The 144,179-nt window shown below is 37.6% G+C and overlaps 2 protein-coding genes across 11 annotated transcripts in view; both read right to left on the bottom strand.

The window, feature by feature from the left end:
* Window positions 1–29,225: 29,225 nt before the first annotated feature.
* Window positions 29,226–124,909, bottom strand: LOC5574074 (venom dipeptidyl peptidase 4). Of its 9 annotated transcripts, none has more exons than XM_021853326.1 (7): window positions 124,828–124,909; window positions 105,595–105,947; window positions 31,982–32,467; window positions 30,909–31,920; window positions 30,305–30,853; window positions 30,032–30,243; window positions 29,226–29,963 (listed from the first exon to the last, which is right to left on the bottom strand). In XM_021853326.1, the coding sequence occupies exons 2-7, from the start codon at window positions 105,832–105,834 to the stop codon at window positions 29,865–29,867; spliced, it is 2,598 nt and encodes an 865-aa protein (XP_021709018.1). In that variant the 5' UTR covers window positions 105,835–105,947; window positions 124,828–124,909; the 3' UTR covers window positions 29,226–29,864. The 9 variants fall into 9 exon arrangements, with proteins under 9 accessions (XP_021709018.1, XP_021709024.1, XP_021709019.1 ...); XM_021853332.1 differs by lacking the exons at window positions 105,595–105,947; window positions 124,828–124,909 and adding exons at window positions 59,341–59,625; window positions 83,410–83,623; XM_021853327.1 differs by lacking the exons at window positions 105,595–105,947; window positions 124,828–124,909 and adding exons at window positions 59,341–59,699; window positions 83,432–83,623.
* Window positions 124,910–133,515: 8,606 nt separating this feature from the next.
* LOC5574076 (tyrosine-protein phosphatase non-receptor type 23) overlaps window positions 133,516–144,179 on the bottom strand; it is an 18,401-nt gene continuing 7,737 nt past the window's right edge. The window contains exons 4-10 of one of the 2 annotated variants that reach the window (XM_021854303.1): window positions 137,647–138,512; window positions 137,440–137,583; window positions 134,980–135,000; window positions 134,720–134,848; window positions 134,292–134,658; window positions 134,108–134,227; window positions 133,516–134,047 (exon numbers count right to left, since the gene is read on the bottom strand). In XM_021854303.1, coding sequence (XP_021709995.1) covers window positions 133,932–134,047; window positions 134,108–134,227; window positions 134,292–134,658; window positions 134,720–134,848; window positions 134,980–135,000; window positions 137,440–137,583; window positions 137,647–138,512 — 1,763 coding nt within the window. In that variant the 3' untranslated portion in view covers window positions 133,516–133,931. The remainder of the gene's footprint in view (window positions 134,048–134,107; window positions 134,228–134,291; window positions 134,659–134,719; window positions 134,849–134,979; window positions 135,001–137,439; window positions 137,584–137,646; window positions 138,513–144,179) is intronic. The other variant, XM_021854304.1, reaches the window with a different exon arrangement.

Below are 144,179 nucleotides of genomic sequence, written 5' to 3'. Positions count from 1 at the left end.
ACGTCTTCTCGGTGAGAATCGAATTCAAGACTCCAAATTCGCTAGACAATGCGCGCTACTGCTATACGCCACGAGAGGACACATGAACGCAGAAGTTAACCTGAATTCGATTTCGATTTCAACTCAATAACGTGGTCCTCTTCGGAAAGAATTCCGTTTTGAAAACCAAAATGAAAATCGAACCATCACTCCTTTGCGCATTGCACAGAGGAAGGAAGGAAGAAAGTTGCAGAAGGAACAAATTATTTATGAGCAATTTTCGTTTTAGATTTTGGCAGAATTTCCATTTAGAGCTTAATAATAACAAACAAATGTGCATCAATATCTATTCTGCCATTCATTGTTCAATACAAGCTCTCTTCAGAAACCTTCTTATGAATTTGAACACCCATTGCTGCAGGCACATATCAATATTATATTTAAGCTACTTTGCGCCTGAGTTCAATGCAACCACCAAATACATCCACTGCAGCCAGATCAACCACGGATGGGTGCACGAAAGATCACGTTTTCAATCTTCTGCTGCCTCCGAAATGGAAGGCAGCGCACAAAATATTGCCACAACTCTCTAGCAGCAGTCTGCTCGCTCCTGGGACGAACATCATGCGATCAATTCTGTAAGGTATCCTACTCGAACATAGTTTTGAACCGATCGAAGACCCTAGATCCTCCTTCTTCAAAGGCACGTGCTCCTTCTGCTGACTGGTGGCAGCACACAGAGGAGTTACTAGAACAGAATCGTTGTCAAGTGACATAGCTAGTAGTATTTCACAATATGTGACTACAATGAGAAGACGTGTCCTGCAACGCTTCGAAATTCTCGTTTCGGCTATAACCGTTATTTAGTCAATATTAGGGCATATCAAGATAATTGAGGGCAGAAAAAAATGTCAGCCATGATTGACCTAAGTTACTCCTGTGTGCGACGGTACACGGCAGTCAACCAAGTTGCTGTTTAACTTATTTTCGTTTCGCTACTTACAAATGCCAAAGCATCATTTGAGCACGTGGATCACAGTTGGTAGCCGCCATTGGTCTGAACTGCTGCGCTTGATTTGTAGCAGCGGAAAAGTTTGATTTTAAGCCTTATTAATAGAAAAACCATTTTAACCTGGGCGTAGTCAATCAAACGACAAGATCGTAAATTGTTCTGGACATAATTTTATTACCCTTGTCGATTAGTTGAACATTACCCATTGAAGGGTGAGCGTAGGAGCCATAACCCTCAATAGGAAGCCATAAATCTGACCGGGTAATTAAGTTTCAATGATGATATAGTTTAACGGCAATATGCATAATTAATTAATGCGAGCCTTAATTGATGTTTAGGAGGTACAGGTGACAAGGTTTCGCTAGCTAGAGTAAACAACAACGTTCCACTTCTACGGAACAATTTTGTTCAATTTTGCTGTACACAATGTAGAGAGGAAACCCTCTTCGTGTCGATACACAATCAAAATTCGAATTCGTTTATGGCATGGATAGGTGCTATAAGAATTATTCAATTTGATTTTGCTTCTACATCCCAGACAAGCGAACGATATTTGAAGCCACCCACAAGATCTACCACCATCGCCGCCTCGCGATCCGACTATTCAATTACGAAAGCCTAGAAGACGTCCTGCTGTGCTGAATTACATGAGCTAAATCAATTTATCTCGGTTCAATAGAATGTGTTTACAGCCCAAACAAGGAAAACGACGTGCACATACTAAATAGTACAAGACCGTGTACAAGAGCTGGGTGTAAAGTTTGAACAAAAATCGAGCAATCGAGAGTCACTCTAACGGTTCGTGTTGAAGAATGTAAGCTATTCCTTCAGCCGCACCTCTTCCAATAATTAGAGGCATTCTTAGAATCGCTGCAGCGCTTGCTGCACAAAATAATGAAGCTATCGTGCACTGCCACTACAGTAAGTGTTTCTTGAACTCTTGAAATTTTATACATTTAAATCTCTATATACGAGGGTTCTATTTATGAAAATCTCATATGCGTGATTTCCTGAACGTAATACAGTGCCTTCTCGATTTTGTCTACCTTCGATTTTCGAAACATCCATTTTTGCAAACAGTTTCTTCCCGATTTTTGCAACACATTGTTTAACATTTTTAATTTTCTATTTAGTACTTGATCCTAACATTTTGGCATAACATTAAATAAGAAAACCAAAATAAATTTCATGGTGAATGTTGTAAGCAAGCAAGGATGCAAGGAAGGTGAATATTGTAAGCAAACCAGTGCAATTGTTTTTACTGGATAATTATAATAACATGTTACACTGTAACCTTAATTTACGAACTATATCAGTGCGTAAAACGAGGGAGCATGGTTCGTAAAATGAGGTTATTGATATATTTGCTTCTTAATCAGGCTAGAATGTGTGCAAGTTAAGGTCTTCCAAGGTCTCTTTGGAGTTTGGGCATATGGTTCTACATGAGTTATTGGAGATCAGTTTACCATTTCTGTGTAGAAGAATATCTCACAATATTGGACCCTACAAGATTATTATATTTTGAAGAATCTTTTCTGTTGTCAGATCCCCAGTTTTGGTAACTAAGTAAGTACAACAGGTGTTCTATTTCATCCAAAAACGTCATGGAGTATATATCTAGTAGAAGCATTAACCTAAGAATGCTAATGTCGCTGCTGTTCGTGTTACCAACATCTAGTTTGCCACGAACTGACAGCCTGAGTACCGGGCATCAAAGTGTCAAATTAATTATAAAAACATAAACAACAACAAGGCATTGAACAAACAATGAAAACCCATAATTAAAGGTAATAATAATTAAAATCAGTTTTGTGACAACAGCGCTACTAGCGTTCTACTACTAATATTTCTATTATATATCTTCAATGTACTGGCGTATTTAGCGATCATTTGTGTTTTTTTATATGGCCCAGGCCCTTATCTATTCATAGTAGCCTTGAACTTTTGCACGATACACCATACTGAGGGGTGAACCCAAACTTTTGCACGATTTGCATCATACTGAGGGGTGAACCCAAACTTTTGCACGATGACTTGACTGACTGTTTCATTGATTTTGAATACTTTCCAGATTTTTCCGCCAAAATTTCGTGGGGTCAATGCTGAGGAAATTAGATATGTTTTTTCAATGAGTTTTCTGAAAAATGTCACAACTTTAAGTAAAAATTTAGTAAACAAAATTCAAAAAATGTTTTTGGTAAAATACATACGAAGTAAGAATAACTCTTTGCCTTTCGAATGCGGCTTAAATAGTTTCAATTGGACGTGTAATCACAGAGATATGGACAAAACACTTTTGTATGTTTTTTTATGGGGTGAACCCAAACTTATGCACGGGAGTGTATTGTAAATAGAAGTATTAGAAATAGAACGCTAGAGGCGCTGTTTCCTCCATACATTGGCTGTGATATAGATGAATCAACCACAGTAGCCATGAATTTCTACCGACGCGATCAACCGGTACTCAAACTGTCAAATCGTTTGTTTTGATTTTTCTCATATTTGAAAAAGGAAATGAAACGAGTAAAAAGAGCCTAGTATCTGGGACAATTAAGAAAGAAAAACCAACGTAATGAGAATCGCTGTTCGATAAATTCAATTGGTCGGGATCTAACTTATACAGGATTTGTTAAGTAACCCACTAATGCAAGCAATACGTTTTCAACTTACAGGACTCTATGGTGCTTCTGTAAGTAAAGAAGAACGGCAGTTGAATGCATCTTCTTAAAACAACACGATGGTTTCCTTCATTGGAGTGAGAAAACTGCTCTAAATGTGTCGAATAAAATTTGTATCGTAGCTGAATCTTAGACGATTCACAGGTTTCCGCAGTTAGCTACATGGCAACTACAACTTCAACTCAGTGCCGATACTGCACCTTTAATTTTCCTCCCGTCATATATCACTGGATTTTTTGCTCCAATACTCATGATGCTGCAGGTTGATGTGTGCCGGGGGAGCATACCTTTACTTAGTTTAAAAACACAATTTGCATTGGTACTTCAAATCTACCCTTCAGCCTTCACTAAATTTATGATTAACCAAGGATAACTGGCAGCAGCTCAACAACGTATTTTTATAGTCTTCCATTCAAAATTAATCACACGCCAAGACGATAATGTATTAAAAGTCAAAATTCTCTAAGGCACTCAAACCACACGAAAGATCCATTCAACACGCTCAACCGAGGCTAGAAAAAAAATGACAGAATCAATATTTTGATATCGAAAGCAGGTAGCTATGGATAGGATGAGGACGTTTGACACTTTGAGTACCACCTCCAAATTGCGCATACTAGATGTTGGTCACAAGATTAGCAGCGACAATAGCAGTCTGATATTTATATGTCTATTGTATTGTATTAATTTGTGCGGATGTTCTTGGCCCTCCAAAATCTCTATCGAATACAGACCTTAGGAACTACAAGCGTAACCAAATATCAATAGATATTTTTTGATATTTCTAAGGCCTATAACTATTCATATCAGTGAACGAACTATTGTATATAGGCCTTAGGATCAATAATGGGTTTTAAATGACTAACTCCAACCGGAGATTGTCATATTGGAATCCAAAATAGCGTCGGACATCGATTTTCGTCATCTTATCGTCGTGCCAATTCCGGAAATACCCAAGTTGCATTGATTTTCAACGATTTTCCCACACCAGAGGTCGTTGCACTGGATAATTTCCCGCATAATTGTCTAAACTCAATTTACGTTTCGTTAGGAAGTGACATAAATTGAATTTGCGTAAAAAAGACTTCGAAAATTGATGTTTGAGTGTATCTACATTAATGGAATAGGTTTGACAATTAAGGTTGAAGAATGTAAAGGTTATAAATTAAATAACTTTCTGTTGTTGTCGTTCTCTTGGGAATTTCTTAGCAAGTTAATCGAATTGCGATATCAAAGAAGTTTGGCAGATTGAAATTCCAAAAATAAACACTTTCCTGCACGTAGACTCTCATAAACATTGACTTAGCTGAATTTATCAAAAATCCTGTCTGTGGTGAAAATTTTCTAAAGGATATTTTTAAAGGCATCCCAGAAAAATATTAACAAACAACCGAGAGATATTTCTTGCATAACTATAGAATGGAATTGCGGCAAAATTTAGGGAATACTTTTAGAAGTTATCCCAAATTCGATATGGAATAAAATCCTACAGATTTTTTAGACAAATATCTGTGAAAATTTAGATATTTCTTGATTACTGCTAAAATGTTTGACACATTTAATGGAGGCAAGCCTTTGGGACTTATCTTTTGTAATCTCCAACGCATTCGCCATCAGTCAAAAGATGTTCTGCTTACGTCCTTCCAGCAGCTGGAAAGGAATTGCAAAAGAGTAGAATTCCTTCTTAAGACCGCTAAAATTCAGAAATACCAACAGAGTTATTACTACATATGATATGTAATTTAAAATTCGAAAAAAAAGAAGAAAACTATTGCACCATTTTTTTACAAAATATTTATTTATTATTTCTTTTACTTTTAATTAATGAATTCGCTAGAAATTCCTCAAGAAGTTTTTCCTATTTTTTTCTTTCTGTTCGGGATGAACTACTGCGACCAGTTTTCTTTGATCTTTTGTGGTATACCCTCTTCCTTTGTTTAGTGCATGTCGTTCTACTCCATAACTATTGAGAAATAATGAAGTAGTTTTTTATACAATTTTCACTATTTACCATTTTGCCTGTTTAGAAAAAGATACCTCTATTTATGCCTTTTGAAGAAAACAGTTTGTTTAAAACATTAAACTCTCAAAAGCACGCCCCTTATTCAGGTTCGGCCACTAAGCTGGTTTTGGCCATGCATTGGTACTCTAGCGTATCAAATTATTGCTTCTACTTATAAGGTTCAAAGTAGTTTATTATAACTGTGAACAGGCTTCATCGTATTAGACATTTAGATTCCTTAATACAAGAAGCTCATTTTGAACAAATATGTACAAATTTCGCGTCAAATAATTTGTGTGTAATCCAATGGCTTAAAAGAATATCATTAGTTTGAATAAAGGGAAAATTTCCGAAGTTTAAGCCTTTTCGTTGGTTTAATTTGGAAGTTCCAAAAGTTAAAAAGAAGGGGGAATCTTTTTGATAATGGCTCAGCAGCGAGCGCAGTAACTGATCAGCTAACTAATTTTTTGATTTTTATGATGCGACAGGAAGTCAGGTTTGTTGCTAAATAATTGCTCTAAGAGAATGATAAAATCGACCCGTTAATTCAGTACGAAGTTGTGAACTCCACATTGATTCGTCTCTGAATTACCAACTAGTGTTATAATGATTTCATCAGAAATTTTCCCTTCTCTTAAACAAATACTATTCTTTCGAGTTTCATTACTATTGGCAATAATTTAGCCTATATTTTTTTTTGGGAATTTTACCTTCTTTAAATCATTGGCATTGGCAGTTAAACTAACATAACGATAATTTGCATTATTTTTGCTTCAATTTTCCCAAGAGATTTTTCCTTATTTTGATCATAGGCTGTTTTTTTCGTAAAGTTCATAAAGTAATTCTAGTATAATTCTTCTAAACGTATTTTTTTTTTTGCACGAGTATTAACTTAGGTAGTATGGCATTCTCCTCCAAGATGAAGATTGAAACGTGTGAACTGAACACTGCACGGTTGCGGATAACAGTAAACCGAGCGGCTCGGTGAACACTTCCGTTAAAGAAACTCACGTTGTGAATAAAAGAAGCAAGGACTTATGATTGCTAGAACTATGAAATATGTTACTTAGTACCACGGTGTACTATAACAAGAAGGTGATGTATTCCGAAAACTGATACCTGCTTGACTTCGTCATTTTTATCCACCTCGAACAACTTTGCGAAAAAAATGATCTAGTGGTCCGGGTTGTATATGGTACGATAGGACTGACGTCACATGTTTACAATCAAACTTGATGTTTACATCAATAAAAAGCCTGCCTTATTATTTTTTTATACCGCGATCACCCGATCCAGCAGAAAGACGAACATAAGTCGTAAACCGTTTTAGTTACTGTCAAATGTTAGCTACAAATGCGATGCGTAAACCACTGCTGGCAGCTTTTACTCACATTAGGATGTTCTACATCCAGCACTAACAGTTTCTTGAACTAACACTTAAGAGCTAATTATTTGTATACCAATGATGATTTAAGTCTCCCCCAAATCTATGCGACTTTTTACGGTGACAGCGACAAATAATCGTCGCAATTTCGTTGTTGTGTCGCTGCGAGCACTCTTCTATGGAACCAACTTGACCGACACGACGCGAATCGCAGCAAAATGGCGGCTAAGACGCGCTCATCAAACAGTGCATGCAGCGAAACATCAGCGAAATCGCTACGATTGTTCGTCGCTGTCGCCGTAAAAAGTCGCTTAGATCTGTTGGAGTTATTATGAGCGTGCCCAAGCCACGAAGGCGCAATTTCTCTGCGATTTTTGTCACGTTGGTCTAGATAGTATCATATAAGAGTGCTTGCAGCGACACAACAACGGAATCGCGTCAATTTTTCGTCGCTGTTGCTGAAAAAAGTCGCATTGATTTGGGGGAGCCTTTACCCTTCTTTAAGAATACGGCGGGAATTCGTTCCTTGGAACACAACTGCCTACCGCAGCGAATCCGGCCCGTTAGTTGGGACGATTAACGACAGCTGGTGAAAATGTTGGAGAGCAAATCGTCATGAAACGCACATACATATACATGCACATTTTTTTCTATAGGGCAAATGTACCATTAGTGGTGCACCTAAGGGAAAACTGCTAAAACACGGTGATAAAATCATAAAATATATTATTTTAACGTATCATTCGATAGATCTTAAATCCTTCTATCATTCAAATGTATAAAAATTACGATTCATTCGAATTTTCCCTGCAGAAAGTCTTGCACCAATAATAGGGACACTGTTCCTTTAGTGGAGGTATGTTTTAAGAATGGTTCCTTTAGTGGTGCAATCCATTGATTTCTTATGGGACCCTCCACTATGGGTACTGATGCACCACTATAGGTGCAAAGGAGCAAACATTTTAAGCAAAATAATTGTTTTAAATAGTTTTACGGTTGAATTTCATGAATATTATTCGATTACTTATATCATTTTTGCATCTCACATCACAGAAAAATATCATATAATCATTTATTACTGCGTAACATGCCAAAACACACTACCTCCACTATTGGAGCTACCTCCACTAAGGGAGCGTTTGCCCTATATGGAGACTTCAATGCGACGGCGTTGACATTCGAGTGCTTTTTAGTTGGAATTTTCTCCAACCAGCAAACATCCAACCATCGAGCCATCTTCAACGAGCGAATCCACACTCTAAACTGAATAAATTCTTTGAAATTCGTTATACTAATTATAGTTCACTATTGTTTTTAATTCGGCAAAACGGCATTCGGCCAAATGGCATTTGGCCAAAAGACCCTTTCAACCAAATGGCGTTCGGCCAAATGACCCGGAATCACATTGATGGTACAGAGGTATGAAACGGCATGAGATTATTTAGTCATAAAGTAAGTGTATAGTTGAAAACCTTACGATTTACTAAGCTAAGTTGAAAACCTAAAATCTAGAAAATTGGTCAACATTACATATAAATATAGATTTAACTTAATATGCAATCGGATTGTTTGAAAAAAAAACCTATCCGTAAATATTATAAATCTTCGAGCTGTTCAGTGGAATATCTATAAGTAAATGAGAAACCGAATTTAGTATTACACCATTTAATTCTATTAGAGCTTGTATCCCTTGACAGATACGCGTATGTCGACCTCAACTGTGAGGCACTGAAGACCGCCTTACAGCTGAGGTCGAAATACGCGTATCTGTCGAAGGATACGAACTCGAGCGGAATTAAATGATATAGTACTAAATTCGGTTGCTCATTCACCTACTCGTAAAATTTTTCGATCTAATAATATGTCTAGCCGAACCTTTAAGCCTCGCTCACTAACTGAAAGTATAGTGAATAAAATCATTTTAACTGCAAATTTTTTTTTTCAGGGTATTCACTGGTATATGTCTAATTAATATGCTACCAAATTAGCCGGTAAAATTGCATTTCATATCAGATAATCAAATATAAAAACAAAAGTTAGAATCACGTTGCCTGTTTCTTAATTAATTTTTGTTTTTTAAATATCTTATTTCAACATGAAGTATTACCGCCGTGCGGGTTGATATTAGGCCAAGGGGTGGCTTTGACCGTCCTTTTAGATGCATCTCATGGCTAGCATGGACGTCAAAATCATATACAGGTACCGTTTTGATTCATATTACGGACACTTAAGGCCTCAGTGAAGTATAACCCAGCTTGGACCATACAAAATAAATCATTCTGTATGATTTTTTAACGTTATCGAGCGTCGGAAGCCCTTAACTTTCGGATGGTGGGTAAAGAATACGCGTCCGCAACTTGAATAATTTTAAATAAATCAAAACGTGTGGCCTTTTCATGATTCTTATTCCGGACGCTCCCTCACTTTTGCGTCATATTCCGGACGCTTTGATTCGAATTACGGACAGCTCATGATAATAATTAATGGAACAATCAAATTATCAATTGAAATCATTCAACCACTTAAGAGACGTCTAAGGTAGTTGGGCATTATACATTTGCAAAGATATTTATGGAAAAAACCTAATAAAACGAGCCTCGAAAATGAGAACTTTTGGACGGCGAAAATTGAAACATTTCGTGTGAAATGTTTCCCATACAAACGAGAGTGTCCGGAATTTGAAGCTGTCCGTAATATGAATCAAAACGGTATGTTCCGTTTTTATCAACACGATCGGCAATTTTCAGTTGACAAAAACGGAACCGTGACAAAAACGGAATAATTTTCTTAGTCAAAATATTTTACAAATTTGAAAGGAAAATTACAGTTTTGTCAGGAGATTACATATTTTCATAATTTAAATGCGCAGTTTTGATGTTTAGGAGCTGTTAGGAGCATTTGGATTGCTCATTCGTATAGGTTCGTAACGAAAGTTGATTGCAAACTCCTATCAATCAATATGATTTTGTAATGAATCATTGATTATTTTAGTTTTCTTGGTTAAAATATCAATGAATGTAATATAGAATATCAAAACGATGATCACATAAATGTCCTTTGCATCATATTTGTAAAAATAACTACAAGGAAGAGGTTAAAGCTGACCATTGTTTTTTTTTTTCGAGAAAGATTAAACAAGGAACAACTTCTTTTTCTACTGTTAATCCTCATCCTTCTGCTTATTTTTATGGCATTACATCACCACTGAGAAAGAGACTTCTTCTCAGCTCAGTCTTCTTATAAACAATTTCGCAGTTATAATTGAAAGCTTTTTTGCAAAGGTACGTTTTCTGCATTTTTGGCCACACCCGATTGGCGATTAAATAGGGAATTATACAGCGAAAGTTTTACAATCTGAAAAGAATATTTACGATTTCCTGTGCTTTGAATTGCCAATATCTTATCAGTGAAATGATTGTGGTGACATTTCTTCTAAAGTTATCACTACCAATTTAGATAGAGGTGCACTAATGGCCAATCTAGAATAGCACCACCATCGCTTTTTAGCTTTAGATCACGAATAGTCTGTCAATAAACTAATCTGAATTTCTAGTTTTTTGTTAAGTAAAAATAATAATCAATATTTACTAGTAGTCCCGCTAAACTTCGTTTTGTCATCAAGTAGGCTACTGAAAAATGGCATGCAATCCATACAAAACGACAGATTAGTTTTCAGTTGTTTTTCCACTTATTCCAGAGAATTTTCCAAATCGTTTCCTTCACTCAAATACGTCGAAAAATTTGTCCAATGCAACAGTGAAATAATCATGTAAGTCTATTAGCCCGTTCTTTAGCTATTTCGCGATGTATAAACACCGTTACATTTTTATTCATATAGAAGTTCAACAAAAACACAAAAGTGTATAAACTCTAGAATAAACATCACCACATTAGAACATTTTTGTAAAAAACTTTTTTCTTAAGTTTTATGAATAAGCGTATGGCTGTTGATATAATACTCCTAATTACTTTTAGTCTATATGTGAGGAGGGGTTCATGTCTGCTCAAAGATCAATATTCTAGCAAATTTGGGATAGCTACGTGCGTGACATGGAACGTTCAGTATCAACAGTTTCTCAAATTGTCAGTCATTTCAGCCCTTTAGCCTCTTCCTCGATGCAAACGTATTATATGAAGATTCCAAAATTTTCTATAAATTGCTTAGTTTTGCTGGACCTCTTTTCCTACCTCTTAGAACAGGATCTAATCAATGGCTGCTTGCTATAGTTTGTGCAATGCTATCGAGTTTAAGAGATAATGTCCAAAATACGACGGGGTCGACAGTCCAATCAAAAATAAAATAACCCCGATCATGCCTTTTGCCGTTGCCCAAACAGTCTATGAGTCTAGTAGTTACGTAAAGGGTTTGAGATATCTTATGTGCTATGCAAATTATTTTTTATTTTCATACAATAAGTCATACCATCGAAGAAGGGGGGTCGAAAAACCACCAAAATTGTCTTACGTAATTAATGGACAGCCCTTATGCCTATCAAATTTACATAGAAAATTCTTTGATGCTATATTATAGAAGAAAAAGGAGATGCCTCTGCAACTCTCTTAAGTACGTATTACAAATTCTATTTGTTGCTAGGACGTGGCCAGAGCAACTCTCGATTGTTGAAGGATGGGTCAATCTTGTCCAACAGATCATGCTAAGTTTGAAAACTCCAATTGACTAGTGAATAAGAATCTTATTGAATCGTATATGACTTGACACCTACCATGTATCGTAGGTGTTCAACATTAACATAATTTCAAAAATTCAACTCTGAGGCTATTGAAACGCATTTAAATTACTTCAAAATAAGTATTTAGTTCATATTCCAAACATTTTGAAAATTTAAAAAAATCATTTATTTTTTGTGTTGATAAAAACGGAATAGTTTGTTGACGAAATCGGAACGTGACAAAATCGGAGCGTGACAAAATCGGAACGTGATAAAAACGGAACATACCTGTATTAGTTTTTTGACGTCCATGCTAGTCCATGCCAGAAACTAATTACAAAGTATTCTTGAAACCACATTTTTAGCATGATTCAGATAATACTATACAATTAGTGGTCCAAAGTCACCCCGACCAAACGTCATCAACAAACGACGGTACATCCACAGACAAATAGACGTAACACTTAGAACAAATCTCGATCAAAATCATAGTCACGAGGACATGTACGCCCAATGCTAAAATTAGTGTGTTTGGCCGAAGGACCAACAGATGGCGTTAGTGTGTAAACGTCAAACGCGAACAAAAACGATGTGAGCGCTGCGGGTGGTGGATTGGCCACCTTCCATATTTTTGAATCGACCGTTAAAAAGGTGGTCGATGGACAATGATGAGAGTGTGACGTCTGTTTGTCTGTGGTAAATCATTAGTTTAAATTTTTTTTTTTAGATTTATTGTTTAATTATTCTTGAATATCTTTCCGAGAAATGAGACACTAGTAATATATTGAATCTAAATGTATAACGTTTACACACATTAGAGCTCATACAATAGGATCCTAAAATTTTCAATGAAACCTTGTTTTAATTTAATAAGACGAAAGAGCTTTGGCCGTAAACCAACGAAAAGCATTCAAAAATTGTGTAAACATGTGTTTCTGGCCTGAGCTTAACCGTTTGGTACTAAAATCAGGACAGGGCTTTAGAACCCTATTATATCACACCAAATTCTAGGTCCGACTAAACTATCAATTTATCATTGAAATCCTTTGAGTGAAGGTCTTTTGAACAAGCAGAACTAGTGATCTCTTGAAGTAAGGGTTAAACGTATGAAGCGAAACAAAAATGTCCTACTTATATTTGAGTATAGACGAATTACATCCAGAATGAGTCGAAAAAATAAAAATCGTGCTCGATAGTCTTCGATTTGTATTAAATTTTGCACATATTTTTGGTATGGTAGAATAAGTGTTTTCCATAGATAAATTGATCATTTTGACTCAAGTGTAACTTTTGAAAATGACCTATAAATTTTTACATGCATCTTATTTAAAAAATGCTAATTCCGAAACTGTTGATTTTAGAGAAAAATGTTCTACGAAGAAGTTGTAGTGAACCGTTTGGACTATAAGGAAAAAATATACATATATTCATAATGGCTTAAAATCATTTCGAAATGCTTACTCAGAACTTATTTATTTTGACAAAAAATCAAAATTATGAAAATCGATGAAAAGTTGTTCTTAGAAAAACTTTTTTATTAAAAATTTCTCCATCATGAAACTTTGTCCCAAACATCTGTTTACCATCAAGATTCTATGGTGAAATTTTAAAAAACATTAAAAATGGGGTTTTTGTGTAATTTAAAATTCAAGTTTTATTTTTGATTTTTCTATAAAAATAAATGAAATATTTTTTTCAGTATATATTTTTTTCTCATAGTCCAAACGGTTCACTACAACTTCTTCACAGAACATTTTTCTCTAAAATCAACGGTTTCGGAGTTAGAATTTTTCAAATAAGTTGTATACGAAAATTTATAGGCCATTTTCAAAAGTAACACTTGAGTAAAATGATCTTCCTATGGAAAACACTTATTCTACCATACCAAAAAACATGAGCAAAATTTAATCCAAATCGAAGATGGTCAAGTTCTGTGACTGACATGGAATCCGTCATATATCGGTTCAACGCGCGCGGAATGATGTATCGCAATCATGCTCTTTCAAGAACGACGGCCCTCTTAGATTATTCGAATACTGTGTTATTTGTAGCTAGAGACGATTTTCCTACATCCTTGCTAATCCTTCAACCAAATTTTCCAGTTTTTTCTAAAGAGATCTTTAAAAAAATTACAAAAAAATTGTTTCGAGGAAATCCACATAGGTTTATTCCAGAGTGTTTGAAAAATATAGTTTATTTTTTTATTCATGAGTTCCTGCAAGAATTTCTCTTTATGTTCATGTGGATAACTTCAAAAATTTATCCACGTTTCCTTCCAGATACAAAAAAAGAGTTCTTCGAAGAAATCTTTTTTCTTCTAGGATTTTTTGCAGAATATCATTTTCTGCAGTTCTACCAAACATTTCTTAAAAATGTTTCTCAAAAAATACCTTGCAATCTTCGAAAGTTTATTTAAGTTTACACACCAGTTTAAACAACATACTTTTTCCAATAATTCCTCAGATCATTCATACACAAATTTCTGTAGAGATGTCCAATGCTTTTCGATAAATTTATTTAGAAATCCTGCCAAATACTATAAAGAGATTTGATTGATTTTTTTTCGTTTATCTTAGCAAGTTATCTAGGAAATCTTCTAAAACTTCCTCAAGAGTCCAGGAGTTATTTCAGAGATTTTTGTTTATTAAGTGTGACTTCAAAACTTATACAAGCTTTATCAGAGGTTACTTTAGGATTTTCTTTAGAAATATATCACGATTCATATTTCAAAGAAATTTTCTTGGCATTTCCCTGGAGATATTCTTGGATTAATTCATAAACAAAATTAAGGCTTACTTAAGAAAATCTCATAGAATTACTGGAGTAATATCTGTAGAATACAGTTTCTAAGAAGGAATCTCTGGAGTAATTGTTGAAGGAAATCCCTAAGCAAAATCTATATAAATCCTAAAAGATAATATTAATGGAAATCCCTGGAAATTTCTAAAGAAGTTATTGATTGAATTTTAGAAGAAGTTTTGACCGGAAATCTTTGAGGATGTCCCAGGGAAATCTAAGGATTTAGGACTTTCTCAAAAAGAACTCAGAGAACATTTGGAGAAATTTGGATGATTGAATTGAACTCTTCCCTCCTAGTTCTTATTATGTGTCGTTTTGTTTTCTTAGTTCCTGTTTGGTCTCTTTTCCGCTTCTTTTCGGATCGTTTTAAGGTTTTTTTAGGTTTCTTTTTTCTAGCAAGAGGTCTCCAATTTTCTATTTTTAAGGTACTCAATCGCTACCAGCTCTGTAAAGACGAACAGGGTTAGAAGCAACCATAGAGAAATTCACTAATTCACATAAACACTACCGAGTTCAGAACAGTTCAAAGCTTCACAGAATATATTTTCATGAACTTATAAAGGTATGCATGTTGTTTGGAAGTCTTCAAAAGATCCCTGGCTATGCTTGTAGATTTGGATATCTATTTATCATGGAATTCGGTCTTACCTAGAACAACAAAGCAAATAAGCCTATATCTGACATGGGTTTTCACTAGCTTTGACAATCAAGTCTCATTTTTAGTTTATTTGATGTCAATCTACAATATTTCGTACAAACCGAATTTCGAGGGCGAGAATTGCATTTCTATTTTCCAACCCATTATCGAAATAGAGGTTTAAGTATATCAAACTTTCATTAAATTATTCAGATGTTAAGCAAGATTTTCTTACATCTACACAACATTTTAACTATTTATTTCCAATTGTCATTGAAAAACAAACATGGCAAGATGGCACGCGATTATTTCATCCTATTTTTATACTTACATATCCTAATTAAATCTCTGATTCAGATAAAGCGTTGACAATATCCGCTAACATCGGACGCGTGCTCGTGCCGATTCACCATTTGATCGACAATGCTTAACACTGGGAGAAAAGGGAACATCCAATTTAATTGAGAAATAAATCTTCCTAACATCACGCTGGAGGAAACAAACGACCAACGAGGAATGCAGAGCGCAGAGCAATTCCTACATGCACTCCCGTGCAAAAGTTTGGGATCTCCCTCTGAAAAATCATTCAAAACCTGTCTGTTACGGATACAATGATAACAAATTTTGTTGTTATTCGATTATCATTGATAACAGAATATGAAAATGATAACAACGATAATGAAAGCTGTTATCAATATGATATCATTTAGTTATCCGCCTTTGCTCGGTATGCTTTTGTATGTTTTACGAGGTGACCCAAAACTTTTGCACGGGTGTGCAGCCATTGCATCGTTCTGTCCGACACAAAGTGTCCTCGAACTCGAAATAATCGCGTGCCACGTCGCGTGTGTGTCCGCGCGATTGCTCCGAGCTAGCTTTGAGCTGGCATAAGTCAATATGTCAATTTGGCCAATAAGCGTGCGGTTCTTACGGTTCACGAAAGACAACAGCCGCGCAGAAACGGGACAAACGGCTGGGTGGATGCTGGACAGTTGTAGTTGACTGTTGCCGGACAGAATGGACAACTTAATTTGGTTTATTAGCCAATATGGTCGGGATTCACGGCGGGGAGTAGGGTAAAGGGTTGGAATTGTGAAGAGATCAGTGGCAATCGTTGGAATTTTTATTTGATGTTGGTTGTGAGATGGAAGCTGCGGAAAGGATTTTATCTACTATTGTGTGGCTTGTTAGGAATTTTTGCGTAGGAAGCAAACTAAGGGTGCTGTACAATAACTAGATTACAACCTGTTACTGTCATAGAGCTTGTTGGATTTATCTTAAGTATCTGACAAGTAGGATGTTATCGTAAAAAATGACTTTAGATACATGAGAATATGCGGAATGTCCAAAGAATGTGACAGAGCTCTCATCTATTGTATGAACGCTTTAACTGATAATGACTAGACATAGTTTATGACATAACTTTAATACCCTTTCTAGGATTGCATATTAAAGTCATGTGTGATAGTCGTTAGTGACCTAACAATTGTCAAGCAACCCTCACCGGAAGCGAAACGAATTGTCAATAGGAACGGAAAATCAGCTACTTTTCTCGAATTCACATACTCTATATAAAGTTCCAGTACTATAGTCGGTACCGCAACCAATTCGATGAATTCATTCTTCGTTGAAACTAGCAAGACCTACCACCCAAAAGGGCTCTGCGCGCACTTCCCAGTGCTATGGATAATTTTTCACCAAACGATTCAAGGTGGTCCTCCCGCGGGATCGTGGCGCCCCAAGGAATGCGGTCAGTTCATGTTCCGGGTTTTCTTCTCTCCCCGCTGGCCAGTTGTCGGAGAAATCGCAAATTTATGATAGTGCACCCAGTGTGATTCCATTTGCAGCTTCAAGTCTTCTGTAGAGGGATGTATTGTGTAATCAAAGCTATACGGCAACGGGAATTATTTCGTTTGTTGCTGGGGTCCATGGGCTCACTATTGGAATCAAAATACCCGGTGTTAAGTACTTACCATTGTCAAAGAAAGAGTTATTATTCGATTACCTACTGGAAGAGTCGATAAAAGCTACAAATGTATGGTTTGAATTTGGACTGTGTGACTTATTGCATTGACATACAGCTTCTAACGACTCGATCTAATCAGTGCTGAGCTAAGAGCAATTTAATAAATTTATAATTCCGCATGTAACGCAAACGAGTTCAGGGACAAAACTTACATGTTCCATTTTCATGAAAACCTATGATTCGTGTTCACGATCTGGTCGTGCTCATGTGAGGTAGAAGGGGAGAGAGAGAGAGTAGATCAAAGAAGCGAAGACCCTGTAGACAACTATTAGTCATGAAATAAAACTTTATTGTTCGTTAAATAAATCATTGTTAGGCTTACTTACAAATGAGATACCCATAAACCGCCAGCTCTGGAACGGACCACACAAGTTGTTAGTTTTCTTATTCAGGTTGTGGATTTGATTTTGTATCGTTTCATAGAGTGCACCTTACCACCGCTCTAAGAGCGCATCTTTTGATGTTCCGAGGAGGGAAGATGGTTGATACAGAGGTTCTCGACCATAAGAATTCAATTGCCAAGTTGTGCGTAAAAAGTTATTTTAGTAATCACATTTTTTTTTTAAATTGTCAAGGTATTCCGGGGCAAGCGAGAATCTGGGGTAAGTGGGATCATCCATCCTAGCTCATTTAGAAAAAGTTTTTCAAGGAGGTATTTTTTAAGAAAGTTGAAGATACACTGATAAGGAATGTATTAGGTAAAAAAAATATTGTCATTTCCATTACCCTATGTCAGCATAGGTTGGTTACCCAATTTTTCCTATGGTTACTCGAACCCAGGCGGCATTGTGGGGAGGTAGAGATATTAGGTGCTGGACAAATGGCTAAGGACCACAAATGGTGTCTATTTCATACCTACAGGTACGAGAAGTACCAATGGTACGCAATGTCCAGTCATTTACCACTGACAACAAAATAGCATATATGGCAAATAAATAGAAAAAAAAATTCACTCTATGCTATTATTACAATATAATCTATATTTTTTATAATATGTTATATCAGGGATGCCATTCGTTTGTATCCATTTATGATGTACCAGAGTTTGAGAACGTCTCTCAAGTTCCACGCGCACAGAATCGAAATCATTCAACAGAATCGCACATGTTCGGTTTTGCATCGATCGGCGCCGAGGGAGATGCATCTGAAATAGCGATCACCTGCAAACGATCGTTACCCACCGTCTCGCACTGCAATTCCGATTATGAGGGAACGAACTTGCGATTTTCCTCCACAAATCTCCACATCAGATCAAAACATTGAGCATAAATCTCACGCTTAAGTAATCAAATACCAATTTCGCATTCCAGTCCCTTTTCCAACCGTTGACTTAATCCGACAAGATTAATGCCCTTCGGCTAGGCTGTTTTAAATGCATTAATAAATGGAATAGATAAACAGGTCCAACATGACCCCAAAAAAAAGTATCTCCTGTGAACCTGCAGCAATGGCGACGAATTGACGATATGTAGCCGAGTGGTGTGGCGTTTATGGTCAATTGGTGAGCCTGCAGCCAACAGCGCCTGCAACGAAAATTGATTAATGCAATCAAAACTGTCGCACCCAAATCGAACTGCAATTCATGAACATTAGCATGAGCACCAACGCCATCACCTCTGCATTCCGCTCAGGCTCCGTTTCGCTGCGACAGATAGAGTCATGTAACTTGAGATTTAAATTAGCTACCTGCCGTTTCGGCAAATTATCGGATCGATAACTCAATTCCTCACATGTGTGCCTTATAGCCGGTTGTGATACTTTTCCCCGAATGTTGTTTCCCGAACGTCAGTTTCCTAAATGCTTGTACCCGAATAACCCATTTTCCCGAATAGTCCACTTTCCAGAAAAGGCGTTAACATTCATAACAGTCATGACCTTATACATTTCAAAGTGCTGAACGAACTGGTCATCTGATATGCACCTTTCTTTATTTGATTGGCAGTTCTTAAGAGTTCTACCGTCCAAAGTATTTTTGGCTATATGTGTTTAGACGTGAATTACCAAATACGTCCTTCTTTCAAATTCTTATAGTTCTTTCTAGTTCACCACTTTGTTACCGAAGACTATACTTGCACCTTTTTGGAGTAGGGGGAGATCCCCCAGTACCGGACACTTAAGCCACTAAATTCATAATTCGAAAAATATTGGTTTTATGAGCTCGTGTTACCCATTTATGATAAATATTATCATTTTTATAGTGTACAAAAATAAATTTGAAAATATAAATATGAGTTTTGGCATTGCATTTTGATGATGTATTTTAGTACCAAATTGATCGATCTTGAAAGGTGGCACCCAATACCGGACACAATTTGGAAATGCCTCGAATTCTGTAAATTTGAACATCATTGAATGTGTTTACTGTAGGAATAGTATATAATTGCCAATTTAATGCATTTGCAACATTTACAAGAACAATTTGAGTGTATCTTAGTTTACAATATGTCCATCAAAATCCTCTTTCATATATGTTGAAAAATACCACATTTTACGATGTTGTTCTGAATGTTCATTCTTTTTAATTTTATCGCATGTTTGATACCATGATCGACGGAATCCATGAAAAATGAATGTATTTTGAGACACTGGTACAATAATTACAAAGATAACATATAACAAATCAAGCTGTCCGAAACTGGGGGACAGGAGGTGCTTAACCGAAATTGTAATTTGTCCGTATTTTGTCCAATTATGGTACAAAATACATTTAAACTATCAAATAAGGATTATTTTCGAACATGCTTGCGTGATCCAAAGTATTTTTTCATATTCAAAATAATTACTAAATAGGCTCATTATTAAGGCGATACGTCATTTTTTTAAGATTTTCAATTTATTTTACTTTTTTAAAAAAGGCATGAATATTTCAAGGATGTGTTATTCTACGCAAACATTAGTCTCCATTATAGCTTTCTTTTCTACTAATACACCATCTTGATTAGAACATGATTTCTCAATTTTTTTTACTTTGTCCGGTATTGGGTGCTGTCCGGCACTGGGGGATCTCCCCCTACATCACTTTTCAGGGAAGCGAATCTTTCGAGAAAAGGATCATTCGGGGAAACGAAATTCGAGAAAAGAAGCACAATCCTTAAAGCCAGATGCGCGACAACCAGACGCGAAAGACCAAATGGTGGCGGGCACATATTGGAGCTATAGATACACCTGAGTGCCTTGGAATGGACTCAAAACCATTGATCCGATCGATCCGTGGTCGCGACAAGTCGCCTGGAAACTGTGCTTTCTTTTGACATCCAAGCAGAACCTCAGTTGGTCAGCAGAGCAGAGAACGGGGAATCAGTTCACAATTTATCATGGCAGTTCTTGAAATGGGTTTCGATGATGACTGTGATCAAAAGCGGATTAGAACGATTAGGGGAAAAAAATCAAACGCTGCCTTCAGTATGCTGTAATTTAAGTGGGCTTCGTAGCCGTGCGGTTAGTGTCACCTGGCATTTGGCCGCATCGTGCTAAGGTGTGTGGGTTCTATTCCCGTCTCAGACCGGAAAACTTTTCGTCAGGAATGTTTTCCGACTGTGCCACTGGGCGTTGCGTACTAGTCCGTTATCTAGTGTGGTGCTTCCTTCAAAGGGCAAAATGCCCACTGAAAGCATTAAAAAAAGGACATTTGGGATAGAAAACATATCAAGCTCATGTTGATAGGTCAATGCAAATACTGAGCATTCAATTGTGGTATTTAAAAAATACTCTTGGTAAAATTTGCCTAGGGTAAAAAAGTACCAATTATTGCTATAGTACCAATTACGGCAATATAGGGAACTATAAGGGCTTTTTTTGTTTCACAAGAATATAACGACTAATATTTACAGGGATGGTAAAATTATTTGCTATTGATAATAACTAGACCCTTGAGAACGTTCGTGCTATACGCTTTGAAAAATGAATATTTGAAAATCTTGCCTTACACGTATGTATCGTTTCGTAGCAGTTTGTTAAAGGACATTCGGTACAAAATTTAAGTTTCATCTAGTATAGCTACTTCAACCGATACGTGAATGTTAACTAGTGAGAACAAATGAACAAATTTAATTGTTGAGCAACCAAATTTATCGTTTTAAGTTGGAAATCGTGTTATTATATGGCGAAAACTGATACAAAGAGTGTATGAGAATCCAATTATGGCGATACTCTGTAGGTGGTTTGTTTACATGCTTTGTTTACATGTTTTGTTCAGTAGATTAAACGAAGTAAAGCTATTGTACGACTGACTTCCATGACGGGACGGTTCGGTAGAGCATTATCTTCAAACTTTTATGCTCAATTACTAGGATTTTACAAGACGCATACGTTTGCAAGCGGTGGCTACTATTTTTCAGGTAGATAGGGGTTTTCCACCCGAATTTTTAATTATCGCTCTTAAAAAATAATAAAATGCAAAAGCTGTGTATGTATATAAATAAGTGGCGCAACCAAGGGGGGTTTTGGAGGTCAACTCACCCTCAGCGAAGAAAATGTTTATAAGAATTATCGAATATATTTTTGAAATCAACACTAAAATTCACAAACACCGGAGCAGTAGGTAGTATTAACAACTATGTTGTACTAAGTTGTGGCTTTCTAAATTGAAGACCTTCGAAAAGTTAAAAAAACGTAGGTAATTTTCTCGCTTTGTCTAATAAATAAGCAACAGGTTTTCGAAGAAAATTTAGTCAAACAAACTTGCAGATATGTATGCATATTGAGACCGTTTAAAAAGCTGATTTTCGTCTACAATCTGGAAATGCTTCAATGCTGATTGGCCTTTGATAAATTACTAATGATAGTCGCAATGATTCTTACTGCGACTTGCGCTGAAAGATCTTTCTGTCCGTTGAAAAACATGAAAAAGTATGTAAGGAACAGAACAGACGAAGAATGACTGAACGCTATCACACCAATGTATGTGCATTAAAATGTAGCTTGGATGAACTTTCGAACAAACTACGGAAATGTAGATTTAAACGATTTCAGAATATTGTAATACCGTTTAGTTATTCAAATTTTAAAACTAGAATCTAAGGCAAAGTAAGTAAAGAACGAAGTGTTCTTTGGATTGTTATCCAATCCGCATGGTTATTAAATTAATTAACTCATTACGCGTGGTAAAGATGGACAAATTATGGGTGAAATTATGAAAAAAATCCACGTGCTGCTAATAACCATGCGGATTGGATTCCCGAACAGCTCAATATAAGCGTCAATTTAACAAAATCATATTGGATAACATAGAAGAACCGGCAGTTGCAATATTTCGCTGTCATTCTTTAACTATTTCGCATGTGAAATTTTTAAAATGTTATTATTTGTTTTGCGTCACCATCATCATTTACTATTGTTGCGTAGATACAACTTGAAAGAAAATGTAGTTTTTGATTTTTCGACAGCCGAAAACGCAATTGCGTCCACTCGAGGTAAGATCGACACTTTTATTTGGGGTAAACTCGACACCTTTATTTGTTTTATAATCTTTCTTCAGGGAATCTTTTTTGACGGAAGACTTTCGCGATAAGTGTAAGTCTTGTTTTTTTTTTGAATTCCTGTGAAGTTCACGGATGGCGAACTTGTTAACAAGTGAAATATGACACTTTATGGCATGTATTGTATTGTATTTCTATGATACTAAGTTTAAACTTATTCGATCAAGCTTAAATTACTTTTTAATAATAAAGAGCTAATAGTTGATCGATCGTTTTTTAAAGAATGGAGCCTTTAACCTTGAGGTTAGATAGCACAGCGTAACAAAAATTACATTTTTGCGTGTCTCAAGGTTCAAATTATGTGTCTCTAGTAGATTTGGGGTTGCTGAATCTGATGCCGTTCTCAGAAATTTCCCAGCACGTCACAATTTTTAGCTACAGTTCGCCAAAGTTGTATAAAACATTGATTTTATTGATGTTCACCTGAAATATTTTATCAAACTTTTTCGTGATCTTTTCCACCTAGCATGCAAAAGAAAATTGCCTTACAAGCTGGCAAACTTGCATGCAAGTTGGCTGAAATAGTCAATTTTCGCATTTTCAACAATCAATACCTCAAAAACTAGACGTGCTATGATATTTCTGTAAACGGCAATGGATTTAGCAACCCATAGTTAAGTAAAAAGAGGTATTATGATGCTGGAGACAAAAACGTGTTCCGCAGTGTAGTTTTTATTATCTTAAAGTAATTATACTCTTATATTTTGTTAAAAAAAAACTTTCACAACCAATCATTCACTACAACTGTATCTTCGTAAACATAACATAAACACAAATTAATTATATCGATGTCTATTCACCCCAACTTTGCAATTTTAGCATGTAACATATGAAATTTTCACAAACATGCACCAAGTTTGTGCTCTCCTCAATAACACAGCGTAAAAAAAAATGTTATTTTTGCGTGTCTCAAGGATTAAATTATGTGTCCCTAGTAGATTTGGGGTCGCTGAAGCTGAAGCCGTTTTCAGAAATGTCCCTGCACGTCACAATTTTTTGCTACAGGACGCCAAAGTTGAATAAAACACTGGTTTTATTGATGTTTACATGAAATTTTAGGTATGATTTATCAAACTTTTTTGTGATCTAATCCAACAAGCATACAAAATAGGACCTAAACTTTCATTTGAGATAAAATTTTGTTGAAGTTTCACGATAAAATTCAGAATGAATCGATGTTTTCAACAAGCTTGCAGTCCCCATACAAAATTCTTCGCTTCTCTTATATGGCAAAATATAATACTTTCCTAAATCATCTAAAATAACTTTTGAGCATCGAAAGTTTTATGAACTTTGTTGATAAGTATTGTTATACACATAAAGTTTGAATTCTGTGGCAAATTAAGCAAATAAATTGCCATACAAGCTGGGAAACTTGCATATAGTCATATTTTGCATTTTCAACAGCCAATATCTCAAAACCTTGACGTGCTATGATATTTTTGAAACTGGTAATGGATTCAGTAACCTTAAATTAAGTAAATAGCGGTATTTTGTAGATTGAGACAAAAACGACGGAAATGGACTAGTGATTGGAGACTCGGTACGTGGAAATGCAAATCTCTCAACTTCATCGGAAGCACACGCATACCCTCCGATGTACTGAAGATCCGCGGTTTCGACATCGTAGCGCTGCAGGAGGTGTGTTGGACAGGTTCGATGGTGCGAACGTTTAGAGGTAATCATACCATCTAGCAGAGCTGCGGCAACACACGTGAGCTGGGAACAGCTTTTATAGTGATGGGTGATATGCAAAGGCGCGTGATGGGGTGGTGGCCGATCAACGAAAGAATGTGCAAGTTAAGAATCAAAGGCCGATTCTTTGACTTCGGCATAATCAACGTGCATAGCCCACACTCCGGAAGCACTGATAATGACAAGGACGCATTTTACACGCAGCTCGAATCACGATCACGACCGCTGCCCAAGCCACGACGTCAAAATCATCATAGGTGATTTGAACGCTCAGGTTGGCCAGGAGAAGGAGTTCAGACCGACGATTGGAAAGTTCAGCGCTCACCGGCTGACGAACGGCCTACAACTGATAGATTTTGCCGCCTCCAAGAACATTGTCATTCGTAGCACCTATTCCCAGCACAGCCTCCCGTATCGGTACACCTGGAGATTACCTCTACAGACAGAATCGCAAATCGACCACATTTTGATCGGTGGACGGCCCACAGTGCTTCGTCCCTTGGACAAAAGTCAAAAAATCAACTTTCATATTCGACGGAATCAAGTAGGCCATGATGTTAACATATCCCGACCTACCAGTCTTCATAATTCTTTATAGATCTTTGACCAACGATGGCGATCGCTAACGGTTCGAAACGAATCTATATCGATCGCTATCGAAAATCACTGACTGGTTGACCGGGATGTTTTGAGCGTAAATACAGATATTAGAAAGTTCGTGCAGTTTTCAAAACAAACCAAAACACCACGTGTTGACAAGTTGTTTCATCGTTCTATATTATTCATTGTTTTCGGGTCAATCCAGTCCCTCTACAATTCGCTTCATTCCCATCCTTATTATGTTTTCAAAATGAAAATCGTTATGGACCGTATTGAAACAAGTAAGTAGAAGTCATTCCATTCAATTTGCTGTGATATATTTGAACAATTGTTGAAAAAGATGCTTCTGACCTACATGCTTTTTAATACAGAAGAAAATTAAAATATTTTTTTTCTTTTTACCCTTTTTGTATGGGAAATAAGAAGATAATTGTTTTAATTTTAAGTACATCAAAGTACCTTTCTGAAATCCACTTAAAAATAAAATTTGAAGTCTTTTTTAAATTCTGGAAGTGATTCCAGCTGCATATGTTTGCCAATTGTTTGTCATCTTATGATTTTTAGGATAACCACAACCATCAATTAAGATTGTTTCGAGCAGTAGTTTTCTGCCGCTCCACCCAATCGGAAAAATCATGTTCTGAATTTCATGTACAGATGTTATGGCACTGATTCTTTCTCCAACATATTTGAGAACGAGCTAAAGACGTTTTGCAAATGTTATTGTTGAAAAATAAACTAAAAGTGGGCTAAATGTGGAAGATCATACAAAATTTTCGGGAATCAAAACTCCGATTGGTTAGCAAAACCAGTTCAGCTCCCGCGCAATCAGGAAACTGACGGTGCAGATATTTCCAGCTCGGTTGCAAAGGCTGGCATGGGGCCTCACAAACCATTCAATGAATATTCAAAAAAACACTAAAAAAGGGACGTGTTGCAGATCTAATCAACGAAGAGCTCGCATTCGTTGATAATTTATCAAATTCTTCGAGTGGAGATCAAGCAAAGGTCATAACTGTAGCACAGGCATTAGCTTTGAACATTGATTTAGATCTGTCGGAACGAAACTACAATTTGCTTCGAATAACTTTGAACGAATTACATCCGAACTTGCTTCCTAGCTTTTATGCGCTACAGCAAGAGAAACAAAAAATAATTCCGAAACCGATTTCTGCATCAGAAACAGCTGCTACAGTCAATCTACAACAGCTCATGTATTGTGCTGCATCCAGTATCATGAAGGATATCTCGTTGGAAGCTTCTACTGCTGTAAAACTGGTTCGCATGGAAGTTCAGGACACAGCATGTACAAACAAACATTTTTTGAAAGCAGGAAAATCGGATGAAAATTTGCTGACCGGAACCATTGCGACGTTCTGTTGAAAATGATAAAAGAAAATAAAACCCTCTGGTCAAACGACACTTCAATTTTCTTTTGTAGCAATAATTCAGTTCTCGGTTGATTAATAGCTCGTAAATGAATTGTGTTGCTAATAAAAAGAAACTTTATTCAACCTATTTTATTGGATTTCATTTTATTCATTGGAATAATCCGTACTTCAATATTTTTATAAAAAGTTGGTTATTGAGACACTTTTATGGTTACGCATGTCACATACATCGTTCATGCAAACGACTCAAGTACTTTTTCATGCATTTTTATTTTGAACGTTTCTTACAAGCGAGCACTGTTCTACGGTGTCAAATGTAAAAGTTGACGTATAAGCCACTCATGCCATTACTGAAGTAATATGTGTCATTTATGCCAATAATGAGTTTTTTGTGTATAACGAGACCCTCCTCAACATCGTAGGGCAAAACCGCATAAAACATCCCGTTATGACTTTTGTCCCCAAGTGCCATACGTTCGAAGCACTGTGCGGCCCTTCTCCGACATAACCGACGTCAGAACCTATCGTAGCGCTAACATTGACTCCGACCACTACCTGGTGATGGTGAAACTGCGTCCAAAACTATCCGTCATCAATGATGTACGGTACTGACGCCCGCCCCGGTACAGTCTCGAGCGGCTGAAGTTATTATTTTGTATGGGAAAAGGCATCTAACTTCAAATATCTTGTTAATGAAAGATTTAATCATTACACACAACCGGTACCAAATTTTTTTTTTCGAAAATAGTTCGTTAAATGCATTTCGCCATACAAATATTTTTCTCGTTACCTTTTAGCGATTTTCCGTGCATAAACACCAGTGCATGTGCGGTACGGTGTGGTGAGTAGCGAATGAGGACATGCATGTAACCCATTATTTCACCTAAATATGAAGAAATATCAATTTGATGAACTGAACACCCGTTTGAACTGAAAATTTGATCGATTGGTTATTACCAACGATTAACTTTTCAACTTAAACGGATGTTCTCCAGATTTGTGCTCTTGAAAATTTGAGGTATGGCTTAGATTCATTCTTCAAGGATTGATAGGTTTATAACCAATATGTGATTTTTCAACAATTTTTGTTTGCAAAATTTCAAATACTTCTTGAGAAGATATTTTTGGTTAAAAAAAATAGTTACAGAATTTAAGTAGGTTTTATTTGTTGCATAGTAAAATGAAATAAGAAAAATTACAATAAATTAGCGTGATGCCATTCAGCTGCTCTCCTTTTGTGTTGTTGTTGAATATTCTTTCTAGTTTCATATGCTGGTAGAAATGGACCACTTTATTTCATAAGGCCTGAGTTATTCCGGTGTCCTTAGGACGGGTTCAGGACGGGTAAAACCTCAATCAATTTTTTGAATGAACATTATATTTTCATAATTTACTCAAAAAAAATGCTTTTATGATCCCCACCTACAAAATCTCAAAATTATCAAATGTTCCTCCTAATGAGGCCGAAATGTTTCCACCGGCAGCTGATTACTTTAATAGCATTATCGATTTGTCTTCTCTGTAATCTTAAACAATCAAAGATTTTATGTGCTCTAAAAGTTGCCAAGTTTGGGAAAAAGTTCAGGCGGCTTTAAGAATTTTTAAAATTTGGGATGCTGCACCAATGATAAGGTTTCAATATATCTGAATGTTTTACAAATATATTGTAGTAACAATTCGCAGAAAATTTTAAGCTCCCTGAGGAGTTTAGGAATTGAATACCACCATTTAGAAGAATATAAAAATAACGGGCTCTGTGCAACGAAATAAAAAAAAATGGAATTCTCGGTTAAGGTCTTTTAGTGTGTAGTACGTTACGAACATTACGCATATCTAGCTTACGAATGGATTATGTCTCGGCTGTATTTTAGCCAAGACACGTTCAAGTTAGAGCAGGAAGTCTGATTCAGACGTATTGATATTAAAATTGTTCACCACATGCATGGTGAGTTTCAATACAAGTTCAATGCATGTCTACTGAATTATTTGATCATATAGCCGCTACGTATTGAGAATCTAGATTGTTATATTTTCAATAAGATGGGTAATTTACTGCACTTTCCAGGATATATGCTTCATGTTTGTTATTTCAACTTAGAGACAGGCTAATTCTATTGTTCTCAAACTCACCACAACCCTAAAAATGGATTTACTCAGAGCCCGAAATAAATCCACTTTAAAAGTGGTGTTGAGTTAGATTAAGAAACTCGCGGTGTATTTCTATTTAATCGTGTACTGCCGTGTTCAGCATAATTGTCCGATGGTTTCTTATGTTTCTTATGGCACAACTATGCCTTACATGGTAGAGAACTTCATAATGTTCAGCCACATTGTGGTGAAATTTATCCCTTTGAATTTCATTGCGTAATGGATGTATTTCGACTAAAAGCTTTATTTGATTAATTCATCTCATAAATCTGTGACAATACTTGTGAAATGAATCAAGATGATCAAATACTGTTCTGGTATTGGAGATTATACTCTGTCCATGGTGCTCAAAAGTTTGAACCATAGCTCCCGAAACTTGCGAACTTTACTTAAACCATGGTTTTTGGATAAATCAATAACGACGCACCCTACTTTAAACAGTCTTTTTAAAACAATATGAAAACGTCATACAATGGCTTGTATAAAGTATTTTTTTCGTTGATTAAGCCTAAATTCATTTTGGGCAATCAACTTTGAGAATGTTATAATTGAAAATGTATAAATATAAGTTATATAAGTTTGTCTAGCATAACTGTAGTCTATAGATTGAAGGTATACTTTACTTTTTTCAACCGTTAAAGTTTTCCTGATTTTTTCACTAAGGTCGCACTTTTGCCCCACTTTCCTCTAGACGTGTATGTGTGATATTCAACTTATGATCCGCACATCCGTATGAAATTGTTTATTTATTAACATTTAAATAACAAGTTACAATTTGTGACCTACCATTTAACACAGCTCATACTAGTTGTAAAACATTCATTCAGAACACCGCTCCAAAGAACATCAAAATTTGAATTTAAAACGAAATGATTTTTATAAAATATTGGTCGTAACTATCTATGTGTAGCAAACATAACATAAAAGTGAAAAGTTTGTTTACACATTCCTTCTTCTGAATACTGACTAGTATTTTTATAATTTGTAAAACTTGGCATATCATGTGGTTCCTGTTACTTGGCGCTGCAGAAATATGTTTTCTATAATAATGGTTGATGGTCTTGTGGTTTCACAAACCTGTTCTGGATAGCATTAACTGTACACAGTATACATTACAGACACAGGAGCCTAAAGAGAACATTTACATCCCAATCGATTCAAGAGTCGGTCCACTATTTACAGGAGCGCGATGTACGCAAAATGGACAATTGTTTTTAAAAACTATTTACAAGACGGACATGCTGCCATTTGTGACTTTTTGCAGGTGGAACTCCCGCAGAAGGCTGGATAAGTCTTTAGGGACGAAGGAATCATTGTCCGGTATGAAGTACATTTGGTGCTCGCCGTCTTCGGCTAGAAGACCATGTCAGTCCCGAAGGTCGAAACACTCGCTGAAGAACCGGCCCAGAGTGTGGTACAGATGGGGCCGAACTCCGGCGAGGCTGTGGTCTTCGTCCGGGTAGCTCTGTTATAATGAAATAAAGGGGATTAACACTTTGAACGTTAGTCTCCATATGAGCTACTGATACTCACCACTTGTTTGAACATAATGTCATGGGTTTCCAGTGCTCGTGCGAGCTGCATAGCCTGTTGATAGTGAACGTTGTCATCGAAAGTACCATGAACCAACATGTACTTCCGATCTCGGAACTTTTCGTACATTGCTGTCAACCGAGACTGCTCATAACCTTGCTTGTTGTCTGTAGCCGTGGGAAGTCCCATGTAACGCTCGGTATAGATGGAATCTAGAAAGGTGCGAACACATGAAGGTGATAAAACTAAGCTTAAGGTATCACGATAACTCACCATAGAATGTCCAGTCAGTGACTGGTGCCACGGAAACAGCACATTTGAATACGTGTTGGGTATCCTTAGCTAGCGCCATAGCAGATGCGTAGCCGCCGTAACTCCAACCCCAAATAGCGGTGCGGTTTGGATCTACGAAAGGCAGCTTTTCGGCCAGCTTCTTGGCCGTTGTGATCTGATCTTCAATTTCCAATGTTCCCAACTTGCGATAGATTTGGAATAACAGCTTGTCGCCACGCAACCCTGACCCCCGACCATCGATCTTAGCGTAGATCACCGATCGATTCGAGCTCATATGATGACCCCAGCCGATCGACCAAGAGCTGGTTACCGAATACGAGTTTGGACCTCCGTAGACATCAACAAGTAGGGGATATTTCGTCTTGCCATTTAGATCAATACCAGGTGGAACCAGAAGCATAACTTTAGAAGTAAATCCGTTATCCAAGTCGATCTCGTGGTACTGTACAGTCGGCAGAGATTTGCCTTCCAAGCGCTCTCGCAGCTCAGTATTGGTTTCCAGGGTTTTAACAGGCTTGAGGGTAACAGCTGAAAATGCAAATAGGTTCACAATACTTTCTCAAAAATTACGCCAGTATCTTACCGTTATTGACAAAACTCCATTCGAACATCTCTGACCAAGGTACGCCCGGTCCTTTTGCTTCTAGAACAATGTATTTTCCCTTCTTGCTCATCTGAGCATTGAAATAGCTCTGTTTAGGGCTCGATCCTACTGTACACGTCAAACACATTGGTTTAGCGCCAGAATGACCTTGAACCGCGAAGATATGCAGCACGTGTGAATCTTCCTCGGTATTGGCGGCGTAGAATATCATGTTGGTTTCCGGTTCCCACATCAAAATCTCTTGCACCACGTACTTTCCACTTGTAAATGCCATACTACTTGTCGTTTGACTAGACATCACGGTAATGTGATTGAAACCACCTGCGGCGCCCTGATCCTGCGATTTTATAATGACGAACTGTGATCCGTCCTTATTGAACACCGGAGCGCTGAACAATTCCAACCATCCTCCATCGGCTCGGATATCTTGAATTTCACCACAGCTGTTGTTTTGATCACACGTCGTTACGATCGCATGATTCTGTACTCGATTCTTCCAGATTGTAATCAAACGGTTCTCGTTAGCCCAACCAACTGATGTTATGATATGATCGTTTTCTGGAGTTACCAACGCAGATGGTGGCTTGATTTCAATCTTTACCGACGGGTTCATAAGATTCACCTGGTAGAGGTTCACAGAGGGATTAGGAGTTCCAGCCTTCGGATAGTGCAGAGCAAGTTCATGGGGATATTGGAATTCCGGATGACCAGGAGGTCCGTAGATTGGGATTTTCATCAGTCGAGTAGTAGTGTCGTTAAACCTAATAAATGCAAGCTTTTGACCATCCGTAGAGAACCACGTTGCTATGTTGGTCGAGAATACTTCTTCCTCGTAGACCCAATCCGGGATGCCGTTGTAGATGCTAGCCTCTCCATCAGTCGTAATCTGAATCTCCTGAGCATCGGGTGACGGCTTGTAGTACAAATTGTTGAGAAAAACGAATATGAACGCACTTCCCACGGGACCCCATTCTACCACATTGAGCGCTCTCTGAAATAATGAGCTTTTATTACATCGAAATTAATAGGAACATTTAAGCGTGTAATCTCACCCTCTCGCCATTGACGTTGATCGGAATGACGCGGTTGTTCTGCAGATCCACAATGTCGTACACGGCCAGAAAACTGTGACGGAAGATCTTGCTGTACCCTCTAGCTACCAACAGATACCGTTCATCGGCCGAAAGATCGAACTTGAATCCCTGCAGCAGATCTTCATGTTTCTCATCGAGTAGTGTTTTAGTTTCATTCGTGGCCGGATCGTAAGCCAGAACGCGTCCAACATCGTCCCGAGAAATCACTTTACCGCTCGGTGACCATGCACCGTTGAAACCACGTGCCGACAGTTTACCGGTGAGGAAATCCTCCAGTGTGATTGGATCTCCACCGGACACGATTGGGCTCTTATCACCATTGTCGCTTGAATCGTCTCCGGTGAGCACTACGACCAGGGTGATCACAACAGCTAGCACAATCGCTACTGCTCCGCCTATGAGTAGATATTTCTTGGTGTTGCGCTTCTTCGAACCAACCAGTTCCTAAATTAATGTGAGAAAGAAGAAAATAATGGTTGAAATGATTAGTAATGAGATCTATCATCTGCCAAGGCAGTCATATCAAAGCCACAATCCGACTTATTATCTTACAATGCGAGGGCGTTTAATACGAGCCAGTAAGACTGCCATAAAATTTAATCTTTGCAGAGCTTCAATTCAGCTATTACCTGAACTGTTCAAGATAACGTTCGCTAGCATGAGACAGTGCAAAACAATTACTGCACGTCATAATGTGTACCGTTTTGTACAAAAGGTAATTAACTATCAATCATTTTTCGAAAATGATTGGTTTATCAATCTTTCGAGGTGTCGTTGATATTAGCTTGAACAGGTATTTAGAAGTCATAAATAATTGCATCAATACCTTACTACTTTGAATTCCAATATATGAAAAATGTTATTAATCGTTCACTAACTTATCAGCTGGACGTTTTTGAATATGAATTTGCGGTATGTATCCACGTGCTTCGATACAAAAGAAACACGGGAACGTATAAGGGCTCATGCACAAATTATGTCACGCTCCAAGGAGGGGAGGTGATCAATCCAAGCGTGAAAAGTCTTATACAATTTTTGGAGGCCTCATATAAACAATGTGACAAAGGGAGGGGGTAGGGGGTAGAAAAAGTTGAAAGTTAGCGTGACATACACTCCCGTGCATAAGTTTGGGTTCACCCCCTAAAAAACATGCAAAAGTGTTCAGTCCATATCTCTGTGATTACACGTCCAATTGTAACTCTCTAAGGCGCATACGAAAGACAAAGAGTTATTCTGACTTCGTATGTATTTTTCCAAAAACATTCTTTGAACTTTGTATACTAAATTTTTACTTAAAGTTATGACATTTTTCAAAAAACACACTGTAAAAACAAACCTAATTTCCTCAGCATTGGATCGACCAAAATTTTCAAACAAGGTTTCATTAGAATCGTAATCTTATATTCTTTGAGGTAACCTTACGAAATTTTGGCGGAAAAATCTGAAAAGTATTCAAAATCAATGAAACAGTCAGTCAAGTCATCGTGCAAAAGTTTGGGTTCACCCCTCAGTATGGTGTATCGTGCAAAAGTTTGGGTTCACCTGAACTTACTGAAATCTGTGAAATCTCAAACCAATCATGTACGCGCCATTATTTGCGCTCAAAAATGCTTTAAATTATTAAAATCGGTTGAAAAATGGCGGAGATATTGTCAAAATTGTTGTGTGAGCGGCTCAGGTGAACCCAAACTTTTTTTCATTATGAGGGGTGAACCCAAACTTTTGCACGATGACTTGACTGACTGTTTCATTGATTTTGAATACTTTCCAGATTTTTCCGCCAAAATTTCGTGGGGTCTCCTCAAAGAATATAAGATTACGATTCTAATAACACTTTGATTTAAAATTTTGGTCGACCTAATGCTGAGGAAATTAGATATGGTTTTTCAGTGTGTTTTTTGAAAAATGTCAAGTTTAAGTAAAAATTTAGTATACAAAATTCAAAAAATGTTTTCGGAAAAATACATACGAAGTCAGAATAACTCTTTGCCTTTCGAAAGCGGCTTAGAGAGTTTCAATTGGACGTGTAATCACAGAGATATGGACAGATCACTTTTGTATGTTTTTGAGGGGGTGAACCCAAACTTTTGCACGGGAGTGTAATATGTGAACCATCCCTTACACTGCACTATGGTCCAGGAATCAGTTTTACGCGGAAAGATGCATTTTGAGCTTTAGAATGAAACATTAGACAAAAACGATCTTCTACAAAGTTGTTTGTATTAGTTGAGCCCTTTGTTTGGTTTTATTGAAAATGAGGGTGGACCACATTTTCATAGAAATTGTGTAACTAACTTTCTTATTTGTAGAAATTATATTATACATGCTTCAGACCAATGTAGACCATTCAATTTTAAGCAACTTTGCCAAAAAAAGTTTTTTTTTATCTCTTAAATTGACCGATTTTGAGCTTTTTTCCTACGGTGACATAGGGTTGTCCGAACAAAACTGATTTTCTGGCTCTAGAGTTTTCAATTCTAGTTAAAAAAATTTTAGTTCAAAAGTTATTAAAGTTATTCTGCTTAAAATCCTTTGTTTTTCAGGGCATTTTATTAGAGTTACAAAAATAACACATCTGTAATTTTTTGATATAATATACAATTTTATTATGTCTTTTAAATGCCGTCAAAAGATATTTTTTATGTTTGCCCCAATCAGAGATATTCTCAATCAAAGTAGGCATGTTTTTGAGAGTAAAACAACAATAACTGCCAAACGGAAGGAGATAGAGAGTTTCTTCACTCACCAAATTACATATTTTTCAAAGCTTTAAAAGTTTTCCATAGACTACTTTGATGAGAAATTTGAATTGAAAACTCTAAAGCTAGAAAATCAGTTTTGTTCGGACCACCCTATGTCACCGTAGGAAAATAGCTCTAAATCGGTCAATTTAAGAGATACAAAAAAACTTTTTTTGGCGAAGTTGCTTGAAATTGAATGGTCTACAACTTTGCTGAAGCATGTACAGTTAACTCTCCCTTACTCGATATTGAAGGGACCATCGAGTTAGGGAGGTATCGAGATACAGAACACATATTATTCAAATTTTAAACTTTTTATTATTTTGGTAAAATACATTCAGAACAGTTATTTTCACGTGAAAAACAATACAATTTTACCATATTTACCTTTGCTAGACTTGTTTACCGATCAGCAAATATTAAAAATTTTAGCACCCTGAAATTGGCAGTAAACTTCAATTTTACTATCAATTTAATCGTAATAATCAAATTTATGAATTTTATTATCGTTGGAAGGACATTTGGAACTTTTCATATAAATATCGAGTTAGAGGGGTAAACTTACTTGGAAAACTGAAACAGATAGCATCGAGTTAGGGAACATCGAGTTAGAGAGGTATCGACTTACAGAGGTATCAAGGCATGCTAGATTGAAGGGACCGCGCGTTCCATCGAGTTAGGGGAAATATCGAGATACAGAATATCGAGTAAGGGAGAGATGACTGTATAATATAATTTCTACAAATAAGAAACTCAGTTACACAATTTCTATGAAAATGTGGTCCACCCTAATTTTTAATAACACCAAACAAAGGGCCTTACTAATACAAACAACTTTGTAGAAGACCGTTTTTGTCTAATGTTTCATTCTAAAGCTCAAAATGCATCTTTCCGCGTAAAACTGATTCCTGGACCATTGTGCACTGTACGAGTACTAAGACAGTTGACAATCAGACTTCATGGTGCGAGGACGTGTTAATACTCTCTGTGATCGCATTGTCTATAACCTCAATTATCGTTGCCCGATCACGTGGCTGTCGGTTTGTGCTTTCTATTCGTTCTAATCATGGAAGACGGGCTTGTGAAAAACACACTGGCTTTTCGGTTCCCGCCGGATGCGCCGGCGCCGACGCTGGTGGAAGTAGCAAGATTTGTGAAAAATCTTGATGCAGATCTTGATTCAATGGAAACCGGTTACAAGTTGTCGGAAGAAAAATGTGTTTGTGTGAAATTCAAATCGCTCGAAGCGATGAAAGAGGCGCAGGCTCAAATCCCTGAAATCTGTGTTTTCCGTTATTCGAATGGAGAAAAAGTGGAGGTCAAAACGACCATTGCGGGATGCTGTACAAGATATGTGCGAATCTTCGATTTGCCCCCGGAGGTTCCGGATTCCGAAATCGCAGCGGTACTTGGTAGGTACGGAGTTGTAAAACGAATGGTCAGAGAAAAATTCCCATCAGATCTCGGTTTGAATATGTTTACCGGCGTACGAGGAGCGTACGTGGATGTCAAGAAGGTAATTCCAGCGTCCTTGTACTTCCTCAACCGTAAGGGGCGAATCTATTACGAAGGTTTGAAACAGAAGTGTTACTTCTGCAAAGAGGAAGGGCATTTGAAGGCCGATTGCCCTCAGCGAATTGGTATCAAAAAGGCTACGAGCGAGAAAGTGTTCCCGGCGAATGACATGGTGGATGTTGCGAAGAGTTCTGAGGCGGCCACGCTGGCGGAGAAGATTGGCGAAGAGGATATACAACAATCGGGTCAACCCTGTGTTGCAAACCAACCAAGCTATTCGGGAGTGTTGAACGGCAAAAAGCAGAACAAATCGAAAGAAATCATTGTGCCCAAAATGGTGACTCTTGTTTCTGATCGGAACAAAAGCCCATTGTCAAGGTCACCGAAAGAACAAGGCCAGTTGGAGGAAATTATGGAAACGGAGGATGGTGCGGGGAAAGCCGCGGTAAAACGACAACATTCAGCTGGAGGATCATCCGGGGATACTGACGAAGAAGTTCATCCGGGTTTCACAAAGGTAGAGGGGAACCGAAGATCTACTCGTTCGGCGAAAAAAGTGATGACGCCACTTGAAACCATTTCGAATGGGTCGTTGGAAACAGCTAACAAGCGGAGCGCAAGCAAATAGTTGATTTGTTGAAGTGAGGTTAGGTTCGAACCACGTGTTGATCCATTGGCCAACGGTACATTTTCTAGTGTTGGTGCTATCAATAAAGAGAGTGAGTGATGAATTACGTGAGAAAAATTGTGACGATTAATATCAACGCGATTGCGGTTCAAGCGAAAAAAATGCTTCTAAAAGAGTTTTTAGTGAAGAATGACGTGGATATAGCATTTTACAAGAAGTCCAGTTTGAAGACTTTTCGTTTATTCAAAGCCATGTAGCGTTCGTGAATATTGGTGTTACTAATAAAGGAACGGCCATTCTGATCCGCATTGTCTATAACCTCAATTATCGTTGCCCGATCACGTGGCTGTCGGTTTGTGCTTTCTATTCGTTCTAATCATGGAAGACGGGCTTGTGAAAAACACACTGGCTTTTCGGTTCCCGCCGGATGCGTTGGAACGTTGGAACATTCCCACTTACTCATGGATCCGGAAGGAAGAGTTATGTCGATTTCGGTAGACGGTTTAAACCTCGTGAATGTATATGGGCATTCCGGTGCACATTACAAGACTGAAAGAGATGTGTTGTTTTCGGATACGATAGCTGTGCATTTCAATAAGCCGGGAATCAAAGTCAATATCCTGGCGGGGGACTTTAATTGTGTCCTTGATGCTAAGGATTGCAAAGGAAAAATGTACAATTTTTCAAGTGGGTTGAAGTCTGCCGTAGATCTGCTTGAGCTTCAAGATGTTGCGGTTGTGCTTAAAAGTGCAATAAGAGATTTTACGTTCTTCCGCGGAGAATCTGCATCAAGGCTTGATCGTGTTTATGTGTCCAAAAGCTTTATTTCGGAAGTGAGAAGCTGTGTTACAGTGCCAGTCGTGTTCTCAGATCACAATGCGGTTATGGTAGATTACAAAATCTCACCCGATCAGCAATCCGACGTGAACGGTAAAAGTGGTTACTGGAAGATTAATGACTATTTGTTGAGTGATGCTTGTGTTCAAGAAGAGTTTCGAAACGAGTTCAGAGAACTAAAGAAGAGAAGAAAATATTCTGATAGATTTAGTGAGTGGTGGTCCTTTGACGTGAAACGAAAAATTAAACAGTTTTATAACCGAAAATCATTTGAATTGAATGATGCTATCAGACGGAAGAAAGATTGTTGGAGGCAAAAATTAAGTGATTTGTGGCAGAAGCAGAGAAGCGGTGAAAATGTGTCTGATGAAATGAGTATTGTTAAATCGCGAATTTTGGACATCGAAATCAGCAGAATGAAAAGTTATGCTAACAGATTGCATCCTTCGACCCTCCTGGAAAGTGAGAAATTTGGAGTGTATCATGTAGCGAAAATGCTTAAAAGGAAAGTGAATTCTTCAACACTTACGCTTAGAGGAGAAAGTGGGTTGGTAACGAACAGAGATGAAGTTAAAAAGATGGTAAGTGAACATTACAGAACGTTATTCGAAAGAAAGTCGTCAAATCGAACGGAGTGCGCTGCATTGAATTACATAAAAAAGTCATTTAGTGCAAATGCGAGGGACAAACTAAAAAGTCCAATTATGGAAGAAGAGCTATTCAACACGATCAGCAATGCTAAGAAGAAGAAATCCCCAGGACCGGATGGAATCACTTATGAATTTTATTTGGTTCATTTTGATTTGCTGATGGAGGACCTTCTCAAACTGTTTAATGGGTTTCTGGACAATACAATTGTGCCGATGGAAAGTTTTTCAAATGGAATTGTAACGTTAATACCGAAAAAGGGAAAGTCGAAGGATTTGAAAGATTTCAGGCCGATTAGTATGTTAAATACGGATTACAAGCTATTCACGAAATTAATTGCTAATCGCATTTCGGAATGCATCGAAGAAGTAATAGATGAAGGTCAATCAGCGGTAATTCCTGGAAAGTCTTGTGTAGATAATTTAGATGTTGTACGAACACTGATTTTGAAAGCTCAACAATCGAAAACAATGAAATTCGCTTTATTAAGTCTGGATTTGGAAAAGGCATTTGATGTAATCGACCATGATCGTTTGTGGGAAATTTTGGGAAAATTTGGATTACCACAAGAAATAATTAATGCGATACAAAGATTGTACTCTGAGGCAGCCTCCCAGGTGTTGGTTAATGGAAGTCTTACCAGTTTCATCAAAATTGGCAGATCAGTGAGGCAAGGATGTCCGCTCTCGATGGTGCTGTTTGTGATGTACATAGAGGCGTTGATCAGGCAAATTTATGCTGAATTGAAAGGTTTTTTAATTGATAATCACTTCATCAAAATCAAAGCATTTGCTGACGACATCACAATAGTAATCAGAAGTGACTTGGAGTTTGATAACGTTTTAAAGATAGTTGACGATTTTGCATTGAGTGCAGGTATAAAACTGAATTTCAAAAAATCTGGCTTCATAAGGTTTAATAGTTGTAGAATTGGCCCTCAAATGATCTTAGAGAAAAATGAAATGAAAATATTAGGCTTGATGGTTTCAAACGTTTGGAAAAATATGGTGAACGAAAACTTCAAAATGTTAATAGACAGTTTTAAATATACGGCGCAGTTATTTTCATCTAGGCGGATGAATTTGATCGATAAGGTAGCAGTTTTAAACACCTTCATGTTACTTGTTTTTAATTATGAATCGTGGTTTACGGCCAACCAGCCGAGTGGAAGTTTAACAACTACCGAAAAGCTAAACATTACATATAATTTGCAATTGGATTAGATGGACAAATTGATGTGAAGATTTGCGAAAAAGTTACACGTCTTCTCAGTGAGAATCGAACTCACGACTCCCCGATCTCTAGTTGGGGCGCGTTAACCACTACGCCATGAGAGGACTCATGAACGCAGAAGTTAACCTGAATTCGATTTCAGCTCAATAATCACGTGGTCCTCTTTCGCAAAGTGCACCTCTTTCGGAAGAATTAGATGCCCATCCAAACACAACGCTTTTCTATATATATCCAATGCCTAGCCCGAGAGCGCATTGTTTTTTAGGTATAGGAATAGCACACTACACTAGCCAGCAACTGCGCTGGCTGAGGTTTCTATTGTGTGGGCTTCCAATGGGTCGCGACGTTCTCAAACGACCGGTTACGGAACATGAGTCCGTTGCTCGATAAATACTTGTTTTTAATTATGAATCGTGGTTTACGGCCAACCAGCCGAGTGGAAGTTTAACAACTACCGAAAAGCTAAACATTACATATAATTTGCAATTGGATTAGATGGACAAATTGATGTGAAGATTTGCGAAAAAGTTACACGTCTTCTCAGTGAGAATCGAACTCACGACTCCCCGATCTCTAGTTGGGGCGCGTTAACCACTACGCCATGAGAGGACTCATGAACGCAGAAGTTAACCTGAATTCGATTTCAGCTCAATAATCACGTGGTCCTCTTTCGCAAAGTGCACCTCTTTCGGAAGAATTAGATGCCCATCCAAACACAACGCTTTTCTATATATATCCAATGCCTAGCCCGAGAGCGCATTGTTTTTTAGGTATAGGAATAGCACACTACACTAGCCAGCAACTGCGCTGGCTGAGGTTTCTATTGTGTGGGCTTCCAATGGGTCGCGACGTTCTCAAACGACCGGTTACGGAACATGAGTCCGTTGCTCGATAAATACTTGTTTTTAATTATGAATCGTGGTTTACGGCCAACCAGCCGAGTGGAAGTTTAACAACTACCGAAAAGCTAAACATTACATATAATTTGCAATTGGATTAGATGGACAAATTGATGTGAAGATTTGCGAAAAAGTTACACGTCTTCTCAGTGAGAATCGAACTCACGACTCCCCGATCTCTAGTTGGGGCGCGTTAACCACTACGCCATGAGAGGACTCATGAACGCAGAAGTTAACCTGAATTCGATTTCAGCTCAATAATCACGTGGTCCTCTTTCGCAAAGTGCACCTCTTTCGGAAGAATTAGATGCCCATCCAAACACAACGCTTTTCTATATATATCCAATGCAACCTTCATGTTGTCAAAGCTCTGGTATGCAGCACAAATTATACCGCTGAATAATAAACATGTAGCAGAGATAAAAATGATAACCGGTCAGTTTTTGTGGAGTCATCATACAATGGTTAGGGTTAATCGTGATCAGTTGTATTTAGATAGAGCTCAGGGTGGTTTAGGGTTGATTGATCCGGAATTACAATGCCAATCACTGTTTATTAGGAATTTACTGTATAAAAATGAAAAGAAAAGAAATCATCCTCTAGTGAAAAGTAGTTTCAAAAACGTTACGAATAATACAAAAAAAATGTTCAATCTTGCTCAGTCCATACTTCCATTAGACTATTTGATAACGAATAAGCAAATTTACAACTACTTGCTAGCAAAAAAGAAATTTGAAGTTAAGGTTGTGCAGAAACATCCAAGTCTCCCTTGGGAAATAATATGGGATAATATAGCGAAATCGTATGTTTCTAGCTTTGCACAATCAATTTTGTTTGAAGTTTTCAATGATGCGTATCCAAATAAGGTAAAAATGTACAAACACAATTTTTCCCAAGTTGATAATAATCTCTGTGAAATCTGTAAAAAGCCAGATACTAATATACATAGAATAAAACAATGTGAACATTCAAAACCAGTTTGGGACTGGGTTACAACTATATTGAAATCTAAATTGAATCAGAAGATTAAAACACCAGAAGATATATTTTATAAGGCAATCAGTGACAAAAACGTCAAAGCAAAAAGTGCACTTTGGTTAGTATCAGAAGTAATAGCTTACAATATGATTAACTTGAAAACTAGTAATCTGTTCTGTTTCAAAAAGCATATAAGAGAAAGTAGATGGAATAACAGAATATTGTTTAAGAAACATTTTGACGATTGTCTTAACATTTGTTAAAAATGACAAAACAGGGAATAGCAAGTGAGCTTAACAGACATTGTGATTGTATTAAACAATAATACAAAAATGTATGCAACCCTAGGTTAAGTTTGTAAAACAATAGTAAAATAAATGAAAAAAAAAAAAAAAAAAAAAAAAAAAAAAAGATCATCTAAGCCTCTTAACACTTCAATCGTCGCGCTGTTGTATATTGTACAACAATGGTGAAAAAAGCTCGCTGTTCATTCATAACAGCAGCGGAGTGGTTCTGACGGTGGAAAACCGCGCGACGACTGGAAGGTTAAGACGTACTTCAACAGATTTCAATTGCAGAGTCAATGGATCTCCACCGATTTATTGTTAGCGACTAGGAATAGTATTGAATTTAAAACTTTTAAATTATAATAAGACAAAAAATGTCTCAAGGATAATAACACATTGGTATTAGATACGCATTGATATTAGATTACATGTAAAACATAGTATAGCTGAGCCAACAATCGTATTCAAACTGTTTAAGCACGTCAAATGTGTGAAGTATTGTTTGTTAAAAAGGGTTCCATGTAGAGATGGGCAGAAATAATCGAAGCAGTTCAAAAGATCCGGATCTTTCAAAAGAACAAGTCTCGCGAAACAATATTTCTCAGTATTTAAATCAATCAATGTGATTTCTTGCTCGGTTAATGGCGATTTACTATAACTACACGTTGACAATCGATTTTGTTCTGGAAACTGCCGAACATGTGGAATAAATTATGAGTTTAAATGCCTGGCCCATTTTCGATTTTCAACAAGGTATGGGCCTTTTTTATTGACCAAATTGAATTTTATTAGCGTGTTTGGCCCAAGGCTAGGCCCTTTTGGTTTTGAATGAATGAGCAAGAGAGAGTCATTGGCCTCTCACCACAGTAAGGCAAATGACAGCTTGCGAAATTTTCCGATTGTAGGCCCTCTTGATGGAGAGAGAACGCTTTGTTATACAGCGCACATACAGCAACAAGCTATATAATAACAATATATGGCGCACCTACACAGACTGTTGGAAGTTAACATTGCGTTTGACGTTTCACGCACTTTTACAGCCTTTTGAGGTGGTGAAAGTGTGGTTATAAGATCTTTTCGATGGAGAAGAAAACGATGTTTTTTCGATGCTTTCGATATATAATGTGGTGGCAGCGAAGACAGCGTCGAGACTTGTGGATGCAGAGATCGTGATTTCGATCCCAAGCGGTATCGGGTACTCTAATTATGTATCGTTGGGAACATTAAATTCAGATACTTATGATTTGAGTTCCGGAAGCTGTGAAACAGCTTGAAAATAATATCCAATCGATAACACAGTGGAGCCACCGACAAACAGATATAACACTTAGAACAAATTGCGATAAAAATCATAATCGACAGAACATGTACGCCCAATGCTAAATTCGAAGTGTTTGGCCGACGGGCCAGCAGATGGTGGTAGTGTGTAAACGTCAAATGCGGTCAAAGCTGAGGGTGGTGGATTGACCACCTACTACATTTGAATCGGTCGTTAAAAAAAGTGGTCGATGAACAATTATGAGAGTGTGACGTCTGTTTGTCTGTAGATGAGCTGTATAAAAATTATTTAACAGTTGCGAAACGTTTGAAAAAGCGCCTTCCGAATATGATATTCAGCTACTTGTCCTATAACAGTCGAAGCAAAGCAATGATCGGTATGCATAAGAGCTCTGCAACACAGCTTGAAAATAGCTGAGTAGATTCGTCAGATTTGTTGGTGAAAGGATCACATAAAAGCTTTCGTTCATATGTACAGCGCATTTACTCAGCATGAAGTCGTATAAAGAAAGCTTCGAGAATGTTTACACCTGCACTAAATGTTAGTTGGGCGATCATTGGCCGTTTCGAGCAGGGGGCCAATGAATGATTTGGAAAAAGCGGTTATTGGACGTTTTGAAAATCGAGTTTATTATGGTAAGTTTTATAATTATGTTGACAATGTATGCATAGTTTGTGGGTGTTGGAAGATGCTATCGAATTGTATCAAAACCCGATTTGTTTACAATTTGATCATTGGCCCTTTAGAATTGTTACGCGAGAAGTGATCCTTGGCGATTCATTTGATCAGCACGGATCAGACAAAAAATGAACCGAAAAAAGAGACGAACCGATTTTTACCCCTAATCTCTTTCGTTTGTTTCTCTGCTTTATTATAACGCTTGACACGTGCCTTGCTTTGCGCGCCACGTCATACATGCAAGCACAGTTTTCTGCGGCCCCGTACTCTCAGCGCTCTCAGCGTAGACAGACAAATTTGCCCCTCCCACTTGCATACAGGCAGATGTTAGATAGAGTATAGAAAAAACTATAAGGGTACATCCCTATGGGGTTGTACGAACTGGTGACGTAGGACCACGATGGTTAATTTAACTGAATTTGATGTCGTTCTTGTTGCTCGTTTTGACTTCATATTGTTTTCAGTGCTCGAAACTTTCGTGAATATTTATGCATATAACGATTTGCAGCCAAGTGTACGTTTAATCATGTCCCAAATATACATCTTTATCCGATGAATTCGTCATATTTATCTATGAAAATGTGAAATTTCACTTCAGGTTGTATGATCATTTTGAAATTATATTGATAACTTCCTATGAAATATATGATAGCATTGGAAAGAAGTTATTCGAGGATTATAATGAAAGCTTCAGTCATCGCTTTGTTGATCTTATGGTTTGAGAGAAATATTATTCATTGCTTGGCAATGTGATAAATAAAGTCGGAAATATTACTCTGTTAACTCTCTTACACACATTTGGTGGCACTGAAAAGAGCCAAAGGCTTTGTTAGCTCGGATGCTGTCATAGATGAATCGCACTACAGGATGTTATCAGTTGATTGCCATGGTTAAACGAAGAATCCCCAACGCAAGTGTAGAAATTTGTTTAAGTTCTCTGCTTATAAGACGAACCAGTTGAATGTTTCGTGGTGTAGATGGCACACATCAGCAACAGGTATTAGATCACACGGCTGAAGTCGAAATCTGAAAACGTAGCTTAAGTTTGAAATCTTGAGCGACTTGCCTAACGGGCTTGATTCTTGACTGCACCACAGATGAGTTTATCACGAGCCGAAATACCATAAACTAGATGCTGAGGAGCTCTTACCAACTCGAAAGCGAAAATGGAATGAAACCGAATCCGGCGAAGGAAGCATGCTTTAAACGCTTAGATTAGCAAATGATGCTCCTCCCATTCGTGCTCTTCTCTTTCTAGTCGACCAATCTGTAAAATGGGTATGTGCCAATAATGTGTTGGGCTAAGAATTACTTGAAAATTGCGGAAAATGATAATGCGTGAGAAATTGATCGAACATGAATAGTTGGAAGGGTTGACATTTACTAAATATTCTATAGATAGCTATTGATAATCAATAGTTTTCCTTAGTAAGAAGGTGAATTTCTGATTAATGCGTGCCAAAATGATGAAAATTGTTCAATCAGAATTTCTCTTCAAAACCATTCTAAATATGACGCAATTTTGTTACATGTGATAATTTTCATAATCGAAATGCTTCCATAAAATATGGCGAATCAAAGACACTGTTGGAAATGCCACTCTAGTTTACATTCGTTGTGAAATGTTGAGCACTCACCTCGACGGCACAGCAAGGCGTACAAGAATAGTCTCAAATTGTCGTGCCATCAATTATTCATGACAAATTAAATTTTGTACGAAACTGTGAGATTGATTGAGGAATATAAGATGTAATAAGGTCGGGAATATTATTCTTTCAACTCTTTTCCACAAATTTGATGGCCCTGACAAGGGCCGATGGCTTTCTTAGCCTCGATACGGTCACAGATAAATAGCACTCCGGGATTGATCAGTTGATTGCCATGGTCCTTGGATGGCGCACAACAGCAACAGGTAGTGGATTACCGGGCACAAGGCGAAATCTGGAAACGATGCTCATTCTTGAAATCTTGAGCGATTTCATAAGTCCGACGCTTGATTCGCTGCTCTTTCCTCCTCGGATCAGCATCTGGAATTTAACTCCTAACGGGCTTGCTTCTTGACCACCGACCACCAGACGCTGGATCGCTAGCTTGAAGGACGTCGCTGCGCAGGAACGGAGGAGATCTTGTCAGCTCGGAAGTCGAAACGGAATGAAACCGTATCCAACGAAGGAAGCATGCTATATACCCTTAGATTAGCATATTATGCTCCTCCCATTCGTGCTCTTCTCTTTCTAATCGACTAATCTGGGAAGTGCATATGTGCCAATAATGAGTTGGACTTAGAATTACTTGATAATTGCGAAAAATGATAATGCGTGAGAAATTGGTCGAACATGAATGAAAGGGTTGACAATTACTAAATATTCAATAGTTCGCTATTGATAATCAATAGTTTTCTTTAATATGAAGGTAAATTTCTGATCCATGGTGCCAAAATTATGAAAATTGTTCTATCAGAATTTCTTTTCAAAAGCATTCTAAACATGTCGCAATTTTGTTACATGTGATCATTTTCGTTATCGAAGTGTTCTCATAAAATATGGCAGATCAAAGACACTGTCGGAAATTCCACTCTAGTTTACAATCGTTGTGAAATGTTGATCACTCACCCCGACGGCACTGCAGCAGTGTCCACGAATAGTCTCAAATTGACGTGCCATCAATTATTCATAACAAATTAAATTTTGTATGAAGCTGCGAGATTGATTGAGAAATAGAAGATCTAATAAGGTCGGAAATATTATTCCTTCAACTCTTTTCCACAAATTTGATGGTCCTGACAAGGTCCGATGGTAGAAATATAGCACTGCGGGAAGTTATCACTTGCCATGGTCAAACGGGAAATCCTCAACGCAAACAGCAACAGCAACGGGTAGTGGATCCCCGGGCTCAAGTCGAAATCTGGAAACGATGCTCACTCTTGGAATCTCGAGCGATTCCGACGCTCGATTAGCAGCAGCTCCTCGGATCAGCAACTCTGGGGGCTTCTGGTAATCAACTCCTAACGGGCTTGCTTCTTGACCGCCGATGCTGAATTTATCACGGGTCGAAATCTGGGAGCGCGGATAAATTTGCGGCGGCGACGACGATGGCTTGGACGCTTCTCCGAGCAGCAGTAGTTTGCCGCTCGGAGAAGCGCCCAAGCCATCGTCATCGCCGCCGCAAATCAATCTTGCGTCTTCCTCTTCCGACGACACAAATTGGACTGTGACGCGGGTGCAAAAGCAAAGCGAGAATGACTCGCCCGACCGTGTTCACAGTCCGACCGCAAAAAGAAGACTGAGGGAAGAAGCAGGGACCCGTTTGCTTTTATAGTGGGAAGCGACACCGTCGAAAAGTGCTCGAACGTGATTGGTTGGATAAGAAAGGGGTCAACATTTATCAAATTTTCAATAGTTCAACAACAAAATTCACTTATCGGATATATTACTAACGATGCGTAGATACATTTCCGATCGAATGATACTAAAATCGTAATAATTGGTTCATAAACAACTGAGTTATTAACGTTCAAAATCTCCCCTAATTTCGTTACATGTCTCATTTTCCGTACTTTTAAAGTGCACCCCAATATAGAAAACAAAGACGTAGTCCTACGTCAAAAAAGTGTTCACTTGAACGGCAAAGCACATTTTGATTCTACCTTTTGGCTCAGGTAGGGGGAATCGACAGAGTATCGTGGGTTTCTGGGGATGATGAATGAGAAAGAGAGAGATACGAAAGGGACGACGCATGTCGCGCAACAGGGAGTGCTCGCTATGGTCTTATCCACTGGTGAACTAAACTAGCTCGGTCGAGGAATTTTGACACTAGAGCGGGTCCAGATCACATGGGGATCATACGGAAGCGAGCCCCGCTCAAGTGTCACAATTGTCAGACCGAGCAAATTGAGTACACCGTTAGATTAGACCAATGGTCTATGCGAGCCGCTGAGGCACTGAACCATTCAAAAGATCCGGTTCACTAAAATGAGTGATTCGGATCGGATCCGTTCACTAAACTGAGCCGTTTTGCCCATCTCTAGTTCTCATGGAACTCATGGTTCAGTAGAAGTAACCAGAAGTTTTCAAATACACGCTCAAAAAACAGTACTGGAAAACGTGAACTGTCGAAAATACACCGTGAACTACCATCACGTTCACCATGAACGTTCTCGGAACCAGTGATGGAAAGTGGGGAATATTTGTGCTGAACTGGAACAAAAACAGAACCAAATGCTCCCGAGCTTCAGAGCGCTGGTTTACTCGCATCTGTCGTGCTCCCGAGTAACCGAAGCAAAAAGTGATTCTTGAACGTGTTCGTAGCAGTTCAGAGTTAATTGTGCTTTTGCGAAAAAAGCTGCTTCTTATCCGAGATTTATGGTTTCCCAGGGAATTTTGATCATAAACTGGTAGTTTACTTTCGATTCGATGATTATATAATAACTTTGTCTGTCAAAACCGTAATAAATCACACCTTGCTTGGTTACTCGTGATTAAACGTTCTCGAGCTTGTTGCCACTTCTTTTGTTTTATGTGTTCTCCCGAGCAGACGGGTGCGGATTTACTCACGCCTAGCCAGTTTGTGAGTCTGTCATGTTTGTTATGCGTTGGTATACACTCGTGAGCTGATTCGTGATGCGAACTTTTCCGCCACTGCTCGGGACTAGGCAACGCGTTCATATAAACATGTTGACGAGTTCATGACGAGTTGATGACTGTTCACGGAAGAACGGATTTTTGACTATGTAGTTCTCAATGGGTTACCAATGGTTCTCAAATAATTTTCAAGAAAGTCCATGCAGATTCACTAATGTCATAAGACTAATAAGGTTCCTCTATGGTTTCCCAGAACGTTTAAGGTGAAGATAAAATGAAGTAACACAACAATTTTCAATAAGTGAGAGAGAATGATTAAGATCTTAGGGCTGAAAATCTGATCGATTGGTCATCACCAGCGTGTTTCCAGCGAAAAAGTGTATCTGGTTCTTGAGAATTGTGCTTTTTTAATGTTCTAGGTATGGCTTCCATCTGCTTAAATTATCTTAGAGACTGCAAAGAAGGCTCCTTAGTAAGCAAAGCACCTATAAGGCAATCCATGAGACAGCTGCGATCAGCTGGTTTTTTAGTTTACCATGAGCTTTTGACGTTTCGCGATCGGAGTGACCGTTAGATTTCAAAGGAAAATGTGAAGCTCCGATAACACTAGCATGCCTTGTTTACCCTGCTGTTTCAGTTGCATGCACACGTTTAGCTGTCAGTCCTATTACGGAAAGTCCTCATGGATAGCCTTATTGATATTCACTCACTATCGTAAGAGCTGAGCTTTTTGTGAATGAATTTGCGGAATGTATCCACGTGCTTCAACAGAGAAGAAATGCGCAGCCGCTGTACGCTAGTATCAACTGAGCCACTTGAGCTGCACTTCAACAGACCTCAAGCCTCTAATTGCAAAGTCAACTGATTTCCACCGCTGAGCACAAGATTTGGTTGTTTGTTATCGACTAAAGCGAAGTATGCACTTCAACAGAAAAGTAATGCTAAAATGCACAAGAAAAGCATTTTTCTCTGATCGCAGTACGCAGTTGAAAAGAAATGTCAATTCAAATGGAGCTCTCTGTACGAAATTTCTTGACCATTTCTTGGGCAAAAATTTTTACTTTTCTTGAGCGGAACAGCATACTTAGCTTAAGAGTATATTGTATTCAGCTCTGAAATAATTGAATGTAACCAAAAGTGGTATGCTGAAATTTAGAATGTTTTCTCTGTTAAGCACCCAAAAGTTCTCGAAAGATATCATGACATTTTAAAAGGTTTTCAAATTATGAGGAAAGATTTATAGGTAGGTTTTCAGGAAGTTTCCAAAGCTTTCGTTAATAGGGTCATAAAAGTTAACAAAAAGTTACCGTAGACTATCAAACCGTTATCAAATGATTCTCTGGGATCCCCAACAGAACTTCAGCAGTACAAGTTTTTAAGAGATTTTTAAACTATTGCTATTGGTTCTTCAAGGTCCATTTTCAAGGTCCATATAGTTTTACAAAAAGTTTCCCAGACAACCAGAAATCGCATGAAAGTTCACGTTATAACTCGTTTATTCATACTAATTACATCAAACGCGCAAAACACCGTGGATAAACTCGTCAAATTGATGAGTTTCCTCGCATAAAACACTTTTTTCTGAGTTTATTTGTACATTTTGTTTCGTCCCGTACACTCGTACAAAGTAAGTCGAATCAATCCGTAGCAGCTGTCAAATCAATATTTGTTATCATAAGTTAAGTCGCATAAGATAACAGGTTAGTTCGAAAGAATATTTATACACTCGCATTGTATGTTATTAATCATCACATAATATATGTACGCATATCGCCTCCACTTTTGTACGTAGAAGGCCTTTTGCGACATCTTATAAGTGAAACTTTGTATGTACAAAGCCTCCAGGTGATTTCGTTATGCGTACATTTTGGTTGTCTGGGTTCAAAAGGGGCTCATGAAGTTCTAGACAGGTTTTCAAGAAGTTTGTTGATGGTTCCCCAGGAATACCATAATTGTTATTGTTAATAGGCACTCAACTTCATCAGTCCCATCTTATCAAGTTGCCTATTTCTTGGTTTTTAATTAGGAGCTTTTGGTTTATGGTAGATTGCTAAGTGTGAAGTTTTGGTTTATGTGGCAACATTATTAATTGAGTTTTGGAAGCATAAGGAGAAATCTTCTATTTTTGTAAGTATGAAGAGAAAATATCCATTTTTTTTTGCAATCTACTACAGATGACACGCAGGCTTCATCGTTTGGCGGAGAGACCTGTGTCATCCGCAAACAAAGATTTTTGACATCCCTGAAGTAACTGAGGTAAAGTTAGATGAGAAAATATTGTATACTATCGGTCCCAATATGCTGATTTGAGATACATCAGCTCTTACAGGAAATCTTTCAGACTTGCAGTTCTGACAATTAATCTGAAATGTACGATTTGACAGATAATTTTGGATTATTCTAGCAATGTATGTTGGGAAATTAAAGTTTTTCAATTTAACAATCAAGCCATTCATGCCAAATACTGTCAAATGCTTTTTCTATGTCTAGAAGAGCAAGACCAGTTGAATAACCCTCAAATTTGTTGGAACAAATTTGTTGGAACGAATTAAATTTGTTACTCGTAAAAGTTGATGGTTGGTTGAATGTCCATGTCGGAATTCGAACAGTTCATTGGCAAAAATTGAATTTTTGTTGATGTGGACCATCATTCTGCTCAAAACGACTTTTTCAAAAAGTTTACTGATGGAGGAAAGCAAGCTTGACTCAATTGGTCGATAGCTAGAAGCTTCAGCAGGATTAAAAAATTGGAACAACCTTGGCATTTTTCCATTTGTCAAAAAAAATTTGCCAATTGAAAATATTTGTAAAAAATATCTACCAAGAATGCTAATCTACTAGCTGGAAGTTTCTCGATGACTATGTAGAAAATTCCATCATCGCTAGGGGCTCTTATATTTTCGATTTTTTTTTTTATAATAGTTCTCACTTCTTCCAAATCAGTACCTTGGTAGTTTTCGAAATCATTTTCTTCCGAAATTCTGAGTAACTTGATTTTCTTTTGGACTATTGAGTCCTAGTGCGCGCTTCCAAACTGCATAGCAAGTTTTTGAGTTTTTTCGCTATTTTATAGTAATAATTTGTTTTCCTCTTTTAATGTCGAGATTGGCTTCTGAAGTTTTTCAGAATATTAGCTAATTTGAAAGAGGACCTCGAGCCAAGATTGTATTACCATGACCCCACAGTTATGGATCAAATAGTGTGGAGTCCAACCTATAAAATTCAATAAAACAACATGGAAAACGTAAAATGGTAATTTAAAAGCACGAATCGAATCGTTTCAAATTGGAACTTCGGTTAGTAAACTATTTTGAGTATAATATTTACATAGGATTGCATAAAAATTAAAAATTGTTTCGATTTCTGAAAACCATATTATGGATCAACGTTCATATTATGGATCAAATTGTGACATATTACGGATCAGCGCGCAAAATCAAGAGATTTTCAACTCAATGCATATGTATTGCATGTTTTGACGAAAGTTAACTATGCGTCATGTATTACTGCGAAAAATAGCAGTGTTCGTGCTGGAAACCAGGGTAAAATGCCTTTTGTTTGTGATGCTGCATTTTAATAACTGAGACATGAACTGTTTTCGCTCCACACCAAGTTTTTCACCCATTTTTGTCGGCTAAAAAATGAAAATTACAAACCTTGATGTTTTATTAGTTTTATCCTTAGAGCTATTGTCTGAATATGTCGAATCCAATGCTTAAAATGTCAGAAATCTAGATTCTTTCGAAGTGATCCATAACCGTGGTAATCAATCATTTCCTGATCCATATTATGGATCACTAGTTAGAAGTGCTAATATTCGATATTTAGAATCAACAATCGAGAAAAATGTTTTCCAAAGATGAATTCATACTCAATCGAAACGAATGAGTATGTTTTATGCTATAACATTTGAATTTTACCACCTGCGCACAGCTGTGGGAGCTTATGAATACTGACTGCACTTCTTACAGAAAACGAACATATAATGATAACTGTGTGGTACCAACTAAACATTTGTCAAATACACCGCTATTTAGCGGTTGAACGTTGTGCTTCACACTACAAATGGTAGAAGACAAATAGTATAACATGGGAAAAATATGTTTTATGTCAACTTTTATGTTTTGAGCGAGTTTGCCGATATTGAACGCCAAAGTGATCCGTCACTGTGGGTGATCCGTAACTGTGTGGGCATGGTATGAAGTATTATTTTTAAAATGTTTGCTTCTTTATTGAATAAAATGATTTTCAATTCATTTTTGTAGATCCTGCCATACAAGTCTCGTCACGAAATCGAATTATACTTCACATTTTAGGATTGCAATGCCCCTTGCTTCAACAATAGCATTTGTTAAAGTTTCGAGAGCATTGTCAATGTCATGTTTTGTTTGCAAAGAAATGTTAAATCGAGATTACTATTGATATATGTTTCATATGTACGACCCGACTGGAGCTCGTAAATATTGGAAAATGGAGCTGATTGGATTAAGAATCGCATCATTGGATATTTGAAATGTAACAGGGACATGATCAGAATCAACGTGAGTAACCAGTTGGCTACAAAATTGACTGAAGTCGGTTAAGACCAAATCGAATTTGCGAATTATTCCATGAGCGATGATCGACATTAAAGTCATCAATGACAAAAAAAAATTGACTTCTTGCGAGTCATTTTCCGCAAGTCAGTTTGAAGCAAATAAACTTGTTGTCCAGTGATTGAAAATTTAGCAAGCTGTGTTTCAACTGAAACACCCAAAGTTTTAAAAACTTTGGTTTCAAATGACGAAAAAGGTTGGTGTTTTATTGCCACTCCATCACATGCTCCATTCAGTCGATCATAACGACAAACAAAAAAGTTTGGATCACTTTTGATCCAGCTTTCAAATAATTTACAGTAATAACTGCTATATGTATGTTATTAATTGTTAGAAAATTAAACAGCTCGTGTTCTAAACTATTCAAAAAACGAGCGTTTCAATTTAAAATATTTAAAAAAATGTTTGGATGCATTACGCAAACGTAACTCAGTAACAATTTTATAACTAAATTTTACACCAACTTGGACTGCAATTGTACATTTTTATTCGGGTTCCTACATAGGGGCATTACTGTACTGCAGTTCCAGCCCACATTAGTATTTGCATCCAGTACCAACTTTGCATGCTGAAACTCTTCCATTCTGTGACAACCTACGAATACTGATCACATTATACCCCTCATCAAAGGAAAGCAAATTTTGTAATCGAACACGCCAAGCCAGGTTTGGTGGACCTTCCATTAACCGCTCTAGCGAACAAACTCCCACCTATGACGCGGCGATCTGTCCAATCCTCGTCCAAAAGTCAAAACACATGGCGATCCATCACTTTCACTCTCGACTCGACCATACGCGCTCGCGTCGGTAGGGGAACGCAGCTCAATATACACCGATATGGGGTACAGTTATTCGACTCAATGAAGCATTCATAGAAGGATTCAATTTTGTGCTCTTTGCCAAACGATGTTAAAATATGTTTAATATGAGTTGACGCTACGAGCCTTGGATATAAACTCAAAATTTACCATTAATTTTATGTTATTTACAACAATTTATCACTTGTTTGCCTAAGTCGTAAGATTTTTTGATGATTGATGATTTTGATTTTCCAACAACATTGTAAGAATAATCCAAAGTTATCTGTCAATTGTACATTTCAGGTTAATTATTATAACGCCAAGGCAGAAAGAATTCTTGTAAGACCTCATGTTTATCAAGGTAGTATTTTAAGACCAATAATATAAAAAAAATCAACAAATTTACAGGCACTCAATGTTGTATGCTGAACAAATATGGACTAGCTCTTGTATTATCACAAAGAAAGCTCTGCAGGGAATTCAAAATAAAATTTTGAAAATGATTATGGAGATCCCACAAATCCTCAAAGTGACATTTTTAAGCACTCAACCCTACGTCGACGACGTCGCTGTCTGGCGGAAAGTGCGGTCTGTTTACATTGGCAAATTAAGGTTGATATACCGGTCACGTCTCTGCGTTCGGGCAAGGTGCGTGATGCACACAAAAAGTTTTCATAAGACGGTACTAAATATTTTCCTTCGGAATGGGTTTAGTTTTTGTTCATCGATAAGAAACGGTTGACAAACAGTACCTGTTGCTTTGTAATCTAAAAACTAGATATGGAGGATAATGTTACATAAGGGCACAACCGAGAATTAGCGTCTTGAGGTGGGCGAAACTGTTCCATGATCGAGCAGTTTTCGCTTTGATCAGGTTGGGCAGGAAATGAAAATGGCAAATATTCAGTCCAAGTTTATTTTCCGATGAAAAATAGCTGAATAAACTTGATTTTCCTGCGACTTAGCTCTGTACGCATTACCTTGCCATCGAGCACTCACGTAATCAATGACGACGAACCCGCAAGCCGTGTGTGGGAAAATTATAAATGGAAAAACGCTACGCGAAGTAGCATATTATTGGGTACGGACTGACTGCTCGAAACTCGTCCACTGGGTTGATGGCACTCGCGATGTGGACAAACGGGTCATTGATGCGAAACGAAAACCAAAGAAGGAAAAATGCAATATAATAAGTAATATGAGCTTCCCTTTAATTTACGGTGGTAATTCGCGTAAATCTAATAGCGTGTTAATGTTGCCACATAATTGACGTGCGGGTGCTGCTTGAGGGAATTACGCTTAGCCAAATGACTTTTTTGCGTTTTTTCGCCTTCTCAAAATACTTGGAAAGATATTGCATAGTGAGCAAAATCAGGCTCGATATCGGACCCACTTTGAAAGCACTAAGTAAATGCCAAAAAAAATCATTTCGAGCAAACTTCATTCTATGCAGACCTCTGGAAGTGATCCATTTACGTGTTTTTCTTTAAATTCATTCTTTTTTCAACATATTTTTTGGCATTATATCATGCAAAATTACTGTTTGTTTCTCAACACTGGTGTTCTATTGTCTAAAATACTGATATATTTAATACTTTTTGTTTTGTGCATCATCCAGTACAAAAATAGTATATCTTAACCCTATGTCTATGTATTTAGTGCTGTTCAATCGTCATACGCTTTTTTAGTTTATATATGAGTGAAACTGTTGATAAAATACGTATATTTTTTAATTATATTATTGTCATGCACTACTGTATCAGATAAGTGGTTATTTTGTCATATTTTATACTCTATGTATTTGTTATTTTTATTCGTTGTATGTTCAACTACCGTAAAAAAATTGCAGCTTCAATATTTGGTGAAGAGCTATATCCAGATAGTAATCCTTTCAAACATATTTTACTTTGTATGTATATTCGAGCTGAAGCCAAGTACATGGTATTGACTTGATTTACATATTTAAGAGTTAGAAGATCTAAAGATAATATCAAAATTATATTCCTGGAACTTATGTGTCTTAGCATAATTCGATGTTTGCAGATCTAATGAATAGGTCGCTGCTATTAATTAGATATTATGAAAGCTAAGTATGATTGGCGAATGGTATAGGATGTCCCAGAAAGCATGCCATCAAGTTACCCCGGAGTGGAATTGGCACCATGTACATTCCGACAATTGGTGGGCATACCTGGCGTGGGCTCTTTCATCGACGATGTCATCGTTTTCGGAAAGGACATGAAATCACACGCAGCGTCACTTAAGCTACTTTTCCAGCGACTGAAGCATTATGGCTTCCACGTCAAAGCCGAGAAGTGCCACTTCTTTCAAACACATCTCCGTTATTTGCGGCATATCGTGGACCAACAAGGTATCCGCTAGACCCCGAAAAAATTAAGGCCATCGTTGCACTTCCACCGCCAATGTCTCCGAACTTCGATCTACTTAGGTGCCATTAACTTCTACGACAGGTTCGTGCACAATATATACCAACTGCGTCATCCAATGGATCAGCTGCTTAAAAACGACATAAAATGGCGATGGACTCCGCAATGCCAGAAATCTTTCGACCAGTTCAAGACGACGTTTAAATCAAATTTGCTGCTAACGCATTACGACCCCAAGCCGCCAATCGTCGTGGCAGCGGACGCAATCTTTTATCAATTCCCTGATGACAGAATGAAAGCCGTGTAGCACGCTTCAAGAACGCTCGCACCCGCGGAGCAGCTCTCGCGTTGGTCTATGCGGTGAGCAAACTCCACGAATATTTGCAAATAGTTATTTTCTAGAACCTTGAAGCACAAACCTCAACCAAACTATGTTTAAACTTGCTCCAATCATAAAACCGTGTTCGACAAAAGTTCGAAGAATTGAATAATGGAGGTATTTCCGATAAGTTTTAATGTTCCGTTCAGAAGTTTAGAATTTTCAAAGCTTGAAAATAGTCCAAAAACACATAATTGATTTGAAGCACATCTAAATTTTCTCCAAATTGACTGAAATTTTAACCAGAAGTTTATTGGTGGTTTATTAGTAGTTATTGGTTGACTGAGGAACTTCCAGACATTTGAATAGGTCTAGTGTACAACGGTCAACTGAACTTGTTTTGGTCAAAGTCATATTCACTTCTTGTTGTTCACTATGAAAAAGGATATGAATATAAACAAAAATCAATACGTTTTACGCTGAATAGTTCGAAATCAAGTGTTTGCATCGCAGACGAAGTTTCAATCTCGTTCATAATGATAGACGGAATGAAGCAGAGAAACGCTTTTTTGAATTTACTTTTCAACATTGCACTCGAGGGAGCTACAGTGGGGATTCGCTCGTTGGGGGTCCGCTACATGGAATGACTCGATGGTTGGATGTTTGCTGATTGGAAGAAAATCCAACTAAAAAGCACTCGAATGTCAAGAGAAGATGTCAAACTGACTTTGACGTCTGAGTACAGTGGTACAGAAGAGGAAAAATATCAACGTCATAAGCAGCCCCGATTCCACTGTCACGAAACGTCAAATGCAGCCCACCGTTTTTATGGCTGCAAAAGTGAAAAGTATTGTATTCAAAATAAACTGTTATTAAAAACCTCAATCAGCGGAGCAGTTTTTTCCAAAGTTGATGATAAATCTAACCACAAGATTAGTTATTTCTAATGTCTGCTACGTATACTGGTATGAAAATTCACTCAAAAGGCTATTTATGATTCGGTGTGATGCAAATGCAATCATTTTTTGCTGAGAGGTTCATGTGAGGGTTTGAACGACATGCGCGTTATTGGTATGAACACAAAGTGACAGACTTGGTGTTGTAGGTGCTGAGGTAAAATTGGTCTTCTTCTTGGCATAAACGTCCTCACTGAGACAGAGCGTGCTTCTCAGCTTAGTGTTCTTATGAGCACTTCCATAGTTATTAACTGAAAGCTTTCTTTTTCGCATTCGTATATCGTGTGGCAGAGGTACGATGATACTCTATGCCCAGGGAAGTCAAGGAAATTTCCATTACGAAAAGATCCTGGACCGACTAGGATTCGAACCCAGACAACTTCAGCATGGCTTTGCATTGTAGCCACGGACTCTAATCACTAGGCTAAGGAAGGCCCCTAGAGTTTGATGGAGATGTGTTTGAAGTTGTTGAAAAATTTGTTTACTTTGTAACACTTGTGACATATGACAACGATGTTCCCTGCGAAGTGAAAAGATGTGTAGCGGATACGAATAGGACCTTTTACGGACTATGTAACCAGCTTAGGTCCAGCAACATGCAAACGGAAACAAAATGCGCCCTGTATAAAACATTGATTCTTCCGGTGGCTCTCTATGGGCACGAAGCGCAAACGTTGAAGTGGCAGACCGAAAAGCTTTCGGTGTTTTCAAGCGTAAAGTGCTGCGGACAATACTCGGTGGAAAACTCAAAAATGGTGAGTGGGGCAGACGCATGAATGACGAGTGGTATCAAGTGTACAAAGATGCAAATACTATCAAGCGTGTGAAATACGGCAGATTTCAGTGGGCTGGTCAGTTAGTGCGAATGTCGGAAGAAAGAATTGCGAAACTAATATTCAGCAGGGAACCAGGTTGAGGTCGGCGAATTCATCAAACGTAAAAATCCATTTCAGCTGAAAAAAACTAACAGAATTCGATCACACCACAAACAAAATTCCAATTATAGGGAACAATATAAACACTTCACTAGGTTGTTTATGATTTTTTAAATGGATACATCCACATGTATAAAAAAAACGGTAATTAAACGTACAACTGATAAATCAAAAAACGCTATAAAACAAATGGAAAAATATGATAAAACAGATCACTTAGTATACTTAACACTATACACCAACGTAAAGAAGTTATTAAGTCATTGCTAAACAGATAAATCCTCTAGCAAATCAAGTTCAGGCCAATGTTTTTGAAAATCCTAGAGTGCAAAGGATTTAACATTTTTAAAACCTCCGGTCCATCGTAACTGGTCATATATCACGCGTCAGATCACCTTTTGCTTGGAAATAATTCAGTTCTACGAGGAAGTTTATGTGATTTGTAGCCTACCTGACTCAGAGATGGTCTTAAATAGCTTAGTCCACAATACTTCATATCTATATTCCCCCATCAGGAGTGAAATTTCATTAAAAGATCTCGAGTTATGTTCAAATACTAACAATTTGAATTTTGTATAAGGGTACGACAATCGAGATTAACGTTCAACGCTCCGCCATTGTAATCTTCGTCATCATCGAAACTTCAACAGCATTTTTTCTTTTCAATGCGAAGAGACCAGAAAACTTATATATAGGGTTGAACCGTACATAATATATTTTTCTTGTTCCACTTGAGCGTTGTTGAATTTATGTTAGGCAATACTGAACCAAGTTTTGACCGAAAAAAAGGGATTTTTAAAATTATTATGCACAAAACAGCAGAGGCGTATAATTTGGCGAAAATGTGAAAAATGAACCTCTTTCAGAGGTCTACACAAGATGTAACCTGCACCAAACGCTTCTTTGTGCATTTTCTATTAGATATGCGTCCTTTTAAAATTTTCATTTAGTATCTCTTAAAAAATAGATTACGGATTCGTTATTGCCCACTGTTACATTGTGATATAATTGAATTTCAGTTACCTGTTCCGACTGTCCTATCTCAATGGAATTTCCCGTGGGTGCTGCCATCCTGAGGAAAGAATTCTCCTTGACGACAACACTTGTCGTTTGGCAGTCTCACTTTACACCAAACTCTTCAAACCAAACACCTACTAACTCGTTCTGCCTAACTTTCTTCGTCCTGGATCAACTTTCCTTCTAAATGCAATTTTTCATATCTCGTCACTACACTCAGCACGGCATTTCTTCGCTCAGCTTTCCACTTCTGCTTTCGGTACTTTTCTTTGTGCTCCGGGCTATGGTATACTAAGAAATATAATAGTCCAAATGTGTTGTTGAGAACGGCGGCATCACCACTTTGCTCACAAGTGTTCTTTCTCCTAATGAACAAACAACGAGCGAGCGCACGAGGCGTTAAAGGCGTTCCTCTGTCTGATCACTTTGCAACGTAATCCACCGCGTACTACCGCTGCCACTAAGCGACTGCAAGAGATTTGGATTAGCTAACCGAACAAGTTCAGCCATCGTCGTTGTTGTTGTAGTTGTCGCCATCAGCCTCGGTGACGATAAAATGTGTGCACAAGTTTTTCGTTGCGAAGCCCGAGAGGGGGTGGTACTTATCAGCAAATACAGGGGTTCCTAAACTTTCCGAATACGCAACCCATCTAGCCAGCAACTTGAATTTTTCTAATTCACCAGAGAAAAACTGTAAAAGGCTTCCGAAAACAAGCTTCCGTGTTTGACAATCATATCGTATTCTTTCTCAAAATAGAATCAAATTTGTTGAAATTCTAGTAGAGCAATCCATTTACATTGCTTGTTATGAACATGTTATGAATTCTTCGATAATATTTGGTTTATTGACGTTTAGTAAGATATTTAATTGAAAAAAAGTTCAGCCAAATCACACTTTAAAAATTGTTGAAAATTCTTCCGAAAAACGTCGTTCAGCTATAACTATTAATAATCTCTATTCGTGATTATTCCATCCAGTTTGAAATTCTATAAAAAAATTTCAGTTTATCAATCAGTACTTAAGATTTTTGGATAGTACTCAATCAACCTATATGTTTGAATCTTATAGAAAATTTAAACAATTAGATTCGCTCGCAAATACTCGTTGGCATGTTTTGGGAGTGTTTCAGTCAACTTGAAGACTCCGGTAGAATCATTGTTGGTTACAGCGGAACATCAAACTTTTTGCTGTCTTTCTTAAAACTTATCCAACTCTTCGCGCTATTTAAAATATCTTTCTGTATTGTTCTGACAACATAGGTGAAAATGAGAATTCATATTTTTTTCTCCGTGATATTGGCACGACATCCCAGGGGGTCGCGACTTATAGTTTGGGAAGCTCTGACCAATAGGTACGTGTGCGGCATTCCGGTACGGACAGCTCTGAGTTTCCCGATCATCACGTAGCCCCCGTAGAACAAGATAGGCATTTGAAACATGACAGCAATGAGACAAATCTTTCCGCGCATCTTGATGGATAGAGATGACCATGCAGCAGTGGATGATCCATGTTGGATGCCGTATGTGTGACATTCCCTATGCGGATGCTAACGATGCAAGATGCAGATTGCCGATTAACCATTTCCGGTGGCAAGGTTTGGTCAGTCGATGGAATACAGGTTTTTTATCTTGCTGGCTTGGCGTTTGGGTATTATTGCTTTACGCATATGGGCATAAGTATTTTTTTTCTTGGGGAAACGAAATGAACGAATTCGTCTTCAAATATTTCCTAAAAGTATCATGCTTACTTACAAAACTGGTTCACCTTCAATCTCCATAATTTGTATTTTTATATCTTATATGATCGGCGTTAAGTCAGACCGGACCAAGTGATTGAAAAATGCTAACTGGGAAACATACATTAATGGATACATTGATGGATTTCATTTAGGCTGCAGTAATTTTTTTAAAAACTGTAATGAACTAAACTTGAACAATTTTAAGTCGTGTGTCTTTTCAACTAGCTTTATTTCCATCATTCAAACGATACTTTAGTTGGACAATATGCTTCAGAACTATTGTACCATGAGTGGAAGTAATTTGCACTTACTATTCCATTTTTGACTATCCTTCATGCAAACCTCTGCCATGAGGTTCGCAACATGATATGTTGACCGTGTGCGTTTTTGTCGGATTTTCGATGATACCCTTTGCCCAATCTATGCAAATATGTCAAAAATGTGGAACATCAGAGGCATTCATGTTATGAATACACACTATAGGGAGCCGGACCCTATTCTTGGCACTTTTGATTCACTTCGGCAGTGGTTTTTTTTTTAAAGCTACTGAGCTCATATTAAGCCACAGTATGCGTCGTATTGAAATGCTTCTTGTTGCAAAGTTTCAGATGATTTTGTCGAGAAAAATCCCCCATGCAATCACTTTGGCACCCTATGCTTTAAAATACTAGAAATTTTCATCAAGAAAACCAGTCATTCGGTGTACTTTTAAATCATTATTGGTTTCTGCTACATTTAGTTTTTAAGTTCGTCACAGTTCTTATACTAAGGACTGTTCATTTTATAAAGTGGACACCTCGTTTATGTTAGTATAAAAATGGTTGAAAAAAACAGGGCTGAGGATCGCTTAGATAAAGTATCATGAGAGCAAAGAAAAGAACAATAAAGTTGTAACTTGTTGCTACAAGAAACCTACGACTAATAAACACACTTGCTAGCACATTCTGCCAATGCGAACCTCAACTATCGCTTGATGAGCGTTTCTTTGATCTCCCCCTATCGGCTGCCATCATCGCTCATAATTACGGTCCATCGTCGAGCGAATATAGCATTAAATGCAGCATGATTTCCTACATCGATAGCGCACTCAATTGGTTTATTACTACAAAACTGCGCCGAACCAAAGGCGGACCACGTGGTGGTGCAGAGCGATCCGATGCGGGTGGCAGCTCTACTTTAGACACTACTTCTCACTATCGTATGATTGAGTGAGTTTGCATGTGTTCACCATTTTAACAATATGATTAACACTTTAGCACGCTTTAGTTGCCTGCTTAAATACATACGTGTTGCCTAAATGGTTTTACACCAACCCGAGCTAGGAGTCAACGTACAGCGAACGCTTCGTTGCCCCGCTAAGACATGTGAAGATGAGTTGCAAAGTTTCTGATGTCATCTATCTTTCTAATTCGTGGTGCTAATTTATAGCCACTCATTTTGTTTCATTTTCTTTCCATCCGATAAGGATTCTTCTCGTTATTGAATTCTTTACTAATTATCCACAACGACTTTCAAATGAGAATGATCTTTTTGTAATGAATCATCTCAATCTCATATAAAGAAGCATCTCTCAGGTCCTTGCCCTTTTCGCGCTCTGCTGGCTAGATGAGTTTGCAAAAATATATGTTTCCCATCCGACTTCCATGTTGTATGACGCGCGCGAGATAAGAACATCAGAAGCACAGCTTCTTCGCTTAAAATCTCAGCGTTCAACAGTTTGATGAATGCGTTGGATTAATTCTCTTTAACCGCTCGATATTTCCGACGAACAGGTCGCTATGCCGGTATGTGTTGTTCTAGCATTTGGTTCTGTTCGTCTTCGAGTCCATCATCATCGCATACCTCATATGGAGACTAAGGAAATCCATCTGACGTTGACGCTCGCGTTTGCTCCCTTGACCTATTAAACCAGACTGCATCGTTGGCAATATCGAACAATGAAGAATGACGCTCATCCCGGCGTAGGTAATTGAGACTGAAGTGAATCGATTTTGTTTATTTTTCTAGCGTGGATGCAATGACTGAATGGGTATGAGGGTGCTCTAGACTCAACAGAGAAGAACCATTCAAACCAACCATTTTTTTAAGTTGATTTACCGTAGAACAAGGTTATATTGAGTCTACTCTCATGTGCTAAAAGAGGTTGATTGCACTACTGGGGCCCAAATACCCGTAGCGATTATCGCGCAGTAATTTTGTATCAGGTATCAGAAAGCCGGCTCCAAAGGCACGTTCCCAACCAGTTAGGACATTTGTGCCCTCGCCATATTTGAGCCTATTTCATCATTTACCCGATAGGAGAGGAAGGAGAAGGGAAAGATGGGAGGAAATAGGAGTGGGATCCCTTGAAGAGGGAATATCGCATAAGCGATATGTGAGCATGTAGCTCCATACCACAATGGGTTCAAACTGCGCCCTACAAAGGGCACTGCAAAACGCTTGAGCGTAGACAGCCCATAATAGCTCTCTACCACAGCGGGTTAAGCATAACAGAATGTCCTGAAGACTCAGGTTTCTGAATTCAGTTTCACTTAATAAGTGTTTACCAAATAATTGGAATCGCATTTGTGCAAAAACTGGACAGTTACATATCAGGTGATACGAAGTTCCATAATCGGAGTCACAACTATCACACACAAATGAGTCAGCACGATGAATATTTGCCATGTGATAGTTGAGTCGGCAGTGGCCTGTCAACGCTCTGACCAAGAGACTACAATTCTGCTATGACAGATTTGTTAAATACTTCGCCACCCTTGGAGATGGCTCAGTAATGTACAATTTTGTTTGATGACACGACTCCAAACTATTCCAATATTGCTTGTGCTGAGTTGCCGCCCAAGAATTTATCTCAAGCTTCACCCAGCAATTTGAAATTGGAATAGCTGGCTAAGGGCCAATGAAGTCATGCGATGCTCCATCGCGAGCTAGCTCATCAGCCAATTCATTTCCAGCGATGGAAGAATGGTCAGGTACCCATACAAGGTTTACAGAGTTGACTGAATTTAGTTCCTCAATTTGAGTTCGACATGCGATAACCAGCTTCGACCTTGAGTTGGCCGAAGCGAGAGCTTTTATAGCAGCCTGACTATCTGAACAGAAGTTTATGACTTTACCCATTACGCGCTGTTGAAGTGCTGATTGCACTCCACACATAAAAGCAAATATTTCCGCATGAAAAACGGTGCAGTTTCTACCAAGTGAGTAAAACTGATTCAGCCTTAGCTCACGAGAATATACTTCTGCACCAGCTCTACCTTCAAGAAGGGAGCCATCAGTGTAACATACTATATTGTTTGATATACTTCTTTCCAAATAGCCAGACATCCACTCTTCCCGTGAAGGGAATTGTGTGGTAAATGTCCTGTAAGGAAAGTGATAAGCAATTGTGAGATCACCTGGAGCAAAGACAATTTTGTCCTAATTCACCAAAAGTGGAAACAACGAATTGTGTGTAGATCTACGATTCACTGATTTTTTTTCCAGTAGACAGTACCCATAAACGGTAAGGGCAAGAAAGTGCTTCTTGTTCAAGATGTATGTGTAGCGGCGCAACGTCGAAAAAGGCCTCGAGCGCTGCCGTAGGCGTCGTAGAGAACGCACCAGACATCGCCATCAAGCACATCCTTCGGAGAGGGCCCAATGTTGATTGGATTTTTCTCGCTTCGCCCTTTTGCCACCACACAAGACATCCATATGCATATATTGGTCGAAACACTGTTGTGTAAATCCATTTGATATACTTGGGTTTGAGGCCCCAAATTTTACCAAAGGTTCACCGGCAATGACCGAAGGCCATGCAAGCTTTTTTGACACTTAAATTAATGTGAGGTTTCCAAGAAAGTTTGGAATCCAGAACGACTCCGACATACTTTACCTGATCAGTTACATTAATCTCACTGCCAAAAAGACGTAAAGGTCGAATTCCGTCACGGTTTCGTCTTACCGTAAAAAGAACAATAGATGTTTTATTCGGTTTAACCGAAAGGCCATATTGGCGACACCAACACTCAACTACCTGAAGAGCACTTTGAATCAGGTCGAATAGGGTGCTTATGCACATACCAACAATCAAAGCTAGATAGTCGTCGGCAAATCCCTAAGTTGGAAAACCGCTATTACTGAGTTGCTTCAATAGCGTATGTTTGGGCATCTGCCCCTATACACGACGCTGAACTACTCCAGACTGTGCCTGCAGTCGTCTGGCTGAAGCAGACTATCGCATTGTGTCTGACCAGACAGACACCGCTCACTACCTACATCACAGCTGCTGTCCTTATTACTCCAAAGTGGCTGTGAAGACCACCAGCGAACCATCGGCTGGCGAAGTAAACAACAACCGGTGGACAATGGTCGGTTAGAGAAGTGCTCTTGCACTGATCACACCGATCGTTGTTCGCCTAAGAGATGATGTAACTTACATCGATCATCAGAGAAGGGAGGATGGTTGGCTAGATCTGATGATGATGTGAGAGGTTTAGTTTACTCGAGACCAACGGCGCGATCGGTCACTATTTGCATACGCAGTTCAATTATCCGCCTTAATTTTCAGTACAATTAATTATAGAATTAAATAACCAGTAATATAGTGTTTAGTTGAAATCTCAGTGATCCTTTAATCAAAGTTCAACCCGAAACTACCGGATTTGCTTGCTAAACTTGTGCTCACGAAGTTCCATGGTGTAATACGGCTGTTTTGTTGGACTTTCTACCTTTGGTATTCGATGACGAAGGAGTAGTGCGTAGTTGGTGCTTACGGACGGGGTCGTGTGTGTGATAGCGATATCAATTTGGTTCAATCCGATAATCAAAATTTTATGAGTCGGCTGTGGGAGCCTTAGTGAGACTTAGGACGATTCTCGCCTTATCGAAGGAAGGTTCCAGGAACGACATATGGTCCTTCGAGCCGGATGAAGCGTGAACCAGATCGCATAACGATTTCCCATTGAATTTGGTACCGCGTTTTTACTATTGCCATTGTCACCAAGCTACAATAGCTGATAGCAATCCTGCCGGGAAGAATAGAAAAGTACGTGGACAAAGGAATAAGGCTCTTGGCGCGTACAAGCCAAGCCATCGTTGCCCTGTTTGGTTTCCTGTACTAAGGATTCAGGGTAATCGCCACTAGCATCGGGTTGGAAGACAACACTAAGTTTACGCCGCCTGTGGGATTTCCAGGTAATTGCTAAATACTTAGTGTATGTCTTGTCGAAGCTAGACATTTCTACGATCTAACACCGCTTTTCGTTCTCTACTGCACTACTCATCACAATTACAGAGCCATCGAGTCATCGTCGTACGCAACAAGGGTCACAGATAGCAACACTGGTTCTGGATCGCTCCCATCTACCGAAGAAGCGGATGCAAGCAAGGAGGCAGCGACGTGGTACTTTCTCCAGGTTAGTGAACACTTAGTGTGTGTCTGCCGAAGTGTGGACGTCGGATATTCCACATTTTAAATAAATTGTATCCTCTTTGGCTTGCTCCCACACTCCTACATGCAATTACCGATTGTTGAGGCTAACACAATCAAAATTTGAACGTTTGGACTTCGGATACGTTCATTGATTTCCGGGCATTGGTACACCGTTGTTTTCTCTGGGTGAGTTGCACGGTATATGTCCCGCCGAAGTATTTTATTTGGATACTACCTAATTCGTCCCTCCTCTTCATTCCTTTTGGATTGCACCAAGGATTGAATTTCCTTCCGGTTATAACATTATCACACGGTGATACTATTGCTGCTTTGTGACGCTGTTCACTCCGTCAGGTGAGTTGAACAGTATATGTGCAGCCGAAGCAAGGTTTTTTGGATACTACCGCCTCGTTTTTTCTCCTCTTTTATCAACCCTCCCTTGAGACACCAAGTAATCGACGTAAATTGGACAACCTTCTGGTAAAGGATTCTGCAAAGCGCGTTTGAATCTTCAACGCCGTTTAAGGTCAGTTAAGCACGGTATATGTCCTAGCGAGGCTAGGTCAATTACGCAGAATACTACACCAATATTTTCATCCGTTCAACGCCAACCGTTGCGGGGATCATCATGTCGAGGAGCCAAGCATCATACAAGCTGTTGGTAGCGAAGTTGAATGACGTCATTTTTTCCTTCAACGATATATGGAAGTTCGTCGAGAAGTTTCCGGAGGATTCTACCATTAGTCAAATTACGGTCCGCTTGGACAGACTTGACGACCTTTGGGAAAGGTTTTCCGATTATCTCATCGAGATCAAAACCCATGATAATCATGATGATGAACAGAATCCTTATGTGAATGAGAGGCAGTTGTTCAGCGATCGCTACTATGAAGCGAAGGCGTTTCTGATGGAAAAGGTTAAACTGAAGCAGGAACCAGAGGAGTTAAATCTCTCCGGCAGGGGTTTAAATGTATCTGGCATTGGTAATCTTGACCATGTTAGGTTACCCCAGATTAAACTTCAAACCTTCAGTGGAAATATTGAAGAGTGGCTCAGTTTCCGGGATCTATTCTCTTCTCTTATCCATTGCAAGGCGGATCTTCCTGAAGTCGAAAAGTTTTATTACCTCAAGGGATGTCTCCAAGGGGAACCGAAGAATTTGATCGATTCTCTTCAAATCACGAGCGCAAACTATAAGATTGCATGGGATCTCCTTCAAAAGCGGTACGATAACAGCAAACACCTTAAGAAACTCCAAGTTCAAGCTCTTTTCAAGCTTCCCAGTTTGGCTAAGGAGTCTTCATCCGAACTACACACGCTGGTAGAAGGATTTGAAAAAATAGTGCAGACTTTAGATCACATTGTCCAGCCTGGTGACTATAGGGATCTACTGTTGGTCCACATCCTATCAACACGATTGGACCCAGTAACGCGTAGAGGGTGGGAGGAGTTGTCTTCTGCGAACCAACAGGATTCGGTGAAGGAACTGACTGAATATCTTCAACGTCGAATTCGAATGCTGGAATCGCTTCCGGGGAAGTCATTAGACACGAAAAATGTCTTCCAATATCAGCAACCAGGAAAACCCAAGCCATCCTCTATTAAGACCAGTTTCAGTTCCATCCAAACCACTGGAGGTCGTTGTGCAGCATGCAGTGCCAATCACCCATTATTTCAGTGTAACAGTTTCCACCGGCTGCCACTACCAGAAAGGGAAGCAGTCTTAAGAAACCATTCGCTCTGCCGGAATTGTTTCAAACCTGGACATCATGCGAAGGAGTGCCAATCTAAATTTTCCTGCAGGTATTGCAAGGGTCGCCATCATTCGCTAGTGTGCTTCAGAGTGGATAAGGATAATTCGTCTAAGTCTGTGGCAGCACCCAAATCTACCAAATCTATCGGAGCAAGAGAAGATAAGGATTCTACCGAAACTCCTTCTGCCAATTCTAGTACACCCTCTTTGCAAGTATCGAACGTGGCGACGACAGATAGGGTAGTAGCTTTCGGATCGGCCCATAGTTCTCAGGTTCTGCTGGCTACAGCAATCGTGATCGTCGAAGACAACAGTGGACATCGCTACCCAGCACGTGCTCTTTTAGATTCAGGGTCTGAAAGCAATTTCGTAACGGAGAGACTAAGTCAGCGAATGAAGACCACCCGTTGCAAGGTGGATGTCAAGATTCACGGGATTGGTCAAGTAAAGGCCAACGTCAAGCAACGGATCGAAGCGACTATTCGATCGCGAGTATCAGACTTCTCTCAACGCATGAGTTTTCTTGTGTTGCCTAAGGTCACAGTAAATCTACCGACGTCTTCGATAAACATCGCGAAATGGAACATCCCAGATGGCATTGAGTTAGCTGATCCATCGTTCAATATGTCGATGAACGTAGACATGGTTCTAGGAATTGAATCATTCTTCAATTTCTTCAGAAATGGACGACAGATTTTGTTAGGAGAACAACTGCCGGCTCTCAACGAATCCGTTTTTGGTTGGGTGGTATGTGGTGGTGTGCCAGTTTCCAGTCAGTCGTTGAACATCAGCTGCAATTTGTCAACTTCAGTAGATCTTGATGAGTTACTTGCCCGATTTTGGTCCTGTGAGGAAGTCGGATCGGATGAGAAACATTCACCACAAGAAAAAGGGTGTGAGGAGCATTTTGTGCGTACGGTTCAAAGAGGAAGGGATGGCCGATACACAGTTTCGCTACCAAAGAATGAAGAAGCTTTGGAGCAAATCGGCGAATCACGCAAAATTGCTGTTAATCGTCTCTTTAGCACAGAGCGCCGATTAGCGAGAAACGATGATCTTCGTAATCAGTACTGCTCTTTCATGGAAGAGTACCTTCAGCTCGGCCATATGAATAAGGTTGAGGTAGTCCAGATTTTACCCAAACGGTGCTATCTACCGCACCATCCGGTAATTAAGGAGGCTAGTACTACAACCAAGGTTCGCGTTGTATTTAACGCTTCGAGTGAAACAACTACCAGAGTCTCGTTGAACGATGCGTTAATGGTGGGTCCAATAATTCAAGATGATCTACGATCAATCATCATGCGAAGTAGAACGAAACAGATAATGATCGCTGCTGACGTTGAAAAAATGTTTCGTCAAATTCTTGTGTGTGATGAAGACAGGCCATTGCAGTCTATCCTTTGGAGATCTACACCGGAAGAGGAAATCGGTACGTATGAGCTGAACACCGTCACCTATGGGACAAAACCAGCACCATTCTTGGCAACTAGGGTTCTTAAACAACTTTCGGATGATGAAGAAGATAGATTCCCACTTGCAGCAAGGGCAGTACGGGAAGATACTTATATGGACGACGTGATAACAGGTACGGATGAAGTCGATGAGGCGATTGCTTTGAGAGCACAACTGCAGAATCTCATGAGCGCTGGAGGTTTTAGACTTCGTAAATGGGCGTCTAACCATCGGGGAGTATTAGCCGGAGTTTTAGAAGAGGATTTAGCTATTTCCAGTGCGAAGGAGATCTCTTTAGATCCAGATCCGTCGGTGAAAACACTCGGTTTAACATGGCAGCCGGGAACGGACACTCTGCGCTTCCAATTTTCCATCCCAAGTATGGATGAAGCAAATCCCTTGACCAAGCGCAAGGTTTTATCGGTTATTGCAACTCTATTCGATCCGATAGGCCTTATTGGTGCTGCCATTACGTCTTTCAAGGTGTTTATGCAATTATTATGGACCCTCAAGGATGAAACTGGAGAACGAATAGGTTGGGATCAACCCCTACCCAAACCGGTGTGTGAGGCGTGGCAAAACTATTATCAACAGCTGCCGCTCCTTAATCAGATCAGAATCAGCAGATGTGTGATAATCCCACAGGCACTGAAGGTAGAGCTTCATTGTTTTTCGGACGCATCCGAGAAGGCTTACGGTGGATGCATTTACGTTCGAAGTGAGGATGTCAACCGCAACGTTCTAGTTCGCCTGTTCGCTTCTAAATCTAAGGTTGCGCCTTTAAGGAGTCAAACCATTCCCAGATTAGAGTTATGCGGTGCACTTCTGACCGCAGAACTACATGAAAGGGTCAAACAAGCTATCAGAATTGAAGTGAAAACATATTTCTGGACAGATTCTACATGCGTGCTACGATGGATAGCAGCTACTCCATCTACTTGGAGCACGTACGTTGGGAATAGGTGTGCAAAAATTCAGCGTTTGTCGGAAAACTGCATATGGCAACATGTTCCAGGAATACAGAACCCCGCGGATCTGATATCGCGGGGAATAACACCAGAAAATATTGCGGAAAACAACTTCTGGTGGCAAGGGCCGAATTGGCTGTTGGAAGGGCCGGAAAACTGGCCACTAACACTAGGTCTACCATCTTCAGAAGAGGTTGAGACAGAAAAGCGACGTACGGTTACGGCAGCTACAACGATGACATCTGAGGAGTTTATGGAAGAGTACGTTGCCAAATTTTCGTCATATTCTACCTTGATCAGAACGACCGCTATATGGCAACGAACGATGAAACTCCTGAGAACACCAAAGGATGATAGAAAGGTAGCATATCTTTCTACAGATGATCTCAAAGAAGCAGAGCATACAATTATTCGGAAGGTTCAAAGGGCAATCATGGCTGACGAGTGGAAGGCCTTAACCTCTAAGGAATCCGTGTCGTCAAAATCGCCTTTACGTTGGCTTAATCCATATATATCGTCAGAAGGAATTATCCGCGTCGGCGGCCGCTTAGAACACTCTGTTGAATCGAGAGATGTCAAACATCCGATTGTTCTGCCAAAAGGTCATCGACTGACCCGGTTGCTCGTAGAACATTATCATAAGCGCCTACTTCATGCCGGGCCACAGTTATTGTTAAGTACCATTCGGCTGAAATATTGGCCACTAGGAGGGAGAAACATCGTTCGAAAGGTGGTCCACAGTTGCCACAAATGTTTCCGCGCAAGACCGGTTACAGTAAAACAATTTATGGGAGAGCTGCCTGCTCAGCGAGTTACCGTATCCCGTCCGTTTTCACGAACGGGCATTGATTTCTTCGGACCGGTTTATGTTCGGCCTGGACCTAGACGTACCGCGGTGAAGGCATATGGAGCCATCTTTATATGTCTTGCAACTAAGGCGATACACATAGAATTAGTGTCTGACTTGTCCACGGATCGGTTTATTCAGGCACTTCGACGGTTCATAGGTAGACGAGGACGTTGCGCTGAAATATTCTCCGACAATGGAACTAATTTTGTTGGAGCTCGAAATCGGCTCCGAGATCTTTTGTTAATGTTGAGAGATAAGGATCACAAGGCGAAAATGAACAATTATTGCCTCAATGAAGGCATAAAATGGCACTTTAGCCCTCCAAGTGGCCCCCATTTTGGAGGACTTTGGGAGGCGGCAGTGCGTTCCACTAAATATCATCTTCAAAGAGTGGTAGGAGAAACACCAATGTCCTTAGAGGACATGAATACGTTATTGGTCCAAGTAGAGGCATGTTTAAACTCTCGACCGATTACTGCGCTCTCAGAGGATCCAAGCGATCTTGAGCCCCTCACGCCAGCACACTTCCTGATAGGATCGTCTCTCCAATCTCTTCCGGAAACTGATGTTACCGCCATGCCATTGAACCGCTTGACACAACTAGAAGCTGTTCAGAGAAAGTTCCAAGATTTTTGGAAACGGTGGAGACAGGAATATTTGAGCCAGCTTCAAGGAAGAACGAAACGCTGGCGACCACCGGTTAAGATTGAAGCGGGGAAGCTGGTAGTCGTCTGCGACGACAATCTGCCCCCCTTGCGCTGGAAGCTGGGCCGGATTGAACAAACTCATCCTGGATCGGACGGTGTGGTCCGAGTAGTAACAATCAGGACAGCTTCAGGAAGTTTCAAACGGCCAGTGGAAAAGGTTTGCCTCTTGCCAGAACCAATCATGGAACCGGAATTTTAGCTCAATTCAAAAAAAAAAAACCTCATCCCAATTCCCATCCATATCCCATTCCTGCCAAGGAGGAGTCTGTTTGTTTCTTTTCAGAAATTCGATGAATTTCAGGGTGGGTGAGAATGTTTGGGCATCTGCCCCTATACACGACGCTGAACTACTCCAGACTGTGCCTGCAGTCGTCTGGCTGAAGCAGACTATCGCATTGTGTCTGACCAGACAGACACCGCTCACTACCTACATCACAGCTGCTGTCCTTATTACTCCAAAGTGGCTGTGAAGACCACCAGCGAACCATCGGCTGGCGAAGTAAACAACAACCGGTGGACAATGGTCGGTTAGAGAAGTGCTCTCGCACTGATCACACCGATCGTTGTTCGCCTAAGAGATGATGTAACTTACATCGATCATCAGAGAAGGGAGGATGGTTGGCTAGATCTGATGATGATGTGAGAGGTTTAGTTTACTCGAGACCAACGGCGCGATCGGTCACTATTTGCATACGCAGTTCAATTATCCGCCTTAATTTTCAGTACAATTAATTATAGAATTAAATAACCAGTAATATAGTGTTTAGTTGAAATCTCAGTGATCCTTTAATCAAAGTTCAACCCGAAACTACCGGATTTGCTTGCTAAACTTGTGCTCACGAAGTTCCATGGTGTAATACGGCTGTTTTGTTGGACTTTCTACCTTTGGTATTCGATGACGAAGGAGTAGTGCGTAGTTGGTGCTTACGGACGGGGTCGTGTGTGTGATAGCGATATCAATTTGGTTCAATCCGATAATCAAAATTTTATGAGTCGGCTGTGGGAGCCTTAGTGAGACTTAGGACGATTCTCGCCTTATCGAAGGAAGGTTCCAGGAACGACAGCGTATCTGCTACGAGATTCCACAAAAGTGGCGATAATGCCCCCCCTTGGGGGCATCCGCAAACACTCAATTTTCGGATCGCTACTTGACGCAATGTCGAGAAGAGATGTCGGTTTTTGAGCATTTGATGAATCCAATTGGTAATCATTGTAGGTAGTGGTTTCGTACAGCTTCCAATATGGCATCGAAAGACACGTTATCAAATGCACCCTCAATATCTTAGAAAACACCCAAGCAGGATTGCTTCTGAGCGAACGCATTTCGATATCGTATACAACTTTGTGTAAAAGAGTCACTATGGACTTTCCAGATTGGTAAGCATGTTGATTCACATGAAGCGGCATGTTTGACAAAATAAACATCGGTGATGTGGTGATCGATAATGCGTTCCAGATATTTCAGAAGAAAAGAGGTCAGACTGATTGATCTTCGTTTCTTCATACAACGCGCGTCCTCCTTTCGGGATAAACTTCACAGTAATATCACGCCAGAATCTGGCATGTGCATCCGTAGATGCTATGTCCACACATCCGGGGAAGTGTGTATTGAATAAACATTCTAAAACTTCTTCATCAGAGGAAGTAAAGCCACCATTCGGTAAGCGAATTTCGTTTACTTGGAAATCCTTAGATTTTCCAAGGATTTTGTTCAGTCGATTGACTTCACTCAAACTGAAAACATTTATACAAAAGTTTTTCCAGCCGGATCGTTCAGCAGAACGAAGAGCCTTCTTGTAAGCCTTGCGAGCCAACTTGAACGACTCTGATTCAGCTGAACGGCGTCTGTTCCAACTCCTTCTACATTGTTCTCTGAGTCTAGACAGATCGGAATTCCACCATGGGGTCCCTCTTGTAGTCTTCACAGACCGCAAAGGACATGCTTCTTCAAAAGCTTCCATAATGTAGGATGTACTAGTATCAACGGCATAATCCAAATAACTTGGATTTTCAATGGACGGAGAATATCCATGAAATTTGGTCGCAACCAATTCAGTGTAGAGTACCCAGTTTGTTAGCCAAGGATTCCTAAAACGCAAAGTCTGCGCAGTTACATTTGAATGTTCAAAGAAGATGTAGCGATGATCAGATAATGATTCCTCATCTGATACATGTAAATTCGTCAACTCGTGACTGAATCTATTCGAGCAGAGCGTTATGTCTAAAAGAAGTGCTCTATTAGAAAGGTTGGGCGATTGCCTATGTTAAGTAATCCAAGATCTGTACTATTTAAATATTCCATCAGACTGAAGCCTCTCAAATTGATATCTGAGTTGCCCAGATGATGTGATGCGCATTGGCATCACTGCCCACAATCAGCGGAAGGCATTTTATTACGCATTGTACGACAACTCGTTTGAAGTCATCCGTTGGGGATGGTTTATCATGTGGTAAATATACCGAACAATAGACGTATTTCCTGTTGACGTCACTAACAGAAACATCGATTGTAAGTAATAGTTGAATCCCATAGAAGAAGCTACACTGCAATCATACGCGGAGATGTGATTCTGCGGCACTAGAAAACTTTAAGGTGCACGTAGAATTCCTTGGCACAGAAAATTAACCATGCATTATTAATGGTTTGTTTGCTATACCGGTAGTACACCTCGTCCTCGTGTCCCTCCAGTCGCATATTACAACTCAGCAGCCAACATTATCTTGGTACCTTACACGTATGCACTAGGGCGATTCAAAATTTAAAAACGTTTGAAAATCATATCTTCCATATCTTCTTTACCATCCTTACCATAAAAATAGCGTTCTGTGAAATTTTCAGCTTTTTTAGTGGTTGTTTGAAGGTGGCCGGAAGACAACGTAGGTTTATATGGATATTACTCTAAAAAAAATGTTCTAAACACGTTGGATAGTACAACCTTATCATCCTATAGAGAAAACTCATCCTTCGAACTTTAATGAAGGTTGTTGCTGAAGAAACAAACTACTTATAGGATTTTTGTAGATGTTTGCAGGGCAATAATCCCATATGAAGCTGAATAATAGCAAACAAGCTCATAAAATATATCTTCTACTATCCGTCGAATTGAATTGCTCTCCTCGGGATTTTTTTATTATGGTTTGAAGAATGAGTTTCCACTACGGGATAATAAGTTTGCACTTACGTGGAACATTGAAACATTTTTTTAATTTCTATATCGTCTTTGGGCCACCTTTGCTGTTAATTTGACAGATTGCACACGCAGCACACCCTAATGCACATGCTGGGCACTTGTTGCCTTCATTCGCCGCCGTACCGCGCGCCGATGCTTGTTTGTTCATCCTCGGGTTCCTGATTCCCACTTGTTCAGATTTTTCACAAAATTCACCCATTTCATCAGTTCATTTTCACCCCCCCTTCCTAGGGTTTGCGATAAATAATCAGTCACCCATTTGGCTAGCACGCTAGGTAATGTGGCCTGTGGCGGTGGTGCAGTCAGGAGGACGCTGGGCGTTGAAGGATCTTTATCGTTCATGCTTGATTCGCGTCTTTACGTTAACTTGTTGACGACGACGATGACGGCGACGCACAATGGGGCAGATCGTTGTTTTCGACGGCCAAAACCTCTAGTACTCTAGTTATGCACCCTAGAGGTTTGGTGTCTTCGACAAAGTGCTTTGAAATAACTTGTACTATATTTTGACACATACAAATTTGGTCTAGATAAGTGAAAACTGATCTAGATCAGTTTTATCTTTTGATAGGAGCGTCCTAGCAAAAAACTTTCTTCTGCAAAGTTGTTCATTGAGGCATTTTTGACATTTCTTCGGAAGACACTTACACTCTATCACTGACGTGGATTACGATATATGACAATTTAGTAAAAACAGTCAAAAAATCGATTTTGACTATATTTTTCACAAAAAAAATATTTTGTCATCAAGTATTAGATGCTTAACTATAACAAAGTAAATTTACATCATTCACTAGCATAATTTTCAGATTTTATTATGTTTTTGATAAAAACAGTCTAAAAATAGTGTTTTACAAAATCCAGGATAACTCATGAAACGGCAGATGGCGGCAGCTAATTTTTTGTATATGACTAGTCAAGAACATAAGTTTCATTGTCGCGAAGAAAGAAAAGTGGGGCCACGTGGGGCTTTTTTGTTGTGGTGGTTTGAAAACTTGATGAAAATATGTCTAAAAATGCTTATATTTGAGAAACTTTTCATGAATTTATATTTTTCAAATGTATTTCTAAAATATATTGCATGTTGACGAAGTGATTTGAAAAACTCATCACCAAACTGGTATCGTATAATATGGCTTTTATTAAGCACAATACTATTACTCTAATAAAGATCAAAGGATAGATAGATAGGTAGATACACATATGGGACAAATTATCTTGAATTCCGTTTAAAAGTTAATTGAAATACCAGTTTAGAGATGACTTCTTCAAATCACTTCGTCAACATGCAATATGTTTCAGAAATACATTTGAAAAATATAAATTCATGAAAAGTTTCACAAACATAAGCATTTTTTATCATATTTTCATCAAATTTTCAAACCACAACAACAAAAAAGCCCCACGTGGCCCCACTTTTCTTTCTTCGCGACAATGAAACTTATGTTCTTGACTAGTCGTATACAAAAAATTAGCTGCCGACATCTGCCGCTTCATGAGTTATCCTGGATTTTGTATCTTATTTAGACTGTTTTTACCAAAAATATAATTAAATCAGAAAATTTTGCTAGTGAATGATGTAAATTTACTTTGTTATAGTTAAGCTTCTAATACTTGATGAAAAAAATGTTTTAATAATTTTTTTTATGAAAAAATGGTCAAAATCGATTTTTTGACTGTTTTTACTAAATTTTCATATATCGTAATCCACGTCAGTGATAGAGTGTAAGTGTCTTCCGAAGAAATGTCAAAAATGCCTCAATGAACAACTTTGCAGAAGAAAGTTTTTTTGCTAGGACGCTCCTATCAAAAGATAAAACTGATCTAGATTAGTTTTCAATTATCTATATCGAATTTGAATGTGTTAAAATATAGTACAAATTATTCCAAAACACTTTGTCGAAGACACCAAACCTCTAGGGTGCATATCTAGAGTACTAGAGGTTTTGGCCGTCGAAAACAGCGATCTGCCCCAGTGTGCGACGTCACGGTTCGAGAGTCGCTCTTTTGTAGGTTCTTTTTTCTGTCGTTACGTTCCAACTGGGACAGAGCTTGCTACTGAGCTTAGTGTTCTAAAGAGCATTTCCATTGTTTGCAACGAGTTTTCTATAAAAAGAAACTTTCCAACCCGAAAAGATCTTCGACTGGTGGAATTCGAACCCACGACTCACAGCATGGTCTTTCTGAATAACTGCGCATTCACCGCTACGGCTATCTGGGCCCCATCTGTGTGACCATTATATAAAGAATTATGAAAATTTAAACATAGCTGAAAAGACGAAGATGCAAAAACCGGTTCTGATCGAGTCTCTAATGTAGTGGTTCTCTGCTCTGGGATATTTCTGATATCCAGCACCGTTCAACGAGGAAATATTGACCAGTTTTTATCCATTTTAAGATTGTCTCTCTGATGTTAATGTTAATGTAACGCTATTTTAAACTTGTGTAGAATGTTATTAGGAGATGAACCAGCCTAGGCCTGATTATCTCGATAATAAAGATAATAATAATAATAATGTTGAACGTTTCACAAATTAATAAAGTAAATATTTCTCCCGTTCAATAAAATCATCACTCAAAAAAATCAAAATTAATTTATTTGCTACGACAGCTCATATTTTTATGGAATTATTCTAAGTTTGGCTCCATCATGCATACACAACACTTGAAAATTGCGTAACGATAAGCTTCTTGAAGTCCAACGGTACCGAAAAACATAACATATACTTTGCAATTGGATTAAATGCAAAAATCGATGTGAAATTTGCGAGAAAGTTACACGTCTTCTCGGTGAAAATCGATCTCACGACTAGATCGGGCGCGTTAAAACTACACAACGAGAGGACTCACGTACTCAGAAGTTAACCTGAATTCAGATTCAACTCAATAATCAATTGGTCCTCTTTCGAAAGTGTTCTGTCAAAAATCTGGCCGTATTCAAAAAATATTGTCAAAAATCCGCTATGAATGAAACAAAGAAATTGTCAAGAACAAATTTAATGAAATTTCACCAGTACCGAGGATTATGCTTGTAAAAAAAAGTTATAGCAAAATGAATTCATTCAAAAACTTTGCATGAACGATTTGTCTTAAAATTCCCATTTGTATGTATCTTTAAAAACAATCAAAAATGAATTTTGCAAAACAAAAATTAAGAATATCTGGATGAATTGTTTCGAGAACACAAAATGTTTTTGTTCCAGTATTTCTTTCCCGAAACATTTTAGATTTTTTTTCAAATATTCGTTCATGAATTCCACAAAAGTATCTTAATGCTTGTTTTTTTATTGAAAGTGGCACTTCACTCTATCACAATCAAGGACAGAATTGAAACGCTGTAATATTTAGTTTAAGGGAACTGTTCAAAAACATAAAAAGAACCTAAAATTTTGTTGCAGTTTGTAGTCGTACAGCAGTTTATGAATACAGCCATTCCATAAAAAAAACCGATCTGGTGGGTCACCGGATTCCGTGAAAATTTGCTATTTTGTTCCTTATTCGAAAGAAGGATACACGTGTTTTTTGGATTTTTTCCAAAATAGTGTGACCAAATACATCGCGAGTCTACAAAATTTTTATTTTTTGCGAAATCATAACTTTTGAATCGTTTGACCGATTTTCAGTTTTCTTGGACGAAATGAAAGCTTAAGACTTTGACTTTTCAAGAAAAATAAAATAAAATCACGAAAATTGTTTTTGCATGAAAACAAACAAAAATTTCCGTTTTTGCGTGTTCAAAGGGGCTATTTCTGTTCTCATTTTTATTCAAAGTTCAGAAAATTTTACGTTTACTGTCAAATTTTCAGCTTTTTAGTTTTTGAGATATATTTTTTTGAAAATAAAAAAAGCAATCATTTTTTATCGGCACACACTGTAGGTCTCAGCGCATTTGATTTGTATTTTCCAAAAAATCATAACTTCTAAACAGCTCATCCGATTTCCAATCTTTTTATGAAATGAAAGCATAAAATTTCAACTTTTCAGAAAAAATATTAAAAAAAATTCATGAAAAAATATAACATTTTCTGGTGTTTTAGAAAGTTTTTATATTTTTTCTGAAAAGTTGAAATGTTAAGCTTTTATTCCATAAAAAAGAGTGGAAATCGTTTGAGCTGTTCAAAAGTTATGAATTTTTGACAAATAAAAATCTAATGCGCTGAGACTGAGATTGATTTTTTTTATTTTCAAAAAAATATATCTCGAAAACTATAAACCATACATCGCTGAAAAATTGACAGTAAACGTAAAATTTTCTGAAATTTCAATAAAAAATGAGAACACCAATAGCCCTTTTGGTCACAAAGCCTTCAAAACACGAAAAAAACGGATGATTTTTTATTTTGAGATTTTTGCATGTAAAAAATAACAATTTTCGTGAAATATTATATTTTTCTTGAAAAGTCAAAATCTATAGCTTTCATTTCGTCCAAGGAAATTGTAAATCGGTCAAGCGGTTCAAAATTTATGATTTCTTAAAAAATTAAAATTTTGCAAAGTCGCGATTTTTTTGGTCACCTTATTTCAGAAATGGTCACCCTTATCAAAAAATTCAAAAACACTTGTATCCTTAATTTGGATAAGGAACAAAATAGCAAATTTTCACAGAATTCGGTGACCAACTAGATCGGTTTTTCATGGAATGGCTGAATAAATAAATTTATTTTACAGGAGCATTTTTATTATATTTTTTAGAAGTACGTTTAGGAATACCATCATGAATTCTCACAACGAGAAGTTTTGAAGCATTCATGAATTACACTAACGAGACACCCAAGTAGGTAGACTATAAGGGATCTTTCCACATGTTTCGACTTGAATTCCTCCAATAATTATCAAAAAGGTTCTTCTGGGAATTGTCCTACAATATTATGGTATTGTTCTAGAAATTCCTCAAGGAATTTATATTGCCCACAGAAGTTCTGGAGTAATTACTGGGAGAAATACTGGAGGATTTTCTTTTGGAGGTTTCCTTAATTTTATTTTGGACCTCTAACTGGCCCGAGCAGAATTTCTCATCAATTGGATCACCACCAATCGATTGTTGCAATTTTCCCCTAATGTCATTTCTCCGAACGCCAGTTTTCCAAATGTCTCTTTTCCCCGAATACCATATCCCTGAATGACCCGTTCCTCCGAAAGGTGCCGCAGAACAAAAAAGTGCCAGAATAGTTTTCACTGACAGGGTGGTAAGCTAGAAAGTACGATTGCTATCAAAAGTATGACTTATTTGGTCGATCTCATCTAAACACGTCATGCCAAAAATGCTATGCACGATGAAACTATCAGGCTTTTTTTAAATTAATTAACTCATTACGCGTGGTGAAGATGGATAAATAATGAAAAAAATCACGTGCTCAGTGGGATTCAAACCCACGACTCTTGTATGCTAGACGAGTGCTTTGCTAACCACTAGAGATGGGAAAAACGGCTCATTTTAGTGAACCGGATCTTTTGAACGGTTCAGTGGCTCAGCGGCTCACAAAAGAAGAGCGGGCCGAACCGAGCGAACACTCCTTGTGCGCGACATGCGTCGTAACTTGTGCATCTTTTGCTCTGTCATTCCCAAAAACTCATGCCCGATTTCCCCTCCGAATCAAAGGAAACAAGCAAAATGTGCCTTGCTATTCAAGTTTGCACATTTTCTCTCTATCTTTCATCTGCCTGTATGCAAGTGGGCGGGGAAAATAAGTTGTTTGACTGTGTATGTTGCAAACTGCGTTTGCATGTGTGCCGTGGCGCGCAAAGCAAGACACGTGTCAAGCGTTATAATAAAGCCGAGAATCAAATAAAAAAGGGAGAATGTAAGATGACCGGTATGTTCATCTGGTATGTATGAAGTTATGAAAATTTCAAAGTGCCAGAAACCAAGTCGAGTCTAGTACACGACAATGCAGACGCCCTTACAGTTGAGCGAAAGTACTCAATTCGGGTTTTCGTTTATATGTTGAGTGTTTTTTTTACTTCTGATCTTAATAAACCAAAACATTTTTGCGTTGGAATTTAATCAAGAAAGATCAAATTGATCAGAATGACTCCTTTAAACGGTACATGTAGCGAAAAATAGGTAGTCAATCGAATTCAAAATTATTGGTTCTCCGAATATCTTTTTGAATACCACACAGTATGAACGAAACCTGTAAAATTATGGCGAGTCAAATGTAACAAAAGGACTCCATCATATATGATGGATATTTATGTGCGATCTTAAAATTACATTGCTGCTGGGTTGAAAATGAGCTATAATTAGCTACCAAACTAGATGAATATATAAAAAAAAAAGTTTTAAACGGGACTCGAACTCGCTACCTCTGGAGCGATAGCTTCACGCCCGAGCTCTCTCGGTTGTCTAACTACCTTAATAAGTGGCTGACGAAAGTTGAACACGTGCTGCGTAAAATGAGTGTATCACATAATCGCTTCGACGGTTGACGGTTTCATAGCGTGGCTGGGTTTGTTTTGTGGCAGATTCATGTAAATTTCTAGCGGATTTAACTGAAATATAGTTGGAAGCGCCCTGATTGGTTGACAGATGGTCATATTTGCTTCAGCTGTTGAATAACGCTTGTAATTTTCAATTGCCTGCCACAATTTTCTGTCGATGTCGAAATTGCGTGCTGCTTAATATTCACAAATTTTTGCTGTGCATTCATTACTCCCTACTGACATAGGACCCCAAAGTATTGTTTCGCTATTTCTTCGCTGAGATGTGTTTTTATTCAATAAAAAGGGCTAATTTGGAGTCGGATCATCAATTTGGTTGCCCATTAAAAAGTTTCAATCTCGAAGATTTCCCAGAAGGACCCTAAATAGACAAGTTTAACGATGTCTTGCCGGATATCGCACCACTGAGTTTCGGTTCCATCTGATTGTTGTATCATTCTGTTTCATTTCTGTATCACATAAATTAGGTTATACAACTCGCTAACCGGTTATCCAGTTCAATGACCTTATAACATCTGAATTGATTCAGTTGTTCTATAGAAGATTTGATTTTTCCATTTTTAATGATGAATTTCATCCGAATGGACGGTAAAGATCTTAAAATTCATCTTAATTATGACATCCTAATCCAAAGTGTCCGAAGTGCCGAGAAAGCCACAGTATTATCTTAATTAGAACATCCGAATCTAAATACGTTGAGTCAACTACTGACGCAGCCGTTTTGTATCGTTTCTAATTTCAACCGCAAGTTCTGCTATAATAGTCAGCAGTTCTAGTGACAACTGTATGATCACTGAAAGCAAAAATTACAAATGACCACAGAGGCCCAACCGTACAGTGTGGTAATTATGGCTTGCAGATTATCTCACGCGCATGCAAATGAACCACTGAACTGAACCAGGTAAGGTGCGATTGATGCCCACGGGGAATGAGGATGCAGAAACGATCACGTCCAATTGGAGAGACGAGGGCACTAGGTGAGGCATGCAAACTCTTCGGAAGCACAGAAACAATGCCTGCGTAGAGCACGATCACCACATATAGAACGTTGGCCAGTGGTTCCCAACGTTTCAGAAGTTGCGAAGCGAGTCCATAATTTCGACGGGTAATGTATTCTCAATTATTTCGCTGACCCCCCTGAAAAGACGTCCCCCCTCTAGGGGTCCGCAGTGACCCCCGTTTGTGAAACCCTGCCATAGACGATCAACGCTCGGACTGTTGAACACGTTATCATAGCCCTACGCTGCAGGCTTAGGAATTCTCGACAGATCGTTTTCTCGGTCTCTCTCTCCAGCGGCTATTGTGCCTCAGTTAAAGCAACCAAGCCTAGGCACGTTCCAAACCGCACCGTAAATATTGTCCGGGAATCACGATCCCAGCATTCCACTGATTTTCACTCGTAACCATTCGGTTGCACATGGATTTTGCTTTTCAGTTGAACAATGATATCGGAGTGTTTGATACAGCACTAGTGGCAACAGTAGTAGTAGCGATACACCATCGATGCAGTGATCGGTTAAAGCTCCACATTTTTTTTCAAAATGTGTTTCTTTACCAAACTTTCAATCCATTATTACATAAAAATCTGACGGTGAAATATACAATCGCAATTAAAGCACCAACTCGGCACGTTCCACTAACAAAACCGGACAACGCTCAGCACACAAATCGGACTTCGAATCTCTCTGCGAGTTCACCGCCACACCGGGAAAGCGCGCCAAACAACACAACCGCTCGCGACGGAAGGCAAACCGAGACTAGAGAGAGCGGTGCCACCGAAATGTGCAGATGGGTTGAGTTAACGAAGAGATTGCTCCAGCTTAGGGGATTTGTTGGTGATAGCGGTTCTTTTTAGTATCGAATTGGTCGTAAAAATTTGGTATTTCTGATAGATTGATAAATACCTAATAAATAGGCTCATTTTTGGATTCCTGTGAATATTTTCGAATTTAAAATTCAGAATCATACTGAAACCTTCATTGATTAATTGGTCAGGTGCGTAAATTAAATTTTGTTAGGAAGTCAGACAAGGCTTGAGCAAAATTTTGCCAACTATATGCTAATTTATCTTGGTAAGATAGCTACAGATTCCGTGGAGGACAGGTTTTTGGATGTACAGATAAAACCAGTAATTTCAAGATTTATGAACAACACTTATAGTTCGATAGGTTGACAATGTTCGGTAATGTTTCGAGTACAACTACTATTCAAGTTCGCCTAAAAACTTCTTTGTAACGTAGCCAGTAAGCGTAACTTATGCTCTCCTATTGCCTATGAACAATTTTATTATTTATATAATCATATTCATATCTTCTTCTACTTGGCATTAACGTCCCCACTGGGACAGAACCGGATACTCAGCGTGGTGTTCTTAAGAGCACTTCCACAGTTATTAACTGAGAGCTTTCTTTGTCTAAGCTACCATTTTCGCATTCGTTTATCGTGTGGCAAGTACGATGATACTCTATGCCCAGGGAAGTCAAGGAAATTTACATAACGAAAAGATCCTGGACCGACCGGGAATCGAACCCAGTCACCTTCAGCATGGCTTTGCTTTGTAGCCGCGGACTTTAACCACTCGGCTAAGGAAGGCCCCAATCATATTCATATAATTCATATAATTACTCAACTAACATTTATTGCAAATGTATGTAAACATTCTCAAAGCTAACTTTATATGGTTTTAGGCTTAGTAAATGCGCTGTACTCACGAACAAAAGCTACTATACTATTCTTCTACCAACAAATCTGGCGATTCTACTCAGCTATTTTTAAGCTGTTTTGGCAGCTATTATGCATACCGATCGGTTCTTTGTCTCGACTGTTATAGAACAAGTATCTGTATAACATTTTCGGAACGCGTTTTTTAACTATTTTGAAACTGTTGATAATTTTTATGCAACTTCCCTGTTTATTAATTAAATATTATTTACAAGCTGTTTCACAGCTTCTAGAATTCAATTCATAAGTAGCTGAACGTAATGTTCTGAACATTACACAACTTAAGTACCAGTCACCACTTGCGATCGAACTCATGATCTCAGTATCCAGAGGTCTCGACGTTATCCTTGCTGCCACCATACTATAGATTAAAAGAAAAAAAAGCACCGTTTTGTTCTACATCGAAAACGATTCATATACTATGATGATGTTGTAAGATGTTGTAACCATGCTTACACCACTTCATTAGGCTGCAAAAGTGTGGGAAACGTCAAACGCAATGTTCACATCCAACAGGATGTGTAGATGAACTTCAAGTTAATATTTAACAACTTCCTGCTGTATTTTCGCTATTAAACAAACGACATAGCGTTTCTAGGCAGTATAACAAAGCATATTGCTAAGAGGATTAATGTTAGGGACTTTTATTCCACACCATTAGGTTGTTATTTGTTACGGTATCGACTTACTGCTTAGTGGAAGCAGCAAAAGCAGTAACTGACGAAATATAGTCAGCTATGATTTGTACCTGCAAAACTTTTGCATTACGGCTGTGTATAAGCTATTTTGTTTTCGTGACTGCTTATATTTTTGCAGCGTTTGCTGCTTCAATTCAACTGTTATACAGACGAACGCAAATAATCTTGGCTTATAATGTTAAAAATATTAGTTGGGTATTACCTGCCAATTATAGAAACATGATTATTTAATTCTATCCAACAACACCTAAGTAAAAGGGTAGACTTTCAAATCTAGTAGTGTAACGCAGTGATGTATCAAAGGTACACGATAACACTGCGTTACTTTTTTTTTGCAGAATCCATTGAAGTTTTAAAAAATAACATAACATGTCTAGTTTTTGAAATGTAGGCTGTTGAAAATACAGTATTCAACGATTTTGTTCAATTTGCATGCAAGTTGACTAGCTGGTATGGCGATTTATTTACTTAATATACTATAAAATTCAAACTATATGTGCATATTCATCAACAAAGATCATAATACTTTCGATACTCAAAAGCTCATTTTGATGCTTTAGAAAAGTGTTGTATCTTGACATATAACAAAAACAAAACATTTTGTATGGAAACTGCAGGAATGTTGAAAACATCAGATTTTAATCGGGCAATTTGAGCTGAAGTATAACCTACATGGCAGTTCATTGGATGTTTGATAAATCATATTTTATATTCAATGTTTGATAAATCATAGTTGAAATTTCATGTGAACAAATAAAACCATTATTTTGTACAACTTGTGAAAATTATGACTTGCTGGAACATTTCTGAGAACGGCATCGGATTCAACAAACTCAAATTTACTAGAGATACATAATTTGATCTTTGACGCTTATATGTTATTTTTGTTTCACCGTGTAATTGAAGTTTTCAAGCCATGAAGCTTCAAGTTATGTATTTTTTTTTTTTTTTTCATTTTCGCTTAATTTAGGAAACCTCCCATTGGTAACCAAGTGTGTACCATTGGGTACGCCACACAAAAATTAACCATCTTAGATTGTAGATTTGGAAATCAGTACTCAAAACCTATTTTGAATAAACTTAAATCACAATCAACCTGCTGAACTCAAAATAATCGTAATCCCCGGCGCCCGTTTGAGCGCTCGTTAGTCTAAAACTGTCTGACACGTTGCATGAGTGATCCCAGTAGCAATATTATGATGACTTTTCTAATATAATCTCAAATCTGCAACGGATATAACTTTAAAAATATACGTCAAAAATAAATTGGATTGGTGATCACGATTCAACATACGGACGAGTTGAAGGGTTTTTAAATAATAAAATAAGATTACAATTAAAAAGGTCGTAAAAAATCAAATAACTTCAACTAATTCTGGGGACTTCGTTTTGATGGGATAGTTATAGTTCGTTCGCTTTCGCTCTAAAAATAGATCCGAAGATTTCAAAAAGTTTTTTTCAGTTTGGTACAAGGGAACAGTTTTGATATTGAAAAGCAGAAGCTCAATTCATTCAATTAACTGAATTGTAAAAAAAGGAAAACTCTATTGAGAAATTTTGCTATAAACTCTTTAGAATGTTGCTAGAAATTTAAGAAATTACGATTTTTCTTCTCCACATATTCAGAATACTATGAAGATTAGATTGGTAAGTTTGCCTCTACAAATTTCCCTGATTTTGTCTTATATTATTGGTATAAAAAATAATTCTAAACCTGATCTGAGCACCTGATTTTCATTACCACTAGAGTGTCCATCCCGGGACATCCCGGGACAAAAAATCCCGGGATTTGACAAATTTTGGGATTTCCCGTTTCCCGGGATTTTATTTCTGACATCCCGGGAATCCCGGGATTCCCGAAATGTATGTAGAATTTGGTAAAAAAAAACACTCAATTTCAATGAAAAACAATGGCATTTTCCCTCCATATCAAAATTATTTGATAAAGTAGAAAAGCATAATGAAAAAGAGAATAAACGAAAAATTATTCTCATGAAAAGATCAATTTACCAAGTAACAAACACATGATTTTATTTGTCTAGCTGCAGAGTTTTGATGCTTTTTTTTTCAACATTAGCCGTTTTTATAAACCTATGTTGAGATAACGAATTTGAAAGTACAATTAAACTGTATTCCATACAAATATTCATATAATTCCAGAAAATGGAATGTATTCCGATCTCAATGAAACTTTCATAATTTGCATTTCACTCCGTTACCTTTCGAAGCAAAATATTTAGATGACCAAATAACGATTCATTATTGCGTTAACAATGCAAAAATATGCAGTGGGAATGACATGCGTTTACTTTTCATTATGGGACAATTTTACTTGGTATTTTTTCCTAATTTTACTAAACAAAAAGTAATTTCTCATTAGTGCAGCTGAAAGATCATTAGAAGATATAATAAAAACTGATAGCAACTCAATTTTTACCAAAATGCAGATGGGACAGACTTGCGATTCACGGCAGTAAACTTCAGTCAATAATTTTCAGTAATTAACTTTTAGCATGATCTACAATACTTTCAATGATCTTCAATCGTTTCTTTTGTTCAAAAGTTTTTATGATTTTTCAAAAAAAAAAAGCAAATTGCTTTGAAATTATGACTAAAGTTTTTTTCATACTTCCATTAACAAGTGTTATATTGTATTGTTAAATTTGTACTTCCATTCAACCGAAATGCTAGTTTAATTGAAAACTAGTGGTCCCGGCAAACTTCGTCTTGCTATCAAGTAGACTGTTGAAAAATGTCATGGAACCTCTCATACAAAATGACATATTAGTACTCTCCCGTTTTACCAATTTTTCCGAAAACTTTTCCAAACTTTTTCGTCACACGAACACGTCGGAACCCTTCAAGAAAATAATAGTGAAAGAGTTGTGTAAATCGATTGTCCCGTTCTCAAGCCATTTCGTGACATACAAACACCACTCCATTTTTATTTATATAGATTTGATAAATCCCGGGATCCCGGGATTTCCCGGGACAAGCTTGGATTTTTGTCCCGAATCCCGGAATGAGCAAAATGGCCGGGAAATGGATACTCTAATCACCACTAAATCTTTGATACATTTAATAAAACTGAAAACTTGATCCATTGCTCACTTACTGTTCACTTACTTCAGATTTGTACTCCTGAAAATTTGAGAGTTGGCTTCGATTCATGTTTTTCTTAAGATTTTGTTCCAATTTTGAACTTTCAATTCGAATCGTAAACGATTTGTTTTATTTGATTTAGGATTTTTTATGCTTTAACTATACAATTAGGTTTCTGAATTAACCTGTTTTTGGTTTTCGGTGGCTGGATTGCTCTCGTTAAGAAATTTTCTAACTTTTGTTTCAGTTCGCACAATTGAGCGTGTTTCTGAAATATTTCTATTTTAAACTTTTTTTTTATTATGTTTTAATGAATAAACCGTTTCTGTTACGAAATATTTCTATTTGAAACTTTTATTATTGTGTTTTAATGAATAAACCACAATCGAAATTTTGATTTTCATTGAAGTTGCATGTTCCTCACATTTGTTTTTGACTAGAGGGTAAGTATCACACCCTGAAAGTTTCAAAATGTTCTGTCGGGAAAAAAAGGATTTTTTTTTTTTCGATTTTAAGGGTTGGTTTTCATTCATCCAATTCAAGAAAATTCAATTTTGCAGCTTAAACTTTCCCATACAAAATGTATAAGAAAATAATCATCGAAAAAAAATTAACCTTCCAATTATAAAGTTTTGGTCCTAATGTTGAACATCTTCGTAAAAATATTTGAGGTACATGAAAGTTCAATACTTATTGAGATTTTGACATCGTATGTCTAAAAACTCGTAAGAGCAGTGTTTCGTCAGTAGCCATAATGTCAGACACATCAAAAAGGGAAAATGAATTAAAACCACCTCTAAATTCTCGATCGATTGGTTGCAACCAACAAGTTTACTCATCGATTAAATTTTCAGCGTAGTTTATTGTTCTCTAAAACTGTCCCGGAGCACGATATAAAAACCGCCGAACTACATTATTGTCATGTCTTCGTAAGCTTATGGAAGGAATGATATTGAATCGTTTGTGTAATGAACTAAAATTAATATTTTTCTTTTCTCATCTCAATACGAATTTTGAAAAGGTTATAGTACTCGTGATAGCACTGCTGTTTTTGCTTTACAAATCAATCTTGTTAAATAAGAAGCAAGTATTGGTTTTAACTTTTCTTGATGTTTCTGGGGTTTATGATTCTGTGGTAATAGATAAACTATTCAACCTTTGCGTCCCAGACCTATTTTTTGCGATCAAATATTCGTGATTTTTGGGATCTTATTTCCACAATATTCAGCTGATTTCAATGAAATTTTGACACAACACCACAATATGATGGCCTGTTCTTGATTCATGGCCTGTTCTTGAGGTCAGTAGAGACATTCTCAAGTGTTGCTGTGTGAGTTTGAAACGCAAATATCAAATGCAGGAACACCAAACGTGGTAAGATTTTCTACAAGAAATGCGGAGTCAAAGATAAAAATTTTCTTGCTAGGTCGGCGGTGATTTTGAAAATCGTTGCTAGGTGTCCTTTGTTTGTTTTGTGTTACCGCATTTGGAGCACATTTAGTCAAGATTTGCACCTCAAAAGTACAAATACTTCCGGGATGTTCTGGAACCGATTCCGGGACCTAAGAAAAGAACATCAATTCGATAACACAGCGTAACAAAAATGACATTTTTGCGTGTCTCAAAAATCAAATTATGTGTCTCTAGTAGATTTGGGGTTGCTGAATCTGGTGCCATTCTCAGAAATGTTCCAGCACGTCACAATTTTTAGCTACAGGTCGCCAAAGTTGTGTAAAACACTGGTTTTATTAATGTTTACATGAAATTTAAAGTACAATTTATCATACTTTTTTGTAATCTAATCCACCAAACATGCAAAATAGAACTTGAATTTTCATTTCAGACATAATTTGATTGAAAATGCGCGATTAAATTTCGATTAAACCGATTTTTTCAACATGCTTGCAGTCTCCATACAAAATTCTTCGTTTATTCTATATGGCAAAATACAACAATTCTCTAAACCATCACAAAATAACTTTTCTGCATCAAAAGTAATATAAACTTTGATGATAAGTATTGTTGTACACATAAACTTTGAATTCTGTGGCAAATTAAGCCAATATATTACCTTACAAGCTGGCAAACTTGCATGCAAGTTGGCTGAAATAGTCATGTTTTGCCTTTTCAACAGTCAATATCTCAAAAATTAGACGTGCTATGATATTTCTGAAAACGGCAATGGATTCAGCAACCCTTAATTAAGTGAATAGCGGTATTTTGGTGCTGGAGACAAAAACGTGTTGCGCAGTGTAATTGCTAACCCTATCATGCGACACCTGTTATCAATCCGATGATTGAAATGTATATCATGCGACACATCAATTCTCAAGATTTTTCGCCAGGAGTATGCCTACTTAATCATTTCTTACAGCATAGGGTCATTCCCAGTAGTAACGGGAAGTTCTGGAACCGATTCCGGTACCCTGGAAAAGAACATCAATCCAATGATTGCAAAAACTATCACGCGACATCGCAATCTCCAAGATGCAACTTAGGGCCATTTACAAGTATTTCCGAGATGTTCTGGAGCCGATTACGGAATCCTGAAAAACGACACCAATCCGATGATTGCAAACTCTATCATGCGACACATCATTCATCAAGACTCTAGAATATTCCGGAAGTACTTGTTGATCACCCTATGTTGCAAAAAAAAATGCTTTAAGATTGATGTGTCGTATGATATAGTTTGCAATCAACGAATTGATGTCATTTTCCAGAGTCCAGGAATCGGCTGCAGAACATCCTGGAAGTGCTTGTAAATAACCCTTTGTTGCAAGAAATATTTCAGTAGGCAACATATTGTACTCCCGGTAAAAAAAACTAGAAAGTTGATGAGCCGCACGATATGTATTGTTATCATCGGGTTGACGTCCGATTCTAGGATCCTGGAATCGGCTCTAGGATATTCCGGGAATACTTGTAGGTTACAAGGGATTATTCATTTTGCATCATGATTACATTTATTGAAAAATCTTAAAGATTGATTACAATTTTATGTCTTTTTGATTTAGATAGGAAGTCACACATATGGGATTTTTCTTCTTTCAAAATTTTTAATTCAAAATCTCCAAAAATATAAATAAATAATTCAAACTCATGAACATAATCCAAACCATAACAAATTAAAAACTTTATTATATTTGGAGCTTTCATTAAACTGATGAAAATGATGTCCAAGAAACTAGAAGGTATTACAACGTTTGTCTATCTGCAACTACCATGACATTTTTTAAATTTCAGAAGTTTTCCATGGATTCGCGAAGAGTTTTCAAGACATTGTTAAACTAGGGAAAGTGTACCAGTTTGGCCTTCCTTAGCCGAGTGGTTAGAGTCCGTGGCTACAAAGCAAAGCAAAGGTGTCTGGGTTCGATTCCCGGTCGGTCCAGGATCTTTTCGTAATCGAAATTTCCTTGACTTCCCTGGGCATAGAGTATGATCGTATCTGCCATACGATATACGAATGCGAAAATGGCAACTTTGGCAAAGAAAGCTCCCAGTTAATAACTGTGGAAGTGCTCATAAGAAGACTAAGCTGAAAAGCAGGCTCTGTCCCAGTGAGGATGTTAATGCCAAGAAAAAGGACTAGTGGTTCCCTATTTGGCCATATGTGTATTCTCGAAAACTTTCATATTTTGATTTTTTGACGTTGGATAACGTCTTACGGCAACATATGGGGGTACAATTCAGAAAAACGAAAAATTGAGCATGTAACGAAAAATGGTCAGGTTTTGACCGCTAATAACTCAGTCATTTATCGATAGATTTTCAATATTTATGCATGAATCGATTGGAAATTTATCTACGCGTCGATTCAAATGGTGGACACTATTGATTATTAGCAACAAACTATTGAAACATCGTAAAACGTTGACCCCTTTCTTATCTAACCAATCACGTTCAAGCACATTTTTCTGATCCGCTTCCCACTATAAAAACGCACCGCACCCTGCTTCTTCCCTCATTCTTCTTTTTGCCGTCAGACTGTGAACACGGTCGGCGAGCAAATTTCGAGAGTCATTCGCGTCCTCAGTCCAGTTTTCAATAGGACGCGAATACAACACGCATTAGAACCGAAGAACCACGCATTTCGGAGCCGCAGCAACTGAAGCCGCTCATTTGAGTGCACCAGCCAGCATAATCGTTTTCGGCCAGAAATCGTCGCTACCAGCCAGTGCTCCGCTGTCATTGCCATGCGAAAGGCTAGCGCGGTCATTCTGGTTCATTAGATCGAGCGGCACAGCCGTCACTGTCCGTGTAATATTCCCTAATTTGTTCGAGATGGCTGAAGAAAATCGACCAAAGCCGACAAAATGTGTCCGTGTTACGCAAATTCAACAATTCAATCGACCCTTTCCGGAGCCAACAAATGTGTTTTAAAGAGTTATTTGTATAATATTCCCTAATGTGTTTATCACATACTTGCTATAATCTCTTAATTCATCTCATAGCATCATACAATAATTGATTTATTGCGAATAATTGACAATACGGCAATTTGGAGCTGTTTCCGAGGATGCTGCTGCAGTGCCGTCGGGTTGCAATAACAGCATAATGCTAATCTGTACATCCCTTACCCAGACATCAGTTTCATATAGCCTATTTCCAAGATAAGAAAACGAAGAAAATGAAAGGAGGAGCATCATCTGCTATTCTAAGGGTATAAAGCATCCCTCCTTCGTTGAATTTGGTTTCATTCTGTTTTCGCTTTCGAGCTGGTAAGAGCTCCTCCAAACCTGCTCAGCTCCTCGCCACCGGAGGCAAGCTGCTGTACGAGATGGCTGAAGAAAATCGACCAAAGCCGCTTGTTGAAGCGCACATCGTCTTCCGCACCGCAAATCTCATCGGGCGAGGAGGATTCAAACCAGTGCGCCGTCAAAATGTGTCCGTGTTACGCAAATTCAACAATTCAATCGGCCCTTTTCAGAGCCAACAAATGTGTTTTAAAGAGTTGATTGTGTAATATTCCCTAATTTGTTCGAGATGGCTGAAGAAAATCGACGAAAGCCGCTTGTTGAAGCGCACATCGTCATCCGCACTGCAAATCTCATCGGGCGAGGAGGATTCAAACCAGTGCGCCGTCAAAATGTGTCCGTGTTACGCAAATTCAACAACTCAATCGGCCCTTTTGAGAGCCAACAAATGTGTTTTAAAGAGCTATTTGTATAATATTCCATAATGTGTTTACCACATACTTGCTATAATCTCTTAATTCATCTCATAGCATCATACAATAATTGATTTATTACGAATAATTGACAATACGGCAATTTAAAGCTGTTTCCGAGGATGCTGCTGCAGTGCCGTCGGGTTGCAATAACAGCATAATGCTAATTTGTACATCCCTTACCCAGACATCAGTTTCATATAGCCTATTTCCCAGATAAGAAAACGAAGAATATGAAAGGAGGAGCATCATCTGCTATTCTAAGGGTATAAAGCATCCCTCCTTCGTTGAATCTGGTTTCATTCTGTTTTCGCTTTCGAGCTGGTAAGAGCTTCTCCAAACCTGCTCAGCTCCTCGCTACCAGAGGCAAGCTGTTGTACGAGATGGCTGAAGAAAATCGACCAAAGCCGCTTGTTGAAGCGCACATCGTCATGCGCATCGCAAATCTCATCGGGCGAGGAGGATTGAAACCAGTGCGCCGTCAAAATGTGTCCGTGTTACGCAAATTCAACAATTCAATCGGCCCTTTTCAGAGCCAACAAATGTAAGTTTTAAAGAGTTATTTGTATAATATTCCCTAATGTGTTTACCACATACTTGCTAAAATCTCTTAATTCATCTCATTCCATCATACAATAATTGATTAATTACGAATAATTGACAATACGGCAATTTGAAGCTGTTTCCGAGGATGCAGCGTAGTTAACGTCATGCAATCGGGTCTTGTACACAGCCCCCTTTGATTTTTGTATAGAAATAAAAATAAATTAAAATATAAATTGTATGACGCGTGAGAAATCTGAAACCCCCTCCCCCCATGAACCTTTATGTAATAAATTGATGGCCCCTAAGGATATTATTTCCATCTATTAAATGTAAGGACTAAAGTATATGATTATCTCTGGGATTATTCATAAGGAACGGTCGCATTTCCCAAGTGATCCATTTCATTCATAATTTTCTTGTCAATTATCGCAGTCATGATCATTGATTAGTTGCGAGTTTGGTGATGCATTCCCTATTACGGACATCATTTTCATACTACAAACAGATCACCCAAAACTCTTTCTCTGTTTATTTGGAGAGCAAAAGTTACCGCCCATGCTTCTTCTTCCATCGACCGGTTCTATCGGTGTTGAAGTGTTAACCGAATCAACCAAATAATAACACTCAATATCCATAATAGATCAGAATTGACATGCAACAAATAGTTTAAAAATTGATTAGATTTTTAGATTTCTAGGTAAATCTTTCATAAGTTCGTGACGGCCCAAAATCAGGAAATAGAAGAAGCTAACGTTATCCAACGTCAACTTGGCGGTCGTATCTCGGAAACAACCTCTTACTTTTTTTAATGTTTCAACATTAGGGTATATTTGATATTAAACTATTTAAACACACAGAGTGATCAAAAATTTGAAGATAATCAAATTATCACGTATGGCGAAATAGGGAACCACCCTACACCTACCCTATGTCAATATTTTTAACAACATTCAACATTATTCTCACCAACATTTGTTTATAAAAACCTACAGATTTTCTGTGAATGACATTGATTCTTAAGAAATTCCGTACACCAGTTTCAGTATTCGGACTTTTCGGTTCGTGAATTATTTTTTACGCGAAGCACAAAATCCAATTTTGACCTTAAAATCAGCACTTTTGAACACTGTATTTATTTTAAGAGAGGCGTCGTTTTCTCTTGCGAAACCAAACGCGATTCGAGCGCGAGAACCACCGTCTCTCATCGTCCCGTCCATACTCGCAAGAGCCAATCGGTCAATAGTATATTGGAGATACACAGCGTGGCGGTAACCCTCCGCAATAAATATCTAAATACTCCCAAACAACTTGTTGCGCCTCTTCGCACGCTGGATAATGCTTGACCAACCAACCCCGGTCGGCGTGTGGTGGAGGCCGGTTTCGGGTTACCCTTTGCAGAGCGGAGCCCCTTGTAATAGGTACCTAGTGATAATCTGAGAAGCGCTTGTGCCGGTCGATGGAGATGGAGAGGAGATGATCTCCGGTGTCGGTAAAGCACGCTGCTTGGGAAACCAAGCATTCAAACTTCGATATTCGATGTAAGCTTACCTGGCCCACCAGTACAAGTGACATTTGAAGAGGGAAGCCCACAGGTGTGCGAGTGAATGTTGAACGTGATAAAAGAAAATTTAACCAATTTCAAACCCTTTCGCTTAGTTAGAGGTGGTGAAGAAAAGATGAGCTAGTGAGAATCGAAGTGTACAAAATTCAATTCAGTCAGCAGAATAATAACTAAACAAAGCTTGAAAAAATCTTGTAAATTTTGACACGGAGGTCTCCAGGCCGTTGTAACCAGAAAAAACATTCGCTAAATCTGTGCTCACCAGCTGGTTCCTACAGATAAACTGGGTACCATTCAAAAATTACGTCGAGAGGAGGGATGGTAGGAGATAAGTTTACAAAAGTATGATAGTGCATTTACAATTTTGGACAATACTTTTGCAACTTCTTCGATTTTTTATACAAAATGCTTAACATTAGAGCATTAGATTGACCGTTTTGAATACAATTTTCACAATTCTTCAGACATAACTTGAATTTCAACATATATTTTCATGGAGTTTTTTCCCAATCACGGAATCAATATTAAAAACAGTTTGTTAAATTTTTAAAACTGTTATTTTTTAAGAATTTCGTTTAATCAGCCCATAAATAACTAATTATACATAAACATATCAACTGATCATTTTGAAATAAAAATAAAAAAAATGCAAATATATTGTGAAAAACTGTATTAGGAATTGGAAAAAAAAACTTGACAGAGAGAGAGAGAAGGGGTATGGAAACCCAGAAATATGATGCACGTCATAATTCAACAAAACAAGACACAGAAACGTTACTGCTTCCAGTGGACTGTTAAGTCCTTTAAGGATGCACCACACTAGACAACGGACTACCATGCAACGCCCAGTGTCACAGTCGGAAAACGTTCCTGACAAAAAGTTATACGAACTGAAGCGGGAGTCGACATCCTTAGATCATTGCAATTAAATGCCTGGTAACACTAACCGCACGAATATAATGGCAATTTTACTCAACTCTGTTGTTTCGTGGATCAAAAATAGTATATAGTTTTAAACTTTTAGTTCTCAGAGAGCAATTTATTCTTCGGAGCAGTAACGAATTTAGATTTAGATACATGGGATCCAAGACTCCTGAAAAGTTGTGTCTAATTATTACCAAATTCAGTTGTTTCATTCACCGCTAATGAAAGCTTAAAATTGCAATCACCACTATATCATTTTGCCACATTCTCACAACATCATAAATAACAATTATTCAGCACACGCTTTTGCAGCCATTCTTCACTCTGGCACCCCACGGAGGGAAACACATTGTTCGATATAAAAACTGCAATTGGTCTCTAATCAAATGGCAACAGAGGGCTAATTAAACAGTTTATGCTGCACACTGGTTGCAGTGCCTTCCGTCCGATTCCAAGACTCACTGCTGAGACGCGAAACAGCAACACCAGTCAGTGCCCGCCATTATCCGATCAGAAGACAATAACAAACCTATAACAAACATTTACCAGAATGAGCTATAAAACTTCGACTTTTTTGACTTTCTATTATATGTACATTGTACAAGTATGAAGACCTGATGAAGACCATTTTATGCTAGCATAACAGAACTAGCTGTCAATAAACTATACTTTTTAGTTTTTATATAAAAAATATGACCAAAAATGGGAATCACTTTTGTTATGCAATGCATTCTCAAAAAACTTATTGAACTTTTGAAATAGTTTTATAATGTTGTATTATGCTTTTAGTATATTACTTCGGTTTGTTATTATGCATGTGTTATTCATAGTAATATAAGGTATTGATTTCTGTTAATTTGCCTCTTATTACCACCATACGAAGAGCATACTATGGTTTGCAGATATTTGTCATGTTCTGCTGCTCGGGCAGCACTACGTATGTACAAAATATACCATCATTTAACCAGCTGCGTTGTATCGTCCGTCCCAGAAAAACACAACAACAATAGACAGTTAACATCAATTCGTCTTTTTCTTGCCACCCATCGTGGAAGAAAAGCAAAAGTTGCCAAGAACGATAAATTGTAGTCGAGTGATTACGCTTTAGGTGCGCTTGAGCGACCATTGGTTGCATTCTGATGCAGTGCAAATTGATGCAAATGAATAATTAATTAAGCGAGATACACCCGCTTATACTCCGACTGCGTTTTGAAACATAAGGCAAATGGGAAATGAACCAGTGAGTTCGTGGTCAGAACGTGAAGTTCCAAATAGCCGTAGCGATTAATGCTCGACTATTCGGCAAAACCGTGCTGAAACAAATCAGTTTTTAGGCGCTGAAGAATACGAATCAACAAGGTTTGTAATATTTTCGTTTCTATAAAAGTACTTTTTGATTATTTGGAAAAGTATTATATCTGGCCATTTAATCAAAACGACGAATTTTGTATCAATGATGCAAGCATGTACAAATACTTGATTAATTCGTGCGATCTATATCAAACTATATCTTATACATTAGTCCCACTTTGCAAGCTCGGTGGATTGAATTACCAGAAAGTTCAATAAATTATACTTTAAATTTAACTTAAACATTAGAAAAACTATTACTTAATACAACTTAGACGACCTGGATACATGCTGTATCATACAGCTGTACCACAAAGTTGTGACGTGTTGGAAAATTTTTGAAAGAGGAAATGTATTCTGCAATCCTAAATTTACTGAACGATGAAACGAAGCCAAACCTCAAAGTTTCAAGAGCACAAATCAGAGAAGGAGAAGCTGAAAATTTGATGGATTTGTCACTCGCCGGTGGTGGCCAATCGATCAAGTTTTCAGCTTGAATGGAAGTATGGTTTTTCAGATTTGTGCTCTTGAAAATGTGAGGTTTGTCTTTGATTAATCTTCACCTTAAATCTTTGAGGAACGTGAAATGATTAATTTTGTTCAGCTGTGTTATAAACACAACTTCTTCCTTAAATAACACAAGAAATATTGGATTTGGCAAAGAAGAGGCCAGATTTACAAAAGTGGGGGCTCTTGTCTTGTAAAAGTCTGCTTCCCAAAAAGCTTCTTGATTCTTTTGAATGGACTAAGCGACAATTTCCTTAACAACTTTTCTGATCAAGCCTAAGTTGCCAATCATTCGTTTTGGAAGCCACGATGACAACGCAACGTGTAATTTCAAAGTAATAAAATGTTGTCCTCATAGCTAATATTGATTCAAAAAAGTACCATTATAGAGCATAGCATAGCATAACATTAACGGTTGTACGAATCGTGGGTGGCTGTGCGGTTGGGTGACAAAACGTCGAATCCCAAAACGTCTAATGCCAAAACGTCGAATAGACAAAATGTCGAAAGGACAAACGACGACAAAAAATAAAATCTGCAAACAACGTTGAAAATTTGCTGCTTTCGCCGTTTTGTCCCTTTCGACGTTTTGCGATTCGAAGTTTTGGCATTCGATGTTTTGGCCTTCGACGTTTTGTCCTTCGAAATTTTGTCCCTAAACCTGGCTATACAATCCTCAGCTCTATCGGTTATGAGAAATCTACATTAGACTGGCCCAGCTCAGTATGGGATAAAACTAAAGTTATATTATTCCATGAAGCACCCCTCAGGATTATTCCTTTCGATTAGAGGAAGACTACCCGAAAATTTCAGCACATTTGGTCGTTCCATGATCTGGCGCATTTGAATTGAAGTTAACATGGGATTTTAAGCTCAAACATATGGGAAACAGCACATCATCGCCTGTCTGGGTTAGGAAAATTGTTGAGCGCGTTCAATTGAACTCAGAATGTCAAAAACACTACTTGATACTATAGCGAACAATATTGTAGAAGGTTGTATCATGATTAAAATTGAGAAAGTTGGTGTTTCATCTATCTGAAGTAGATTTGCAATACTGCTTAGTATTTCTTCAACATAGCTGGGTGGTAGCCACTAAGCGCATCATAGCCACCTATGACGCTGGGCGAGCTACGGCACAAGGTGCATGCGTATGTGTGATTGTACGGGAGTGCCGATCTAAGCTAAACTTTCAACAACCGAAAAGTTAATTAAAATTATGTTCATTGGGGTATCAACTAGTGTATTTGTCATTCTGGGCTCAATTGAACGCGATTAACTAGTATACCGAACGAAACAGTGGCATAGGGTCAATTTTCTATATATTTGAAACGAATATACCATACAAACTTCGAATTGAATGCGCCAGCTGGGGGAGGAACCAAATGAGTTGAAATTTTGAGAGAGCTTTTTTCTTACCCTAAGGCACATATCTAGAGGGTGCCCCGTTGAGTTTTACAAGATTTTTGTTTTAGGGCCAGTCTAATCTACATGTAGTGTCGCAAAAAAACCTTTGGAATCAACGTCTTTTCCTACATAATAGAGATAAGCAATACAAGCATTACATTGAACACCTGGCCACGTCCTTACAATCTCTGGGGAAGGGAAGGAATGTTAGTTCAACGTCTACTTAAGAAGATACAGGGAACCCACACTATCTTCATAGTTCCACTTGTTTTCCTCTTCGACCTTTTATCCTTTCGGTCTTTTGTCTTTCGACCATCTATCCTTTCGACTCTTTGTCTTTAGACCTTTTGTCATAGATTAAGTTGTTCCATTCAAACACATTTCAAAGGCTTGAAACGCTTCAGAAACTCGCTCTTTTCCTCGAACTAAAAACAAGAGTAAGAAGAAGAACAGGTGCTCCGCGCAACAATTTTATTTCAAAAAGAGCTCCGCGAACCGAAAAGGCTGAAAACCACTGCTCTTGTGGAATTAAATGGTAAAGAACTAAATTCAAAATCGAGGCACAAGGCGGCCATTCGATTTATTTCGAATATTTCAAGCATAATTTTTCAAAACGACGTATCTAACACTCGGAAGGATTAGAGGAAAATGCGCTGTAAAGCATTTTGAATCCAGTCCAAAACGTTTTGCTTCTTTATATTATGTTTAAATATTTCATATTTTATAGTATAGTATAGCCTCTCCACATCTCGATATCGAACGAACCATCGAGATAGGGAGGGATCGAGACATAGAACAAATTTGTAAGGAACACTAGATTGAAAATAACTCCGTTACCAGGAAAATTAAAAACAAACCGATGTCGTCTTCGCAAATTGTTTTAAATCTCTAAAATATAGTCTAGTAACCTTTGATAATGGGTCGACATACAGAGTGAAAATTGGGAACGAAAATCACATCGAGATAAGGAGATATCGAGATAAGGAGGATATCGAGATACGGAGAGTTTTCATGATCGAGATACGGAGAGTTTTCATGTACGCAGAACGAAGGGACCGAAAAAATCATCAACATAGGGAGAGATATCGAGATGTAAAACATCGAGATGTGGAGAGTCGACTGTATAGATACAACTATATATACAACTATACCTGAGAGAGACTCGCGAAAAGAAAAAATTTCTACGTCATATGCAGCCCAGATTCCGCTGTCACGAAACGTCAAATGCAGCCCATGGTTTTTATGGCTGAAAAAATGAAAAGTATTGTATTCAAAATAAAGTACTATTTAATACCTCAGTCAGCGGAGCAGATTTTCCATAGATAATGATGAATCTAGACACAAGACTAGTTATTTATAATATCTGCTACGTTTGCTGGCATGAAATTTCACTCAAAATGCCGTTTATGCTTCGGTGTGATGCAAACGCAAAATTTTTTTTGCTGAGATGATCATGTGAAAGTTTGAACGGATTGCGCAAGATTGATATAAACACTGAGTGGAATAAGAAAAAACTCAGCAATCGCAGAAAAAGAAGACCGTCTTCGCGAGTCTCGTCTCAGATCGATATCATACTTTGATTGTTACATACATCTTGCTTGAAGCGTCGTTTTGACAGTTTGTTTTGCACTTGCGTCACACCAGATACACCGGCATTTCTGGACAAACATTTGAAAGGGGCTCATCGACAATGGCAAACAATGGCTTTGTAAGAAGCTGTTCAGCTTAATTCAATTCGATCACGCTCACCAATACCACTATCAAGATGAGCTAACGCTAATCTTCCTGAAAGTTTAGTTAGTTTGCATGGGCGGGCTTAAAAAGGGCGCAATAGCAACGTTTCTGAAAAAAGCTCAAGACCAGCATGACCAGAGAGGTTTCCTTACCAGTGTTGTATAAAATACAACAGCAGGACGGCTGAAGTGTTGAAAGTTTATATTTTAATTGTTTAGTCGTGATTTGTGAATGCCTTCAATATATGGGGCCCTATGGCGTGAATTTTATACCCAGGATATCTAAATTAAACCATTTTTTAATGAATGTAAATGGTCTAAACGTAATTGAAGCAGTGGCGTAGCTAGAGCTTTTGAAGCCCGATACGGAGGTAGATATGGGGGCCCCTCAAATAGAAGTTTACAAAATATGCCTTTCATTATGGAATTCATTCGTACCTTCAATATTTTTTTAATTTTAAACTTTTGGAAGAAAATTTCGTGATTTTAAGATCAATAAATATTACTCCGGTAAAACGTCTTGTGGAATCGAAAACTAAATATTTGAAGCAATTGCTTCAGAAGCTTCTATATGTTTCTGTTTGGATAATTAAAGTTATTCATGGAAAACTTTCTGTATGCTGCACGGTTAGCTCTTTGAAGACTTTTTTTTCTGTTTTGGAGCGTCTTGCTGGGTAGTGCTTCGTGAAGCCCAAGCAGGACAGTTTTTACATTCAAAAATGGAATAGTGAAAAGTGAAAAATGAAAAAGTGATTTGTTTGATTTGTGTCCTCAGTACTGTTGGTTTTTGGCTGCCCTAAGTTCACCGAACCATCCGGAAGTGACAGGCAGCACATAAATTTAGAGAATGAATCCGGTGAGTTTGTTCCAGTATGATACTTTTTCTTTTGTGAGCCTTCCGGATCGTTTTTGTCCGCGTCGTGGAACTTCTGATCGTTTCTTGAACGGAAAATGTTATTTTCGGAGTTTGATAATTATGTTCAGATTGCGCATCTGTCCGGGCGGGTGTTACGCAACTAACAATCGGTTGTGGATGCTTTTTAACCGTTCGATGACCCTGGAGGGATCGATTCTGCTTTTCGTATAATTTTGAGCAGAAAAACCGACTGTGTTATCCTAGGGTGTTTAGTTCGAACGCGCTTCCTTTCGTTTTTCGATTATCTAAAAATACAGTACCACCCAGTACAGTTTTTCAATGGGCACAGTACAGTTTTTCAATAGGCGTGATTTTTTTTTTTACGCGTATCGTTATTTTATACAATCCGATGACCCTGGAGGGATCGGTTTTGCTTTTTACTGATTATTGAGCAAAAATATTACTGCACAATCGACAAGCATTTCGCGAAATACTATTTATACTATAAATAAGCTATTGTTTTCTCTTTTGATTGCCGGCATTCAAAAGATTAATTTGAAAACGCTTAAACAACAAATATTTATGGTCTATCGCCAGCTTTCTAGGCGAATCCTGACAATATACCTTCCCCAACCTCCAACTCCGTAGCACTTATGAGGGTGTCGCTGAGTCGGTGGCCTCTCATTAAGTAAGTGCTACATCAACATTTCCTTCCCCAATCCCAAGTTACGGTAAAGATGGGCGTGGCCGGGAATAGCGATATTCATGCTTTTAGTATTCTTGTTTATGATTTGAACAAGGTATACTCCCCTGCCTTGTTCTTGAAAGTAGTCAGGATGAGATTATTAAAAAGAAACATGAATGTTGCTAGTATCCAATCTACGAAGTATACCGTAACTACGCTAACGCTAACGCTAACGGTTAGCTCTTTGAAGACTCGTGAAAAATAATCTTGGAATAATTCATATGAAAATAACTGGTGAAACCGCTGGACAAATTCATGAATTCTAGTATTGCACCAATTACTGAAAATTGTTTTGTTGTGCTTTTTAATGCAGGTCTAGGAGGCAATCAAGATAAAATGTTTTATTTTAGTATTGATGTTAATTTAGGAGGTATTCCCAGCGAAACTCATTAAGGTATCCTTAGTGAAAATTAGGGAATAAACCTTTGAAAAAAAAAAAACATGCAGAGAACACATTTTTCTGGAACTCTGTCAAAAATCTATAAGTTTTTGATTTTTTTTTTCTTGAATGAACTTCTAGTAAGGAATTTGTAAAGGAATACTTGGGAAAACCAGGGGGTTTCTTGGACAGTGGTTTTCATCTGGAAATGCTCAGAAGAATTCTTGGTGGAAATCTTGAGAAATTCATGAGATGATTCCTGTAGGAATTCTGAAAGAATCTTTGAAAAAAATAGGGTAAAAGTTTTCGGAATCTTTGTGGCAATTTTTTTGAATTTTTTGAAAATATTTAATTAATTTTTCAACGAAACGTAGGAGAAATCTCTGGATACGTTTAATTAAAAAAAATGCGGATTGAATCTATGTCATAATTTGATATATTTCAAAAGAAATATCATGATGAGTTATTTAAGGCCACCCGAGACTAAATTGGCATGATTTTGTTGGTTATTTCTGGATGATTTTGAAAATATTACCTGAAAGAATTTTGATTTACAATAAATTTCAACTAATCATTGGTATACAAATAGTATTCTTTTTTTCATGTCACCTCAAAAATTCTGAAGTTTTACAGGGGTGAAAAAAAACACAATATTGTTCTGTTTAACTTCATCAGGGTTATAACATATTCGAAGTTAAAGATGAAGCAACGACCCCAAGGACAACCTAAAAACTTGAAGAGCGTAAAATTACTTTTTTGTCACCAAAAAAAATTAAATTTGTAAAAATTACCTGCGTCATATGGTAAGGAAATGTGTACAAGCTTAAGCTCACCAATGCTCCAGATTTTTTGGATGCTCACAAACTAGATAAATATTTATGAATTGAAAGCTGTAATGAGATTCAACATTTTCAAAATACTTAAGCTCAGCCTACTTAAGTATCTACATCAAGCCGCGTTTAGCTGTAAGAAGGCTCAGTTCTCTCATGCGTACAATTGATTGGACAAGTACCGTTTTGATTCATATTACGGACACTTAAGACCTCATTGAAGTACAACTCCTTAAAAAGCATGTAATATAAACCATTCCGTATGATTCATCTTCAAAACACTTAACTTTCGAATGGTGAGTAAATATTTTGATTCCGCAACACGAATAATTTTTAATAAATAGAAATGTGTGGACTACTCATGATTCTTATTCCGGACGCTCCCTCACTTTTGCCTTATATTCCGGACACTTTGATTCGAATTCCGGACAGGCCAAACAAATCATAAATAGAAAAGTCAGATCATCAATTGAAATCGTCAAACCGCTAAAGGGACACCTAAGGTAGTGAGGCACTATAAATTTTCATGGATATCTATGGAAAAAGCTTATTAAAGCAAGTCTCTAAAGTGCAAACTTTTGAACGGCAAAAATTGAAACATTTCATGTGAAATGTTTCCCATACAAAGTAGAGTGTCCGGAATTCAAAGCTGTCCGTGATATGAATCAAAACGGTACAAGTAAAATAACTTACAAAACAAATATCTGTGAAGGCCTCCAGAATAAAGATACCCAAAGCCACGGTCCTCCGGGCTCCTTGGCCCAGGGGCTAGGTTAAGTAGCCCTAATGTATTACAAACAAGAGAATATCAAGGGGCCCCTGTACATCGCTGATCCAAGTCTACTTCAAAACTTATGCTGGCATACTCTATTTTTTTGTTTCATTCATTCAAATTGTCAGTTTCCTACAAACTATGTCAAACTTTTGCTATAATAAATCTCCACTGCAATTTCGGAACCCATAGGAGCTCGGGTCCCAGTGAGGACCGCACTCCCTTAGCTACGCTACTGAATTGAAGTGTAATATATTGAAGCATACAATGATCATACAGATTCAAAGCCCACATTTACACCATACTCCTGGACCTCCATCAAAGGTTACTGCTAAATGCACTTCGCATCCAACCTACCATCAAGCAATCGAAGTGCATAAATTTTCCCTCGTTTTCCCGCATCATACAAACAATAGGAAATTAACGCCTCCAAACTTACCTCGTACATTTCGATCTTCATTTTCGCCACTCTGCAGATGCGACTCGCCTCCAAATCGAATCGCTGCTTCGGCACCAAACGATCCCGGGCTCTCGGCGGGCTCCCCAGAACTGACCACTCTTCCGTTTCGCTATCGCTGGATGCTCCACCTGCTGCACTATCTGCGTCGTCTTCGTGCTCCTCCCGTTGCGATAGTCTTTGATATTCGACGCCAACCGTTACGGTGTTGCTTCTGTTCATTTTACACCCTCTCTGGCACTAGTTAGCGCTGTTGCTGCTGCACACTTGGTCATCAACGACAATGGCAACGACGATGACGACGATGAGTGGCTCATGTTTCAAATGGTACGAATCTATTGGGGAATTAGGGCCGTTCATATTACAAAAAAAAAGTCAGAAAAGCCGTATAGGCATCTTTTTTTAAGGCTCAAGAATCCATCATTCAATCATCAGCAATCATCGAAAATTGAAAACCAGTTTTTTCGCTCAAATCAAAAGAAATCCTCATGAAAATCTATCATTGCATTACTGATAGCAAGGGCAATGTAATGATAGAATTTCTTGAACTTTGTTTCAACTTTGAGCAAAAAAAACTGGTTTTGAAAATTTGTAAAATGATGATGGTTATTTTCCTCTTAAATCCTATGGATGAAAATATAGTGCTGACAAATTTTAAGCCATTTCGGTGATGATTCACTGGTGGCTCAAAGGCGATGTAGGTTCATATGGAAATAAAAAAGGAGAAATTTAGTAAAATGTTCTATGCACAGTAGTATTTATTTACAAGTACAATCATATCATTTCTAAGTCTAGAATTGTTGTGTTGAGAAGAAAATTGTCATAGAGAGTACTTAAATACTCACCGGTATTTAGAATACAGTATTTAAGGTAAAGATGAATCGAAGCCGAACTTCAAATTTTCATGAACACAAATCTGGAGAACCGAACACCCGTTTGAGCTGAAAACTTAATCGAATGGTCACCACCAGGTAGGTAGTGACCAATCGATAAGGTTTTCAGCTCAAACGGGCGTTTGATTCTCCAGATTTGTGCTCTTGAATATTTGAATTCATTTTCACCTTAAATACTCACCAAAATAGCTGAAAATTTGACAGGATTCTATTTCCATCATTACGATTGTAGAGAAGTCATTGGGATGGAATTTTTCAACATTTTTGTTTTTTGAACAACCCTATTAGGAGATTTATGCGTGTGAAGTTTGAAATTTTGCACAAAAACGAGCTTTTGATTGATTTGCGGAATATGGGAACGTGTCAACTTCACGCGTGCCCTCGTCAAACTGCGACAACAATTCCTACTCATTGGTACCATCGCCTACCAAATCAATGTCCACCGAATGCAAGAGATGAATCAAGATGCGTATAGCTGTTTGTCACCGCACTTCCAATTTTTATGTGCCCTATATGCGGAATATTTCGCACTTGAACAATACGGGAAGAGCGAATAATGCAATTATTACACCGCATGAACGATGAAATAGGTCAGATTGGGGATAGATATTTGAAAATGGTTTGGAAATTTCGTGGTTTTGTACACTAGCGGCAAGCTAATATAGAAATCTGCAAATACATCTGTGTGAAGTTCAGTTGTAGTTTGAGTTGCTATAGCGTTAATCAGTATCAAAAGATGTTTATATTTACCAACCACTAGTTAAAGCATATAGCCGACGAACAACTGTGTACATTCATAAAATACCAACATTTGTTCGCTTACTCAGCCCTTCCATATTTAGCTAGTATAACAGTACAGTTATCCCCCCATGTAGAATAGTACACAGCAACCACGTAAATGGAGTACCTAAACGTATACATATAGGAATCACAATGCGTTCATACCCAGATTCATCCAATATCAAAACTCGGTGTAGATGCATGATAGTTCATATCTTAACAAAAGCAACCTATAAATGAGCGTACCCAATCAGTGGATTACCACAATTACATCAAAATCTGTTACAAATAACATTTGTTTCATTTTTGTAGGAAGAGTTGATGGAGGAAATTATAACACAATTAAAACAAAATCAGTTGTAATAACAGAAGCTGTTTCAAATTTGTTTCCATTTTAAACTAAATAATAACACAATTCGTTATAAAAAATCTAAGATCAAAGAAATTACCAATTTTTATTATAATTTAGTTAGCAGTCGTCCATAAATGACGTAGCATTTGAGGGGGGGGGGGGGTGTCTTAACCCATATCCGCCCAGCGTCCTAAAAATAGGACAGAAGCCCCGAACGCCCAGCGTCCTATAAATAGGACAGTACTTGTAGAGCAAATATCTTGAAAATAAAGAGGTTTAGGAGAAAACTGTCTTGTGCAAAGTTGATCACAGGACTGCTGACTTCCACTTGGTAACTATTTTAATTCAGAATTAACTCGTCAGGTGGCGCACAGACACCAACAAATGTCGCATATATAAGCAACATATGAAACAACTTTCCAGCGTACAAATATTTGCTTCGTTTATATCTCAGTCCAGCGATGAGATACAAAACTAAATAATACCTATTCGCATAGAACCTTACAAATTCGGAAAACACTCCCAAGATGGCGCTAGTGAGCCAAAACATTATTTGCTTATATCTTAGCCCAGTTATGAGATACAAAAATGGTGTCTTCGACAAAGTTGAACAACTAAATATCACCTATTCGCATAGAACCTTATAAATTCGGAAAACATTCCCAAGATGACGCTAGTGAGCCAAAACTTTATTTGCTTATATCTTAGCCCAGTTATGAGATACAAAAATGATGTCTTCAACTAAGTTGAACAACTAAATAATACCTATTCGCATAGAACCTTATGAATTCGGAAAACACTCAAAAGATGGCGCTAATGGTCGAACATTTTGATTGTTTATATCTCAGTTCAGTGATGATATACAACGTTGGTGTCTTCGACAAATGTGTTTAACTGAATGAGATCTAGTCACCCGAAAACTTATTAGTTGGGAAATCACTCACTAGATTGCTCTAGTGGGCAAATATTGTATTTGCTTGCATCTCAGTTCGGTTATGAGATACAAAATTGTTGTCTTCGGCAATGTTGAACAACTAAATGATACTTAGTCACATAAAACCTCATAACACTCACAAGATGGCGCTAGTGGGCAAAGATTTTATTAGCTAATATCTCAGTCAAATGATTAGATACAAAGTTTGTGTCATGGACAATGTTGAACAACTAAATGAATCCTATTCGCCTAAAACCATATTAGTTCGGAAAACACTCCCAAGGTGGCGCTTGTGGTCAAATATTTTATTTTTTTTATATCAGTCCAGCGATGAAACTGAAAAAAATCGAACTCTCCAATTTGGTATCTTCGTCAAAAGTGTTCAGCTGAATGGGATCTATTCGCCCAGAAACATAGTAGTTTGGAAAATTCTCCCAAGGTGGCGCTAGTAGACAAACACATTATTTACTTTTATCTCAATCTAGAGATTGGATACAAAGTTAGTGTTTTTTGACAAAGTTGGAGAACTGAATGAGACCTATTTGCCTGGAATCTTATTACTTTGGAAATCACCTAAATGTCACTACTGGGCACACATTTTTTTCGCTTATATATCAGTCTACTGATTAAATCCAAAGAAAGCTATTCGCCTAAAACCTTCTAAGTTCGGAAGTCATTGTCATGATTGAAGTCCAGTGATGAAAAATTTGGTATCTTCGAAAACGATGATCAACTAAAGGAGATATTTTCGCAAAAAAAAACATATTAGCTGGGAATTGCTTTTATGTGCGAAACATCAAGGAAACAACCTATAAGAAATTGGTCTGCCTAGATCAAAACAATGGATACTTACTATCGATTCGAGCAACAATCGCTTATTTCGGATGCAATGCTCCTTACATTTTTAGATGAACCTTGACACCATTTACATCTTTTGAAGGGAGTGAAGAACAAAACAAACGGCAAATTGACTTATCCATCCATGAACTGAACTCCAATGGTGAAGGGCGGCTGTCAAATTGGAGTAAAATTGAATAGCCGCCAACCTAAGTCCAGAACCAGTTTTATGACTTAAACGTGGAAAAGTAAAAATAATTATTCGCAAAATTACAGGTAATAAACTGCAGTACGTTGTTGCCAATTTAATCAGAAAATTCTACTTAATTCCCAAAATGAAAGTTTTCGAGAAAATTGATTACGGCTTCACCATTGTTTGGTCGTAGTTTTGTATGGCTGTTTACCTTTTAGAACCAGCGACGCGTTGAGGTAGCAGTAAAGAGCCTTCCTTGCTGAACTCACTCGGTCCAAAAATTGTGACAAACAAAAACGCTTCCGTATGCTCCCCAGGTATTCTGGTCAGCTCTAGTGTCAAAAAGCTTGGACCGCGTGGATTCGGTACTATCGGTGAATAAGACTATATGCATCAGTGATGCAGTAACTTAAACGTTATAGCCGAATAATGATGGCTTCAAATATTCACTGTAAAGCATGTAATAGTTGGAGTCCAATATTTGACTGTCATTGGACTGAAGGACTAACTTTTGATCAGCACTAACGAAATTCTGATATTGCCAAATATAAATTTCGATCATTGTCAGATCAGAGTCACATTGTATACTGATAACTTGAGCCAAAAAAAAAAATTTGATAGTTATGTTTCCATTATCAGCTGGCAAGTTTTATATAATCTTTTTGAAGACTATTCTGAAACATCTGTAGGTTTTTTTTCTAAATTCTAAATTTGATGTAAGATTTTATTTTGTTTTTGGTATAAATGGCTTAAGTGTGCATTATTGTACATGTACATGTGTGGAAATGTATGTATGTCTATATCTTACTTACGTGGTAGAGCAAAAAATTGAATTGAAGTCACTAAATGATTTAGTTCTGACATGCACCTTTCGCCTCTGAATTTTTTATTCTTTATGTTGCAATTTCTTAATCAGCGTACGTCCATAAATTACGTCACGCAAAGTTTTGCCATATTTATCCTCCTCAATTTTCCTCTGTATCACATTTTTTGTATGGATTTCAATTTTTATATGGGTAGTCACGTTTCATTGTAACCTCCTCCTTCCTTTTCTGTACGTGACGTAATTTATGAATTACCCCTCACCAGCAGTTTTTTCCAACTTGTTTACATTGTAATGGGTCGAACTGCATGAAAATATATTTGATTAATTTCGAAAATAAACTTATAGAACAGCTAGATATGGACGACACACTTTCAAGAATTTTTTCGGATCCCCACCATAGACTTGAAATTTTTTGGTGAAATAAAATTTAATTTATGGGAATACGACTATGAGTAACAAAAACGGAGCTGAATTCCAATTGTGAGATACCTTGGGCGTTAACAGGTTAACGGATTTGTGACGATCTGTGACAAGGAGGAGGGAGGGATCCCAACCGGTGGATGAAGCATTTTGAATAATAGCGCTGAAAACAATGACAAATAGTTTTTTATCAAACTTCTTTACCTGAATTATTAAACTTAAGTTATGAAATGATGATTTAGCTTCAATACATAAATATGATAAAATTAAAAATTTACTAAGAAATTTTCAATTTTCCCGACAATAAAGCAGATTTTATGAAGCTTTAAATTGTTATGTGAATATTATATTGTATTAGTGTCCAAACTATGTTATTTATAAATAAAATAAATAATGTTAGATATGTTAAGTAAAATCAATGCACTTTTTCAAGTCGATGAAAAATATTGTTTTTTTTTTCATTTGTTAACAAGACATAGAATCAACTGTTTTTGTTTAATTCATATTTTCGGTTGGAGCTTTATTTCCTCAAAAGAATATAATATGCTCATAGGCAAATATGCAAAACAATATATTTATTCAGTGCGTTCAATGTTAAAGGTAATCTCCACTCAGTCAACTCAACGATTTTTGTTAATCCTCCTATCATTAAGGTTTTTAAATCACTCGGTAATTCAGCAAAAGAGCATTTTTATTATTTTATTATGAGTTGTGTAGGAATATTTCAGTATGGGTGAAGGCGATTAAGTTTAGTTGAAATTTCAATAAAGATGATTGTACAAAAATAGCTAAATTTTGGAAACATTCCAAAAATTGCAAATGTACTTTTTTTTCTTTATTTGGCCACTGTTTGATGAATGGATTTGAATTTATAGAACAATGACGGCATTCCAAATTGAGGTGTTTTGTTGATCATTTTCTCTGAAATCACAAAAAAATAAAAAAAATCCTGTTTCTGTTTAACATATTGTGAATTTTCTTGGAAGATGGATTTGAAGGGACATTGCTTGAGCTGATTTGAAATCAGCGGTAAATTTCTAGGGGCACTCCAATACATTCAGGCGGTATAAATATCTTCTAACTCAATAGGATTGTGGTCCGCAGATACTCACGATTAACATAAAACATCTGTGAAGAGACGATTTTAGATATAACCATTACATTGAAGTCCAGTTTCGAACACATTTCTATATATTTGATTGAAATCAAAGTAATTGGAAACTTTACCAAAATCAAATTTTCCAAGTATGCACTAAACTCCCCTGCTTCCATCCAGCTCGTAGCATAACTAACATAAAAAAAATGTCAAAAGGAATCAAAACAAACCACATCAAAATCGTGGTAGTGAAAAGGCAATCTCACGTACGTGTTGCACCAACGGCAACGGTGTATACAAAAATTTTAGAGTGCCAGTCGATTTCGAATACATCTCTCTCTCTTTCATCGACCGACGATTTGGACGGCAATTTGAGGAACGGTGGCTTAGAACCGCCGTGTCCAATCTGGAAATCTTCGTACAATATTATAAAATATTTCGAACCCTTACTCATTGCTGATCAATCCGAATAAGATTTTTATCTTTTTTCTACATATTCAGTTGTAAACTTGTTTTAGATTTTAACAATAGCAAAATTACTACAAATTACATTGAACCTAAATTGACTCAATGAGATTTAAACTTATTTCTTGTATTAGCTAGTTTAAACTGTATACCAAATGATTTTTAGCGCTACGGTATATCAAACTATCATTCGTCAGGTTATCCTAAAAATTCAGAAATATTTTATATCAAACTTTGTTTTGAATTTCTGGATTTTAATGATTCATTTTTGCCCAATCGCTGAAGGCAACAAATAAAAAAAATAAAGGAGGGGGGGAACGTTGCTTGATATGCTACGTATTTTCCAAGAGAAGTTTCAGCATTTGTGAATAAATGCTGCGAGGGGGGAGGGGTGTAAAAAATCAGTGAAAAAATGCTACGTCAATTATGGACGGCCCTTTATGGAAAATAACAAAACGAGTAATAATTTTGTTTGATTTGAAACATAGTAAGTTATGTTTTTTGTTAAAATTATAACATATTTTGTTAGTGTAGAAGAAATTGTGTTATAATTTTTGTTATTTTAACTACTAACCAGCCAGAATTAAAACACACTTTGTTAGAAAAAATGCGCTATTTGAGTAACAAAAGCTGTTACAACTCAGTTGTTATCCACTGGTCGGGTAGCCAGAGAATGCAAGGAGGATAAATAATTCTTTTGGGATTCATGAATAACACCATAAACTCATTTTAGGTACCGTGAAACGGGGTAACTTTGAAAGATTTATCGAAGAAAACTTGAATATTTATTAATGCTGTTTCAAAGAAATGTAATACAGGTCGGACTCGATTATCTGGAGACTCGATTATCCGGGGACTCGATTATCCGGGATTCGATTATCCGGAATTTTAGACTCGATTATCCGGAATTTTTTTTCTGATGCTCTTGTTTTTTTTAATTTTTATGCATACATCTGAGATTATTTGGTATTGCAATATAAAATATGAATGGTTTTGCAATTTAGAACGTATTTAAGAAAAGGAGGTTTGAAAAAGTGGGTTTTTGTATATGCTGGTCAAAATTTTTTTTCTTGTAATGACCCCTACTGTTCCTAGAAAAAAAATCTGGCTACACAACCGCATCATACAAATAAAATAACGTAAAAAGATAATATTTAAGTTCTTTTATCAAAGATAACAATTTTTTCTTAGTGATTCGAGTATCCGGAGGATTCGATTATCCGGAGTGAAAAAAAAATCGATACTCCGGATAATCGAGTCCGACCTGTATATATTTTTAAAACAAATAATGGTATCCTAACTATCGACTGCAGTTGATAGATTGCCAAAAGATTTATTCTGAATGTATATATAATGTTTCATATAATCGAAAGTCTGTTTTCTGTTTTGGGGTAAATTTGATAATGGAGTATAAATCGAACAAAATCGATTGAATTACGGAACATTTATCGGGCGTTGCGTACCTCTAGGCGTTTAACGCTATATGGAAATTTCTGACTTAGAATACAAAAATGGCCCCAGTTTGCAAAAATGATTTCCGCTAAGAGATTTGAGACCGAATTCATGTTCAAGTACAACTGTCAAGGATAAGTAACGAACTCATTATGACTTCATCCAATAGTGATCGTAAAACAAATTGTTTGTGACCGTTTTAAAAATGCTAAAATCTTATAAATTTTTAATAATTGCATATAAATCCTCAAATGTACTTGATTCCAACGAAAATAGCTTTCGCATTCGTTTTGCTTAACTGATTAACAAAACTTTGTTATTTCGTTTAGTATATTGTGGGTCTCGCACTATCAAAGCTACCCGCATTATCAAAGTTAACCCGTTTAACGGTACTCTTCAAAAGTTCCGTTTCCAGAAATTTTCTTTGGAATTTCTTGATTAAATGCAACTTTAGACTAATCAAACAATTTGTTCAAGTATGCTCCTGAGAACACCCCTAATAACTATTTCAGAGATTCTTCCAGATGTTATGCTTCTGGAATTTTATAGAATTCACACCAATTTTAATTATTTAAGATGATTCTTCCACCTGAAACTGCTAAAAATATCTAATAATTTCTAAAGAACTTTTTTTAGGTATCGATTAGAAATTTTACTAGTAATATCTTCAAGAGTTTTCTCAAGAAAATTGTTCTACGGATTATTCAATATATTTCGACTTATACCGTTTTTGGATACTATCCTAGGAATTTCCTCAGAAATACCGTTTGAGTTTAGAGTTTACAGGAGGATTTCGTTTTTTTTCTCAAAATTGACTGTTTCTAAAACTTCTAAGTGTTGTGAGTCCGGAGAGAGAAACCGGCAAGCCAATCTAAAGGTTGGATCAGCAGAATCATACCAGAAATAATTCCAACACAACTTCATCACTTGAAACACTTTACAAGACCGGCGTGTCATTCGTCTCTACCCGTTTGCTCAATTTTTCATTGCTACTGGAGCTATAAGCCCTTCAGCTTATTTGATAATTTCTATAGTACTCCGCACAATCCCTACATTCTCCTTCTGATCTACTCTTCTAATAGTAAGATTATTTAATCACATGTTGTCTTTGAGTTCATTCATACTAAAGAAAACATAAATGTATTACAAAAATGTGAGAACATTTTGTTTCTACATTATCATCATCATCATCATTCCTCACTCCTCATTCCTCATTTCTCACTCACCACTCTTTAGTACTCACTCCTCACTAATTATTCTCCACTCCTCACTCCTGATTCATCATTCCTTACTCCGCATTTCTCATTTCTCATTCCACTTTTCTCATTCCTTATTCCACATTCTTCATTCCCTTTCGGGGGAATTGCTTTACCCTCTCGGAGGAGTTGCTTTACTTTCTCGGGGGAATTGCCAATCTACCTAAAGGCTGGATCAACCGAACTGCACCAGGAGCAATTCCAGCACAACTTCATTACTCGAAACACTTTACACGACTGAAGTGTCATTCGTCTCTTCCCGTTTGCTTAGTTTTTCCCTTCAATCCCTACAGTTAAGTTAAAACATTACAATGATAGCAGAACTTAAATTACGTTTGGCATTTGTTTTCGCTGCCTTATGCTCTAGTTTGCTGAGAACTAGTGCTATGTATGTGGTGCCAATCTCAGTTAAATGTTTTGAAAAACGCTGATATTCATGGATCAATTTTCAAAGGTGCAGAAGAAATCATTAATTTTGTATGATATATGGAGGAGGAGAGATTTCTTAGGCAGCGTCCATTTATTGCGTAACGCTAAATTTGGAATTTTTTGTGTGGGTCAGACAATTTGCTATAATTTGTGCAATTTGAATTTGGGCATTTAGGTTTGCTACCGTCCACCATTACTTTCCATAATATCAAAAATAGTGGTGAAAGATACTGTTCAAAGAGGCAACCAATCAAATAAGCAATATGAACTAGGCTGATAAGGGAACTGGAAATACAATGCTAGTTTTTGAAAACTTGTTTTCAAGTTGTAGGATTCTTCCTGCCCAAGTACACACAACACATTTCAAATTAAATTTCATTTTTTTAATGTTCTTCCGAATGCTATTTTTTCATTTACATTTCTTTTTTTTTAACACAACACGACATTCGGGACTAAAAATGGAAGATTTAATGGCAATAGAGATTTTACCAAGAACATAATCCAGGGATTCCTACAGGATTTCTCTTGAGGATTTCTCAAAAAGTTCCGCGAAAGCATTTTAAAATTACCAAAAATTACCTCAAGTGATATAATTTGATTTCCTACAGAAATTATATCTGATACATATCGCATTTATTTCTCCATAAATAAATTCTACGATTTCTAAAAAAAACATTACGATTTTTTTTTTTTTTGTATAGATTTTATGAACCCGTATAGGCCTGAGCGAAAGCAAAATTACTGAAATTCTCACCGCTCAGCGAATACTTGTAGAATTTCAATAACATTTTGTGAGTATACTCGTACATATATCTAGTTTATAAAAGTGGCCAGATGAACTCGGGGTCAGCTTAGTTTTTTTCTTTCACTCAGATTTAGACGGGTTAAGAATCCCCAGGTAAATTTTCAAGAAAGTAACCGATGCTAAAATCCTTGCTGGAATTCAGGGAAAATTTAGCAGAGTCCCAGAAAAATAACCACGAGTAAAGCCTAAAGAAATATGTTGAGAATATCTCAAGAAGCAAGTGAGATAAAATTAAAATAAAATCCTCCTCTCGAAACCGTCTTACGTGGAAACAACTTAAATGAAGCACGTCCTACATGGAAAGATAGCTGTACGTACATACCGGGAACTACTAGTCGATGGCTTGGTGCGATAAGAAAAAAAAACGCATCATGTTGTTTGATGTGTAGAAGGAAACTCTGGTCAACGGAGACGCAAAAACAGTAAAATCATTATGCGTCTGGTAAAATTTGCATCAACATCAAAAGAGAAGAATATTGAGAATGGGAGCGTGTTTGTTTATCAGCAACACGTTGTTCACTTCAGTCGATGGATAAGAATGTTCAACAACGGAAGGAATAATTAGGCTAGACATGAACTAAAATGTTTTTTGTCCTTTTGGAAGGATTTACATAAGATCGGTTCAATGGCACTTTATTTAGGCCTGTTCCTAGGAAATTTAAGTTACTTTACACATCTGATAGTATTATTGGGAATTTTATATGATTTTTCCAGGTTTTATTACTGGAACTTCTCTATGGAAATACCAGGATACCTTCGATGACTGGAATTTGTTGATTTTTGGATTCCAGGCACTTCTGAATTCTCACAGCGATTCCATCAAAGGTTTCTTCAGGGAGAAACTTACGTGTTAAATATTTGGAAGAATGCGTGGGAGAATTTCTTAGGGAGCTCCAACGTACCTCTTACTTGTCAAATCGAGTTCTCCGGTCAACCAGATCGATTCTTATCGATTCTTCAGACTTTTTTGTTTTCAATCAAGAATGACACAAATCACAATTTATCAAGTTTTTTAACCAGTCTAACTGCATTTCTTGCTGTACGGTCCATGCCGTTGGACCAAAGATGAAACGCCAACCACGACAAAAGAAATACCCTTCGATAGGAAATTGGTGATAAAACGCACTTGCCATCATCCTCTGGCTGTCGTCGCCGCTGTCATTGTCGTTGAGCTTGAGTAATTAACAGAAGTAGACTTGAACCTTATCCGGACATGTGTCCGTCCTTTCTTCTTTCTTCCAATCTATAGACTATATACACACTAGCAGTCGTTCACAGATCGTATCATTAATCAAACAAACGAGATGGGGATTCTTTATTCCAATTCACTATCACTTTACGAGCACCTTAAAGTAAGTTTCCTCAACGCCACTTCAGAGATGTGATGCCCCGTCATCTTCGGCTCATTGCACAATTCAAATTGAAATTAAGACTGAACAGCTAAACAAAAACACTGACTCGTGGGGAGACATACAATCTACTGCACCAGCGAACTTAAATCGCTGCACCCATGTAGACATCGTTCGCTCGTTGAACAAAGCAAGAGCGGTGCGAAGATGATCATCTGGCATTCGCGCGCCATTAGTCGCGAAACGAAATCCCGCCGGTGGTGATGCTGCGCGATACCACTACATCCACGGCCGCGCCAAGATTTGCGGGTAGGTGTAACCTATGCTTCGTGCCGTAATGAGTTTCTCCCATTCACAATTTTCGGTGCCATAAGATCACCTTTTCGTACATGGGGCCACGGTGCTCTCCAGACCGTTATTATCGGGAAAAAATCGCCATCAATTATGTGCTCACCTTTCGCTTTCTACTGCTAAACTGCATATCTGCGCTAAATTACGACAATATGTGAATTTACGGCAATTTTTTTCCGCAAAATAATAAATGGTTTGAATTTTTGCACTGCTGGTTCAAACTTTTACCCTTTAAGGCCAAAAAAAGGATCTACATCTCAAAGCATTCTTATGATAGACCTTGAAATTCCCTTACATAAAAATCGAATAAGATTTTTTTATTCTGTTCTATGCAATTAAAGTTGAACCGATCACAATTTTCATATCTATAAACAAAATTTCCAATTTTTATTTAATTTATTTCTATAATATGTATTTAGAGTGAAAGTTCATTACTCGAAACCACCATGGATCACCATTAAATTCATAGCATTAGTTTTGAATTGAGCAATAAATCTTAAAAAGAAATTTCTACCCCACTCGAACTTTTGCTCAACTTTACTCTACTCCTTTTTGATGGTATAAGTCCACAAATTTAAAGAACATCAGAGAAATTTGAACGGTACCGTTTGAACATTTACCGTAAGAATGATTGGTCATGTAATCAAAACATGGCTTGTCTAGTTACACAGCGTAACAAAAATGACATTTTTGCGTATTTCAAGGATCAAAGTAGTGTCTCTAGTAGATTTTGGGTCGCTGAGTTTGATGCCGTTCTTAGAAATGTTCCAGCACGTCACAATTTGTAGCTACAGGTCTCTAAAGTTGTATAAAACACAGGTTTTATTAATGTTTACATGACATTTTAAGTATAATTTATCAAACTTTTTTGTGATTCAATCCACCAATCATGCAAAATAGGACACCAATCATGCAAAATTGAACTTTCAATTTAGATATAATTTGATTGTAAATTTTACCATTATATTCAGTTTCAATCGATTTTTTCAACATAGGGGGAGATCCCCCAGTACCGGACACCTAAGTCACTAAATTCATAATTCGAAAAATATTGGTTTTATGTGCTCATGTTACCCATTTATAATATATATTATCATTTTTATTGTGTACAAAAATAAATATGAAAATATAAATATGAATTTTGACATTGCAATTTGATGATGTATTTTAGTACCAAATTGATCGATCTTGAAAGGTGGCACCCAATACCGGACACGATCTGGAAATGCCTCGAATTCTCTAAATTTGAACACCATTGAATGTGTTTACTATAGAAATAGTATATAATAACCAATTTGATGCATTTGCAACATTTACAAGAACAATTTGAGTTTTTCTTAGTTTGCAGGATGTCCATCAAAAACCTCTTTCATATATGATGAAAAATAGCACGTTTTACGATGTTGTTCTGAATTATCATTCTTCTTAATTTTATTACCTGTTTGATACCATGATCGACGGAATCCATGAAAAATGAATGTATTTTGACACACCGCTGCAATAATTATGAAAATATCTTATAACAAATCAAGCTGTCCGAAACTTGGGGATAGGAGGTGCTTAACCAATATTGTAATTTATCCATATTTAGTATAATTATGGTACAAAATACATTCATAGTATTAAATAAGGATTAATTTTGATCATACTTGCGTAATCCAAATTTTTTTTTTTCATCTTCAAAATAATTACTGAATAAGCTCAAAATTAAGGCGATACGTCAATTTTTTCAAGATGTTCAAACTTTTCTACTTTTTTAAAAAGCCATGCATATTTCAAGAATGTATTATTCTATGCAAACATAACTTTTCATAATAGCTTTCTTTTCTTCTTAAACACCATCTTGATTGGACCATGATTTCTCAATTTTTTTACTTTGTCCAGTATTGGGTGCTGTCCGGTACTGGGGGATCTCCCCCTACTTGCAGTCTCCATATAAAATTCTTCGTTTCTCTTGAATGGCATAAGACAATGTTTTTCAGAACCACCAAAAAATAATATTTTACCAGCGGAAGAATTATGAACTTTGTTGAAAAGTATTGTTTAACAACACATGAAGTTTGAATTTTGTGACAAATTTAGCAAATAAATTGCCACAAAAGTTGGTTGAAATCGTCAAATTTTGAATTTTTAACCGTCAATATTTAAAAAACTAGACGTGCTATGATATTTTTGAAAACGGCAATGGATTCAGCAACCTTTAATTGAGTAAATAGTGGTACAGTGAAACCTCCATGAGTCGATATTGAAGGGACCATCGACTCATGGAAATATCGAGTCATGGAACAGCAATTCTTTGGAAAGCTGCTTCTAGGGACCATCAAAGTAACCATGAAATTATGTTTTTAGTATGGTTCCATGAGTCGATATCGAGTCATGGAACATCGACTCATGGAGGTATCACTGTATTTTGATGCTTGAGACAAAAACGTGTTCCGCAGTGTTATTGAAGCCCTCTACCGGTTTTAGTGCCAAACGCTTGAGTTTAGACCAGAAACACATGTTTACTCAATTTTTGAATATGGATCCTTGTTTTAAGCTTAAAAAGCATTATTTTCCGGATTTTGAAATTTTGTTTAAACTCAAATTTTGGGTGTATTTTATTTCCCGTGTCCCTTCCGAAATGTCAGATAGGAACAACCCCAGTGTAAGAAAGTTGAGCCCTTGTGGCGTTTTCGTCGACTAAAAGAACGTCAAACATGATCAGAAATATCAAGGTTCATATTTTGATCAGTTTTTAAAATTAAAATTTAAATATGATATAGCTATTTTTTGAGCGGTAAAAATTATCAAAGTACAGGTCGGACTCGGTTATCCGGAGTATCGTTTTTTTTTTTCACTCCGGATAATCGAATCCTCCGGATAATCGAATCACTCAGAAATTAATAGAAATATTCGATAAAAGAACTTAAATGTTATCTTTTTTTATTGTTTTATTTATATAATGCGGTGGTGTAGCCAAAAATTATTTCTAGGAACAGTAGGGGTCTTTACAAGAAAAAATAAAATTTTGACCAGTATACACAAAAAATCACTTTTTCAAACCCCCTTATCGTAAATACGTTCAAAACTGCAAATCCATTCATATTGTATATTGCAATACCAAATTATATCAGATTTATGCATAAAAATTGAAAAACAAGAACATCAAAAAACAAATTCCGGATAATCGAGTCTAAAATTCCGGATAATCGAATCCCGGATAATCGAGTCCCCGGATAATCGAGTCTCCGGATAATCGAGTCCGACCTGTAGTAACAAAAACACGCTTTATCGTATTATTCAATAACAACAAGATTTTATTAATAATTTAAGGACTTCATTTATCACTGTATTCAATTCAATGGTTACAGACGCTTTCTGATTTTTTTTACTATAGCCATTATAATTTTTGAAATAGCTTTTAAAATTAAGTTTGGTTACACAGCGATACAAAAATAACCTGTTCGCTTTTTTCAAAATAATGTGCCTCTCGTAAATATGAGTTTACTTTAATCCGTTGCCGCTAACAGGAATATTCCATATAAAATTTGTGTTTCTTATATAAAGCCAGAAACAATACTTTTCAAAACCATCAAAAAGTTCCGTTTTAAAAATGAAACTTTGTTGATTAGTATTGTTTAGCAACTAATACCTTATTTGTTTGATGTTCACATTTTTTATTCAAAGTGTGTAAAAGACATGAAACCTATTTTGTGTATTTTTTTTTAATTTCTATAAAAACAGGAATGCTTATAAAGTGATCTGAAAGCGTCAGAATCCAGCAGAGTCACTGAAGGGAAATACTAAAGTTTCAAATAACGTTAGTTCTGCATGTCGTTCTTATTTCGTCACCACCAAAATCTATTGTCATTTTCTTGTAATCACTCAAACTGGCAAAAAAACGTATGACAAAATATTTAATTCTTTCGTTAAAATATTTGTACCACCTACTTGATGTATAATATTTGTGAAGATCGATGTATCTTATTTTAAAATAAAATTTTGATTTTGAACAAAACAAATGTAGGTACCCTAATTGAGTGTGTCAACATTAGGTGCCCACTTGGGGTGCCCTTCACTTAGCAATATTTAACTCTTGTTTGTCTTGAGTATTTTTATCACAAACATCTTCAACTATTCACGATTTTTGGGTGTGGTATGGTCAAGTTTAGAGGTCTGCATCTCGGCTATTAGTGGTCCATTAATTCTTAAATTTTCACAATTCCCAAGTAACATAAGTTACATAAATTACATACAGTTGAAAAATCACAAAATGTGCAACACAAACTTTTGAGTTATTGAAAATTTATCATTTAGCGAAAAATAGCATAAATTGATTATAGTAACATTTTGAAAATAAACAGTGTTACAAAAAATGCTCTTCTATAACTTTTCTTTATTCTGATTAAATCGCACAATTTTGCAGAAGGGCATATTTTTCTAAGTATTTTTAATCATGACTTATTTCTCATTCAAAATTTTATTTTTTTTCCATCAAAATTTAATAAGCGCGATAACTTAAAGCATTGATTATGAGAAGCCGAGGATCCAACTCCCAAGCATGATGGACATATTGTGTGTATATCATATATCTTTCCATTCATTTTAAGTGACTTATTTCAATAACTATCCGCGTTTCCATGAACTTTTGCGCATATTTGACCTACCAAAAACCCTCCCAAACGTAGAAAATAATAGTGAACAGAGATTTTCTGTATCAATTATGTTATACAAAGTTTATTATATCATTGTAAAATGGTGAAATACATGAGCTGTAAGAATTTTAAAGTAATTTTCGGATTTAGAGAACTCAGATTTTGTAGATAGGGTTATTTTTTATTCTTGAACCTTTCTTCATTTGCTATATGAAGATTAATTTCGCCCCAGTGTGTCATTTTCAATTTTTATTTAAGCTTCATTCTGATTTTTATTTTTGGGTGGGTGTGAATTAAAATTTTATGAAGAAAGAGCAGCAACACATGAAATATGCTTATGCAAGGATAAAATATTCGATATTATTACGTTTTATTGGATTCAAAATCATATCACTTGCGGAGCTCAATTTTCAATGTCTTTCAGTAAGATCTTATTTGTTGAACTCGCACAATGAGTTTTATGTTCTGCTTGGAGTTACTGCAAAAGGTATGTAAAATATAAAATTAATAGTTCGGATGTGCGTGCTTTTGCTTTATCAGCTCACTTTTTAAGTAATTTACCGAAGTTAAGTTTACATAAATTTTGTTTAAGTTGCTTATAAAGAATGATAGGTATATATTTGCCTTCAAGTAAGAATGAAATTAATTTCAAACTTGTTCCTAACCTTCTTAAAACCATTCAGCGCGAGCTACACAAGTGCAATTTTGTAATATTGTAATTCTTAGTGTGACAGTTTATTTCAGTTGAAAATCTTATTCTGATTATTAATTACTGAATGAGAGTCTTTAAGTCTTACAACAATCATTTAAAATTAGGCTCTGTAAGAGCTACGATTTGTTCCATTAGTTCCATGGAACAAAATAATAACGGATGTTCTATACCTTGCAGCACGTTCCTCCATTTTGTACTGCTACTTTCTATGTCGTTGATTTCTTTAAATTTCATTATTCACACTGAATTTGGAAGTTGGTTACATGTAAAACATGGATTCACCAGAATATCTGGAATATTTTACTCCAAAACCAATTCAGTAACATGATTAAATTGGCTTCTTAATATCTTATAGCGCTTGAGCCTATGTAAAAATAGTCAATTGTGGAAAACTTAAATATGGTTCAACTTCGGTGTGCCAATGACAATATTATTAACACACATTTGATTATTAGAACGCCAAATCTATTTAAGATGAAACAATTTGTCTATTGTTGTTATTGTCTATTATTGTTGTGTCTCCAAAATCTATTTAAGATGAAACAAAACATTCCATAAAAAAGATTGGAAATCGGCTGAGCTGTTCAAAAGTTATGATTTTTTTTAAACATTACAAATCTAATGCGCTGAGATCTACAGTGTGTGCCGATGAAAAATGACTGATTATTTATTTTCAAAAAATATATCTCAAAAACTAAACAACATACATCGCTGAAAATTTGACAGTTTACGTAATATTTTCTGAACTTTTAAGAAAAAATGAGACCAGCAATAGCCCCTTTGGTAGCAAGGCCTTCAAAACACGAAAAAACGGAAACTATAGAGTTTTTTCATGTAAAAAACACAATTTTTGTGAAATTTAATATTTTTCCCGAAAAGTCAAAATCTTTAGCCTTCATTTCGTCCAAATAGATTGAAAATCGGTCAAACGGTTCAAAAGTTATAATTTTTTTTAAAATAAAAATTTTGCAAAATCGCGATTTTTCTGGTCACCTTTTTCGGAAATAATCACCCAAATCAAAAAATCCAAAAATACGTGTATCCTTATTTCGGATAAGGAACAAAATAGCAAATTTGCACGGAACTCGGAGACCCACTAGATCGGTTTTTCATGGAATGGCTGATACTTATTTTTTATTTATTTATTCGTTACAAATAACTAAACAACCAATTTTGAATCAAGTTTTGATTGTAAAATTCTTCTGATAATCACGGAATAGAAAATGTCTGGTGAGCACGGACTTTATGCTGATTTATTCTGATAAAAACGGTTTGGAGAGCACCTTGGAGTCAAGATCTTTTTTTTGCGAAACAAAAAGCCGTATTTTCACGTAAGGCGCGCGACCTCCCAGCTGATCAACGTTGCGTCACACATCTACGAGATCGACGTCACTACAGTCTCCGAACCAATTCGCCTCAAATATTCACCTCTAAGCCATTATTGATTGACTATAAACTCAGAGCGCGCACTTCGCGGGAACCTTTCTCCTCGGGACGCGTCCAGCCGCCGATCTAACGAGATACCTACTGATGTCTGGCTCGGAAGGGAGCTTGAAGCATGCACGTTTCGATTCGATACTCAACGCCGTTGAGTCAGCTAAAAGTCAAGCCAAAGCGCAATGTAAGGTTTCATGCTGCTTCTGATGTGTATTTTGCTTGCGGCAGTGAATTCACAATGTGTCGCGCGCGCGGCGGAAACAGGTTTCAGAACGTTCAGTAAACTTCTACCTACTAGTCAGGGAAAAACTCACGTAAGTTCACATAAAAATTTTCGATGGGTCAGCGGTCTGTTAGACATGCGCCAGGTGCGAGACTCAATGGCCTCATTGATGATGGAATTCGATATCGAACACGTGTTGCATAATTTATTCGGTCAATTGTTCATGTTGATATGACGGTGGTGGAAAAAGTAACACCTAGGATCTTATTTGCCGAAACAGCGAGTTTCGTTATGGTTAATCTAGAACATCGTCAAACTGTTCTGGTTAGAAAATTTATTGATGTGGTATCATATGGTCAATGCTTTCATAAATAGGTAAAGCTCTCTGAGCACCCTCATAGAACTAGAAAAATGCTCTGTTTACATATGGAAGTCTATTAGAGATGGTACACAAATTATAACACGCTAAATCTCGAAGTTTTGGCCCAGCCGGATTTGACGCGAACACCAATTTTTCAGGGATGTTATCCGGCAGTCTTGTAACATGCCCTGTCCAGCGCACCCTTCTGGATACTGAGTTAGCCATAGAGTCTGGCGAGCTCGTGGTTCATTATCCGCCGCCACACACCGTTCTCCAACACACCGTCAAAGATGATTCAATTCACATGGTTGAGATGTTCTAGAAGCTATGGACTCCAAAGTTGGCCACATGATATTGTGTTTGAAAAGTGCATCTTTTTATGATTGAGTTCCTCTGATCAATTTGACAGGCGAAATCCTTTTCATTTTTCCTGGCATTATTTCAAAAACTGGGAGAGAGCCTGGTGTTTAGTTTCTATAGAGCATTGAGATGTTTCCTTACCAAATATATGAATGTGCTTCAAATTTTTGGCACATTATTAGCTGATTTAACGATAGCAAAGGTTGATAACACTGCGGAACACGATTTTGTCTCTAGCACCACAATACAGCTATTCACTTAATTAAGGCTAGCTGAATCCATTGCCGTTTTCAGAAACTCATAGCACGTCTAGTTTTTGAGATATTTACTGTTGAAAATGCGAAAATTCACTATGTCAGCCAACTTGCATGCAATTTTGCCAGCTTGTACGGCAATTTTTTTGCTTAATTTGCCAAAGAATTCAAAATTTATGTGTATAACAATGCTTTCCATCAAAGTTCATTATACTTTCGATGCTTAAAAGTTATTTTTTGATGGTTTAGAATATTATTGTATTTTTCCATATAAGAGAAATGAAGAATTTTCTATGGAGACTGCAAGCATGTTGAAAAAATCGGTTGACACGAAATTTAATCGTGCAATTTCAATCAAATTATATCTGAAATGGAAGTTTAAGTCCTATTTTGCATGTTTGGTGGATTAAATTACAAAAAAGTTAGATATAGTCAAGGGGTGGATCACTCCGGATGCATCTGATATTCCGAGAAAATTTGTTGCATTCAAATGCATTTAAATGTACACTTCTAGCAAATTTGCAAATCATGGCTTGCTCAAACGTTTGTCTTTGTCAAAGTGTCAAACTTGTCATTTCTCAAACTCGAAAACACTGCTAAATCATCCAACACTTGTTAAACCGAAAGATTTGTAGTACTTCCTATTTGGTGGCAATTGAGTATCGACTTAGAATATTTAGATAACGATATTCCAAGCCTTTCCGTGGACAGTTAAGCCCGAGAACATATTAAAGTAGAGGAGCGAGTGTGTAAGTTGATATGTAAAGAAGTTTTATTATTTGTTGTTAGACTAATTCCTTGTATTCCTCTTGTTAGCGCAGATGCTTCATTTCAGAGTTATCAGCCATGATGTTCCGGTTTGCCATCCTCTCGGGATTACTGTAGGTTCAAAACGAGATTTCTGTTGCAAGAGGAAGTTTTAAATAGTCACCGTGGTTAACTGCCTGCGTGCTCAACGAGGAAGAAAATTGGTTCAGAATAGTGGAATGGACCGATGCACGAGTTCACTAATTTGACGTTTGACCGGTGCCGAATTCATTGGTTTCCATGGTTACATAAATAACACGGCACCGCTAAAACGTCAAATAATGAACTCGTGCATTGGTCCATGGTGGATTGAGTTCACTTGGTTCAAGAGTTTTTGTTACCGCGTTAAAAAGTAACTCACTCAATAGACAGTAACAGTTACAGTGATTCCCATTTTGATCCTTATTAGTCCTTTGTAGTGACCCTGAAGTCTAGAGATCCTGAAGACTGACCAGTAGCCACTAATATTTTTCACTGATAGTAGTACAATAAGTACGTGGACTTAACGTGGTCGAGGAAACATATGTGGCAAGTTGAAGACATTGCTCGATCCGGAGAGGTACTACCATTACAGAAAATAAAACGAGTTATTTATTCGGTCATGAATAAATAACTCGTTTTACTTTCAAATTCAACTGAATCTGAGTTTTTCAACCCGATTCGCCCAATCGAATAAAGGTGTTGGTAGCTCATTGAGATAAATCCGGTCCACTTCCACTAAATTGCATTACAGACTACGGGCTTACCGAAAAATAGTTTTATAACTAGTCCTGCTTGCAAGTAGTTCCATTTATGTATGCACGCAGGATAAGGCTTATCATTACAATATTTCTTAACCCTCTAATACCCAACCCCGCCTTTAGACGGGGTACACTTTGGAATTTTGTGTATTTTTTCGTAGCTCGGAAATCAAAATGATTTTATTTTTGGCTTATACCTTGACGCATAACACGCATATCAGAAAAGTTTTTTATGACTTTTGAAACTTTTTTGTATTTTTAGAAATTGTTTGAAAAATAGCATTCTTATATAACCTACAAATGCCTGGGCTTCATTTAACGTGTAATATAAAAAATCGTACCTTTTATATTTTTCTACGATTAACCTATCACAAACGAAGAGCCTGGTGGTATTAAAATCATTTCAAACCTGTTTTTCCGTTAGTTACACGGAAAATAAAATACGCTCCGAAAAAAAATTAAAAATTTAATATTTTTCAAAATACCGTAACAATTAAAATTTTTATTATTGCCAAAAATCAACAACTAGAGAAGGCTTCAAGAAAAAATGAAAAAAGCTAGGGATGTTCAAAAAAAAAATTATAAAAATTAAAAACCAAAATTTAAAAATTTGCGAATAAAAATAAATAAATGCCCAAAACGTGTTTAGAACGATTTTAGATAACGAAAAATAATATTTAAATCGAAAATAAAAATTTGGGTATTAGAGGGTTAACGCAATGCCTCAAAGATCCGATGGAAATAGTTGCTCAATTATCTGCAATAAATGATTATTAGCAATGGATCATCATTGTAAAGAACAAACATTTTCAAACATGAACAACAAACAATACGCGTTGCTATGGACCAATGCACGAGTTCATTATTTGACGTTTGAACGGAGCCGTGTTGTTTATGTGACCATGGCAACGAGTGAATACGGCACCGCTCAAACGTCAAATTTGTGAACTCGTGCATTGGTCCATAGAAGGATACGTTGATAAGGGATTGTTCAAATATTACGTAACGCAACAGGGGGAGGGAGGGGGTCTGACATAGTGTTACGGTTTATACAAAAATTTAAAAATTTCCATACAAAAGCTGTTACGTGGGGGAGGGAGGGGGTCCAAAATTGGCAAATTTTGCGTTACGTAATATTTGAATGAACCCTAAGGTTTTGTTGCTAACGCCAATGCTAAGTTGATGGGAATGTCGAAAAAATGCATTTGATGCAAATGAATGTAGGGAAAGTGTACCAGTTTTGGCTATAGTGGTTCCCTATTTAGCCATATTTGTTTTCTCGAAAATTTTCACATTTTGAATATTTTTGAATGTTTTAACATTAAATTTCATTTGATACCAAACTACTAGAACGCAGAGAATGATCCAAAATTTGAAAATAATCAAATTATCACGTATGGCGAAATAGGGAACCATTATGTCCATAACTGGTACACCTACCCTACATTTGATGTATTGCTGTGTGCGTTTGAAATGCAAATATCAAATGCGGGAACACCAAACGCGATAAGATTTTCCACAAGAAATGCGATGTCAAAGATACATTTTTCTTGCTAGGTCGGCGGTGATTTGTATGATCGTTGCTAGGTGTCCTTTGATTGTTTTGTGTTACCGCATTTGGAGGACGTTTAGTTAAGATTTGCACCTCAAAGGCAAACAGCAATACATTGAACAAGTGATCCACCCCTTGGATATAGTGCAGTTTTCCTATCTGCACTTCTTTACAGCTTGAGTATTAATAATCTGTACCAAAGGCATGGCCTGCTTGATGCTAAACATCCACAGTCTTATTGGCCGCGAACTTCTTTATCGGCGCGAAGAAGCTAAAACGGTTAAAACGATCGTATGTTCCTGGTCCTGATGGTTTACCGACAATTATTATTTGTCGTTGTATATTTCTGCATTGGTACAACATGGTACAACCATTGTGCGATATCTTCAATCAGTCACTTTCTCAAGCAAAATTCATACGCATCTGTAAACAATCGTTCATAACACCCGTCTTCAAAAGCGGTGATTGCCATGATGTTACAAACTATTACGAACTTGTTGACTTTTACGTCGAAATGCATGAAGAGCATGGAAAAAAAAGGCACAAGTTAACGTAATCTATACCGACTTAAAAGCTGCGTTCGACAAGATTGACCACCGAATACTTTTGCATAAACTGTCCTCCCTCGGAGTATTGTCGGCGCGGTAAAAAGTTAGAAATGGTTCCTCGCCGAAGTTGGATTTTTCTCAGAACCTATGGGAGATACCTAACTTCGGAAGTGGTTCATTCGATTCGCATCTGGATGCGCTTAAATGCGCCCTATTTCCGAAGTAGGGTATCTTGCATGGATTCCGAGAAAAAACCAACTTCGGCGAAATGCATTTTCTAATGATTGACCGAACTTACAATATCTACGAATTTAGTTTCTTGGATGGAGTCGTACCTTACGGGACCCTTTTCGAACAAGTCTGGTGTCCCACAAGGAAGCACCCTTGGACCGTTGCTATTTATTATTTTCTTCAACGATGCTGCCTTGGTTCACGGCGAAGGATTGAAGCTGATTTATGCAGATGATTTAAAACTGTACATTGTAGTACGGACTGAAAATGATTGTATGCGTCTTCAGAACTTGTTAACACTGTTTGCCGTTTGGTGCCGCAGAAACAAGCTAATTATTAGCGTGGAGAAATGTCAGGTGATCACTTTTCACCGCAAGATGCATCCAATTGTTTTTCACTACGAAATTGATGGGAACATTCTCAACAGAGTTGATCATGTGACTGACTTAGGGGTTCAGTTTGATGAGAAAATGTCGTTCGAGCTGCATCGTTCAGCAATCATCCAAAAAGCGACGCGTCAGCTGGGCTTTATTTCCAAGGTTGCCAAGGATTTTTCAGACCCGCACTGCTGGAAATCATTGTATTGTTCCCTGGTACGCCCTATCTTGGAACATGCATCCGTCGTTTGGCATCCACACCAACTCACGTAGTGTCTTAGAATTGAACGGATTCAAAAGAGGTTCATTCGTTTGGTACTAAGGAACTTGACATGGAGGGACCCCGATGCCTCCGTAACCGGATAGATGCTGTCTCCTGGGACTAGAAACATTGGATCGACGAAGAAAGGTAGGGGAAGTGGTGGTAAAATGAACAGGGGTGGTGAAATGAACACCGTTCCTTTTACCGAGAACAAACAAATTTCGATGAATTTTTATCACGCACGAACGATTTAGAGCATAAATGTGAGTGTTCGAGTTGATACGGAGGTCAATTGAAGTGAAAATATCAACAAAAACTGAGATTTTAGAAAACCACGTTTGAAAATTAGAACTGACGTAACTTTAAGCTCGAAGGGCTTCAGGTTTTTCAGTGAGGTGAATATCGTTATGATATGATGTTAAATCTGTTACATTTATAATTCTTTTTGTATGGGTTACAATCATTAATGGATGTATTTTCGGTGGGGCAATGAAAATTTTCAGAAATATTTGTTTTGCTCACGTTTATTGCGTGGTGTTCATTTTACCACCAACTGCTGTTCATTTTACCCACATAGTGTAGGTAAAATGAACATTTGCATCGCTTTTTGATAGCGATGAAAAAATGGGAAAATTTAGCTATTTTAGTCTGAATCCATGTCGCTGCTATAGATTACATCCCTATTTTCAATGTTATGCGATAGAACTACACAAATTCCTCGTTTTTCTATCAGAAACAAGATGATTTCCTTAAGGTGTTCATTTTACCACCCCTTCCCCTACAGCAATCGTTGCTTATAGCGAAGCTGCCAAATGGCGAAGTCGATGCTCCAGAACTGCTTAGTTTGCTAGAATTTCGTGTTCCTAATTGAGTTCTCCGGTGTACAACACTGCTCCAATCAAGTTTCCATCGCACCGTATTTGGATACAGCGTGCATCCGAGCATTGTCAGCTGTCGAAGATTTTTTCGAGTTCGATGAACCGACGAGGCGTTTTGCTAAAAGAATACGATCTGTAGTTCATTAATATGTTGTAGGTTATGGCATTCACTGCCCATACTCGCATAACAGTCCCATTTGAATTTTCATAATTTTTCAGTTTTCTTCATGAATCGTACTTATTATTAGTGTACATCTTGGTAGCATATCTAAAATTTTATCTTTGTATGGACAAAATGCGAAAAAAATACCAAACTATGTGCGTCCCATATTGAAAGTACCCGCATAAAGTCCCATTAGTAGATTACGATGAAATTCAAGCCAACCCTTTCCTATTATGATTCTTATAATCTTAGTTTTCATCGTAGTTTTCATTTAAAAAGAAAAACTACTAATTTGAGTATTGTAAGTCAACTTTATTCCATGAAAATGTAGTTTTTGCTTGACATGACTTCATTTTATTCCAGAATGCTTCTGGTGATATTAATGGTTGAAGCATATTAAGTTTTTAATTCTTGAGAAAGTCTAAACAAAACATAAAATAAATAGCTTTCCTCCAAGTCAAAGCTATACCTGTCACATCTCTCGTCCTCTGGCCAATTAGTAACGATATCTCCGCCTCCGGTAGGGTCATCTCCCAACGACATGGAGGGGAAAGCTTTTTGGTCCAACATGGGCATACGCACATCACCACTGGTATCGTCGACTGGTCAAACTGTGTTTTAGTGATACGATAACTAATGCTGAGAAATAAGAAGGCATATCTTAGAAATTTTTAACAGCTTTGCCGAAATCAGGCTTACCAAAGCTTGCCCGATTTTATGCCTTGATAGCTATTAGTATTACCTATGTTACCAACCCAACATAAACGTACTGCTGATGAATCCAGGGGGTACTATTCATATTGGCTGGCCGCAACACTACCATCTAGCCCAGGAATATCTTGAACACTGTCACTACCTCCACCGTATAGTTGATTATTTTAAAGGAAATATTGCAATTAAAAGATGATAGCACTAATTTTAGCAAAAGGAAAAGTGCTTTGGAAGACGTAGTAAACTTGCCAACAAATGTGTCAAGGTGCGCTATAACAAAGTAAGCGAGTCCCAAGTAATGGGACTGGTATGCGGGTATATTTGCAAAAAAAAAAGAAAAGTGGCGATAAACAGGCAAATTTATCGAAGTTCTGCGACCCGGATCGTTTTTTCGGATTCTACGCCCGTGCTAAGACCAGAACGGGTAAAATTCTGTATGTTGACTTATGCTGCCTATGCTGTGGGCATGTTAACGAGAAAACGGAACACAGTTAATTCCTTGAAAAAGGCACAATAAATGTGTCCGAAACGTCGGATGAAAACTTAAAATCCGTTTTTGAGCATAAGAGACTGAAGGCCATAACCTACAACATAATCATCACAGTCGTATCCTCGAGAAAGTTCAGTAATATGTGTTAAGTGTATGTTATGTTCAAGTTTTTATTCATTCAGACTTATTTGTCAGGTGGATTATTTTCAATACAAATACAAAATAAAATGCGTCCTTGTCATCATCAGTGCTTCCGGAGTGAGGGCTATGCACGTTTATGATGCTAAAGTTGAAGAACCGGCATTTGAGCCTCAACTTGCACATTCTTTCATTGCTCGGCCACCACCCGATCACGCGCCTTTGCATATCACCCATCACTATAAAAGCTGTTCCCGGCTCACGTGTGTTGCCGCAGCGGATCTTCAGTACATCGGAGAGTATGCGTGTGCTTCCGAAGAAGTTGAGAGATTTGCAGTTCCACGTACCGAGTTAACAATCGCTAGTCCATTTTCATCGCTGTGGTCTTTGTCGATTGTTCTGGTCCGTATTCACTCGTTGACGTTCCTGTGCTGGTGTATTTTTACGGTTGGCTTGCAGGCCCGACACCAACCCCCTAGATTTCCAGAGGACCATTCTATACAATCATGTCCTACGCTAAAGAACACTGCCTTATTTGTTCTGGGAAAGTATTGAGGAAATATCTCATAAATAAAACTCATTGCTCTGGTGAATACTACATAACAGATTATTAGCATTTTTTATTATTGCCACCTACTGGTGTAGTTAAACGAGGATATAAATATTCAAAACATCAGTTCTTTTCTGCACGACCAAAATCATCTTCCCGATCTATGCTTTCGTTTCTAGCTACGTGGTGTATAATGCGCATTTTACCATAATCATATATTTAGGATACTATAGCGTGTTGTATAATCGGCTCTATATAATAAATAAAAGAAACTTGAGAATATATATCGTGTTCAAGATGGCTTCTGCACATTATAAGGTGAATGCGATAATTGTTTTCTTAACAGTACCGGATATCGGCACGGAAATCGTAAAACCATAGTTTTTAAAAGCAGTGCCAACTTAAGTCCAGATTATAAAACATATAAATTCTGCTACATTTAACATACAATTACTTCAACTTCCACAGAGGATCTAAATCCTTGAACGGGTCATTGATCGCTTCCTCTCTCTCGGCGGTGGCTGTGGCCTGCACTGTTTTCATCTGGTACGAAGTCATTATCCCTCCTGGTGATGGTAGAATACGATTAAAACCGAATTTGTTTCATCCAAATCGATACTACTTACGCTTATTGAGAATACTGTATCCATTGTTCAATACAATTTGGTACGATAGTTGCATGTGATTGGGGTCTCGAAGAGCTCCCTTTTTCTGGCAGCATATTCGGTACCAAATGTCGACCACATCTGAAACGACAAGTAAGAATATTTTAGTTTCAATTCTATTGAATTAAATGACTGAACATCTAACTTATCAGGATTGGTTTCTTGTTTTGGGTAGCTAAGATAGATGCTACTGCCACGGCCAGTAAACACGATCGATCCGAACCATTCAAACAGTTGACAATCAATGGCTTCTGTTGTTTCGGTTCGTGGCTCTGCTGTCGATAGGCACCAATGACATTACTAGCAATTCCTAGGATATATTCAGCCGACTGCTTGGGCCAGAGTTTGTTCTGCAGTAACGTGACACTGTGAATGATATCCGATCCGTGCATTGTTACCCGGAGAGATCGTTCGATGCAATGCGTAAGATCGAACTGTTTGATCAGCGTGACAGAGAAATCACCGTAGCTGAGTTCCTGATTGATTTCCGTAGGCCAGAAAGTATCCAAGATCTTGAAAATATATAGTATTGTTATATACACTTGTTGCAGTAGTAATCATTTAGCTACGAACCTCATTGGGAGTGTGCAAGCAAACTACAACATTAGCCTGTTGGGACCAAGTCATGTTCCAGAAGTCGTTGACAGTGTTTTGCATGGGAGTTTGCGCCAGAATCATTTGAGGGCATCCGAAACCTAGGTCCTGTAAAATCAAATCAACAAAGTTTAGAAAATTAGTTGTCTTTATGAGAAATTTTATAACACGACTACAAACTAGCCAACAGAGCAGAAATAAACGAGTAAAACAATTCTGGCCTACATCGGATCACTTACCGACGCTTTTTCCTTGTTGAACTATGATATTTGTGTCAAATTGAAAATGAGGAAAAAGTTGGACATTGTGAGGGAAAGGACCGAATCAGAAACGATAACGATTTTCGCTTGCTTTAAGATTATTGCTTTGCTTTACGTAACTTTCTTCGAAAGTGATTCCCTACAAAACCGTTCAACATGATTTAACCTTCTCAGGGCTGGTAGCGATGAAGTGTCTTGAATAGGAACTTATGTCCAAAAATGATACCAAACAGGAACAAAATAAAACATTGCAAGAAACAAGAATCCAAAAAGTAACAAAACAAGAATAAGGAGTTTTAATAAGGATTTTGTTTTCAGAGAATTCGGCTAAACATATCCCTAAAATTTGGTTTCGATAACTGCGTGTATTTTTTTTTTTTCAGGAATTTCATCGAATTAATTCAGGTAGCCGGATACTATTTTTGGCACTCTGTATTCACTTCGGCTGTGTATTCTTTTTTTTTTTTTTTGAATCTATTGAGCTTATATTTGGCTACAATATGCGTAGCATGGAAGTGTGTCTTATGGCAAAGTTTCAAACAATTCGGACAAAAAAACCCCATGCAAAAGTATATCATGGAAGTGCCCTATACGCCCTATAAGTATCCCTTCGATTTTCGAAGATTCCTCTAAAAATTTCATTCAAGATAGCGGCAAATGTGCAACCTGAAATTTTGTAAAGGTAATGCTAGAAATTAGTAACCAATAATTTATACCGGGGCCCTCCTTAGCCGAGTGCCGTGATGCTACCATATTTCGCGCACGCTCCTAATTTCGCTCACTGCCATTTTATTCATATTTATTGATACATATTGGACTCTATAGTTGCATGTTATGTAACCATGGCTGAAGTATGATCAATCAAAATACTAGCCAACAAATTGTTCTTTCGCAAAATATGTTTAAAATGTCAGTGAGCGAAATTAAGAGTGCGGTACTTTACGGTAGTTAGAGTCCGCTACAAAGCAAAGCCATGCTGAAGGTGTCTTGGTTCGATTCCCGTTCGGTCCAGGATCTTTTCGTAATGGAAATTTCATTGACTTCCCTGGCCATAAAGTATCATCGTACCTGCCACACGATATACGAATGCGAAAATGGCAAATTTAGTAAAGAAGGTTCAGTTAATAACTGTGGAAGTGCTCATAAAAAACACTACGCTGAGAAGCAGGCTTTGTCCCAGTGAAGACGTTAATGCCAGGAAGAAGAATTTATATCGGAGTTCTTCCCAAATTCTTTCAAACAATTTCTCAAGAAAATCCTTAGTCCTCCAGGAATTCACTCAGTGATTCTTCCATCGGTTTCTCTAAAAAATCGTGTATGATTTTCTCCAGAAAAAAAAATATCCGTTCTGGATTTAAGATTTTTACCAAGAATTTTTCTAGAATTAGCTTCAAGAATTACTCCAGGAATTCCTCCTAAGATTACCTATTGAAATTCTTTAAAGAACTTTCCAGCGATTAATTAAAAAAAAATATATTCGAATTGTTTTCCAAAAAAGTTTCCAGAAAATTGTCGACTAAATTTTTAGAATACATTGCAATAATTTGAGAAACAAAATCCTAAAGTGATCTTTGATGAAACTTCTGTAGAAATATGCGATAAACTTCTGCAAGCATCTTTTGAAGAAATCATGAACTCTTGATAAACTTTTGGTGGAATTCCCAACCCCAGTAGGATTTGCAGGTGAAACGCTTTGAAACCCTCTGAGTAATTGCTGTAGTATTTGCAGGTATGACATCCTACATATCTTTCAATGAATTCATGTTATTTTCACTTGAATTACTTGTGAACTGTTTCGAAAAAATCTCTGGACGACAAATTCCTAGAGATATTTCCATAAAAATCCTGTACAGAGAAATTTCATCAGGAAGATCATCAAGACCGAAATCATAGAAATTTTATGGCATAGTCTCTGGAGAAATTTTCAGAGCAATTTCTGGGAGAACCCATCGATGATTGGAAGAAGTATGTAGTAACGTTGAATTTCTTTGACCAAATTCAGAAGAAATTCCTCTAAGCATCCGCTGAATAATTGCTAGAGAAATTTCTCGAAAAACTGTCTGGAGGAGCCCCTGTAAGTATTCCAGAAGAAATCTTTGGAGAAATCACTATGGGAATTTCCAAAGCCTTTATTGAAGTTTTAAAGAAAATATCAGTAGCTACAGTTCCTAAGGCTTTTCTTCGAGGAATCTGAAAAAAAAAACACCCGAAAAACAACTTGTGAAATGATCGCGTAAAAGTGTCAGAATTCACTGCAAGAAAAAAATGTAACACAGCAACTTCAGTGAACATTTTGTTTCTTGGAGAGTTTAAGGACCTTACATTAAAAAAGAGACTTATCAAAGACGTGCATGAAAATTATGACCAAGTCTCTAAATAAAAACCTACTACCAGCCCTGCATTTTAAACTTGACCTTACTGATAAATGCTACAACCTACCTTCACAAAAACGGCGTTGATATAGTTATCAGTGGCAGTCGGTAGCGTTACACGAGCATGATCATAGGGCACGCAATCAATCGAGCGATTCTTCTCCGGAAACAGTCGTGCCACGCTCACTTGCCTTTTGGACTCTTCCTTAACCTGTTAGATAAGAATACTCCTATAAAATTAGCTCTTTTGTATTCAAGTCCACCCTCAACATACCAGTAAATCTTGCAATTCCTTCCATTTGCCGTCCAGCGGCGTAGTCCCGTTCAGCGTCTTGACGTTCAAGCTATCGATGAACTTCTCCAACCGTTCAACCTCCTTGTGGAACCACTTCAGCGTGGCTTGGTCCTCGAAGGGATCCCGCACCGACTGTACCGTCACTATGCTGCTATCCACCATACTGCCAACGCGACTGTGGGTGCGAGAAGTTACCGGAGCCACCGTCGGAGGTTCTGGTAGAGAGCCGGCACGAACCGCTCTCATCGATGCACTTTCCCAGTCGAAATTCTGATCGATGGAACTGAGATCGGAACAGATCGATAGATTGTCCACGCTGGGCTTGCGGTCGATCACGGTGGGAGGAGGATCAGATTGCGCCGGGGCCACTGACGGTGACGACGGTGCGGCTTTGGTCGGCGTTAGGATCTCGCTTTTGATGTCTTCATCGGCGGTCGGTACCGAAGTCTGCGGTTGTAGAACAGGGACCTCTACCGGAGCAGGTGTGAAGTCAATGCCGGACAGAAGATCAAGGTTGGACGAACTTTTAGCGCCGAGAGAAGCAGGGGGTTGAGACTGAGGCTGGGGTTGGAGTTGGGGTTGCGGGGCTGCTGGGGTTGAAGCGTTTGGTTGTTCAACGACTGTTGGTTGAACGGAGGTGGTTGGCTGTTGATAGTTTGCGTACTGTGTTGGATCGATGGTTGAAGTATTCGGGTAAGTTCCGTAGTTGTAGGCGTTGGATGTCTGATTTGGGGTAGGTTGAGAGGGAGCGTTACAATTTGAATACTGATTGTTGTAACTGCTATCTGAGGCTGTGGGCTGTTGGGGTTGGGTGTAAGTCGGTTGCGTGGTCTGGTATCCATAACCTACAATACAGAAAGAGACATCGATGAATTCGAATGATTTAACCTACCTATGTACCTATCAGAGTGTTCAATGAAACCTGCAGTTTCTTCGCATTAGAATGTACATTGTTTAAAGTGAGTATAGAATAGAGTTATATATTACTCAGGAGCACATAAATGTACTGACGAGCCTCCAACCAACCCGTCTCTTAGCTCATCGGAATCCTAGTGTGCTGCGCTAGCCGGAGGCTCACGAAAATTTTAAAAGCGCGCGCAAGGCGATGTGCTCCCGGGGTGACTTGTCTCATGCGCTGCTCGGCGCTACGACTCGCCATCGGAATCCAAGTTGTGAAACAACTGCTTAGTAACGAAAAGTCTCTACAACTATTTTCGCCTCATTATGCAGGTGTCTAGATGACCTACATGATATGGTTGAAGATTCGCGATCCAAGAGTTACAATTTCGATCCTCGTTGAAAACTTTTGTAATCACTTCAATTATTGCGCTGAATTTTAAACAGCACATGTGACGGAGCGCATGAGACCGCAGTGAGACACATCTCAAGAAAAAGTAGGCGCACCAAAAAGGGTCTCACAATGTACAGCGCGCCCGTGCGCTTGCAAGCAATGAGGCTCCAGCACCTAAGGCTACAGCACGTGCGGGTCATTTGACATAAGGTCATTTGACATAAGGCCATTTGGCATAACGGCCATTTGGCATAACCAGAATAATATCCTTTCTTTCAAAATACCGTGTACGCACCAAACTTTGCGCAGTTAAGAAAATATTATCGGATTTTTGGTTCAAATAAGGCTAAAATATATATTTTTTCATTCAAACTTCTGCAAACGATAGGCTTTTAACCCTTCAGTAGAACACGTGATTTAAAAAGAATAAAAATGATTCATAAAAAAAAATAAAAAAATGCAAAAGGTGATGCAATACCTTGTGCCTAACATTGCGCACAAAATCTAAATTGTTCCTAACATTGCGCATGGTGTGCCTAACATTGCGCATGCCTTATATTGCTCGTTTGCTCTAAATAATTTTACTTTTTACTGGTTTTGTATTAGATAAAAAGGTTACAACTAATATGAGTTTCATCAGGAGTTTTTTTTCGCGAATTTCAATTTAATTTATTCAACCACCCCAAACATAGAGTGGCCACGAATAGTGATTTATTCTGTTCTTATTTTTTATTGTATATTCACAAGATTACAATCTAAGAAATATAGTTTACAGCCGTAGCTTATGCTTATTTGTTATCAAACGATGCTTTATATAGTTTATTCTCTTGTTTTTTTTTTTTGATTCATAATCTTGTTTTTTATTCTCTTGTTTTGTTTTTCTTATGTTGTTCCATCTCTTTGAATAACTACCGAAATTTGATGGTCGTATCCACTGCTAATAGCCGTGAACGATTCGCTTTCGCACAATTTGGAAGCTTTTAAAAAAAAATCTACTCTGTTGTACATGCCTTCAGCTGGAAGTGTAGGATTTCCAGATGAACTTGACGAGTCTTTAGCAGTGATGTGCTTCAACTGAAGCTCAGGCGAGCTATGCTCGAGAGTTTTCTCGTTTGTATATTAGTATTTCAAGCTGCAGGTTGCTTAGGGGCTGTCCCTTAATGGACGGACCCTTACTTTCCACTGAAGCTTCATCGAATCCATGGAAAGCATCGAAGATGTATCGTTGGAAAAAGTTCAGGAAGATGTATCGTTGATCGTTGATGTATATTAGTATTTCAAGCTGCAGGTTGCTTAGGGGCTGTCCCTTAATGGACGGACCCTTACTTTCCACTGAAGCTTCATCGAATCCATGGAAAGCATCGAAGATGTATCGTTGAAAAAAGTTCAGGAAGATGTATCGTTGATCGCTTGGGATTTATTATTTTTTATTGATTTGCCACCGGTACGATCGACAGCTTTTGTCATTTGCAAGGACGTACATGTATTTACGTGCCATTCCGAATTGCTAGAAATGCGCAAAAATTAAGACCCTCGTGTAAAAAATGGGTCCTAACATTGCGCATAGCTTTTTTCAAATAAAAATTTGACATATTAAATGGAAAATTAATGGAATTACTAGAATATTACCTTTTTTGCAAATACACCGCAAATATACTTGTCACAACACAGTTTTGTTCAGAAAAATGTTGATTTTTGGCAGAGCCACTCCTTAGCGCTTGTGCTAAGACGGTGTAAAAGTTGACGTTTATACGTGTGACGATAAGGTTTTTTTTGTATATTTACTAATATTAACGAGGGTTTCTTAGTAAACAAATCTATGTCAAATACTCATTTCACATAAACGAACATGTTGCTGAAACTGGATCGTTAAAAAAATCAATGATTGATTATCATTTTTTCAGCTTCTTAAAAATGCGCAAAGTTTGGAGCTGCGCAAAGTTAGGTGCGTACACGGTATGCCTGTTCTTGATGAAATTTCTTTATGCCAAATAACCGTTATGCCAAATGACCTTACCAGACCCCATAAAGCCCGTCCACAAATTACGTAACGCTCGAGGCAGGGGTAGGCTGAAGCGTTACGACACATACAACATTTTGAAAACTTTCATACAAAACACGGAGGGAAGAGGTGTTAACAAATTTCAATTTAAGCGTTACGTGATAAATGGACGCTGCCGCCTTACGAAGTTTAAAGAGTACAGATCCAACCTTAAACTTATTGGCGAACCTCGGATCATTTTGAATACTCTCTTATGGTTATCAAACGACAAATTTTCAGAGAGTATCATGTCACTTGCTTCTTCAAAGTTTTAATCTTGAAGATATGACCTTAAGCTCTGGTTTTAAACCAATTTCAGTGATGTATTTCGCGATTCTACATTAGTAGCCCAAATTTCAAAGCTCTAAAGTTACTGTTGCGTCCACGCATTCGAACATTTGAAAGTTGTAACATGTTCGGTGTTAAATACAAACCCTTCGTAAATCATGGTTCGTTTCAACTGAGTGAATTGAGTGAATATTGAGATCTCGAGTAATAAAATAAGATCAGATTGATCTGTGACTCCAAAGTGAAAAGTCGAGTTTTTAAAGTTATTGGAAAATCCGAAACAGTGAATTAGAAATTTATATTTGAGTAATAATAACTGAATTTAACAACTGGCGACGAAGGTAAATTGGATTAAATATCATCAAACGGAATATTTCTTGTAGCAAAGAAAATTCTAGTGTGATTTGTGTAAAGTTTGCAGAGTGACACTTGAGAAAACTTGAGCATAGATGGTGTGTTAGTGATAAAGCAATAATTTTGAATTACAGGCACCATTGAAATACGATTTTTATTCAAACAATTCAAAAAGAAATTATAACAAATTATAGCATATTCTATTGGTGAAATTCAAAGGCATCAAGTGATTTTTTTTTTTCTTTTGTTTAACGTGCAGTGGCCATCTTTTGTTCTTTCTACCGTTGCAATTATAATGGCCGCCATAGATTTTTCTGCTGTGGAACAAAGTACACAATTGCCTTTTGTTATGATATCCAAGAATCGGTCATTTTCTTGCTGATCATCAGACGTGAGCTACAATCAGTGAGACGAAATCAGCGGAAGAGAACTCATCGTGAGTAGTGAGTTATCAGTGAGCGGTGAGAAAGGCTATCGGCTGTGTCTCATCATTCCATCATCACTCAAAGGTCAAACACGACTGCGTGAGTGCATCTGCATCTGCATCAACCGTAAGTGTCCGTTTGATTTACTGTAATAGTATCATAAAAAATAATGCCATCTTTTGGAACATTGGATCACTATGTGAAAGGATCATCTTTGACTAATTACATGGAACGACTAGAACATCTTAGTTCGTTCAATGGTTGGACAGAGGCAAATAAAAAAACTGTCTTAATTGCGCTTACTGGTCCAGTGGTGTATGATGAGCTTAAGCTCACTTTCCCTACTGTAGAGTTAGCAACACTTAATTATGCTGATATGGTGAAGAAATTAAAAGAACGGTTCGATAAAGTGGACCCTGATATGATGCAGCGACCATTTCCGTAAAACTTATTCCGGAAAGCATGGTCAGTCATGTTTGTATTTCCAATCATGTAAATATTATCCGGAGCTATATCCAAGCGGACACCAACCTTAAAAATGATGTTTCCTGCAGCGTATTCAGAACCATTAGATGCACAAACCACTCTATAGAACGTTCCAGGTGCCCTGGGGGAAGTGGTCAATTAGGAACATATCCGGAACCATATCAATATGGGCATCAAACTTCATTATTTTCAAAGGTTATGCTTTCCGAAGCATTTCCAGCATCACCGACTGCCATAACCACTTTATAGTAGGTTCCAGGTGCCCCGGGGGATGTGGCCAATTCACACTTATTTCGATGTTTGATAAGACAAATGAGCGAATAAATTTATTCCAATCATTATTGAGCTACTCGTACCAATTCGGTTTACCGTTTTGATTCATATTACGGACACTTAAGGCCTCAGTGAAGTATAACCCAGCTTGGACCATACAAAATAAATCATTCTGTATGATTTTTAAACGTTATCGAGCGTCGGAAGCCCTTAACTTTCGGATGGTGGGTAAAGAATACGCGTCCGCAACTTGAATAATTTTAAATAAATCAAAACGTGTGGCCTTTTCATGATTCTTATTCCGGACGCTCCCTCACTTTTGCGTCATATTCCGGACGCTTTGATTCGAATTACGGACAGCTCATGATAATAATTAATGGAACAATCAAATTATCAATTGAAATCATTCAACCACTTAAGAGACGTCTAAGGTAGTTGGGCATTATACATTTGCAATGATATTTATGGAAAAAACCTAATAAAACGAGCCTCGAAAATGAGAACTTTTGGACGGCGAAAATTGAAACATTTCGTGTGAAATGTTTCCCATACAAACGAGAGTGTCCGGAATTTGAAGCTGTCCGTAATATGAATCAAAACGGTAGTTATGATTTCAAACGGTCAGCAGGTCGTGAAAGCTCAGGTGAAGAAACTGATGGTATGGAGTGTTTGATGATATCGGCAGTGAAAAAGATCAATGAACCATGTATGATAACAGCAAAAGTGCAAAATCGATCTTTGAAAATGGAAATAGATTCAGGTTCAGCTGTGTCGGTTATTAGTCAGGTTGACTGCAAAAAAATGTTCAGTAGCGTTCCAATGATTCGCACTAGTAGGCAGTTGGTGGTTGTCGATGGTGCTCGTCTGCGAATACTTGGTGAGATTTTGGTTCAAGTTGAGATGAATGGCCTCGTGGAAAAGCAAAAGTTAGTTGTTTTGGAGTGCAACAACAGTTTTGTCCCACTGATAGGAAGGTCATGGCTTGATCGTTTCTTTCCGGGTTGGAGGTCTGGTTTTACAAAAGCGGCGTTGGTAAATAATCTTGTCCAGGATAAAGGTATTGACGAAATTATTGACGATTTGAAAAATAAATACAGAAAATTTTTTGACAAAGACTTTTCAGAACCAATTGCTGGATATGAAGGGGACCTGGTGTTGAAAAACGATCATCCAATTTTTAAGAAGGCATACACAGTACCGTACAAACTGAAGGAAAAAATGGAGAAACACTTGGATATGCTCGAGCAACAGAACGTTATTACACCTATTAAGGCTAGCGAGTGGGCGTCGCCTGTGATAGTGGATCAGGATATCCGAATGGTAATAGATTGTAAGGTATCTATTAACAAAGCAA

Source organism: Aedes aegypti, chromosome 3, assembly GCF_002204515.2.
Source record: "Aedes aegypti strain LVP_AGWG chromosome 3, AaegL5.0 Primary Assembly, whole genome shotgun sequence".
Classification (NCBI taxonomy): domain Eukaryota; kingdom Metazoa; phylum Arthropoda; class Insecta; order Diptera; family Culicidae; genus Aedes; species Aedes aegypti.
This window is presented reverse-complemented; position numbering and strand designations above follow the sequence as displayed.

Excerpts from the sequence above, each read along its gene's own strand:
- LOC5574074 (XM_021853326.1), bottom strand. The coding sequence starts at position 105,834 with ATGAACAGAAGCAACACCGTAACGGTTGGCGTCGAATATCAAAGACTA. Across the intron at positions 31,921-31,981 it reads TCAACGTCAATGGCGAGAGG|AGAGCGCTCAATGTGGTAGA; the intron begins GTGAGATTACAC and ends TCATTATTTCAG. Across the intron at positions 30,854-30,908 it reads ATGGAGTTTTGTCAATAACG|CTGTTACCCTCAAGCCTGTT; the intron begins GTAAGATACTGG and ends TTGCATTTTCAG.